This window comes from Panulirus ornatus, chromosome 35 (assembly GCF_036320965.1).
Source record: "Panulirus ornatus isolate Po-2019 chromosome 35, ASM3632096v1, whole genome shotgun sequence".
NCBI classification, from domain to species: Eukaryota; Metazoa; Arthropoda; class Malacostraca; order Decapoda; family Palinuridae; genus Panulirus; species Panulirus ornatus.
The window spans coordinates 7,537,501-7,657,500 of record NC_092258.1 but is presented as its reverse complement, the minus strand read 5'-3'; the positions used below and the strand labels follow the sequence as shown (position 1 = coordinate 7,657,500).

General features: G+C 44.9%; 1 protein-coding gene across 3 annotated transcripts; it reads right to left on the bottom strand.

Annotated features, from left to right (window-relative positions):
* Positions 1-24,750: 24,750 nt before the first annotated feature.
* On the bottom strand, positions 24,751-103,633 carry LOC139760120 (zwei Ig domain protein zig-8-like). Of its 3 annotated transcripts, none has more exons than XM_071682986.1 (5): positions 101,309-103,633; positions 32,261-32,430; positions 31,178-31,388; positions 27,176-27,466; positions 24,751-25,277 (listed from the first exon to the last, which is right to left on the bottom strand). In XM_071682986.1, exons 1-5 carry the CDS (start codon positions 101,406-101,408, stop codon positions 25,156-25,158), a joined length of 894 nt encoding a protein of 297 aa, XP_071539087.1. In that variant the 5' UTR covers positions 101,409-103,633; the 3' UTR covers positions 24,751-25,155. The 3 variants fall into 3 exon arrangements, with proteins under 3 accessions (XP_071539087.1, XP_071539089.1, XP_071539088.1); XM_071682988.1 differs by having other exon boundaries at positions 32,261-32,427; positions 101,309-103,632; XM_071682987.1 differs by having other exon boundaries at positions 24,751-25,274; positions 101,309-103,631.
* Positions 103,634-120,000: the final 16,367 nt, after the last annotated feature.

Below are 120,000 nucleotides of genomic sequence, written 5' to 3'. Positions count from 1 at the left end.
GCCATTATTTTTCCTTTATGATCTCGTTTCATTATGCTTTATACCTGAGAGCCCCTTTTGTTACAGGGGAGGTGAGATGGAAAACCTATTTTATTTTTTGGGGGGGCGATAATTCTCGTGGGTATGTCTAGAGTCGTACTGACTTCTCATGAAGGAACAGATATTGAGCGTAGGAAAAGGAGATCACCAACGCTTGATGAACCCAGGTGTAAGTAATTATATATGTGTGTGTATATATATATATATATATATATATATATATATATATATATATATATATATATACATTAGTGTGTATACACATAAGACCAAAGACATGCCACGTGTAAACAAGGTTAAGAGACGAGGGCAACATGAGTGTAGCGCTCTCTCTCTCTCTCTCTCTCTCTCTCTCTCTCTCTCTCTCTCTCTCTCTCTCTCTCTCTCTCTCTCTCTCTCTCTGGCACGCCTAGTGATACCTCGACGGGCGAGGAGGAGACATCAGAGGATTTCTAGAATCCTAAAGTTCCCATCTGGCAAATAAGAAACAGATGGGAATCTTGAAGCTAATGATGGAGGGATTACGACCTAATCCTTGCCACGCTGTCTGGAATTCCCTCTGGTAATGATTTCTTCTTTGTGATCATTATTTTTGTTTTTTGTTTTGTTGTTTCGTTATCACTGTATCTGCATTACTGTTTCGGTCTAGTCGTCTTTGATGAAGTATTAGTGCTTCAGTCTAGTGCCTCTTTGATGAAGCATTACTGCTTCAATGTGTGGTGCCTCTGACGAAGCATTACTGCTTCAGCGTGAGTGCCTCTGACGAGGCATTACTGCTTCAGTGTGTGGTGCCTCTGACGAAGCATTACTGCTAACTAACCTCACGTTAGAGAAGGTTGTCCTTATTTGTCTTTGAATGACTTATGTGATCTCATGATTATTTCCTTTTATTCATATTTTCCTTCGTTATTTTCCTCTTTCGATTATTTTTCTCTGTCATCCTTTTTTATGATTTTTATATGAATTTTTTTACTCTATCTTCTTTTTTCTGATTTTGTTTTTACTCTCTTTATCTTCCTTTTTACGACTTTATTATGATTCTTTTTTTACTCCTTTTATAAAAGTTGGTAATGCCTATCTAAGCCGGTCTCTGCATTCGTGGTCATTTAGATTTATTTTACGGGGCAGACTGAATGGTTAGTGACGACTACATTTACATTTAAAACCTACTTAACATGGACGGACAGTTGGCTGACTGGCTGTCTGGCTGGCTGGCTGTCTGGCTGTCTGACTGGCTGGCTGGCTGTCTGTCTGTCTGTCTGGCTGGCTGTCTGGCTGTCTGGCTGTCTGACTGGCTGTCTGGCTGGCTGTCTGTCACCAAGGCAAAGACGTGAGCACCTACCTACACCTCATCAAATATAAGGCAGCCCACTTCTGCAGACGGGCAGCCGACATGGCATTGCCTGAGCAGGCAGATGGCAAGGCTTTTCTGGAAGGGAAAGAACAGCTCTGAATAGACGATGCCCGGTAGCTGCCTTCGTTGGCGTGTTGACGCTCGAGGGAGCTCACGGGCGTACGAGATACACACACACACACACACACACACACACACACACACACACACACACACACGCTCCTGGACAGAGTTAGAGAAAGAGGAGGAGAAGGCGTAGAGAGTCGAAGGCGGAGAAATCAAATACAATAGGGAAGAAAATGTCTTTTAAGAGTCACTGAGTGAATGGGGTCCCAACAGCTGAGAATATATACACACATGTGTGTATCCCCAGTGGTGAACGGACGTGCCTTCCAAATTTGCAGGCGATAGCAAGGCAGCGACGACTTAAACGCAAGATTAAACATCTTTGTTGTTTCTCTCCTAAACATCCCTGAGGCTAATGTTGATCATCCAGTCTTCCGCGACAGTCAGATGTGACAGACAATCGTCCCACCACTGCCATCTTTCCACACATTGTGTAAATCATGTGGCAGAAATTTTCTCCTGTTCCCTCATGTCTCTACGTGCGAATATAGAAGCCAGGTGGTCGAGCTGAACCCTGGTATTTCATCAAGTGGCTGCTATAACCACTGTTCCAAACCAGGCGTTGAAATGTCTCGCCGGCGTTCAATATGAATTCGCTTGAACGTGTACTTCCGAGCTGAGAGAAGTGAGCAACAGGCGGAAGGATTAGGGATACACTGCTGGCCGCCATTGAGGAGAGAGAGAGAGAGAGAGAGAGAGAGAGAGAGAGAGAGAGAGAGAGAGAGAGAGAGACGAAGGGGGACCTGAAAGCAGCACCTCTGCTCGGATGATGTGGTCGAGCACCGAGACCAAACCCAAAGGTTACACAATGAAGGCGCCGGCCAAGGAGACAGGTTGGGTTAGCCAGAAAGTAAGATTGGTTATTGGTTAGTGTGAGGACGGTGGATGGTTAGGGAGGAAGGTGGGTGGTAGACAGACTGGGCTAGGTAAGATAGATAGATGGTTAGTGTGAGGACGATAGATGTCAGGGTGGGCTAGGAAACTGTGCTATCTGACGGTATATAATGATTCGATGTCCAACGCACCAAGACAGGTTTAACTCACTGGCATGATGGCTGACTCACCAGCTCCTCAACTCATGAATCTGACTCACCAGCTCCTCAACACATAAGTCTGACTCACCTGCACCTCAGCTCATGAATCTGACTCACCAGCTCCTCAACACATAAGTCTGACTCACCTGCACCTCAGCTCATGAATCTGACTCACCAGAGCATCAACACATGAGTCTTGACTCACCAGGGCATCAGCATCTCTCTCCCGTTAATGAGGGAGTCATCATTTCCGTGACCTCCGCTGACGTCATATCTCATTTCCTGACGCCGGGTCAGAGGTCTCATAAGAAGCGAACATCTGGATCCACGCACGACCCAGGTCGTCGGCGAGGGGCAGACGCCGACGGCGACGTGTCGCTTGCTGACGCGACGGGCGTCTTTGTGTGTGTGCGTGTGTGCATGTGGTGTGTGCGGTGGCTGGGCGGCGTTTCCAGCCGCCCAGCCGGCGCTCAGGGCTTCCGACAGGCGAGAGAGAGAGAGAGAGAGAGAGAGAGAGAGAGAGAGAGAGTCCTGTGTAGGTGTTACCACCGCGGGGTCAGTGCTGGGTCGGGTGGGGAGGAGGAGAGGAGATTCTATACATGTGGTGGTGGAGTCGGGCAGTGTGTGGGAAGAGGAGGTGTGTGTGTGTGTGTGTGTGGGTGTGTGTGTGTTACACGCAGGTGGTGGCGTTGAACTCAATTCTCGGCAGGAATGGGTTACAATACTGGAGGAGACGATACATTGTAGCAGTTTAACTGGCGGGTTACATGAGTGGAGAACAAGATACATTGTAACGGTACAAACTGTTAATATAATAATGCGCTTGGTAATTTCACAGGGGGTAGTTTGGTGATGTTGAGAGGGGGGGGGGGACATTACACTATCGATTTAAATGCCAAGTGTTCTGGGACGATAGGCGATCGGCACACACCTCACCAGTACCCCTAAATCGACGAGTGGCGAGGCCAAGGAAAAAAAACGATATGAGAAGTCGTAAACTCATCGCCTGCACGATCATTAAGGTCGGACTTGACAATGGATTTCATATCATTCACGAATAGCAACTGTTGGTGTGGAGGTGTTGGGGGGGGAGGGTGTAAGTTATTGTTGGGGAGGAGAGAGAGAGAGAGAGAGAGAGAGAGAGAGAGAGAGAGAGAGAGAGAGAGAGAGAGAGAGAACTGCATGTAGAAGGTACAGGTTTGAATGTAGTCATGATGGCTACAAGACCTTGCCTAGCTACGTTCATGGGGTGGCATGACTTTCTCATATGCTTGGGGTGGGTGGGGGTTGGGTTTTCGTCGCTGGACGAGGAAGGTTCGTTCGTTATAAAGAACTGTCATTGACACAAGGCCATTACAGACGCGAGCGTTCCAGCCTAGGGATACGCTGCCATGATTTCTGTTTTCATGACGTGCTGGTGTCAGATTTACCAAGAAGTCAACTCCACCCACGGATCCCGAGTTCTTGTGATAAACTTGTCGTAGTAAATAAAATTCTCGAAAATATCGTTGAGACAAAGACGTAAAGCATTTCAATCATTATAATAGACTTCAAGGAACTATTATATTTTTTTTTTTTTTGGCTTTGATAGATCTTTCTTAGATGCCGTAAAGAAAACATTGAGCTCTAAGTACTCAGTTCCCTTACGCTTTGTACATACAGACGCACACATGTCACAACACATTATAACTTGTTGTCCCAACTGGTGGACGTGGCAAGCTTCCTGAGCGCTTCAGGAACGTCACAAGGATAGAAGGGACTCTCTAGGGCAGGGAGTAAGTAGTAAGTATATATATATATATATATATATATATATATATATATATATATATATATATATATATATATATATATATGTTGCAAACCTCATTTCAATAATCCCTTCTTTACTGGGTCTTATGACACGCCCTGCTCCAGTTTCTGAGAAAAGTCTTGCCTCGATTCACGAGCACAAAGAGGATCAGTAGAAACAACTGTGAATGTGAGGAAGAGAGTGGAAAAAAAAAAATAGCATACTTTGATGCGTTATTCCCTGAACGCAGTTGAAGCGCTCGTCCAAATGCCTCTTACAGTCCAGGTGTGAAAGGGGACGAAAAGATGTTCGGCATTTCCCGGGATATGATGGCAACGTTGTTGCCTTGAGGAGCGAGTATGAATGCTCGCACTTTTAGAACCCTAGACCCACTTAATGCTACCCTGAAAAAGGGGGGTTTTCATCCTCAATACATTTCTACTCTTTATCCTCAAAGAAGGAGAGGGATCCGTATGAAGGAGAGGGATCCGTAAGAAGGAGAGGGATCCGTAAGAAGGAGAGGGATTCGTATGAAGGAGAGGGATCCGTATGAAGGAGAGGGATCCGTATGAAGGAGAGGGATCCGTAAGAAGGAGAGGGATCCGTATGAAGGAGAGGGATCCGTATGAAGGAGAGGGATCCGTATGGAGTGTTGGCTAATGCTGTGAAGTAGAGACACCATCAACCTAAAGGGCTTTACCCACCGATGGCTAGGAAGTCCTCTCGCCTCCCCATAGCGTCACCATTCACAGCGCACATTCGCTGGCAAATTTCCACACCTGGGCTGTTTGTTCTCTGGTGTCAGAAACTCGGTCGCTGAACGCTGGGATGTATTTTTTATTAGCGCTGACGTCGTGCTGTCAGCGTCCGCCGTGTTGATTTGACGTAGCTCTTGAGACCTCTGGTGGCAGAGGTGAGAAACTACATGGTAATGGTGTGGTGAGAATTGATGTGTTGACTGCGCTAGAGATCGCCTCGTTATGTGAATTGATTTTAGAGAGAGAGAGAGAGAGAGAGAGAGAGAGAGAGAGAGAGAGAGAGAGAGAGAGAGAGAAAGAGAGAGAGAGAGAGAGAGAGAGAAAGAGAGAGAGAGAGAGAGAGAGAGAGAGAGAGAGAGAGAGAGAGAGAGAGAGAGAGAGAGATTGGGAGGGATTGCTTTTAAGCGCGCCCTCTTGTGTGTGTGTGTGTGTGTGTGTGTGTATGTGTGTGTGTGTGTGTGTGTGTGTGTATACTCATTTCTTACCCATTTGTCTGAACAGGGCAAATGCTTATAAAGCAAATATATGTACCATGAACGTTCTATAAGATTTTTGAAGGAAAATCGGTACCAAAATGTTTGTGGCCACCCAAATCTGATTTAAATCGACCTGTTGCCTTTGACTCGCGGGGATACTTTTAAAAGTTGAAAGTATGCAGCGTTAAACTAAGCATTGGAAGAAAATGAAAGATGTCTTTGCATTGCTTCTGTTACATCCATCAAGCAGCAAGAAGTTAACTCTTAATATATGGGTCCTCTTGACCCTGGTACACCCCTATATGTACAATCAGACATAAGGAAGCACATGCAAGCATATCTGTCCATGCTCTTTCCTCTCCTCTTGAAGACAGACACACACACACAGACTCAAACACACATGTTAGCATATACAATACCTCCTCCCTCTCTTCCTCACTCCTCCCTTCTTGCTGGCAACAAGGAATTATTGCCTCCTCACACAAACTGCCGCTAACGAGGCAACACATTCCCATATTGGAGTGAGTGCTTGGATCGTCCGCTCTCATTCACAGCGCCAGTGTTGGGTGTTCTACCTTTATGAAGCATTCCTCCGCCCAGTGTCTCGCATGGCTTGTCCTAAAGACGACGCAAGGACCGCGTCGAGGAAATCATATACCACAGAAATGACATCTATGATATTGCGTAGCTCTGTCTAAAAGTGAATATTCTAACGTACTCCCTTAGCAATCAAATTCAGTGATTGGCATATACATTTTCTATTCACCTGAAGCTTATGACCTATTCCTCGCCAGAATTGATCATTCAAACGGAAGAGGAAATGATTGAAAGATATCACGACACAAACCAGTCGCAGGAAGGAGAGGCTGAATTGATGCCAGATGTAACAGTGTCGTCCCGTTTAAGATCGCCAACATGTGTCGTTATTTGATTACTTTCCCTCTTGCGGTTTTAATTAAAGACATAGATTGCACTGTAGTCAGCGGGGGCGCGATGGTCCCCTACTGCTGTTGTTCGCTTTGTTGTGGTTCGTGTTGTGATGAGACTCCAGGATAGAAGTGATGGCCATGATAAGGAGAGACAGAGAGAGTACCAGCCTATACCACCAGACTCGTACGACCAGAGTTTACCAAGGTGGTAGGGTTAGCGCTTAGTGCTGCCCACATGTCTTTGCTCGCTCCTCTTACCTCCGCCACTCGTCTTACGAGTTTACATGAGACAGATAGACACAAGGAGGCCTGACTGGCCCACGAATTGGTTAGCTGAAAGTAAAAGGAGTTTAGACACCAGTAGGCCAGACTGGGCCACGAATTGGTTAGCTGAAAGTAAAAGGAGTTTAGACACCAGGAGGCCAGACTGGGCCACGAATTGGTTAGCTGAAAGTAAAAGGAGTTTAGACACCAGGAGGCCTGACTGGCCCACGAATTGGTTAGCTGAAAGTAAAAGGAGTTTAATTTGACAAGAAAATGTAATTCCGCTCAGCAGTTTTTTTTTTTAAGCCATCACCGACTTCCCGTTGTTGCACATTAGCATTCTATTGTCCCCGTAACCGCTGTCGTTTAACCAGTTTATTTCTGGCGATTTCCTCCGAGGTTCATCGGGAATTGATTTTAACCAGAAGTAGTTTTCATCTAAATGCACCTATTGTTAGTCCATATATATATATATATATATATATATATATATATATTTCTCCTAGCAGTTTACTGAATATTCCTAAGAGCTTTTTTCAAAGCGGTTTTATATTTCCATTTGATATGATTCAATACGTTCCCAGCAATTATTCCGGATTTGATCATTCTTCGTCTTTCTTCCTAGGGTACTTTTTCAAAAAAGAACTTTACATGCTTTTTTTATTCCCTGTTTTGCATATGATACCACGTATCTCTCTCTCTCTCTCTCTCTCTCTCTCTCTCTCTCTCTCTCTCTCTCTCTCTCTCTCTCTCTCTCTCCTCTTCTTTCTAGACTGGAGACCTCACGTTCTGCCAACATGTCGTGGTAGGTCGTACGTTCCAGACAATCAGGTTTGCTCGTGAATTATCCTTTGTATTCTTTCCTGCTTGTTTACCTGTACAACAGGCCAGCGTTTCATTTCGCTTCGTTTGTATATGCTGAATTTTTCTGTCCCTTGTCTCGAAAGTTCTCATGATCATACCACCCATTATTTGACTTGCATGTACTGTCTAATCGATGGGGTCCTTGAGCTGCAGGTTTTACAGTGATAGTTTTTGCTAAGAATTTGACGTGTTTCTCTCTCTCTCTCTCTCTCTCTCTCTCTCTCTCTCTCTCTCTCTCTCTCTCTCTCTCTCTCTCTCTCTCTCTCTCTCAATGAGACCCCTTTCAACATTTCGGATATATTCTTTCTTTCTTTTTTTTTTTTTTTAATGCTCACTGACATTGGAGATTCTTCCCAGATGCGTTTATCAATAGCGAGAAGGCTGAGCAGGAAAATGCTAATTAATTGATACAGTGCAGGTGAGTGATTCAAGGGGGGTGAGGTGGAAGAGTAGATGATGCATTGTTCTGCCGGGGGTTCGAATCCAAAAGAAAAAGGTGTATTAATGAGATTGAAGTGTCCTTAAAGGGCTTCGCACGTGTTTATGGACCTGGTTTTGGGAGGTACAGAGAAGAGAAAGACGAGAAGAATGAAAGACATCTATGGCTTAGTTATAAGACGAGAGGAGGGAAAGACATCTATGGCTTAGTCATTATAACGTTCAATGCTCGAGTGGCTATTCTCTACACATAAACTGTGGGAAGCAGCTGCTGCCAGTCGACTCTGAATTTGAAGTTGGGGAAAACTCCTCCTACTGGATGGATGGCTATATGCACTTGTGACACCCACCTGCTGCAGGACTGAGCGCCAGAATGAGCGGCTAAGTATGCTTGTACCTGGCTGTAATGACGTAGTAAGAGCTAAATGGTCGTTAAGCCAAAATCCGTATCATACTCGTCCAATACAGATTGCTGACGTCATTAATGTGCAATGGTGTTATGACTCTTCAGTTGTTAAGAGTGTTAGGATGATGATCAAGGGGGCCGTCTTGAGAAGGATGTGTTAACTACCGTAGGCGCAATTTCTATGACAGAGTCCTGGTGTTACCCAGGACTTGTCTAAAAGGCTCCTGCAGCCCGATTTTGCGCTGCCTCCACTTGCAGGGAAAGGGAGACTCCTCTCGAGTTGGAAGAAGAACTCTTTGACGAGGACATTGTGGGATATTCCAGCCTCGCTCCGTAGCTTTTATTTCCCGGGGAGAAATTATACCCACGTGAAATTCAAATGAAATACATTGTTTTCTTCGTAATTATAACACAATCCAGGAGAGCGAGCCAGAGACGGATGAGGGCACGTATGCTTCCGGACGTGAAGAGAGCACTGGAGTTCCATGCTACTGGAAGACTCGGGTATTTCTCTTACTTTCCAGCAGGAATAATGACGTAGAGGTAGAGGGAATTAGAATGATCACAGATGGTGTGAACATAGCTTCGTCTCAATGACGTTTGGTCAGACGTACTTAGATTTATCTAAGTTTCAGTTACGTTTGGTCAGACTTACTTTAGATTTATTTAAGTAAGTTTCGATGCAGTTTCGGTTCGCTTTTCTGGAAGGAAATTAGGTTAGATAAGAGTATGTATGTTGGTGAAGTCAAATCTCAGTGTACAGAATAAGTGTTCAATGACGTCAGCTTTGGTCTAAGAGTACGAAAAATAGGAAACAAAAAAGATCTTTTAGGAAACATGACGAAGAATTCATGTAAGAGAGGGTGTTAGTATATGGCAAATATACGGTGAATTTAAGGTTCAAAGGAAGTGCACTGTATTCATGTGGTGTCACTGCATCCGTGTGGTGCCACGCACTGCCCCCGTGTGGTGGCACTGCTTCGTTTGGTGGCACTGCCCCCCTGTGGTGGCACTGCTTCGTTTGGAGGCACTGCCTCCGTGTGGTGCCATTGATCCTGTGTGGTGGCACTGGTAGAGGAGAACCATTGGCTTACCGGAAGAAAATTAAGGTTAACAGAGCAGCCCAACTCACACTGCTAAGCTGTATTATAATCCGTCGTTTTATATCCACCTTTAGATAGGGTAATCGAGTCGTCCTTTTTACTTATAGTTGACGCACGATTCTAATGGTACTTATTCTGAATTCACCTCAGAGGGTTGATCCTACCTTGATTCCTTATTGTTTCTTATTTCTTCAGATTCGCATTAAGTCATCAGAAACGGTTCGTTTTCCAGATTCAAAATCCGTTCTTAGTCATCTGAGTTCGTATGCTCCAGCTGTGGTGAGATTAGGACACACGTCAGTCATGTCTTTGCCCCACAAGGCCACACTGTTCAGTAAAGTCGAGAGAAATATCAAAATTTAAACCCATATCACATTTATTAAATATTCATTTGTCTCAAAATGATATATCAGAAGTGGAGGTCAGTCTAAGATACTCGATTTATCTTATATCTGTTTTGTTTAAAATGAGTTATTTTCAGCATATCCTGAAGTCAATTACTCTACCAGTTAATGAATCCCATACCAATTAATGTACCAATTACTGAACCAAGATCCTCATTTGGATTACCCCTTTAGACTTACTATATGGACGAGGGTTCTTCTAGAAGCAAGATGATAATATGACTTCGCTCACGATGGAACATTCTTGTTTTTCTCGCCTGCGGATTAAAGAAAATACATTTCTATCTGCGTAACAATGGGATATATATATTTTTTTTTTCCTTTTTTTCACCTCGTTGCTCTCCTGGGTGATGCATGGCGGTGTGTGATCAAGGTCCCAAATGAGCCAGGTTGCCAGGACCTGGTATGTGTATTTTGACACGTACGTATAACCTTTTGGCTGCACCGATCCCACCTCAACTGTGCTTCTATGGTGGACTGGTGAGGATTAAATGCTTTAAGGCTCATTTGCATGCTAATGTTGGGTGTTCTGCTCTCTAGTGTTATGCCTTTTTGGCTTCCTAATGAAGTGCGATCCTTTGTGGCCATTGTTTACCCTGAAGCCGAGTATAGCCACATTTTTGTTGGGAGGTTATGTATTTCTCTCTCTCTCTCTCTCTCTCTCTCTCTCTCTCTCTCTCTCTCTCTCTCTCTCTCTCTCTCTCTCTCTCTCTCTCTCTCTCTCTCGTATACAGGGGAAATCCTGTAGGTGTTATATCTGAAAAGGTTTTGCATATTCTAGAATAACCAAGAAATATATATATATATATATATATATATATATATATATATATATATATATATATATATATATATATATATATTTGGTGGGGATATGGGACACTAAAGATTACTCTCTCTCTCTCTCTCTCTCTCTCTCTCTCTCTCTCTCTCTCTCTCTCTCTCTCTCTCTCTCTCTCTCTCTCTCTCTCGTCAAATTTTCAGGCCCTTTGCCTCTCGTTCCCACAGATACAAGAAACCAGTGTTGCGATCACACGGAGCGACTGTGTCTGTATGCCTCAAACATGGCACAGTATCCCTTACGACTGGTCCCAGCGATTGAATTTTTTTTTTTTTTCATCGGCAGTCGCTGATTGCTGAGGACATTTTCAAAGTCCTCCGTCTTTTGTTTTTTTTCATAATTCAACTCTGATTATGGAGCTATGGGGATCTTGGTTGCACAAGTGCACTGCGTTTTGCTATGGTAATGTAATCTATTCCCAAATGGGTTTAGGCGGATCGGCTATTCCAGTGAGAGTATGATATGTTGGCGAGTAATTGATTATATCATCGAGGGATTGGATTTTAAGCCAGTCTCTCAGTGGGGGAAGGTAATGTATTGATCCGATATCTGACAGAGGCTGGGTTACTGTGTCGAGGGAATGTTGATCATGGCTTATGTCTACGCCACAACACTGTTGACCGAACCATGGTTGGTAGTAGAAGTCATACTTTCAGATTTCAAGAAATATATATTACCTCATGGAAAGAAAGTAATGTGAGAATTTGAAATACTTTATCATCTAATGCTATTGTTCGCAATGTGAATGTTGGTTTGGCCGATTAACATACGCAATTAGAATCCTGGACGCCACAGTTGGGCCACACCTAACCTAGGTGTTCGTCCTTGGTGCCTGGCTTATGCTTGGATGTGTGTTATGTATACATACGCGAGAGTAAAGGCATGGTATATATATACAAAGATAAGAGACGAGGCAACACAGGTGTATAACTCTCTTCTCGTAACCCATGGTAATCACACACACACACACACACACACACACACACACACACACACACATATGGATATACACATGCACAATTTCACATAAGCATTTCTCTCTCCTACGTCCTTTCGTTATTGTCAATCCTCTATTCCTCCCCACACACACACGTCAGACACATTTTTCTTTTTCTATTTTTTCGTCAAAGAATAAAAACTTTTCCCCTCACACTTCATACTGAAGGCCATTTAGCTTGCCAATGTGGCCTCACAGTTTCGGGGACTGGCGCTAGCAAGCGTGCAAAAAAAACTGCCTGCGCTCCGAGATCATCGCCAAACACGTCTGACATTACGGTATGAAAAAAAAGACCTGAGGATCAAGAGGAATAACGGCTCGTTCTCAGTGGGGTGAGTAGGTCGACCTTCTCTCTCTCTCGCTTAATCCGAAAAGCATCATTACTGGTGCTAAGCGTGAAGAGAGTGCTATGCCTGACCTCACACTTGCGGTGATGATTCTGCCAAAGTTTTATCTGCGCCGCGTTTTCTTTCCGTCACTTGCGAACGACAGGACTGTGAAAAGAGGAGGAGTAGGAGGAGGAGACGAGAGCAGACGATGCCATAGACGAGAGAACACAGGTGTAGGATTATGATGCTGTGTTCTTTTATACATTTACATCTCAGGCGGGAGGACGGTGCGAGATTATGAGGTCGTGTTCTTAAAGAGCGCAGGTAGGAGTGGGGTTGAGACGAAGAAAAGAGATGTCACCGCCTAAAGAATGGATAAGAATTGTAAGCTCCGTGACAGTTCGAGAGAGAGAGAGAGAGAGAGAGAGAGAGAGAGAGAGAGAGAGAGAGAGAGAGAGGGGGGGGGAATTTGGATTCGCAACTTCCTCAAACAATTTTATCTGCGCAGTAGATGATGTTTTATCAGTCGCACGAAACAAATTTGGATTCACAGCTTCCTCGAACAATTTTGTGTATGCAGTTGGTAATATTTAGGAGGTCTAATCATTTCGTATTTCAGAGACGCTTATTTTCCTAGGTCTGATGTCGGAATATTTTATGAAGAGTTACGTGTTGGATCACCGGTTGTCTTAATGTATGGTCTGCCTCAAGTCATCTTTTAAAGTCCATCTCCACGCCACAACCGTATCATTCACATGGTTCCATCGAGCAGGCGAGACGAACGAGACCTTGGAGACTTGGGGGGGATGATCTGAGAGATCTCGAGACGTGTAAGAAAACGTACCGATGAGAGCGAGACCTGCGAGACGTCGTGGAGGCAGTAAGAGATCTAGGAGACGTGAAGGAGGATGGAAAGAGATTCAGGAGACGGGGAGAGGGTGTAAGAAATCTATGAGACTTGGAGAGAGTGTAAGAGATCGAGGAGACTTGGAGGAGGATGTGGAGAGATTTAGGAGACGTGAATCAGAAGATCTGATGTACCTAGCACCTGGAGGAGACCCATCACAGTCACTTGGGAAGAACCCTTAACTAATGCCACGAATATAGAGAGAGAGAGGGGGAGAGAGGGAAGTGCCCTCCTGCGACAGAATTTTGCCCGACGGGGAAAGGCTTATCGCGTAGCGCTCTCCGCATGTCTCGCTTGATGAGTTGTACTGTTCCTCTCCGTCGTTACGCCTCTTGGATGACTTGTGTTATTTGAGGTTCACCAGAGACTTGACTTTGGCCATTAGCCTTTGAGATTCCAGTGTAATCACGCCACTCGTTTTCTTACCTCTCCTGGTATTGCAGGGAATGATAATCGGCTGTATGGCTTACAGAAGAAGTTCCTTTGACATGGTCTGGTATTACTCAGAACGAGAGATATAGTTGGCCTTAAGATAAGTTGGTAAAGCTCTGTGATCTACATCTGTGTCTTTCACGTCCACGGGTATCCCCCTATCAACGCGAGTGCCTGTGTCCCATGCAGGGATACCTTCCCTGTTGTGTGTGTGTGACCATCCACCCTCTTACACATATCCAGTCTTGCAACTCGTCATATGATGGAGAATACGACACTTCTCCTCACATGATGTGGCTCATTTACAATCCTTGTATCCGTGTTCTTATGTAAGGACCTATATGGCTGGTTCTTGGATCGTTGAGGACAATATTGAACGTCTTAGGGTCCAGGGGAATGGTAGGAATTAACTGGAGGGAAGGAGAGAGGAATTAGATTTGGCGGGGTACTCGTGTAGAGCACACAAGGTGACTTGAGTGTGTGGGTCAAGCAAGGAGGAGGACATCCTAACGCGGACGTGGTGGTGAGGTGTGGCCCGACGGCAGTAAGAATGCTCCCTGAGGTGGGTCCCCGTTGGATATAGTCAGAGGTCTGCTACGTAAGGCTGGTCTCACTCCCGTACAGTTACCTTGAATGATGAATGACGTCTTATTAGTACATCTCGGGAGATGAGGTTTGAGGTTGTCTTTGGATGGTATGTGGGAGGCGCTGAGCCTGTGTTGGAATATGGAATGTAGAAGTAGTGTGACAGAGAGCCATTGATAATGATAGTAATAATGATAATAGTAATAATAATAATGATGATAATGATAATGATAATGTTTAGAATAATGATGATAATAATGATGATGATTATAGTATTATGATAATGATAATAATAATTATAATAATAATAAGAGTAAAAATGATAATAAAGATTATGGTATGCAAGGGATCCATTGCAGACACAGGTAGCGATAACAGAGTCTTGATGTACTTGTGTCTGGGTCTTAATGTAACATGAAGCCCATCATCCCCAGGAAATGCCTCAAACGAGCTGGAAATCCTGCCACAATGAGCCACTGGAAGGAGGGCTGGAAAGCGTCTGTAACAGCTGTAGCCTCCCGTTCTTTGCCTCATAACAAAGCAGCCAAGTGCAGACGCTGCGACAATAGAGCATCACACTGGCGCAGAGAAACGAGGAGGTATGTAGCATTTAGTGTGTTTATTATGGGCGTTAGAGCAAGAGGATCCGAATGTTTATTTCCCAGATTTAAGTGACGTCTTTGGATTGATCGTTGTCTCATTTTTTTTTTCTTGTTTATGTTCCAGTTCACTTGTTCATTTCTGTCGTGTATTCTATTGATGTTTGTGTTTATCTTATGTTATCTTCTCATAAAGGCAGTGATGAGCGGATATTCAAATGATACAGAAGATCCTTGGGGTATATATATATATATATATATATATATATATATATATATATATATATATATATATATATATATATATATATTATCCCTGGGGATAGGGGACAAAGAATACTGCCCAAGTATTCCCTGCGTGTCGTAGAAGGCGACTAAAATGGGTGGGATCGTGGGGACTGGAAACCCTCCCCTCCTGTTTTCCTTTTCCAAATGAAGGAACAGAAAAGAGGGCCAAGTGAGGATTTTCTTCCTCTTAGGCTCGGCCATTAGTGGATCGCGTGTTGCGTCATATTAACCCAATCCCACCTGGGCGAGTGCTTATCTCTCTCATCCACACAGTCTACCCTCTAGTCGGCAATAGAGTTGAATCGCCTTCATAAAGACTTGGCCCGAGAACATAGGAGGGTCGTGAAACACATGCTCAGATAACCTTGAACTCGAAAGTACTAACTTGAGCCTTAGGGTTACTGCGCCCTAGTCTTTGTTCTCAAGGCCGAGAGGGTATATAAAGGATGGCAGACCATAAGATAAGATGAGATAAGGTAAGATGAGATAAGATGATACAAAATGATATTCTTTATGGCTAGAAGCTCAGTTCAGAGGGCATAAAGTAAGCAGGTAAGAACGTGGAATGGTGGCGATTAAGCCCCCCCCTCCCCCTTCTCTCCCTCTCTCTCTCTCTCTCTCTCTCTCTCTCTCTCTCTCTCTCTCTCTCTCTCTCTCTCTCTCTCTCCACCACCTACACCTAGAATAGAAAAAAAAGTCTATAATCCCAAGGTGTTTCTACCCGGAAGTAATGGCACGTTCCATGAGACGTAGAATTAGCCATTTAGCTCAGGGTAGTGGCGGCAGAGGAGGAGGAGGGAAGGGAGGAGTGGCAGATTTTAAGCCCCCAGAGAGCGGGAGCGCCCTCACTCCTTTTTTTTTTCTGCTTCTTCTTTAGCTGCGCTGCTCCCCTGTTAACGTGGGAGGTGGGAGTAAGTGGGGCGATAAGCCTGTTGGGGGAACTACGGAAGACGAGAGAGAGAGAGAGAGAGAGAGAGAGAGAGAGAGAGAGAGAGAGAGAGAGAGAGAGAGAGAGGAGCAACGCATTCACGCGGGGTCGTCGCCCCAGTCTTGCTGAGCGGGTGTAAGTTACACCCAGTAGATGTAAAAGGGAGATTGTCAGTAGTATAATAAAGTACGAAGAGATAAGTGTTTGTGAAACTAGAAGTGTGCTCTCTCTCTCTCTCTCTCTCATCTAGGTAATCTCTCCTCATTTACGCAAACTTATGCCTCATGTTTTGTAAACTCTCCTCATCTCGGTAAACTCATGCCTCCTCTCGGTGTACTTCGGTATGTTCTCCTCATCTTGCAAGACTCTCCTCCTTTCGGTTAACCAGATACTCTCGTCTCAGAAAACTCCTCATTCTGGTAAGCACATACCTGATATCAGTACACTCCCCCCCTCTCATCTCTGCAACTCATCCTCACCCAGCTTACCTCATGCCTCGTCTCGACAAACTCTCCTCTCATTTGGGTCACCTCACAATCTCACAACTCCGTTCTGGAGAGCCGATCATTGAGTTATCTCGGAGGTTTTGTGAGTGCTCAGCATCCATGAGGTTGCTGCGCGGTTGTCAGGTGGCTATACCACCTGCATGGCAGAAGCCCCGAACTGGTAGCGTGAAGACTGCCCTCACCCCAGACATCACACCACCAACTCCCTCAGTTTTCTGCCACCTTCAGGACCACCGACTCACCCTGGTCTTCTGAACCTTCAGGAGAGAGGCTGAAGAATCCAAAGCTTTCCAGCCATACTGGAAAGGTGACTTATGAACCTGGGGGCAACGCCTCCTCCCAACGAAGGTGGTTTTTGGTCGTCCCTCGAACTGTACAGTACCATCTGTCCTCCAACAGCAGTTCCAGTTATCATCAGGCATGCATCGATGACACGAGGGGATTTGGAGGAGCCAAGAAAACACACGAGGGGATTTGGAGGAGCCAAGAAAACACACGAGGGGATTTGGAGGGACCAAGAAAACACACTCGCCCTCTCAGACAGCTTGAAGCTTCTCATACACGTAGCCCAAACGGTTTATCTGTAATCACAGGCATGTGGGGTATACAATGCAGGCAGCACAGGTAAACTCAGAGGGGGATTTCTTCGTCTGTGACTTGATAATCCTCTGTCTCAAAGAGATCCTCATTGATTGACTCAACTGCTGCCTTAGGCATGGTTTGTGGCCATCTATCTGTCTGTCTGTCTTTCTGTCTGTGAATGTCGTGCCCAACTGCACTTGCTGTTATTTCACGGAAGCGCATTTAACGGTGTGTGAAAATTGTCCACGGGCTCGGAGCCGTGGAACCGCCCTAGTCATGGTGTATGTTGAAACGTCCTGGCGCAGTCTTGCCCTCACTTGAGTGACCGTTTATTATTTCAGCAACGTGTTGGCTTTTGGAAACCTCCCGAGTGGTCCTGAAGCAAGCCTCACAGCGGGGGCACGCTGAGCCAACGCTGAGGGCAAGGGCTGGGCTGGCAGCGAGGGGTGGAGTGTACCTGGCTCGCGAAGTCATGGGAGCCGCCTGTCAGTGACCGCCCGTCTCTCTCTCTCTCTCTCTCTCTCTCTCTCTCTCTCTCTCTCTCTCTCTCTCTCTCTCTCTCTCTCTCGGCTCGAACACTCGCGCGACGACGATGAAGACCTCGTTACGGTGCGTTCGCCGGCGGCCACCAAGAGCTCCTCCGCCCACATAATGCCCTCGGAATGTCCTCAGGTTATGCGAATGCTCGGTGGACGCAGACGAGTCTCGGTGAGGATGAGCCGGGAAATCTAAGGGGTCTTGAGATTCACAGACATATGGAGATTCATCCTCCTGTCCTCGGGTGTATCCTGCGAGAATATCTATTGATGATTCCCTTCTTTTTCTTTCATACTATTCGCCACTTCCCGCGCTAGCAAGGTAGCGCCAAGAACAGAGGACTGGACCTTTGAGGGAATATCCTCACCTGGCCCCCCTCTCTGTTCCTTCTTTTGGAAAATTAAAAAAAAAAACTGAGGGGAGGATTTCCAGCCCCCCGCTCCCTTCCCTTTTAGTCGCCTTCTACGACACGCAGGGAATACGTGGGAAGTATTCTTTCTCCCCCATTCCCTATGACTTAATATATACAGTAATTGTTGCCCATTGGTGTAATTCTTATCAGCTTATAATTCATTCCTATCATGGTCTTCGTCGCTCGACGTGGCTCAGAGAATGGATGATCGTATTCTAGAGACGGCGGAATATCTCCACATTTTAGTTCCCTAGACACGAATGGAAAATGACTCACGTGAGTTCGTAGCTAGACTTTAAGAATGTCTTCGAACGACTTCTTGTTTACGTCTGCTCCGCTTTCCAGTCTTGTGGGTGTATGAGTGGAGCTGATGACAGTGAATCGACTTGGTAGATTATTCAAGATCATAAGATCTTGTGTCCAATATAACACACGGGTGATAGTTCAAGCAACCTCTTGATAGAATGCAGTATAGATTGTATCTGTATCTAGGACGCTATCTTCTCTTCCGTACTCATTCAACCGAATTTACATCCAGTACACCAACTATACACCCAGTGTACCCATCTCCCCATACACAGTACACTATAGTCTTACGACCTGTATGTCAGTACACCGCTTGTCCCTAACATGGCAGCTCCATCTACCTATAATATGGCTTCAAGTTCGGTTACCCTCTCTCTAGATTCCATCCATAGAAACGCTAAACAGTCACAGTGACGCAGCACTCCCCTGCCTCAACATCCTCCGTAAACCATTTACTTATTTCTCTCCTTGTCTTCACTGAGGCTGTGAACCACTTTCGTAAACAGAATATCACGAATCGTACAGCTTCCATTAGTGATCCTTCTTAAGCTTAAACAGCCTTTCTTTCAAATCCCACACCTCCGTCATAGTGTTCAACACGATGTTGCAACCTTCCTCTTTTTTTTTCACCTACGGTGCTAGGACATTCCTTTTCCTCTATACCGCTTTCTCCTGTCGTCTATCGTTGATCAACACGACAGCGTTCTTCCTCCTCACCTTGGCATCGCCACCTCCTCCTTGAGTCGGACGAAGAGCATCCAAATTGGTCATATCCAGCATTTACGAAATGTGCCGCAGGCTGCCACACGCCCCTGTCACCCTCACCATCTACACACACACACACACCACACACACACACACACACACGGTACAATAGCTCTTTGTTTGTGTATGTCCAGCTGATGAATATATATACAGCGCACATAAAGCCGGGCAGTGTCAGCAACGGTCTGTGTGTCGACGAGCTGAATACAGAATTTGGTCCGGGCCATTTAGCGTAGTAGATGACATCACTCCGCCAATAGCGTATAGTAGGAAATAACATTTTTGTCACGCCTTCGCGGTACGAGAGCCGACTTTACATTCCTTTGTGATAATACGAGCGTGTCGTTTGTCATGAATGTATTTGTATGTATTTTGTGTACATATGTAGATATGCAGAATGTATACAAATACGTGGCGATTGATGCTCACGCACTGATACATCCATACATATTCCTGTGGTTGGAGGCGACCTAAGAGGGGCGGGAGCTGGGGGGTCTGGAAATGCTTGGGTTTGAATTTGCTTTCCTGAAGAAGGAACAGAGGAACCCCATCTCTAAAGAAGGCTTGATGTCCTCTTGGAACTCTTTCCAGCAGGTCTTTCAGTTCTGCGGCTGCGATGCAGCCAGTAGCAGGGAAATGATGGACTCCTTTGTGGTGAAAAGCTCTTTGTGATACAGTGATACAATTTTGCCAAAGATAGCTTTCACTCGCGGTGTAACGTTATGCTAGCAAAGTCTGGTAACACCCATATGTATAAGTACGTATACACAGTATATACATATATAAACATTCATTTATCATGTATATGTATGTATATATGTGTGGGTAAGTGTGATTAACAAGTGTATGTTACGGGGATAGAGTTTTAGACCTGTGTTGCCTCGTCTCTTAACCTTGTATATGTGTTCTATGACCTTATTCCTGTGTGTGTGTGTGTGTGTGTGTGTGTGTGTGTGTGTGTGTGTGTGTGCTACGCTAAAGCAAGCACTAACGTACCGACAAAACACCACGGAACATTACTTCACATTTGCTGCCAGGGAATCAGTGTCTATCACTTATCAAGGCAATTGGAAAAAAAAAAAGAAAAAGAAGAGGCAAATGAAAACGAAAATCAGAAAATATTCATTGCAGGTATTTGGTCAGCACCAAGATATTCTGGGCTTCCCAACCACTTTATCTACACCCATTTTCCCCGAGCCATTCGCAGTGGGGTGTTTGTTCGGTGGGGCTGCGTGATATACCCCGGACATGGTGGAAATGGGAAAAGTGAAGTTTGCGTTGCGATAGGAAACCCCGTGGACTCCTTCATAATATCCTGGCCAGAGTGGACTCCAATGAAAAAAGAAAAAAAGAGAGAAAGAGGGACAGAAAAAGAAAACATTTTTTTTTTTTACATTTTCCTTGGACAAGGCAAATGTATAATAGACTACATCGCATGAATGAAGACCTGTGGGAGATGGTGACTACATTGTAATGATATATGGTAGATATATAACGTTATTCGGACTTGTCAAGCCCAGTATGCATATAGAGGTATTCATATATGTGTTCTGGTGTAGTCTAGAGCTATGAGAATATCGTCCGTGTGGTGGTTGGTGGTTAGAGGACGTAAAGTGTGAACTACAGGGAGTCCACATAGCCACTGTGATCAGCTATAAGGTATGACCATCATCGGGTCACATGTTGAATGATGCTGACCTGAACTGAGACCAGATGCAGCAACGTCCTGCTCCACAGAAGATGTCGATCCTCCTCAGTCCCTTCCCCTGGGTAGGAAAGAACGATTGGATCACACATGCCAGGGTGTACCAGGACAGCTGTTATTCATAATGTACCAGGGGCGGCATTTGATCCCGTCAGTCAGTGTACCTGGCTAAGAGGAACTCCCACTTCCTTCCAATGTGCACCAGAAGAACGTGTTGTATCTTTATCTCCCGCTGAACCAGTTTAACTTTTTATCTAAGGTAATGTGAACCAGCTGTTTTCTTCAATATCTCAAGCATGATATCGTAATGGGATAAAGGGGGGTTTCTTCTTCTTCTTCTTCTTCTTCTTCTCCTTCTTCTTCTTCTTCTTCTTCTTCTTCTTCTTCTTCTTCCCCCTACTTCACTATACTTTCGTCCCATGGAAGTCCTCACGGGGAATCATGGTTTTGAGATAGTGTTATGGTAATGCACTGTAATGTCGTGCATCATGATATAGTGTGATGTGAAGCGAGTGTATCATGGTAGTCGACTATGGTGCAGTGCATCACCATGTACCACAGCGAATGGGTACAGGTGGGTGTATATCGAGGGCGTAGTATACATTGAAGTGTACGAATGTGTCGTAAGCAGTATCGGGAACGAGACAGTTTCTCTCTCTCTCTCTCTCTCTCTCTCTCTCTCTCTCTCTCTCTCTCTCTCTCTCTCTCTCTCTCTCTCTCTCTCTCATGACAGTTCTCGTGTTGCTCTTTCCGTTGTCTGTTCATCTGATCCATTCTGATGATTTCATGTCCTTCAAAGTTCCACATCTTGTTCACCTCCGTCAACTCCCAGTTTCTTCTCCCAATTCGACAACTTGGCTTCAGTAGTTCAAAATGCCTTTTGGTTACCTTCCCTTCTCCCAAGCCCCCAAGATTTGAGTTCAGTGTAATTATGTTATTTCCTTTCTTTTGTTTTCTAACTTTTGAACACTCTCTTGTGGACAAGAGGGAGAATAAATCTAAGTATTCATATCAAAACTTCCTGTTAAGACCGAGAACACTCTCATTTCTCCCTTGTCTTTTCAACCCTTCCATTTCAGCAAGCCAATTGCTCCACCACACTGAGACTGGAAGCGCAAATCAAAACCACACATGTTAGTACAGACATTTTATTATGAACACACAAGTATCACCTTTATTACCTCTGCTTGGAAATCAATAATGTGAGTGAGTGGGGGGGGGTCAGGTCCGAGAGGCATGAAATCAAATGAAAATCATGGTGGTCAGGTCCTGGTAACTTCCAAAATCAATGAGCTCGAAACGTAATGCCCAACAGATACCCCAAAACACCTACACAGAAGAACCCTGTATATCTCGCCGACAAGAAGGTGTAGCCAGTATGTACACAGTTTGGTTAATCAACCCTACAGTACAAATAGTTTTGGGTTTACAGACCTACGTAGTGTAAATTGTATCCTCTCTCTCTCTCTCTCTCTCTCTCTCTCCCTCCCTCTCCCTCTCTTTCTCTCTTTAATACAGGAACATTAGGAATTGGGTTCGTTAATCATGGATGAATGGAGTGGTTTATTTCTGGGTTTAAGAGGTATATATATATATATATATATATATATATATATATATATATATATATATATATATATATATATATATATATATATTGATGCTTTCAAGTTGATTATAAAGAGATTTGGTGTATGTTAGCTTCACTTCATTCCCAGGGTGTTACTGATGATCCCCAAACATCTAAATAATCAGAGCACAGTATATATACAGTGACAATCAAAAGGAAAAGTTATACATACTTGGAGGATATAGTGAGCGTATTATTAAAGAAATATTCAACTTTGAGGCGAGTGTCCTTTATAAGGTATACTCTTTTATCACTAATTTGATAAAGAAATTAATTTATGCAACTTTATTGTGCTTATATTTATTTTTTTTTAGTATTACACACAACAGTTTCTTCGTTGGAAATTTATCCTAAAGGAACGAACCTTCATGTAGGGAAGGAGCATCGTGACATACAATCTGTATATAAAAAAATGTTCCCCTAAAGTTCCGTCCATAATATTCTGGATCCTATAAAAGACGATTAGATGAAGCTTGAAGACGCTATCCACATGCCATGATCATAAAAAAATATATTTCCTCGTCACCCTGTTATAAAAACCAAAAGAACGTCGGAGCGCAAACGCACCCAAGGAAAGCAATAGCGAGAACCCAGAGTGGTCTCATGCCCTCACCTCACAGTCAACCTCCAACCCTGAGCAATCCAGGTTACAGACATCAATTCCTATTTTTTTTTTGTTTTCCAGTCTGATCAAAATCATTGTATCCTCTTCCTTGACATTTATAGACTCGTATGACCCCAAATACAGACGGTGACTTTGTCTGTACGAGAAAACAATAAATATATATCATTTGCACAACTTAGATTTACGAATGTTAAAAACACATGGAGTTCGCATTCATTGGTTTGTGATGGCTCATTATGATACCAATTTATATTCACCTTTAGTGTTAATAATGCAACTATTACATTAATGATTAGAGGCTTCGAATTACAGAGAATTACGTTAACCAAAGTACGATTGGTGAAAGTGGTTACTTTACTGATTTTGTGAAAGTAATTCATACCTTTCATTAGAAGGGTTATGATGGCTGATAATCCCATTAACGAAGATGAGGCGTTTTGAGATAAAGAAACATCAAATACATTAACTGAAATACGAGTGATGAATGGTGGGAACTGTGTCTTATATTTTAATAATTTTGGTGTTTTATACAAAACGCCAACGACCCGCTTTCTGTAATTAGTCATAGTCGTTATGTTGAGGAACTGTGAAACTGATATTAAAAGTATAGCTGAGCTTTGTTGTCAACACGATCTGACAATGTTCGAGGCTTCGAATACTGTGAAGCAAATACGAACGAGTCGAAGTTCAAAAGGTATTGCCACATTTGAAGACCCGACTCTTTATCATGGTTACGAGACATCTTGGCTGGATGGCATGTATAGTTGTTGTTCTTCATGTCCAAGTTCCATAATGCTGTTAGGTGAGTGATCGAATGACTACAAAAAGACAAACCAGTCTCCAACGACCCCATTGTCTGACAGATGCACTTTACTCTTCCGTTTTCTCCTCACATCAAATAGAAAATGGAAGAAAAAGACAATCCCGGCATATTTACTGCCTCGTACTGCCTTCATTACGACTTGTTCTAGTTCCTTTTTACTCTGTCGGGGATGGCGCAGCGTAGGGAAAACAAGAATGGAGGGAAAAGAATAAGAAAGGCACCGTTATGAAATCAGGGTAACGAAAGGTGACACATAGAGCAGTGCCCTTGAAGAACTCCTAAAGCAGTCCCCTTGAAGAACTCCTTCCAGTTTTGCCCTTAAAGGCTCGGTATGTGATTTGGGGATCCTTCGTATAGATCCTCAAGGCAGATTAGGTTCACCAACACACGCGTACCCCGAGTCGTTCTCGTACTTATCAGCAAATGTTGTCCACAACACCTCATTCATATTTCAGCTTTAACACTCTGGCTTCAGTCTGGATAAAATATTCACAAAACTCATCGAATATTTAATCATTTAGGGACCGTAAGAACAGAGTAAACATTTGTGTTCATGTAAATGGATGAAAAAATGAGAAGAAAGATATTGGGACTAAGCCATTTTGGTTTGAAATAGATCACTATTTTTATTCCCAATTCCTCCGTGGTTACTGTAGATCCGTGTTCGTCAAGAACAGTTGTCTGACGAGGGATGAAATAACGTCATTAACATTTTGCGATGTTCGGTGCTTTCGAAATGAACCTTGAAGACGTAAGCAGTTTAATCTAACGTCGACCGCAACACCTTGGTGATCAACGAATGAGTCTCGTTTAACCTTAATAATACTTATATAACAAAGTGCCATCCTTGTCTAAATCACGAACCGATCTTTTACGTTACATAGATACCATAATGTAGCCAAATGGGTAACCGGACCTTACTGTCTTAAGCAGCAACTCGAACCCTTTCTTTTTTTTCTCTCTCTCTCTCTGTCTCTCCTCACCTTTGGTCAAATTTGGTCAAATCGTACGTACCAAAGGGAGTGTGTTCGTTGCCCTCAAAGAGGAGACTGGTAGTGGTTAGTAATCGATATAAAAAAAAAAGAAAAGGACACATCACATGAGTCCAGTCCAGCATGTCTTGCTCCCGTATTCATAATCGGCGTCTGCACGGTAGATAGATATTCATACAAAAGTAATCCTATTGATGCCCTCAGAAAAGCGTACATACAGCTCTGGCGTCAAACCGTAAACAGTTTGTGAGGTTAAATGTTTCGTGTCAACAGCATATATATATATATATATATATATATATATATATATATATATATATATATATATGTATATGTATATGTGTGTGTGTATATAGACATGTACAGGTGAGGAGAATGACTATCTCGTGGTCAGGTCGTGGAACTTTGCGACAGCTGAGCCTATGAGGAGTAGGGCGAGCAAGGACTGGCAGTGGACGCTGGTGCTCTCGCCTCCCTGCATTGCTGCCGGATGCTCTCCTGCTGGGGTGAAGAAAAGGATTATTAGTCCGGCAGAGCCTGTTGTCCTTGCTGTCCGGGTGTGAAAGGGAAGATAGAGTAATGCATTCACGTCCTCTATCCAAGATGTACTCTACACCCCTACTTGTTGTAAGGGTGTGTGTGTGTGTGGGGGGGGGGGGGGATAAGTTCCTGTTCATAAACAATAGGGATGAATGGAGGTATTAGACATTTACTCAAGACATTGTTACTCCCCTCACTGTTACCTGTGTGTGTGTGTGTCTGTGTGTGTGTGTGTGTGTGTATGCAGGTGAACCCATAAGGAAACGGAAAATGCGAAAAGGTCAAACGCTTTCGTGTATTACATTGTCAAGACTGTCTTTTGGCAATGGAATACACGAAAGCGCTTGACGCGTCATATTTCCCCTTCCTTCCTGATTTCATCTGCTTCTCATGTACACTCGCTACTAGTAAACTTGATGAAGTTCTCGAATTGGGTGTATCTTTAAGAATATTTCTAGTCTCCTAATTCCTGTTTTCGTCTTTCTTTTTTTTTTTTTCGTCTATACTCGCCTAAATCGATTCGTAAAACAATTTCCTTGATTTGTGTATCTTATCCTACCTAGTAAAGCGTCGGATGGATTCTGCAAAACCGAGAGCACACAGTTTACCAATCTCCCTATTTTTTTTTAATGCTTCCCTTAACTCAAAGGGTTCTGTGAGATTTGTTACCCATGGTCTTATCTACACTGTCTTTGAAACTATACTCGTCTTGGACTGATCTGTAGTTGAGTGCAGCATCCCTATCACCTTTCTTGAAATTGAATACGACATTTGTTCTCTTCCCTTGGCACTAAACACAGGAAAATTAGGGGTTTGGAAGATAGTCATGTTGTCGGGCGTCATGTACAAAGTGGAGGCAGCGTGTGTTTTTATGAACCGAATGCTAGAAAGCCAAGTGTGTAATTACCTAACTGTAATTACCTCTTCATGCTGTGAAGGGGGAGAGAGTGTTACACTCGTAGGCGTCGGTTGAGCGTCCTCTGCCATCCAACAGTTTTGTTTTATTCATGTTTGTATTCACCCTGTCTTCATTCACTTTATTCTATTCATCCACCACTCTTATACCATAAAAGCACTGGCGTCACATCTTTTCTAACACGTTTCCTGATTGATTTCGTGTTCTGTCCCCTGGTTGTTCTGTCACTGCATCTCTCGAAGAACTGTTCACAGTCTGTGTCAGGTTGTGCTCAGGTGTGTGTGTGTGTGGGTGTGTGTCTATCAAACATATGAAAGAGGAAAAACAGAAAACGGAGACCAGTGCAGGCAGGGTCTGTTCTCCAACCTTTTATTCATCCTTCCATTGTGACCTTTGGCCTCACTAGCCAGACACTGACCCGTCCCTTTACCCCTTCTCCTGCCGTCCACCTCTTTGTGTTCCACCCACCTGCTGCTCCATCTTCCATTCCCTTTCTCCCCTTTATCCTCCCTTGCCAAAAAAAGAAAGACTATTCCTAACACCTCCCGTGATACTGTCTCTTGCCCTTCTCCCCTGGTTCTTGCCTGGTATCCTATGGTTCTCTCTCTCTCTCTCTCTCTCTCTCTCTCTCTCTCTCTCTCTCTCTCTCTCTCTCTCTCTCTCTCTCTCTCTCTCTCTCTTTTCCCTTAGTCTTTGCCCTTCATGCCCTCTCCAAATGCCTTATTTCCTTCCCCCTGACTCCTTTCCCTCTCCTCCCTCTTGCCACCTTCCCCCTCCTATCCTTCCCTCTTTTCTCGCACTTACCTGACCTCTTGTCTTGTACCTCTTGCCCTCCTTCCCTGGTTCTTCCCCTGTTCCCTAACCCTTGCCCTCTCCTCGCTGCTCTTTCCCACCTCTGACATCCTGCCCTTGCCTGATGAGCCTAAGCCCTTGGGGGCCGTACCGTTTAGGATGTAGACGCTGACGGAGGCGGGCTCGGCGTTGGCCGGGGCGCAGGTGTAGTTTCCCGAATCCTCCGTGGTAGCCCGGGTGACGACCAGCCTGGAGGTGCGGGAGTGCTTGTCTGTGACCACGCTGATGCCGCCCCTGGAGCTGTAGTTGATGAGGGTCGTGCCTCTGTACCAGTAGATGTACTGCGGGGGCTCCGGGCTCCCGGTCACCGAGCACGTCAGGTTAATGTTGCTGCCGCTCATCATGTGGATCTCCCGAGGCCCAGCCACATGCGCCTCCGCTTCTGTCAAGACCAGATTCGTTAGTACCTAGGGCCGCCCTGCGGGTGTGGGGTGATCTGGGGCCGCCCTGCAGGTGTGGAGGTGACCTGGGGCCGCCCTGCAGGTGTGGGGTGACCTGGGGCCGCCCTAGAGGTGTGGGGTGATCTGGGGCCGCCCTGCAGGTGTGGGGTGATCTGGGGCCGCCCTGCATGTGGGGTGATCTGGGGCCGCCCTACAGGTGTGGAGGTGACCTGGGGCCGCCCTGCAGGTGTGGGGTGACCTGGGGCCGCCCTGCGGGTGTGGAGGTGGCTTAGGGCCGCCCTGCAGGTGTGTGGATGACTTGGGGTCACCATGCATGTGTGGGTTGACCTAGGGCCGCCCTGCAGGTTTTAGGTGACCTAGGGCCGCCCTGCAGGTTTTAGGTGACCTAGGGCCGCCCTGCAGGTTTTAGGTGACCTAGGGCCGCCCTGCAGGTGTGGGGTGACCTGTCGCCGCCCAACAAGTGTAGGGTGACCTAGAGCCGCCCTACAGGTGTGGGGTGACCTAGAGCCGCCCTACAGGTGTGGGGTGACCTGGGGCCGTCCTGGGATGACTTGGATGGCTGAGATGGGGGAGGGGTGTACTGTCTGGGCGAGTTCCAGGTGAAGAAACATTTTAGTAAGGAGTACAAGTCAGGAAATATCTGGTAAGAGGTGATGGTGTGATAATACCTGGCAACGGGCATAACTGTAGGAGTGTCTGGTAAGGAGTACTAGTGAGGGAGTACCAGGTAAGGGGTACCGACTCTTGGTACTGGTAAGGAAATACCTGGAAAGGTTTTACTGATGACGCGGTACCTGGAAAGGTGTTACTGGTAACACGCCACCTGGTAAAGTGTTACTGATGACGAGGTACGTGGGTAAGGGGTAATGGTGAAGTAATACCATGTAAGGGGGTTACTGGTTAGGAAGAACACCTGGTTTAAAATAATGGTATCGAACTCCATGGTAAAGATGTACCGTCAAGGGAATACCTCGCGAATGAATGCTGGTTCTGTGGGATACATGACGCGTTCAGCTGGGAGGGTAACGAACCGAGGGGATGAGAGACCAATGTAATAATCCATGCGAGGGAGGAATGCAACAGCGAGACAACATAGTGGTACGCCGTGCGACTGCTGTTATCGGTGACCCGGGTTCGACCCTCGGTCCTCACAATGGTAAAACAGCTTAGGTAGCAATTGATATTTGGCATGATGCTTATGAAGAGGAAAAAAAAAGAAAAAAGATGTTTACAGAAGTATTTACAGGAACATTCCATTTCTACTGCCTCATATACACGAAAGGATGAAAAATTATTTCTCTCTCTCTCTCTCTCTCTCTCTTCTCTCTCTCTCTAAGTTTCCTTATCTCTAGCATTGTTTTGCTGAAAATATCAACATATCTGAATGAAATAAAAGATCTCTTCATCTCTCTGTTTCTGTCTTTATTTCTCTATTTCTCTCGTTTTTCCTCTGTCCCTCTTTGTCTGTTCGTCTTTCCTTCTTCTTCCACTCTCCAGATATTTCACCATTTTGTAGATTTAAAGATCTTCACAAACACAGCGACGCGTCCACTACGTTGTGCGCTAAGCGTCAGACCAGGAGCTGGTGGTCATCGAAAGTTGGTAAAGGGAAAAGGCCAAGTGTCCAGTGAGAGTTTCCCATCATCAGCTCCCTGATGGGAGACGTGTCTCACTTTGCATACCTGCCACACCATCATACAAACACACTCAGCATCTGCTTCCCCCACTGATGCCCCCCCAGTCTGCTGCCTTGCCTTGTCCTCATCACACAGTTTACCTCTTTTCAGAACACGTTCTCATCCTCCGTGAAATCTGCCTTATGCTCTCTCACCCCAAAGTCTCATTTGCTCTCCTTTTCAGAACATGTTCTCATCCTCCGTGAAATCTGCCTTATGCTCTCTCACCCCAAAGTCTCATTTGCTCTCCTTTTTCAACCCCAGCGCCTTCCTCTCGACAACCCTGCCGCTGTCTCTGGTACATCACTGCATCACTCTCATTCCTTCCCTGTCGGTAATGAACTCACACACACAAGACTCTCTGTCTTCTCTCTCACCAGCACTGTACTTCCCTATATATATATATATATATATATATATATATATATATATATATATATATATATATATATATATAGAGAGAGAGAGAGAGAGAGAGAGAGAGAGAGAGAGAGAGAGAGAGAAGAGAGAGAGAACGTATTGACTTACAGTGATACTTAGTCGTAGTGGCGTGTCCTCGCATTATTAAGATAAGGTCATAAAAATTCCCCGCCAGTGTGTGTGTGTGTGTGTGTGTGTGGTAGTCACGCATCAGTTGGGTCCTCGCTAATGTTAAGAACCACTCCGGGTGATAAACACAGCAGGTGTGGCCGAGGTCAGGTGTCTCGCGGTGGCATTACCGCCTTGCTCATGCTTGCGCTCCTTAATCAAACGCGTCCTGGGTGAAATTACTGACCGTGTCGGGACAATGTGTTGTGTTGGCTGAAGTGCAGCAGGTGTTAATACGTGGGAGTGTACGAGAGTGAGTGTGTTACCTCTGAGGCGCACTAGTATGTGTAGGAGTTAGTATTGTGAGCCATGGAATCTCGAAAATGGGTAAGACTAGATTTTGATATGAGATGAAACGCCTCGTTTTTCCATTACTTGTTTCACGTTTCAGTGAAAGTATCATGGCTGTTTCCCTTCAGTGAAGATTTCAGAAGATGAAAAGCTTCTCGATGATGATTAACTGGCCTTCGTTGAGTAATCAGTTACCGTCACATTTAGATAATCTTTTAGATAATCTTCATTTAGACAATCTTCATTGAAATATTCCAAGTCAGTTTTTGTCCTACTGGTAATTTGTGGTTATCCTGTAATAACTTGAGTGATCGAGGTAGACATGATAATCCCTCATAATAGTCGTTCTTGGTCTTAATGGACTAAATGACGACCCATTATTAATCATCATTAATCACCAACCTGTTGATGACTACAAACGATCCAGTAATGAACCATACGTAACGCGACAAAAAGGACTATTGAAGATTAGAATACTACGTTATCCATTTATCTCTTCAACTTTGAGTTTTTATGAGTAACACATCGAAAGAACGGGTTAACCACACATCTCTTATCACTCCTGATACCACATTGCTCCCTCCACTGTGATGGTGTGTGCATGCCACCACCCTCTCAATCATTAGTCTCCCACACAACATAACCAGGGACGTTCAACATACGTACGTGTACACCTTTGCAATTCGAACGCTCACCTTTGTCCCTTTTGCTTTTATACATTGGCACCATACAGGCATCCCACCACTGCATTGCGCATGAGTATGAGGTTATTGTGATAACAGACAAGTGACAAGCGAAAGCAGAAGTCAACGATTCATATCACGCTCGGGAAATACAGATATAGTGAGGAAAATATTGCGTAGGCATGGCGAGCTGAAGGCCTCATAGTCGAGTGTATGTTTACCCGTGTCATGTCGCTCATTATAAAATGATTAATTATCTCAGGCATAGAGATTAATATAAACATTTTAGAGTATAGTGAAGGATAGAATAATGATAACCAAGAATTAAATCGTTATCTAACTAAGCTCGCGATTAAGAATGGTTATAGTGTACTACAGACACGAGCCTTATAGCATAGATTACACGTCGAGACTTATCATAAGCCTGCAGGACGATGAGTATAATAAGCCTTACCAACAACCTGAAGCTTGAAGGCCCTAGACATCTTGGGCTCGGTGGAGACCTGACACTCGTAGGTGCCGGAGTCGGAGACCTGCGCGGAGGCGATGCGCAGCGTCCAGTCGTCGGAGCTCTCGGAGTGGAGGGCGGTGAACCTATCGTCGGTGGTGTAGGTGAAGAGCCCCACCGTCAGTACATGCACGTCCTGCTTCCGGATCCACGTCACCTGCAGAGGAGATGAGAGCGCAACCATCAGGCAAAGACCTTGAGGCGTAGCGAGTACGTACGTACTTACGGCAACTGACTACGAGAGTTTGCGAAAGAAAAAGAGGCAGAGGTGACATCCAGATGCGTACCGCTGGCTAATCAAAGTTTACGAAGAGCGAGACTTGAGGGTTACGCGGAGTGTCGTGGGTGAGACGATGGGAGATCATGTTCGTGGCTTTGAATGCCAGCAACCCAGCATGTGACTGAGCCTGAGAGTAAAGCCAGCTAAGAAGGAGGGACAATGAGGGCCACTTGAAACCCCTTTTATGCTGGCGATTCAAATCTGCTCTTTCTCACCCGATCGCGTCTCCCGTCTCGTTACAACTGCCTCTTTAGTCTTAGGCTTGAACAGGGTTTTGACCAAGGGGCATTGATGACACGTTTACGTTTACCGCTTATAAAACCCACTTTCTTCCCTATCTCTCAGCATTCCTTACTCCTGTAGATATTTTTGATGGCTTTGGAGTTCCACAAGTCACACCAACAAACATATTTTTACGTTACTGCGAAAACTCAGCTGTCTTAGCCATTAGCTAAGATACATGAACATCGACAAGCCACTGTGTCACATCATCATTGTGTGGCCGGCGATGACGCGTGAGCGACGTCTGTTTCTTTCCTCACACCGCCCAACTTTGGAACTCTTTACCTTCGAATGTCTTCCCTAGCAGCAGGTCCGAGCTGACTCTTATACGAATACAGATTCACCTCTTCCTCCAAACCCCTTTAAGGCCTGGTCTCCCAGAGGTCTTTTTTATGTGTGATTAGAACCGAAGACATTACGGAAAAAGTTGAGACTACGACCAAAGCGCCGTCAGTATAGTCACTCACCGCTCGATCTCCCAGGTGCTTGACGCGACAGTGGAGGTAGGCGGTCCTGCCGACGGCGCTGATGACGCGGCTGCTGGTGGAGTTGTCGAAGTAAGGCTTGAGGAGCGGCTGGTCCCACATGGGCGCCGGTCGGGAGGGCGGCACGCGCTCCAGGATGCCTTCCACTCCTGCTGGAGGGAAGAGATGTTCTTTAGTACAGCTGATGCAGTGAGAAAATGAATTAGGAAGAACCTGCTCTTCCCTCTCTCCTTCTCTCTCTCTCTCTCTCTCTCTCTCTCTCTCTCTCTCTCTCTCTCTCTCTCTCTCTCTCTCTCTCTCCCATCTATCCTAATGAGGCTTCTGCAGCTCTCAGGAAGCTGGCCACGTCCACCGGTTGGGACCACAGGGCATAAGGTGATGTTATGTGTGTATGCGTCTATGGACAGAGAGTTCATAGCAACTGGGCAATGATGAAAGATGTTTACAATACGAAAATGTTAGAATATGTTCGCAACTGACTTTGAAATCTTTATGACGAATGTGTACATGGATGACGAGGGGTGGATGACCACACATTTCCACCTAAGTAGGTCCAGTCTCATCACCACTGAATTCATCACCCACCAGTACACACAGTAAGCCAGCACCTGGATAGGGGCAAGCCTGCCCTTACCCCACAACCAGCCCACCGATACACACAGGAAAAACCCACCATCAGGAGGGAGAGAGTGGACATAACCCCCCCCCCCCCATAACGATCGAGGCTCCGGGATACCTAACAATAGAACCTGGCTTTTGTTTACGGTGCCGGATATATCCGTGTCTGGAAAAGAAAAGAAAAAAAGGGTAAAAGAAAAACTTGTTTTGCGTCCCGTTGTTGTTTTGCTTGCACTCTTTTGCTTGCCCATTGCGTCACGAGAACGTCTCACGGTCATCCCGAAAAGCAAATCGTTAAGGTAACATATGGATTAGACTTTCCGTGGCAACGTAATCGTGAAAGTATTGTTGGTAATTCGTGTTCCATGTTTCTTTTTTTTTCTTTTCTAGATTTTCCACGTGTGTCGTTAGTGAGAGAAGAGAGAGAGAGAGAGAGAGAGAGAGAGAGAGAGAGAGAGAGAGAGAGAGAGAGAGAGAGAGATGGGCTGGGAGAGATTATTCATCGCCTCTAAACTGCCTGGTTGAAACACGTGTGGCCTTTTAAACTGTCCTGAGCTTCAACAGGAGGAAGTACTTCGTCAGAAAAGTTGGGAATATAATGCTTATTATTTCACCCGGAGACGGAGCTGCCACCATTATCATAACCTACTGAGCAGGATTTATCCTTGAACTTGTGGCATTCTCAACACCCCGCAATTACCAGTGGCTCGGCCCGTTTATGGGGGCCAGTTACAGTCTCGTCCCAGATGATTTGTTTATCCTGACTATTTCTACCTTCAGGTGAATTCAGGATTAACATGCAGCATTATCGTTCCTAACTAGATGCAACAAGTTCGAAAAGTCGACTCATGAAACTCTTACGAGACTTCGAAATGGAGATTGAACCATCAACCTTAGACCTGATGAAGACTGGAGATTGAGCCATCAACCATAGATTTGATGAAGACTGGAGATTGAACCATTGTTTATCCTGACTATTTCTACCTTCAGGTGAATTCAGGATTAACATGCAGCATTATCGTTCCTAACTAGATGCAACAAGTTCGAAAAGTCGACTCATGAAACTCTTACGAGACTTCGAAATGGAGATTGAACCATCAACCTTAGACCTGATGAAGACTGGAGATTGAGCCATCAACCATAGATTTGATGAAGACTGGAGATTGAACCATCAAACGTGGATTTGATGAAGACTGGAGATTGAACCATCAACCATAGATATGATGAAGACTGGAGATTGAACCATCAAACGTGGATTTGATGAAGACTGGAGATTGAACCATCAACCATAGATTTGATCGAGTCCCCTTTTGCTACTCGATCTGTAAACACATCCCGCGGTGGTCAGATCGAACAGGAGATAAGAAAAGCCACCGCGCGCTGAACGCTGGTGTATTTTTGCATGAACGGGTACTTCTGCAGTCGAGTGTGACTGCTTTGAGGTCGAGTTGCGTTCCTCCTTCCTGCATCGTGGTCGTCAGGATGATCCAGCTGGAACTCCCTTACTGGAGCGCTTCAACGAAATGGTAGACTAAGGGGAAAATGAGTGTCGAAATACCATATGATTTCGGTGCGTTCGAGAGCCACCGTAGGGTGGAAACTGAACGGGTTATTTGCCCTAAAGTTAAGCTTTTGTGACCGAACTCTAGGAGAGGTACTGGTTCTCCAGGGACTCGCCCTCATACGCTCTCGGTTGTACCTTGCTTAACTACATGTTTATTGATACGATTCGCCACTCTCGTGGCTAGACTACCGTCAGTTAGGGAGGGAAACACCTGCCTAGATCCCCAGCAGATGTTTTGCTGCTTTCCCTCAGGTGTAAGATGATGTCTCCCGGGCGATCACTGGATCCGACACATCAAAGGCGTTGCGGTTCTATTTCTGCCGCGTCTTAATGCCTTGGCGATCCTATCCTTGAGGCCACAAACCTTGCCCAGTATAGAGGTTCTACAGAGCTCATAGAATACGTGCAGCAGGGCACACACACACACACACACACCTATTCTGAGTGGTTGAAGTGACAAAGGGAAGCGATATCCCACGACACGACTGGCTGTGAAATGAGGATGACACCATGACAGATACGTAAGGATTGGGCCTCTCCCCCCTCAGTAGGAGCTGCGCACCGTGTGTTTGAACACATGGAAATCACTTCAGGGGTGAACAGCTTGTCCAGCTTCATCTAGTCTCATTATCATTAGCCTATTTCTTTTTTTTTTTTATTATCACTTAACTACTTTTCATGGTTTAGTTGTTAACATTTCCTTCCTATGCATCTGCTGTATTTATCTAAGATGTATCTATCCCTGGGGATAGGGGATTAAGAGTACTTCCCACGTATTCCCTGCCTGTCGTAGAAGGCGACTAAAAGGGGAGGGAGCGGGGGGCTGGAAATCCTCCCCTCTCGTTTTTTTTTAATTTTCCAAAAGAAGGAACGGAGAATTGGGCCAGGTGAGGGTATTCCCTCAAGGGCCCAGTCCTCTGTTCTTAACGCTACCTCGCTAATGCGGGAAATGGCGAATAGTTTGAAAGAAAAGAAAGTATCTTCTTCCCTCTGTGAAGAAGTCTTCGCTGTATGTTGTCCTTTCTCTTCGTCGAATACTTCCTCTGACGTGTTCGTCTAAATCCTGATGATGTACCACACCTACTCCTCGTTTATGGTCACTTCCTCAGCGTACATCCTCACTGCGTCTTCGTCACAGGGATCCTCTTGTCGTCTGTCCACACCCACCAGATCTGTAGTGTCTCTCACCCACCACCACACACACACTCAGGTCTATACACTTGACCACTAGTCTGTCACCTGTTATCACACGTCCATCTCCAGACCGTTCCAAGGATGGTAATGACCCAGTGCTATGCCATAATGGTAGTGGTTCTGGCGCCCCTGATAGCGGCAGTGAGTGCGTCGCATATCAGCCACGATGAGAGTGAATCACGCATTATCCAGCAGTGACACGCTGTGTGCCCTATCGCCAACCCTATGGCGGGTGGCTTAAGGTCGAATGTATTTCATGATATGCTCGACAGGTCATCGGAAATATTAATCGTGCATTAGTCACTCAGGAACACCCTGAGCGTTACACTGTCTGCTGTTGCTCTGTTCGTCCCTCTTGTTGATAGATAAATCGACATAGACTCCAGCTTGGGACGCTGATGGCTGGCACCAGCAGAGAGAAATCATGAAGCAGTTGATGTGTCAAGAGTCGCAATTGCGTTCATTGTGTTGTCGGTTTGCAGTTGAAGGGAGCCTTCTGAGTGGCCTCGTCAACTGCCTACTTGAAGCTTAAATCGAAGCTTGTTTATTTTTTTTTTATGCTCCCTCTCTCTCTCTTGGAGAGTTTGAATGGCTGAAGTATTCCACCATTGAGTTAATGACATCCATTTATAACTACGTATCTCATTAATTAAACAATGAAGCGATAGCCTAATGAGACTCGCTTCGAGAGCTAATTAAACACCGATACTTCGATAATATTCATCAAGTGTATGATGTTCAATTTTACAGTAATTGCTCTCATGGCAAATGTGATATGATGGTGACTTGGTGTGTAGAATGGAGGTGTTGTGTGTATCCTCGGGTGTGTCTCTGGTCTTGGTGATAGTCCAGGTAAAGCGTGGGTAGCCTGAAGCTACAGGACTTGCATCATCTTAGCTTTTCTCTCTACGTTTCAAAGACTGGGATAGACCGCCTCATTTTTTTTTTTTTTGATGTTAGAAACCGCGCACAGGAACTGAATGCCCTGATCAAGACCATCTCATCAACGCTATATATATATATATATATATATATATATATATATATATATATATATATATATATATATATATATATATATATATGTGTGTGTGTGTATGTATGCACCCTGGCCTAAGTCAGGTACCCAATTCACCGACCAGTCTCTTAAGGAAGGCTGAACAGCTAGGTTAACTGCTGACCAGGTGCCGTGACTGGGATCCGTTGATGTTAACGGACGCCGTGATCTCCCCTCCTCTCCTCTGTCCGTCACCGTTAACGGACTTCGTGCCCACCTCCCGTCTTCTGTCCCTCACCGTTAACGGACGCTGTGCCCTCCCCTCCCGTCCTCTGTTCCTCACCGTTAACGGAAGCCGTGCCCTTCCCTCCCGTCTTCTGTCCGTCACTGTTAACGCACGCCAAGCCCTCCCCTCCCGTCTTCTGTCCGTCACCGTTAACGGACGCTGTGCCCTCCCGTCCCGTCCTCTGTCCGTCACTTTCACGGACGCCGCCGCGCCACTCCCTGCTGCCATATGTCTATATATCCGCTCCTTAATGAGGTCTGGTCGGCTACTGGATATTTGACACCCCATTAGCGGACGACATGTGTACGTTACCCTCCCTATCTGTGACCATTGTTGGTGGAGGGGTGATGTCAGGGTCGTGTTTGGTGATGTCTAGGTTGTGTTGGTGTGTTGGCGATGTCTGGGTTGTGTTAGTGATGTCTGGGCTGTGTTGGTGATGTCTGGATTGTGTTGGGGATGTCTGGGTTGTGTTGGTGATGTCTGGGCTGTGTTGGGGTTGTCTGGGCTGTGTTCGGGATGTCTAAGTTGTGTTGGTGATGTCTGGGTTGTGTTGGGGATGTCTGGGTTGTGTTAGTGATGTCTAGGCTGTGTTGGGGATGTCTGGGCTGTGTTGGTGTGGTGGTGATGCGTGAGTGATGTTGGTGACGTCTCTCCCATAATCCGATCACATCGTCACCATCGACATCAGCATATCTAAGATTTCCAGTTTGTGTTCCAGTGTCAGCCTGACTTATCGTAACCCTAGTGGGGCCTGTTAGAGGTCTCTTCCATCGCCTGGATGACCCCCCCAGGCTGTGTCCTCAGCACTCTTTACAGCCACTTACATAAGGACCAAGACGTGGCCTGTGCCACAAATCCTGTGCGCTCAGGGTGATCCCCCGCCCAAAACACCTAGTTATATAGATGACACAAGTTCGATTCGACTCATGGTGTGAGGAAGAGAAGAAGCATTGTTACATGAGCGGTATGAGGAAATAAGTGACCTGTCGATTTGATTTTAGTGCAATCACGTCAAATATGAGGGAGGCCTGTTTGAGATGAGTTTATCATTGACCTTACGCCTGGGAACCAATTGGGCTTAATTTTCTCCATTTCTTTTATGGCCTTAGGGCATTGGAGGCCTCTGGTATCAGATGAGGGCTAAAGGCTTAGAATGTTTCCAGAGAAATATTCGATTATTCTTTCCCATACGTAGTAAGCATACGATGTCCTCACTTTCGTGTGTATTTCTGAAAGGTGTAACATTTCTTGGATACATTTACGTGTTATACCAACCAAACACTCTGGTGGTATATGAAATGATGGTATACGAAATAAGTTCAAGCGTTCAGTGTAAACAATATCCTCCCTACACATTTTGCTGTCCAATCTTCCTCAGCCTGAACGTTGGTGCAAAAGGTGTAATGTATCTCGATTTGTTCAAGATATTTTACCCATGACGCTGTGTCTGACAGATACAGTTGGAATACAAGCTCGGCACAAAGAAAGAAATGTCGCATCCGCTTCTTTCTCTCTCTCTTCTCGAGCGCTATCAACCGTGTCATTCACAGCCCCTTCAGGCCAACACAAAGACAGAAATATTACTTTGTGTGTATTTTTATTGGGGGAGAGGTTGGGTGGAAAGATGGGTCGACGGGAATGAACACTAGGGTGGAATACCGTGGTTTTAGAGCTATTGGTGCTGAAGATATCTGGGTCGTGTTGGTGATGTCTCAATTGTGCTTGTGTCTCGGTGATTTCCCGGTTGTGTTGGTGTTGTGTGTGGGTTGTGTTGGTGTACCGCTGATGTCTTGGTTGTACTGGTGCGTTGGTGATGTCTGGGGTCATGTTGGCATACTGGTGACTGTGACTTGCGTTTACGTACTGGTGCATCTCGACTGTGCTCCAATTTAGATTCATGTGCAGTGTATTTTCACCGAAAATATTGAGCCTCCGGGGCGGGGAAATGATCCGACCATCAGTTTGTAGGTCATGCCAGGAGAGAAGTACCCTGAAAGTACTTTAACGGGAAGAGTAGACACTCTGGCTACGTAGCGCCGCGAGTGGTGAAACACCTCAAACTCATCTCTCTTCTTTGGCTTTAAGTAGACGCGCCTTTTGAAATAGTGCAAAGAGGTGCAGAGGCCCTAGCACGCGATGCTTTGCTGCCAGTAACGACAGAGAATCGATTCCGGGCTCTGGGGTGATATAGACGACGAGGAACACAGAGAGGTAAGGCATGTTGGAAGCTCCATCATCCAAAGCCAGTTTGGGAACAATCTGCCCCACGAACCCTGCCGGCCGTGGCATTGCTCTCCAGTTACATGACACAGCTGAAGCGGTGAAGGATGCGCGTGACGGTGGCTACAAGAATGCTATTTTACCATCCCCATTTATCTTGTGGGGTCCCAGCAGTATATGCAAGGGGAGGTGGGAGGAGCATCTGCAGATATATCACCAGTTCGTTCGTTTGATTGAAGAGCGAGACCAGCGCCAACACGTCAGTTAATAAAGCCTGAACATCGAAGCCTTTCACTTTGAACCAGCGAAGAGGAGAAGGTTTGATTTTCAATAACACGGTCATCATTTTCCAGGGATATATATATATATATATATATATATATATATATATATATATATATATATATATATATATATATATATATACTCGTGTGTTTGTTTGGTGAGGAATCTGTCGAAAGCCTGCTTAAGATCCGCGTTGGAATGCGCTTGAAGAGTGTGTGGTGCGTCATTTGTTTCTGGACAGACTCGCGAAAGTGCAGAGTATTTTCAGCAGGAGACATTTCAACGAGTGTATATCTTGCGTTCAAAATCAGATCTTCCATCGGTTTTTCTCATCCAAATAAAGAAGGATTTGCCACAGTCGGTGACAGTTCCATCCACGAACATTTTATGTATCCTCATAAGCTTATTTATGTGAGTTGTTCTTGATCTTATCGTAAAAGAGAAAGGGACTTTCTACCTCCCCCCGAAGTGTTCGTCGTGTCCTGCGAAAATGGCAGTCATTTTGTCCCGTGATACACGAGGCGAATAACAGAGTGTCTGGCACATTATGGCCAGACATTCCTCACCCCGTGCATAGCATTTACCATGTTTATCAAGTAATCTTTTGGCCTCGAAGAAGCGAGCGTCAATTAGCATAAATCCAAGGCGTTCGCCTGTAAATTCCAGGAACTACGCTATGCTTTACTCCTCCATGCTCTCATTTCGCTGGGGGTATTTTGAGAATCACTTGCATATTCACAGGCTCTTGTCTCCGTGTTGATGTAGTTGCTCAGTTTGTTGTCGAGACAGCAGTACAAGAGTGAGGTGTCTGTGTTTGGGTGCCTGAGTTCCTGTGAGAGTAAGGCAATGGGATCCAGTCTCGACCTGTATTTTTTTTTATGGTTTACTTAATGATATGTCCGTTCCAAAATATGGGTCTGGTCACATCCTCCCGCCTTGTCCTCCAGGTGCAACCCAGCACAGCCTCTAAGATCATCCTACCCATACCTCCAGGATCACTCTACCCTAACCTCCAGGTTCACCCTACCTTAGCCTCCAGATTCACTTTACCCTAATCTCCAACTTCACCCTACCCTAACCTCCAGGCTCACCCGACCCTTACCTCCAGGTTCAGCCTACCTTAACCTCCAGGCTCACCGTACCCTAGCCTCCAGGTTCAGCCTATCCTAGCCTCCAGGCTCACCGTACCCTAGCCTCAAGGTTCAGCCTACCTTAACCTCCAGGCTCACCGTACCCTAGCCTCCAGGTTCAGCCTATCCTAGCCTCCAGGCTCACCGTATCCTAGCCTCCAGGTTCAGCCTATCCTAGCCTCCAGGCTCACCGTACCCTAGCCTCCAGGTTCAGCCTATCCTAGCCTCCAGGCTCACCGTACCCTAGCCTCCAGGTTCAGCCTACCTTAACCTCCAGGCTCACCGTACCCGAGCCTCCAGGTTCAGCCTATCCTAGCCTCCAGGCTCACCGTACCCGAGCCTCAAGGTTCAGCCTATCCTAGCCTCCAGGGTCACCCTACCCTAGCCTCCAGGTTCAGCGTACCCTAGCCTCCAGGGTCACCCTACCACAACCAGCCTATGACCTTCCCGTTATCTTCACTGGGCAGCCGACACTCCCTAACAACACAAGCCTCCTCTCAACCCACACACTATCTCCTTCCCTGACTCCATCATCCTCAGTTTTCTCCTAATCCTCCACAGGAAACCTTGACTGACCCTCACTTCGTATTCTCTTTTGTCCTTCTTCTTCACTGCCTCTCTCTCTCAACGATTTCCTTTCCCTTAACGCTCTACTGCTTTTCCAGATCGTTTAACCTGGAGGGTGATTCCCACAACACGTCATCTTTCATCTCCCTATCTTATCATGTATTTGTCTCACTTACTCTTCCTTTCCTGTACTCTTCATTCATTTTACACACCTTACTTCATTCTCTGACCTCACCCAGCCTATATCTTTCTCCCCTTATTCTTCTGTCACTTTCCACACCAACTATTCTTTCCACCACTCTCCTTCCTTCTATTTTTCTAACCTCTCTTCCTTCACTCTCCCCATTGTTTTCCCTCACGCTTCATTCTTTTCCCCACCCTTCCTTTCCCGCTGTCCAATACATTTTGACTTCTCAAACTTTCTGCCATTCTTTTTTTCTACCAAGATGTGGAAAAAGTTTATAATTCCTTCTATTATAACTAGATAATAGGATCATGTATCAAAGGTGAGTTATCAATCAAACATTTATCAGGGTGTTTCTATATACCTTAAACGTCCCAAAGACTTGATTCACTGCTCAAGATCGAGACATCAGCACACCAGAATACTTCAACTTCTCTCGCTAATAAGACTCTTGCAAGATTGGAACGAACTCAGGGATCTGCTGTAGGGGAAAATTTCCTATCGGAACGTATCACCTTCAAACTTTGCTTTCCCTGTGATAGGAGAGTCTGTCCCTCTACCCGATTTCATCCGCCAGCACGCTCGCCTATGTAAGTCCTCTGACGTTTGAGATAAATGATAATTTAAGCCTGTGTACACAACATCATTAGACTTCCAGTAAATGAAGACTTGGGGTCTGGGTCCGAAAAGCCTAATCCATTTACGCTACATTACGTAATCCCTTAACCCATACACTACTACACCAAACGGATGCCCTCCCTGCCAGGCATTACTGGGGTGGAAAATCGCGTCTCACTGAAGACGCCAAAAATCCGTCGACTCGCAAATTCCATTAAGCAAATGGGTGGCTGTGTGGAAGCGACAAAGAGGAGAGAGGAGGGGGGAAATGTGAGATGGGGAGTGCCAGGCGTTAGTGACACAGCAAGGTCCCCTTACGTCCTCGAAATATAGTTTGTGTTAGATGTTTAGTCAGCACGATTGATTCTTTCCTGTCTGCCTTCATGGTTTTCCTCCGTCACCCTCTACTCCTCCTCCTCTCCAACACCCCCTTTCCATCGGCCTCCCTTTCAATACATCACCGCTACACCAACCCCTCCTCCTCCTCCTCCTCCAACTCTCTCGCTGTGTGGCAGCCATGATTTAAAGGACAAACCTCAAGTCTCTGAAAGGTTTTATAGAGACAGGGAGGAAGGGGAAAGGAGGAGTGTCATTATAGTGTCGTTCCCAGTGTTTTAAAGGAGAGAGATTAGACGTGAGTGATGGTGGGAAATGGTTAAGATGACGCTGGAGGGCACGAGGACCGCGCCCGAGGTCGGATGTGAAGCGTCACGGGCAATATTTCCAAGGATTAGACGCGGGGTGATCTTGAGGATTAGACGCGTCGGGTGATCCAAACGAGGGAGAGGTGTAGTTCCTCTCAGTACTAACAGCTGTGGTTTTGTGATCGTGTTCCCCTCGGGTCTCGGACGCCCTTCTCGTCCAGCCTTTGTGACATGATGTCTTCGGTGATCTCAGTATCCATACGAGGACCGTAGATATTTCCTTTTAGTGATTCAGTGGATGATTAGTTCCAGAGACGATCTCTCTCTCTCTCTCTCTCTCTCTCTCTCTCTCTCTCTCTCTCTCTCTCTCTCTCTCTCTCTCTCTCTCTCTCTCTCTCACACACACACCGATCTAAAATAGGAGTTTTCTTCGCCCGAATATGGAGCGCAGCTCGCATATCTCGGGTCTTTTTTTTTCTTTCCTCTCTCTCTCTCTCTCTCTCTCTCTCTCTCTCTCTCTCTCTCTCTCTCTCTCTCTCCCCACACCTCTTCATTAACGAGGATGGAATCAAAAGCCTTCCATCTCATTAACCCAGCTTGACATCACCGCGTCTTCAAACCATCCTTCTCCACATGACGCTATTTTTCTCCTCTTATCTGATAAGGTGATAAATGCCGACTGTCTTCTTCGTGATAACCCCGTCGTGGTCTAATGGCACATGCCGAAAACATGTTCGCGTGCTGGTGTTATTTGCTGAATGGTTTCCCCTGCTGAAAAGTTCGTCGTGTTTTACACTTTAGATGCTCAAGGATGTACAAATGAATCATGGTCATATAACGCCCTTCACTAAGACTGATATCTCAAAGACTTGCCAAGGCAAGACCTTCGCCTATCCCATTTCAGTCATGTATTTTCAGGTCTCTTCAACAACCACACACACACACATAAAAAAAAGAAGGGGTCAACAGCCATCTTCAATACAGGCATTAAGTTCATTCCTTTCAAGGCAGACGCGAGGTGTAAATAACCACTGAAAATATAGCTAACCTCCCCTCCCCGCTCCCCAATACCAACTGAGTCCTCATCCGGCACCGAGTGAATTACCTTTTCATATTTTTGCAACTAGGTGGACGACGCATGTGTTCACATCACTCGCGGGTTCTTTTACGAGGAAGGTATCTTGAAGTCTGGGGTCATGTGCCAGGCCAGGCCGGGACGGGCATGAAGTGCGTGAGGCGGAGGAGGGAGGACCTTCCGGTATGGCTGAGGGCAGCGTGAGGTCGGTGCTCTTTAAGTCCTCCGGGTGCTGAGATTTGAGACCCCATGTGACGCTGAGTCTGAGGTTTGGGATGGGAGGGGATAAAGGTCTCCTCCTGGGTTGGATGAGGACCATCAAATCGCGACGGCTGCTTAGACCTGCGTGCTCACAGAGGATGGATTATGCTAATTGCCCGATTGGTTGTTTGGGCTTTAGGTCTCTCAAACTACCAGAGGGTCGTTTAAGGTCGTCAGCGCCAACACATGCAATCACCAAAGAGATCTTTTCCCTAAACACCTTCTTCATTCACGTTTTCCGTATGAACTTTACAGTCTACGTACATTCCAGCTATGAGTGTGGTTCCATGGTCTGAAAGTCCCCACCTTCCAGGTTTAGTAAGCTGGCCAGCGTCCAGCTGTCAGGATAATTACGGGGACATTCCAAGTCCAGCGCGGGTACTGTCAGGTCAATTATCTCTTTCTCTCTCTCTCTCTCACACGAGTAGTACGCTGGAGCCAGAGGAGGAGGTGGAGGGGGTCGGGTTCAGTGTGTTGTTGTTATTAAATCAAGCTAATGAAACCTTGACTGTCTACCCAAGTTAACTCAGTGGCTGAAACCAGATTAGGGTACGTTTTCTTTTTTTTTTTAGTGTTGGTCCATTTTTTTTTTTTTCATTGTTGCCTGCGCGCTTATTTACACTCATAAGACGTGGTGTTGAATGTACATTGAGTTATTCGCTCATGTAACGTCTCTACAGACACGCGTTCATGCGTGAATGTGAGCCATATGTACGCACACACACACACACACATACACACACACACACACACACACACACACACACACACACACACATCCGTAGCCAGCATAGCCAAGCAACATACACTCGTGCTAATCTTTCCTCATACAAGCCACATGTACGACATGTAGACCAAGTAACACAACTGTAATGTACACACGACTTGGTAACGCCTCCTCTGTAACACACTGGAGTCACAGGAACAAATAACACTGGCCTCAATTTAGCTCCTGAAGACATACCACCTCCACTGGAAACAGACAAAATGTGTTTAATGTTTTAAATCAAGTATTTTATCCCGTCTACACTAACCAGTGTGTGTGTGTGTATGTGTGTGTGTGTGTGTGTGTGTGTGTGTGTGTGTGTCTTCTGGCCGTATACCTAACAAAAACACGGAGCAAGACAGAGAAGGATATTGAATACCTCATGAACAACGCAAGAGGCGAGAAGTGGGTTGGACTTTTGACCTTGCATGACGGTGAGGGTCGAACCCACCACCTCCCTTCCCCCAGTGTGTGTATATCTACTACGATACCAGTACACCAAGCGGGGTTTGTGTGTATATCTACCACGCTACCGGTACACCAAGCGGTGTATGTGTGTATATCTACCACGCTACCGGTACACCAAGCGATGTATGTGTGTATATCTACCACGCTACCGGTACACCAAGCGGTGTTTGTGTGTATATCTACCACGCTACCGGTACACCAAGCGGGGTTTGTGTGTATATCTACCACGCTACCGGTACACCAAGCGGTGTATGTGTGTATATCTGCCACGCTACCGGTACACCAAGCGGGGTATGTGTGTATATCTACCACGCTACCGGTACGCCAAGCGGGGTATGTGTGTGTATCTACCACGCTACCGGTACACCAAGCGGGGTATGTGTGTGTGTCGAACCCCGCCCACCTTCCTGACACACCAGGCGCGATAGAATGACTCATTGTGTGTGTGTGTGTGTGTGTGTGTACCTCCCATTCCATTAGTACACCGGGCGTGGGTATAGCATTATTATGTATTCATGCGAACAGCTGTTGGTGGTAAACAACTTTGACAACAAAATCCGGCATATACATACTAATAAACATGATCACTCGACCGTGAAATGTGAATTAACATGGCTGTTCGTACTTAGCGATAAATGATGTATTTCAGCAAAACTAAAGCTTGCCCCAACCATATCAATGATGTAATTGATCATTCGCTCTCCATGATTTGTTTTATGCCAAACGAAAGATATATATATATATATATATATATATATATATATATATATATATATATATATATATATATATATATATATATACAGTGGTGCACGTGATCTAGAATATTCAAAAACCCAAAGGAAAATAAAACGCGAGAAGTTCCCAAGTGCACTTTCGTGTCATGATCATATCGTCAGGGGAGAAGATACGTCGTCTCTCTCATTCTCGTATCTCCCCTGACGATGTGAATTAGTCTGTGAGACTTCGCTGTGGTTAGGGGTACTCTGGCAGATAGTGAATGATTGCAAACGAAGCCGCTCTCCTTCCTGGCTCTACCCCGCTCCTCGGGAAACGGCGAGTGTGTGTGTGTGTGTGTGTATGTGTGTGTGTGTGTGTGTGTGAGTGTGTTTTACCGGATCCCGCCCGCTTGATTTTAAACCTTTGGCGAAGCTGTATCACAGTCAGTTGATGAGTCACTTCTGTTCCTGCTACTGAGCGTAGCGCAGCCTTGAGTAGTACCCCAGGGGCTCCCCCCCCCCCCTTGGCAAAGGTAAGGATTGGGGGGGGGGGGAGCGGGGGGGAGGTGGTAAGTAACGCTGGTAGTAACGCTGGTAACAAACAAACCCCCCCCCCCCCGATGTATTTACATCGTGTGTCGATCGGCTGATAGAATCGGCCGACGCACTCAAAAGCCCACGGGCCACGCACCCTTTACGTCACGTAGCCATGCACAGACCCATTGTACTCTGCGAGTGGTTTTTTCTCTTGGGAGTTACAGCCCCGTGCACCCTGCGTGTTTACAGTGTAATATCCATTTAAGTTCCTGACTGGTCCACACACACACACACACCCACACACACACACACACACACACACACACCCCAGGTCCAACCCCCGAGCAATGGCATCTCCCCCAGTGGTGGCTCCATGGCCTGGAATTCCCCTCCTCCGCAGTTGCATATTGACCAGTGTTAAGTGCTGGACGAGAACGAGTAAATAAAACTGTTTGGTCGTAATTCCAGTGTTCTCTCCTCCATCTGGCTGTAGTACCCTTGGCTGGAATGTGCATTTGTCGTACATCTTGAGTAAGAAATGTATATAAAAGATTGGTGTATAGATATGTATTTTTAATCGCTTTTTTTTTTTTATTTATAATGATTGGAGAAATTTTGCAAGAGCAGTGGTACCAGTGGCAGAAGTATTTGTGACCACAATTCCAGTGGTAACACCGGGAGCAGCAGCGTCTCTATTTGCAATACCATTGTTAACCCTGGAGGCAGGAGTGTCTGTAGCTACAAGTGGTGACACTGGATACAGGCGTATCTGTAGCTGTAGCACAAGCAGTAACAGAGGCAGGAGTAGATATGTACCTGTGGCATCAACACCAATGGGAACAGTAACGAGGCCAAATGGATCAGAATGAAGGCTGTTTTACAACTGCTTCCAGCCTTTTCAAGGACTGAAAGGAGACGACCCATAAGACTAATTTGGATTTTCACTTAGATTTTTTTTTTTTAACCTTTTATAGAAAAGTGCCCAGAGCTCAACTTGGCTCGTAACTTGGTGAAAAGTGGACCTATGGCGATGAAAATCATCACAGATATCACTGGGCTATTTCCGAACACATTATCACCACCCAATCGTATTCCATTCCAAGGAGCTGTATGACTGCATTGCAGGCGACATAAGGCTCTCAGTGAACGCTCTTTTTCTAATTTACGAAAGGGGGGGGGGGGGGAAACAGAAGACATGAAGAAATGTGTGATCGATTCGCTGCAGTGGAAGTATTTCGTGTCGCAGGCTCGTGCGTCAGGTGCACCGGTGAATTATACGTTGTGGAAGCCACTTCTTCAGCGAGACGTAAATATTTCAGAATTATGAGGGAGGCCAGCTTGTATCAGGATCGTATAAACCATCCCTTATAGATTTTCGAATCGTATGAATAGAAAGCGCGTTCTCTCTCTCTCTCTCTCTCTCTCTCTCTCTCTCTCTCTCTCTCTCTCTCTCTCTCTCTCTCTCTTTAAATATATATATATATATATATATATATATATATATATATATATATATATATATATATATATATATATATATATATATAGATATATATAGATATATATATATATATATATATATATATATATATATATATATATATATATAGATATAGATATATATATATATATATATATATATATATATATATATATATATATATATATGTGTGTGTGTGTGTATGTGTGTCTGTGTGTGTAGAGATGTTACCGGACTCCGCCTGCTGGGGATTATACCACCCATGGAACGTCACCATTAGCGTCACTTTATCAAACAGGAGTACATTCTGATGAGGACCTTCCCTCTGCAAAGGAGTCCATCGCTTGGCTGCTCCCTGACTGTAGCTCAGCCTTGAACTTACGGCGGCAATGTAAACCCGGCGACAGTGGGTCTAATTGGAAAAGTGATACTCATTCCTCCTTGACTCGCCCTTGAACAATTCTCTCGCGTCCTTTAGGAGCACACTCGGCATCTGTCCTCATGATTCACTCCAGTATCTTGTCCTCAGACGCCACTCCACTTGGTCAAGTTGGTAATCCCTCTCTCTGTGCATTTTGTTGTGTTAGCTGTGCTTAAGTTATGCACAGGGAGAGGGTCGAGTGTGTGGTGAGGAATACAGGTGGGGGTAGGGAAGGTCGATTGCGGTAAAGACTGCAGACGAAGGATAGGTCGAGTGTAGTGAAGCGTATAGAAGGAGAGGTCGAATGTATTGGTATGCAGAGACGGAGGTAGACTGGTCGACTGGGGTTGAATACACGGGTGAGCGAGAAGCCCGAGCGTGTCGGAGCGGACGCGATGCGAAGACCGACAACATACTTCACCTTACTCCACCAAAGGCTTCCAACTTCCCGCTGCCATCATCACCCCCACCGCCACGGCCCATCACATGAGTTACGTGCCTTGGTAAGTCTTCTTCCTTCACCACCAGAGGCGCTGCTGCTGCTGCTGCTTCTGCTTCTGTTGTGGCTTTCAGAGTGTAAACGCTGACTAACAGGAGGACATCACTACGTAGATCCATCTCATTTAACGAATGTTCAGTCGCCATACAGCTCGACGACTCCCTCACCTTATGAAAGGATCTGCTGCAGGAATTCCTCCTTCCCTCCCTCACTCACTCCCTCACACTTCTCTGCTGCTGCCTCATCACAGCTCAAGTGTGAAAGACGAAGATCACGTTTATATTTTACAGTCTATATTCCATGTGGCGGTGGTTATTCTTCCTCCCAAATGTGGATCATTTCCACAATCTTTGGCCGGTGGATACCACTGGTGGACACTGGGTGGAGAGAAAGGCCCACATGTTCTCGTACCTCCATCATGGTGGACGCTGGTGGAGAGGAAGAAGACCCACGTCAGGTCTCCTTCAGGCACCTCGCACCAATATCCTTGGCGTATTGGGTTCCTCTCCCAGAGGTGTTTACTCCACGGTCGCCTCCAACGCCGCCTTACGGGCATATAAGAAAACATTTTTCCTATATTTTGGTGAAATCACGAATGACTTTTTAGTCTGCATTCCCATTTTCTAACAAAGTGATTTTTTTGTCGTCTTTTTCTCTCTGTTGTGTGTGTGTGTGATGAACGATAATCAAATGCAGTACTAAGTTAATTATCTGATGAATATCTGGTTGCTGTGATAATGAACTGTTTTTTCATTTACTTTCATCAAATTTTTCTCAGTGTTCTATTAGTTTCGTCTTTTTTCCATACACATCAGTAGGAGAGCCGGAGTTAATTCCTTTTTCTAAAGATTTCTTTCATCTGGAGCACTTTTATTTCATGTGATTTCATCTTATTTCTTATAGCAGAGGACACTTAAGGACCAAACGACTTGAATGGCACGTATTTAGTGCTAGTCTGTCTCATCTGGTGAGACCTAACTAGAACGTTGGCCAGAACAAATGAGCTCTAGATAGATTGAACTCCCGGCACGAGGAATGAAGTTCCAGTGTGGCTCACAGTGGACAGACGAAGAATAATGTCAACAACACTTCACAGTTTTACTATTCAGTTCGAAGCGTTTCTCCGTCAAGTCGAACTCGACCCTCCCTTACGTTGGGTGTGCAACGATTAGTTTAATGAAAGACCTGGCACTAAACTGTTCCATGAAAGACCTTTGAGGTGAAATTTACAATCCCCCTCTTTTTTCCTCCAGGGCGTTCGAGGAACCTGTTTATCCTTATGTTCACGATGGATTAATGAATCCCCGCGTGTTCTGTGAATGCGATTCGCGTGAAACGAAGTTCCTCTGGGGGTTCAAGTCTGATGAAAGAGCTCGGCGCCAGTTAATGGGAGCTCACCAGCGATATCAGCGAGACAAAAGTGAGGTTAACACGTGAGACCAAAAAAGCCCCCATAGTGCCCGTGGAAGGGGGCGACGCCTGCCTGCCTACCCGACCCACAGGACATGATCATCACAAACTGGTGTTGTAGACGATGGGAAGTGGGAACCCCTTCCTCACAGACACCGTCGGGGGGAGGTCGTGTGTGACACACACCGCTGGACCACGGTCATGACCCTGTCTCTCTAGACTGTTTGGGGGCTCATGAGACCCGCTATTGGATCTGGGTCATGACCCTGTCAGTCGAGGGTTCTTGCCAGGCCTTCGGGAAGAGAGTACTGCAACCCTTACCAGGCTGGTGGTGTGTGTGGGGAGAGGGGCATTTGTTTGTTTGTTTGTTTGTGTGTATGTGTATACCACCACTGGATGACCTCAAGCCACACACCACTATCGATCTTTTTTTTTTTTCCTTTTTTTTTTTTCTTTTGACCGCCTCGATACGATGGCCCCGGCGGAGGAAGAGCTTTGGAGAAAACCCAACACCTCACTCATGACAGCTGCAGGATTGTCTGAAAGGGGTTGGGGGGAAAGGGAAGGGGGGGCAATGTATTCGTAAAGGAAATCCATAATGGCTGGAGAGTGTTCGTCTCTCTCTCTCTCTCTCTCTCTCTCTCTCTCTCTCTCTCTCTCTCTCTCTCTCTCTCTCCCTTTCCTGCTAAAGGGTGGGGGAATGTGTGGAGAGAGAGAGAGAGAGAGAGGGTGAGTGGAGGGAGTGAGTAACCGTGGGAAGAGTCGGGCTCCCTTAGAAGATTTTCTGCCACTTGAGCACGAATGGCGTCGGCTGTAATGGAGCTGGATATTTTCAAGACGTGAAGTAGAGACGCCCCGCTCCTCCACCCCCCTTTTGTTTCTTGCCTGGGAGGGACCCGTTAATGTCTGCAACAATGCGCGAAGAATGCTGGTGACCGACTGGTAGTGGTGGCAGCTGCTAGTCACACACACAACACACACACACACAACACACACACACACACACACACACACACACACACACACACACACACACACACACACACACACACACACACATGCACTCTCTCTCTCTCTCTCTCTCTCTCTCTCTCTCTCTCTCTCTCTCTCTCTCTCTCTCTCTCTCTGCGCGGGTGATGAGCGATCACCTGGATTAACGGGGAGGGGGTCTATTAGATTTGATTGGTTTGAGACACTGACGGTCTTCCTAGAGTGGAGTATAAGGGCCAGGTCGATAGATGCGTGGAGTATAAGGGCAAGTAGATTGAAATGTATTCGGGATTAGTTTAAGAGAGGAGGGAGGGACTTTAGAATATTGCCAGAACCTTTGCTATAGAGTTAATCTTCATTTTCGACAGCTAGACAATTAACTTGTCTTTTTTTTTTTTTCTTTTTGTACCAATTACAAGTTTTGCAATTTTCCTATTTTCATTTTTTTTTTTTCACAGTTCCTTGTCGATATATCGATTCTCAATTGTTTCATCTCATTCCCAGGTTATGGCTGGTGATGGGCGTGAGAATGAGATGATGTTGTCGGGAATTATTCTTCAGTCTTCGTACATTTAGCTCCCCTAGTCTTTCTACCCAGTAGATGAGATACGCTCGAGTCGAAGGCAATTACTAGAGTGTCTTCCTAGCCTTATAGACGAGTCAGTGTGGCCACCACACATGCATTTTATGGTGGTAAGGCTTGGCAGCAGCGGGTCGGACGCGAGAGTAGCGCGGGTCGGACGCGAGAGTAGCGGGTCGGGTGTTAACAAATGATGAAAAGAATTAAGAACGGTTTATTGAGTTCAGGCAGCTGTTCGGCTGAAAAATAGACGGTTGTGATATTACAGATAATACAGGTTCCGGGAGGTCATTAATAGTAAATGGACATGTGCGTGGGCGTGACAGGGTAGACGTGGGCGTGACAGGGTAGGCGTGGGCGTGGTGCAGGGTTGCTCTCTGGCGGGGCAGGGTGGGGAACGAGTCATGATCTCATCTTGACGTGCTTGAAAAGTCGTACAGAATTTCTTGAATCGTTAACATGGTGCTTGGCAATCTCTCATCACGATTGTGTCGACTGGGGTCGTCAGTCTGTCAAAACCCTCATAAACGAGCGAGTCTTCAGTGGGTACTGCAGCAGCACCGCTAAAAATGATACGAGACACCCTTACACGAAGCGGTTCATAGATACGAGTTCGACGCCATAGTTCGAGCTGCTTCGAGTTGGGACAGTGATGGCAGGTGGCGAGACACGAAGCCGGAGGGAACGGAACACCTCGATGAGTCGATGTGTTGCCCCACAGCCCAAAAGATCCTCCACCATATCAATCGACAAACGCCTCCACTTCGTCCTTCTTACAACGGAAGGGAAGACTGTGGCGCTTGAGGCATGATGTTCCCAGGAGAGGCATTAGGAGGTGCATGAGGGGAAATGACGTGAGGCACTGACACAGTCTCGGGCTCCCTGTCGATGGCCAGGAGGAGGAGGGAGGAGGTTGGGTGGATAAATAGTTCCTGGACGGAATTCACAACACCGGCGGCGTCTCCTGTGACGCTGGGTTTCTCTTTGGCTGGAACTCTCGTATCATTAACGTTTGAACGGTGAAGGCCATTTTTTTCTTCAAAGGTCAGACACGTCATTATATATATATATATATATATATATATATATATATATATATATATATATATATATATATATACATATATTTTTTTTTTTCTTTCTTTCAAACTATTCGCCATTTCCCGCATTAGCGAGGTAGCGTTAAGAACAGAGGACTGGGCCTTTGAGGGAATACCCTCACCTGGCCCAATTCTCTGTTCCTTCTTTTGAAAAAAAAAAAAAAAAAAAAAAAAAAAAAAAAAACGAGAGGGGAGGATTTCCAGCCCCCCGCTCCCTCCCCTTTTAGTCGCCTTCTACGACACGCAGGGAATACGTGGGAAGTATTCTTAATCCCCTATCCCCAGGGATATAATATATATATTATACTGATTTGCTGCAATAGATTTGATGATATAGGTGATTGTAGTAGCACTGTAGGATCGAACTATTCCATCGAGCTGTGATCAACGCAGTTTGCAAGACGACAGTTTAATTTTCGTCCGCCCAGATAAAACACATCATGAGATTCCACTCCATCTAACAATGTGGGGGGGGGCGGGGCTGAAACTGAACGGAACTCGGACAATATATCTTTCGTCTCTGGAGACACATTGTTTTTCTTAGGTCCGGGGGAACATTGCAGAGGTGTTCCGGGCGGCAGGAGGCAATATTGGCATTTCAAAACGGGAGACAACAACAACCGATATTGCGAAATGCAGATGGTATTGTGTGTATTCCAAGGGATAGACGCAGAGTTATCGGAATTCGTGGACAGTAAATGATAACATTGCTATTCCCAATAGCTGCTGGTGCCATCGGCATTACAAACGTAGGTTGTCTTCCATTGGCAGAGAAAAGTTGCATTTTTGAATTGGGAGTTCATGTTGGTATATCATCCATATGGGGCTATCTACGTATGGCGTTATAGACATCAGTAGGTGCATGGGAGATATTGTGAGGCAATGACAGTCTCGGGAAGTAGTGTTCGAACCTGTTTAACCTGTTCCGAACTCTCTAATGGGTAGTCCTCACCATATACGACTGGATGTATAGACGATATCACTTCTGGTCTCGTGACGATGGTGAGATCGGTCAGCTGCAGAGGGGCTAACCATGCCAGCAGTATTCACAACCTCTGGAAGTGAACCTTTGCGTTCCGAAACCAAAGTCTCAGTGAGGCCTCAGGTGGTTCGTTTGCTGAATTCAAGAAAAATCTCTGCATACTGTTAACTTCATAATGTATTTATTTTGTATCCAGTGAATAAAACAGTTCCTACTTCACGATATTATACAATTTATTCATGTTTAGCACTGGAGGGAGGTGTTGTGCATCTACTTATCATTTACTACTGTCTGTAAAGTAATACTTATTTGCTTCATTTTGATCTGGCTTTCACAGATGTGTGGCCAAGGAGTAGTTTCAACCGACTTGGTCGGTAGTGCATCCGAAGCAGATGCCCTTAAAGTTAACTTACCAATGGAGTTACCGAGTTGCTCCTCTGTATCACTGAACACTGACCCTTACCCGGGTTGTGAAGGGCGAACTTTGTGTTTCTTGGCGTTCACCTCACTGGCGGAGGTGCTGGTGTGAGGACTGGGTGGGTAGATGGCCGAAGACAGCCAAACTTTGTCGACCATGTGTGGTGAACATTCTCCTTCGGTGGCTGTCTATGACCCATCCAATAGCATAGACGTATACCCACTCGCCAATGTCAGATGAGGCCTTCAGTCGGACGGACGGACGGACTGACTCCTAAATGCGCTACTTCTAGCAGCAGGGAATTGTGAACTCCTTTAGATTGAGAGATTCTTTGACGAAGTTGTACCCTCAGTGATACAACCTCACCAAAGCTGACTCCTCACGCTGTCTAACCTCAGTCAAGCGTAGTACGGTAACACCTATGTATATATATATATATATAAACACCTAACTCTGGTCTTGGTCCTCATCTCGTAAGAGAAAAGTTGTTGAGGTGGAAACAAATGGTGCAGGTGCGGGGCGACGCCTCCATAACTCCGCCAGGAACACGTTGACCAAGTCCCGGTGATGGTGAGAGTCAAGCCTAGAGTCTCTAGGCATTGTTACTCCTGCTATACAGCCGTGAGTGAGGAGAGGGTGGGTCTCTGGATCGTCCCCTGGAAGTCGGGTTTGGGGTAATTTCGTATTCTGGACTAGGAAAGCCGGTGGGGGGAGAGTCCATTTCAGCCGGAGGGGTTGTAGGGTGCTGTTGCCAATGTCTGGACAACGCTACGCGGTAGTGATGTTGACCATTTCCTCTCCAACGGTCGCTAAGGATTTCGCCAGACTTTTCTCTGTGTTAGCTGAGACGGCATGAGTAGCTGAGGCCCTCATCAAGGCCATCCCATTAACGATATCTATCTATCATCTATCTATCTATCTATCTATATATATATATATATATATATATATATATATATATATATATATATATATATATATATATATATACCCTAGTCTGAGCCAGGTACCCATTTTATTGACCAAACCTTAGGGGTAGATGAACAGCTGTGTTTACTGTGGACCTACTTTCGTAACTAGGATTCGAACCTATGCACTCGACTCTGGGCGGCCCGTGAATGCGTCACGGTCAGGAACCATAACACCACGAGAACGTGGCTGCCATCTTTCACTCTACAGGCGCCAAAATTCAGAAATGTACAAACGCTCTTCTTCGTCCTTTCCCTTCGCAGAAAATGGAAAAAATATGAAATGGGAAACGACCTTGCCGAACTTAGATTCCATGTTCTGTGTCATTGCAGTCCAGTCAGTTTGTCGATGGTTTCTAGGCTTAGGTGGGTGGGTCAGGTGAGTTATCCGAGTTGGTTTGTGGTCAAAGGAGAGATTGTGTTTCAGTTTATCCTCATGTGAAGTGCTGGCATGAAACGACTAATTTCTGGTGAGTTTGACTGCTGGAAGTAGTAAGTTGGTAGCCTGGTAGACTTGCTACGTACGTTGAGGATATTGAAAGGAAGCAGTTAGTTTATGAATAATTCACCCAAGGGATCTTGAGTGTAGGTTTCGAGCCATGCAGAATGGGAGGCACTGAATTATCCACATAGAGGAGTGTTGGGCATGTTGGCCAAATTCTGCTGTTGGGGAGAGTGTCTGGAAGGGCAGGTGATAGGGAGAGGGAGGCGTATAGATGTCGAAATGTGTTGTAGGAAGACCGATATAGTTTCCCTTTGTAGGATTGTATTTTAGAGAGTGTTGTTGGGGGCAGGAAGGTCGGCTGATGAAGGGTGGGGACTGTGTGTTTTGTGTTGTTGCTCATGGGGAGCGGGGGGTTTTGTTGATGCTTGGAGAATCGTTGGTTTGGGAAGGTGTTTGAGTAGTCGTTTCATATCCGTTTTGGGAAGGGGTGTGTGTGTGTGTGTGTGTGTGAGTTGTCGTTTCATGTCCATTCTCCTCCATGTATGGCTGATGTACAGTGACTTCATATCAGCAAGGAGACGGCTGCTTCTTGAAGGGGTAGGTAGACCTCCTGTCCCAGAGAATATAAGGTAAACCTGATGGTTATTGGTGGAATATATTTTCACTGGGGGGTGTAAAGGGGATAACTGAAGACTATTGGAAGGGGCATTTTTCATCTGGGTAGTACAGGGGGATTACTAGAGGCTAAGGGGGATATATATGTTTTTGTTTCAGGGGAGTAAGGGGTATTACTGAAGGTTATGGGGGAAATGTATTTTTCTTCCGGGAAGTAACGGGGGAGAAGTGAAGTATTTGGGGGAAAGATATTTTTGTTCAGCAGAGAGAGGGGAAGGGTTGAATATATTGGGGTACAGATATATTCCTTCTGGAGGAGCAGAGAGAGAATTAATTGTTCTAGAGGATATATATATATATATATATATATATATATATATATATATATATATATATATATATATATATATATATATATATTGGGAGGATGCATAGCGTTGCCTTGGGAAAAAGCAGCAATCTTTTCTGGCCCGAAAAAGGCCTCCAAGTCCAACGTGCGTAGATGAAACCTCTTAGTGCTACGGGTTTGCTCTTGAGAGAGTAACGAACCAATACACATACAGGTCTTTAAGATTTCCACGGGTCCTCCTCGGGTCTTCCCCAAGTCTTTTCCAGGTCCTCCGCAAGTCTTCTCTTAGTTACTCAGTAGGTCTTCTTCAGGTCTTCTCAAGGTTCTCCTCAAGTCTCCTTATTGTCCTCTTCAGGGTCTTCTCTATCTACATTTTCTCCTTAGGTTTCCCCAGGTCTCTTCCAGGTCCTACATAGGTCCTCTTGAGGCAAGTGGTTTGTTGAAAAGAGAGGAAGTGGCGAACACCTTGTGTAAGATTAAATGTGGTAAGGTGGATGGAATAGATTGGATTGCAGTAGAATTTCTTTAAGAAAGGGCGACTGTGTTGTTATTTGGATAGTTAAGATTTTCACAGTGGTAGCACACACATACACAGTATATAGATTTTGGCTTTACGCGCTTGAATATATAATCTAAAGTTGCTTAAATGCAGAATCATGTGAAGGCTGTAAATAGAAGGTGTGATAATCTCTCAAATTCATCATGCATTCTGAGTAATACACCCGGCGAATTCGTTCCCACTTTCTAATCCTAAAAAAGGACAGACATATCACCAGCCATGCTGGTGCTGGGCAGGGGTAGGCGTCGCATAAGCTGGCAAGCAGTTTACTGTTATGCCTCGCGTATGTTACAGTCTGTTTCCGTGCAAGGAGGTAATGTGATAGGAGGATACTGTTGAGTATTACTCCCTCACCTCACCCTCAGCTCATCATTACCCACTGGGCAGTGTATGATGCCTCCTGGCTGCAGTGACTTTATGGGCATATATATACATAAAGGACGCCCACCTAGCATTTCTCTGGAAGTAATTAACCGGGAGCTTAATTATCATTAAGTTTCCCCGCCTTCCTTGTTTATTTTACGGGAATTGAAATTCAATTTAGCCCACCGGGTGTATGAAAGACCCATGTTTATGCCAGCAGGCCCAGGCTTAGTATGAAGTGTTCCTCTAGACCTTAGATTGACCCAGTTTGTGGCAGCAAAAGCAAGACCAACTGGCTCCAAGATAATTAGAATACACCAGTTTATGCCACTCGATCTATGGAGACCCTCAGTTGGTTCTATAAAGGAATACTAAAGGAAATCAAACACCAAACAGACCACTGGGTCCTTTCGAGGCTGTTTGTACTAGTGGAATGTAACAGAAACTCACAGATTAGTGTGGTAGAATTTTTTTTAAGGAATACAGACGATTGAGAGAGAATTGCCTACAAATTGTGAACGTGATTAAGGAAGTGCATGTGATATAAGTCGTAGACTTTATGGAGACACTCCGTGCTGGAGGAGAAAAACATAACTTGTAGCAAAAGGTATTCGAGATCCTAAAGTAAGATAATACTATGAGGTTCTGTCGTGTGTATGATAATTATGATACCAATAATACATGTAATGCACGTGACAAGTGGTATAATTTGTCCCTGTGCTCAACATATTGCTTCTAGCTCTTCCCTCACTCGAGTTTTATGGGGATATTACAATACGTTTCGAAGTGCACAGATGCTGAAGAACATGTAAACGCTCCGGGTCGTGTTGAGCTGTACTGATATGTCCCTCGCTCCTTTCAGATGACTGTGTTCTGTGGTGGTCCAGCAACGCCATGAAGACGAAAACAAAAAAAGGTAATTCTTCCCCCCTAATTTTCATGAGTCTCAAAGACATTATCGACAAGGGAATAATAGGAATTCTGTTCTTGCGCTTATGTTTCTCTCTCTCTCTCTCTCTCTCTCTCTCTCTCTCTCTCTCTCTCTCTCTCTCTCTCTCTCTCTCTCTCCTTCCAGGATCATTTTCCCCAATGTTCTCTTCTTCCGTAGCCTTCTCCCAGACGACCCGCCGCCACACAGGAGCTCTATCCGCATCCTCTATGATAATACTCAACCATATGTGTTCCTCCCACGCAACCCTCGCCTCCCGTGTTTTCCCCCCGAAGCCGTCAGCTCTTTCCGTCATTACAAAAACAGGTCTACTCGGTCATTATCGAAACTCCAGCGAAAATGACGTAATCTAATGAAATTCACGACAAACATGATAATCGACATGTAATTACAACCGAGCTCTGGACAGGATGAAGAAATAATTGCATCATTTAAGGACTCTCTCTCTCTCTCTCTCTCTCTCTCTCTCTCTCTCTCTCTCTCTCTCTCTCTCTCTCTTATCCCCCTCCCCCTGGGACTCTTTACGATCGCGAAGGAGGAGGTTCAGCCATTCTCGACTAACGCAATCACCTCGTAAGGTGATTAGGTAATGCCCGACCGGGGGCGTTGCGCTAGACAGGCTGGTCTAAAACGTGCTGGCGCAGGCTACATTCGTGTGTGGTGTGCGCGGGCGTTGGCGGAAGGGCTTCGTGTGTTGGCGTGAGACACACCTGAGGAAGGGGGTCGGGGTTGATGGGGGGGAGGGCGTATGGCTGGTTCCTGCCGCTGGGGAGCGCCAGGAATGGCCAGGATGAAGACAGATTGTTGGGAAGGCTGGACATGGGTGCGTGCGTGAGAGAGAGAGAGAGAGAGAGAGAGAGAGAGAGAGAGAGAGAGAGAGAGAGAGAGAGAGAGAGAGAGAGAGAGAGAGAGCGGGAGGTGAGTTAGCGTGCTTGGGAAAGACGCTGGATTTATGAGGATCGGGATGTGTGAACAGAATGAGAGAGAGAGAGAGAGAGAGAGAGAGAGAGAGAGAGAGAGAGAGAGAGAGAGAGAGAGAGAGAGAGAGAGGTTTCCTTTGAACATGGCAGATGACTGACTCTACAGAGAAAATTGTTTTAAGTATGTCTACGAGGTTATTCCATAAGGTGAATCTTCAATATTTCACTGACTTCACTGTAAATAATCAGGTACGTCCGTGTAGACATGAACTAGATTACATTTCGTTAGTTATTAAAAGCAGTCTTTATTCCCCTTGATATCGAGTTTCGATATTAATTAACCCCTAAAGAAAACAGAAGATCTCTTACCAATATACCTGAGATTTCGTTCATGGCTTAACGTATGGGACAAAGAGCATCTACAGGGTTCTTTAGATTCGTGGAACTTGCCTACTATGCAAGACCTCCCTTACAACACCATAACGATAGCAGTGGTGATGAACTGACTCAGTGTTGTTGAAGGACTTAAGACTCATGAGTGTAGGTGAAGTACCGCTGGTTGGTTAATGGAGACATGCAGGACTGAGGGAGTTCTTGACGTCGAAGGAGGAACTGCCTGAAGAAGAGGAGGTGGGTGGAGATGGTCGAGAGATGATCTCGAGTTAGTGAGGTTCAGTCTCTCGGAAGAACTCGACGAGAAATTATCTAAGCCAATTTTTTTTTTGGGGGGGAGGAATGTTTTGTTTGGCGGAATTGTGAAGAGGTAAAGCTTCTGTAACTTTTGAAATAATGGGGCAGCCAAATGCGTAAGTGAACATGACCCGAAAATCTAGAAAGTCTTAGAGAAGTAGTATCTATTTATTCTGAAGATGGGAAGAGAGGAAATTCATACACGAAATGTGAACAGCGATGAGATGATGACAAGAGACGAATCTGCCTCGACACGTAGCGAATCTCATCCTAACACCGTGTTGAAGAAGCACCACAGTTGGTGTGGGGGGGCGAAGGCAGAAGACCTCTGGTCAAGGACAACATTCCAAACACCGAGACCCTTTCTATTTTCCTTAGTAAAGATATTTTTTTCCCACTACTGTTATCTGAGGCCTTCTGTTCATGTAGATAGTCTTGTTCTCACTAGCTTTCTTTTCTTCTTTTGTAACTATCTTGGTACAACTGTAACTGTTCTAGCGGTCGATAACGAACTGGTACTTTGTTGGATCACAGTCAGTCTCTCTCTCTCTTTCTCATAGAGAGCTCAATGTGATAACCCGTACCTCACGTTGGGTTAAACTACACCACTGGCTTCGCTTGGGTCCTCGACATACACCCACCACCTCCACACACCTCACCTCCTACAATGAGGAACTGCTGACGAAACGTTACGTAACTTTCTCCCATCGGATTGCGGCCCAGCAACACGATCCCCCTTAACTTATCTAAGACTCCCTGATGATGAGGACGGGGGGAAAAAAGAAAAAAAAAGTGTTTGAGGGAACTCCCCCATCAACTGTATTCAGCCGATTCCATCGAACAACAACAAGGCGTTATGCAAGGGGAGGAGGACGACCCGTAACGAAATCAGGGACTGGAGGAAGAATTAGGGAAACTTCCAAACTTCCGTGATATGTGATCGGAAAAAACATGATCGAAGCAAAGGATGGCGTCAGTCAGGGTCGAGCTCAGCAGACAGTCTACATCAGCTATATATGTATATATATATATATATATATATATATATATATATATATATATATATATATATATATATATATTCAGACGCGACAGTCAACCACATATATAACTCCTGGGCTACGGAACATCCAGCAGCCTTAGCATTACCGCAGCCATGAACGGTAAAACAAGCCATATTAGTCAGTATTGAAGGTTCAGCAACGCCTCCTAAGGGTTCGAAAGGATTCGCTTCATGCTTCACGGGATCCGACGTAACTCCCACTTACAATGGCCGTACGACGACGACCCTGTCAATCAATCTCGAGAGGTGACCATCATCATCTTCTTCTTTAAGATCTGACAACTAGCGTGGACCCCGCCGCCTTAAGTTCGCTCATCGCAACAATGGACAGTGACGGAGTGAAAAAGTTCTCAGAGGGAGCAAAGTTACGGGGGGAACCCACCACCGCCAACTCAACACCCTCCCACACATATTTTGCTCTTTCCACTGAGCTACTGCTCGGGGTGGTATTGTGGAGCGGTGGACGAAGGCAAGAGTTATTAGCCTCAGAGGAGTTCAGAGCGGTGGAGTATCCGACATGTAATACGGAACGGCCACTAGATCAGTGAAGCGAAATATTTTTTGTAGAGATTCTGTACAACGTAAAGATTCGTGACATTTTTTTCTTCGTAGATGAATTTGTCTTCCTGACGATATCCTATTGGGTTTGCATGATGTGTCATCTACCAATGAGAGTCATATCTGACTGTAATTGCCTGAGATGTATTTGTTCTCGTAAACTTGTTTGTATTGTCGTTGCCCGATGTGTGTTTTTGTCCTTGTAAAAAAAATTTTCTCGTCAGAATTCTAATTTTCGTTATTTGGTCATCTTGTTTGTGTGTGTCTATGCTTGTCGCTGTAATTGCCTTCACCGCCACTTGAAGATCGCACTGGGGTGTATGGTAGTCACCATAGTCAATATGACAAAGGATGGGCCGTGCACTTAAGTTACCGCTTTTCATTGGGTGATGTTTTAATTCTTGTTAGATACTTGTCACTGCATAGAATTAAGCTATAGATGTTCCCTGTAGATAGTTTTCGTTGTGTCTATATTTTGCATAATTTTTTTTTTTTCCTTTTCTTTTTGTGACTATATTGTGTGACCGAAGGTACGACCAGTTTTTCGCCCCTGTGAAAAGTCCTGTTTTCATTAATGAATCTCTATTAATTTGTTCCTGTAAAGTCCTCGTTTGGATGGTAATTGTATGAAATGTTATCATTAATTAATTGCAGCGCTGTTTCAAGCACAGGCTCTGAATCGCATTTCATCGGGAAATCTATGTAAAGCAAAGGTATACTGAACCTTACTAGCGAACGCACGGGCCTCGGTATTGACAAAGGAAGCCTCCAGCTTTGCTCACTAGATGGCATTTGAGGTCGATGTCCTAAGGCGCCAAGAAGCGCAGAACTTTTATTGTTCTTCGGGGTTATACAGCATGTTATAAAAGTTATGATTGTCTGAATCTGTGTTGCATATCTACGATACTTTGGTTCCTCTCGTGTGCTCGTCATAATAGAGGATTGACTGAAGTAATGAGTGAATCAGTGGATGTAATTATTTTGTCGGGGCGTGTCTTCAAAACAACTCAGGTGGTGGGCGTGGACGAGCCATACTTCCACAACTATCGCTATCGCGGGGAGCAGGTGATGAACAGCCTCACTCGTTCACATACGCTAACTAGCTGACTTATATCATGCACCGAAACCGCAGACAACCCCCTTAACCACAACCAGGTCCCAATTTGTTGAGGCTTGCTCACTCGAACTCTCATCCGTCGTCTGTATCAGCATGAGCAACTTCCTCCTAACCTCCTATCGCCTTCCCATATACATCTCCCAGTTCCTCGTACTCCCCTGAAAGTAGCAACCATAGACCTCTTTTCTCTTTCGCCAACAACTGAATTTCTTCATTCCACCATCCACTACCCTTTTTCACGTGCCGGTCTCCCATCTTCCGCATACCACACACTTTTCCATCGCATGTAAGCACCGCTTCCTTAAATACCTCCAATTCCTCGCACTGCTCCCCTAACTTGATATACTTTCCCTTTTTGCCTTATCGCACTCAGTATCTCCTTATATCCCTTCACACGAGCCACCTTCCCTAGCTCACTCAATTTTACCATCCTCGTCCCACCCATTGCATTTCCTCTTTTCCTACAGCATTTACAAACCCTCACCCTTGCCTACAACAATTTTTTGGTCAGAAGTCCCACCAGCTACCTCTCTCAGCGTATTCACATCCAAGGGGTCTCTTCTTTAACGCGCCCTGTCAATTAGCACATAATCCAGTAATGCCTGCCCGCCATCTGTTTCACTCACCCAAGTATACTTATGCATGTCCCTCTTTATGAACCAGGCGTTTCCAGTCACCGGTCCATTTTCAGCGCACAACTCCACAAGTTGTTTAAATTTTAGGTTTACATTACCAGGTGCACTATGCGCTCCAGTTGCCCCTTTACAGCTATACGGTCAGCACAGCTGGAGGCATCCACGAAAGTCGGCCAAAAAAGAAAAACTGCCGTAATGACGAGTGAGTTCTTCCAAAGTGACACAGAGATGGTGTGTAGGGATGGAGATAAGAGGTTTAGTTGTGAGTAATTAGAAATAAAGGTAGATAAGTTTGTAGTCGGGGTAACTGAAGGGAGCAGAAATAACTTAGTAATAGCAGCAGGATTCAGTGATAAAAAGAGAAGAGGTCAGGTTTCATAGACAGTGATATAGCGATGGTCAGGAACTCACGTGGAGTGTTTGGTTATTTGTTCCAGCTCGTTAAGGAGAGGGTGGGGGGAACAGCTCCGGCTCCACCATGATCATTCAGGTTCAATGGAATTCCTTTATGTAGAGGATTTCAGTGGCAGAAGATTAGACAGTCATGAAGTTGTATATAGATAAAGGGTTAAAACCTATAAACAAGATTAATGAGGGTAGAAGAGCTTTGATCCGTTTGGCTTCAAATGTAGAGAGACTCGTGTTTCACCAATTTGTGCTACAGCGGACGCAGACTTTATCCCTAGAGCGGAAATGATAATAAAGAGAATATAGTTGGTGATCTGACCGTGTGGAAGGGCAGCAGTTGGGTTTCAGAGAGAGGATAAGGGGAAGAGGCAGAGCGATGGTTCTCTACAGAGTGAAGGTTAGGCTATTGGGGGACTGAGTGTAAGGAAGTGGGATGAAACCCAATCATTTGATGACTGCCAAGTGGGTTCTCTGAACCGTCCCAGCCCTTCTCGAATGGGAATGCCAAGCCAGGATATGTGTGGGTCATGTGTTGTCCAGTGTTATACGGTGTGAGGTAGAGACAGTGATGCACTACGGGGGTCTGATCCGGCAACCCACAGTTAGGTGAGGAAAAACTAGAGAATAATGCAGCCATCTGGGGTTTGGAAGGGGAGTACGTAACAAACGTCGCAGTGCTAGCTCGCCGCTCTGCCACCACTATGCTTTGGGAAACCAAGGCGATAATACCTCCATGGTCGGTGAATGCCAACCACCTACTACTGCTACTACTACTACTACTACTACTACTACTACTATTACTACTACTACTACTACTACTACTACTGCTACTACTACTACTACTACTACTACTCCCTAAGCAGTAGCAGTAGTTGCCACGTACTAGTCTGGTAGTTTGGTGTCTAATCCTTAAGGTAGTGTTGGCTGTAAGAGATAATTATGAAGGAAGAAGTATTTTCTGCAAGACCAAAAGTCTCCCTTTCTATTTCCATGTACTTCCGTGTCGAGATTAACGTGCGCTAATTGTGATCGCGTGCGTGTATGCCACTCCAGGATCTGGAAGAGGAATCTACGCTCAATGAAGACTTGATTTTGTTGTTTTCATTTCTTTTATAGAATACGACCCAACCGACAGACGGTGGTCAGCGTTTCCTGGCGATGGTGGTGTCTTATTTCTCTATGGCGTTCAGCCAAGACTGGCGATAGTCCGGGGGTGGGGAATTGGACTACGGAGGGAGAGAAAATGCGATGATACGCCAGAACTTTAAAGAGAAAATATAGCTTTTTTTTTTTCGTTCACTGAAACGCTGCTTTTCCCTAGGTAAAGAACCATGTTCCTTCTGTTTTCGGACAAAGTGATCATTTATGTAACAAACACACACACACACACACACAAAAAGGAAAATATGGCACAACATTAAACAAAGTATTTGCTCAAGTGTCGCCGATGTAACTGTGTCAGATAAATATCTTTTATAGTTATCTTTGCTAGCTGTGTCTACTCTTATGCTGCTTGTTAACGCACTAAATTGGTCTTAATGTGATGACGGCGCCAGCAGATAAAGTCCAATTACCTGGTTTGACCTCGGTACGGCACGCGGAACAGACCAAGGCATACGAAGAGGTTTTGTTAATAAAAGAAAAATAATAGGAAGAAAACTTGGAAACACAGATATGAATATTGAGTCGTTTGGATCAGATAAGACCTCGTTTTGGTCACTACACACACACACACACACACACACACACACACACACACACACACACACACACACACACACCACTGTGAATACAGCAATCACCCTCACCCATTTTCAGCGTCATTATTATTCCTGCCTCAAGAAAACCCTCCCCTCTTATTCCTCAGTTAACATGACGAGTGGCATTACTAATACAACACCAGTTGACAACCGTAACCCATATATATATATATATATTGCTACGTCTATTAGAGCAGAATGGATGGCTACAAACGTTATTAGTGTTGATGCCATAGACGCGTCTTCCAACCAACCAGTACCTGTACTGTTACTGGATATATTGCCAATACTACTACTACTACTACTACTACTACTACTACTGCTGCTGCTGCTGCTGCTGCTGCTACTACTACTACTACTACTGCTACTACTACTACTACTACCACTACTACTACTACTGCTGCTTTTGGTATTACTACCTGCTACTACTTTTACCCACTACTTCTAGCATGGTGGCGAATTCCAGTGACTCATATATGAACCATAATTTACCTTCTTGCTTGTGGGGAGTCTCTTTTTGTCCTTATGAGGCTCCTGCAGCACTCGGGAAGCCAGCCACGTCCACCAGGTCGAGGTAACAACGTCACACAGTGTGATGTACGGACAGTATGCACATATCCTGGTATACCCACCAAGGTATGTCGTTCCCTTACAATCTACTGTAGTATAGCTTTAAGGAAGACAGTTAGGGGCTGGCCGTTCTCCTTTAAATTTCCACTTTGCTATTGGACATGTAAATGATGGTTAATAGACCCTTGCGATATTCACTTTGAAATATAATTTGCCCAAATGAGATGCAGATTTCTTTCAGGACAGCAAATGGTATTCGATAACACGATTACATCGATACTATGATGTTATTTTTTTTTTTTTTTAGAAGTTTACTTTTCTCTCTCTCTCTCTCTCTCTCTCTCTCTCTCTCTCTCTCTATATATATATATATATATATATATATATATATATATATATATATATATATATATTTCTTTCTTTCAAACTATTCGCCATTTCCCGCATTAGCAAGGTAGCGTTAAGAACAGAGGACTGGGCCTCTGAGGGAATATCCTCACCTGGCACCCTTGTCTGTTCCTTCTTTTGAAAAAAAAAGCACAATATATATATATATATATATATATATATATATATATATATATATATATATATATATATATACACACACAGGGAGGGCATAATTGCATCATTTAGATGCTTTCTGAATTCTCCAGCGGTGCTTAGGGCCATAAACCTAAAGGTTCCAACATTGGCCTACTTAACTGATGTAATCACCACGGCAGGTCATTAGCCAAGAATGCCCTACGAAGCGGGCTGGGTCTGACCGCTGGAAGGAAGGCTTTAACTGTCTGGTAGTGTGTGTGTGTGTGTGTGTGTGTGTGTTTGGGGGAGGGGGGAGGGCGAGCACGGCACAATGTCTTCGTACAAATGGTGCCAGACACTTTTAAGTACGTGTGGATGATGCGTATGTGGGGTACGTCATTTCTGTACAAAGTTGTTTTTGTGCGTAAATACCCCGTGGTCATTGGCTCAGCAAGAAAGAAGGAAGGCATATTCGTTTATTCTTTTTCGCACAGAGAACTGATGAAAAACGGCCTCATTTTGTTCACTTTCATTCTCGATTTGTTTTGTGTGATACGCCGAAACTAGCACACCTATTTCGAGCCAAGGCTCACAGACCTCTACATGGTTTCCCCTGATCGCTTCATATGCTCTGGTTCAGTCCGCTGGAAGAACGTCGCTCCCTGTATACCACATTGTTCCAATTTGATCTTTCGCATGCTGGCCTCGCACGCTACTGTATGTTCAGACCCCAGACACTCAGATGCCCGTAACAAATGATGACTTTTCTGTCAGAGAGTGCTTTCTCAATTGTGGTTCATCCATGTAGTCACCTTATGCAAAACACATCCTCAAAGTTCAGACATGTACGTTACAAATGCTGCAAGGATTTAGTGAGGATATAAGTATACAAATTCCTTCACTTATGATCTTCTGATATAAGGTGAGGTTTCAGGCTTATTGGCCTAATACCCATAGCTAGCCACGGAATGCGACTTGCGTAAATGCAAAGTTGAACACATCCTTTCAAACGTATATGAATATGGTGGATGTTACAGGGCTCCGCCTGCTGGAGGTTACATGCTAGGCTTTGGCAAGGCCTTATTCATTGTCAGCTGACGAAACAGAGTACAGTCTCGTCAAAGACCCTTTCACGTAAAGGAGTCAGTCCTGTCCCAGCTCCTGAGCGTAGTGCACCCTTGGGCTGCAGCGACCCCTGGAAGAAGGGAACAGGTATAAACACCGGGACCCATTCTGAGAGGAGGTCCTGGGGCGATTATAGATAAAACAGATGAATATTATGCATACAGGACAGAAATGCAAGCCCCAGAGAGACTGGAATGATCCTTCCCTCCGCTTCCTCGAGCTGCAGCGATGAGGTGGAAGTCTGGCGTGTGCACATCCATCGAGGTTGTCTCGAATCTCGTAACGATCTCTTAAATCGACAAGAGGACGAATGCATTCCCTGCCCTCACATACCGTCTGACGTCACTCATTACCACCGGTCGACCCACTAATTTGGCATGGAGATCAGCAGAACTAAAATACTGTACGTGTAACAACTCACGTGCCGAGATAATTGTAAGTCATTACACGGGGCGCAAATTGGCCGGCGCCTCACGACACTGACTACTAATGCCATCTGTTGAGCGAAGCTGGAGTCTCTCTTTGTTTATGCTGAGGCGCGCGAGAGTTCCTAGTTAGTGGAAGGGCTATGATATGCATTGAGAGGTTGTATGTTCTTGGGATCCTCTTGAACTAGCAGATCCTGACCCTCCGGACCCCTTTGTCTGTTACCTCGTGCGGATGAGTAGGGAGGGGTTTTGGGCCCCTTTTTTAAGGGCTTTCTGCTCCACTTCCGTCACCAAAATCTGCCACCTTTTGCTTTGATATTGACCTGCCTGTTGTAAGGAAATAAACAACGCCATACCATTTACTAAATAGCTCTTAACTGAAACGTTTAAAACTTTTGTGTATCCCATGTTAGAAAATTTCTCTATATAAAGTACGTTTAAACGCAGTGAGGAGACTACAGTACTCCATGTCAATACAGATTCTTTTTTCCGGTCGTGAGTTTCACTGCCTTGCAAGAGACGACGCGTCCAGTGCTTTCTCTCTCTCTAGCAGCCAGGAACTCCTGAGCATCCAGCATACAGCTGTCCGGTGGAATACAAAGATCTTTGTATTCCTGAAGATGTGAATCATACACGAGAGCGCTCGAATCTTCGTGTTTCATATTCCTTGTGCTTACGAGTTTATTCGTGAATCACATGTTCTTTTTTTTTTTTATCCTAAAGAAGGAATTGCAATTTACTTATATATATATATATATATATATATATATATATATATATATATATATATATATATATATATATATATATATATATATATATATACACGTATGTGTGTGTATGTGTGTGTATGTGTGTGTATGTGTGTGTGTGTGTGTGTGTGTGTGTGTGTGAATCATTAAACTCTATTTGAGGAATGCCCATTGTGTAGCGTCAGATGCGACCCTGACCCAATACACGCTAAGCTTATACAACCATGAATCTTTTTCTAAGCTTGAACATATAATTGGTGATCTTTATGTTTCTGTGTTTAAGCCGGAGCGTATCACTGTCACAAAGGAAATACCGTAATAAACATAGTTTTCATGCTGGATTACAGTTTTTGCCTCGTGCACTTTCAAATACAGATACGTGTATATATGTATATTTATGATTTCTTCACGTCTCTCTCTCTCTCTCTCTCTCTCTCTCTCTCTCTCTCTCTCTCTCTCTCTCTCTCTCTCTCTCTCTCTCTTTGGAGGCTGGGCAGGAACGATGGGCAAGTCATCTCCTACCGACTACTAATGCAGACTAGTGACATTAGCGTGAGTGAGGCCCTTGGGCAACCAGGGTACAACCGTCACATGATACCACACACACACACACACACACACACACACATCACCAGGAAGGCAGTACGCCATCTGTACATGCCATTTTTTTGAGGGAAAAAAACCTTCAGATTTACGTTCATACCACAGGAGGTCTTCTGGTGGTTCTCGAAGGTTCTGCGGATGCTCTAGAAGCAAAAAAAGGAGATAATAGACCGGGTCGTCTATTACGAGGCATGAGGCACGAAAAGCAAAGACAAGTAGATGAATGCTGTTAAGGTCCTGGTGGGGAGAGAGAGAGAGAGAGAGAGAGAGAGAGAGAGAGAGAGAGAGAGAGAGAGAGAGAGAGAGAGAGAGAGATAATTGCGCCATTTAAGATACTTTTCTAAGTCTTACGTTAAGACCAAGGCGCCGAGGTCGCAACCGCATCTCGACTAATGTAATCACCAGTTAAGGTCATTAGACAACAATTCCCCCCAGGGATGCGCTACACAAGCTGGTCTCGAAGAGAAAAAAAAAACAGACCCCCGCTGAGATAAAAGAGTATCATGTGTGTGTGTGTGTGTGTGTGTGTTTGTGTGTGTGTGTGTGTGTGTGTGAGCGAGTATTGGGTACAAGGTCTTTCGTGCAAGTGGCGTGAGACGCATTTGGGTACGTATGGCTGGCTGGTGGCTGCAGCAGAGCGCCAGGGGTCAGAATAAAGATAGATACATAGGAAGGCAAGGCAGGTCGTGTGTGTGTGCGTGCGTGTGTGTGTGTGTGTGTGTGAGATAGACACAGAGAGAGAGAGAGAGTAGGTAGGTCGTGTGTGCGTGGGTGTGTGTGTGTGTGTGTGTTTGTGTGTGTGTGTGTGTGTATGAGAGAGAGAGAGTTAAAGAGACAGGAGTGTGTGTGTGTGTGTGTGTGTGTCCCCCCTACATGTATCCACGACTTGATCTCGTCATGGTGGTAGAGCGAGCGCGTAGCGCTCACTGCACGTCTCCCTTGTAGTACAATACCCTTCTCTCTCTGCTGCTGCTGTCACTTGCATTGCTTAAGTTTACTCTGGGTTCATCTGCGAACTGATTTGAACCACATATCCCAGTTTTCTTTTAAATGAACTTGACGTTTTTTTTTTATGAAGGATTCGTATTTCTTCTGGTTGTATACAGAATTGCCTTTCCAACATTTTTTTTTTTTTGCAAGGCTCTCATTTATTTTTGCCCGATATATATATATATATATATATATATATATATATATATATATATATATATATATATATATATATATATATAATTTTGGGTCTCTTCCATGATATTCTTACAGATATGGGAACTCTGTATCCATCTTGTTGATAGGCTCTTAAGCTCAGTACATCCTGTTTTCTACCTTATTATTCTCTTTTTTCTATGCATACATTATCATAAATCTTTCTCCTCTTCTTTCTAGGCTGATGAGTTCCAGTTCTTTCAGCTTCCCTGGGGTAGTTGATACAGTCATGTGTGTTCAATGTAATTTCCGTGAAGTGCTTCCGAATTCTCTTTGATTCATTTGATTCAACTTGTTTGGTTGGTGACCATACGGTACTGAAGTATTCAATTACGCTTCTTATGTATAGATTAAAGATTCTAATCCTTTGGTGTTTTTTCTTTCTCTCTCTCTCTCTCTCTCTCTCTCGTCGTCAAAGTTCTGATAATCATACCACTCATCAGTGGGCGCCATAGGGCCATCTTGAGATGTTCTTTGAATTCTAGTTTCTCCTTATACAGTGAAACCCGAATATGTGATATTTGCTTCACATCCAGTCGCTCATCTTTGCTGGCCTGTGGTATACGAAGACTTCGGTGTGTATTCTTACATGTTCGTTATAACTTCCCAGTTGAAAATTCACTTTCGTTAAGGTTTCAACAGCTCCACTTCTACCCTTTTTTGTCTCTCGTGTTTAAGTCTTTTTGTCAGCTTCATTTGATCGGTTTACGAAGCAATCATTGTATTTCCTCTGTTGCCATCAGCAAAGCTCCTTACAATATATATATGTGTGTGTGTGTGTGTGTGTGTGTGTGTGTGTGTGTATAATGATAAACGTTGCTATATCATTGAAAACCCTTCACTGTTCTAAATGTAAATCTCATTTGGTTAAATCATATCTCAAATTGGACGTGGCGTTATCCTGTATGTAATCATTACGTGTCCAGTGGCAAAGTGGAAAGTTAAAGTAGAGCAGCCGGCCCCCCCACTTTGTTTCCTAAAGTTGTGCCACAGTGGGGGAGATAGCATACGCTAGTGGATAGACTGTGACATATGTATTGTCAGTATATTGCATTGTGTGACAGAGGTACCTCTAGAGGATGTATATATATATATATATATATATATATATATATATATATATATATATATATATATATATATATATATATATATATATTAGACTACACTGCTCGAAGGCACTCAGTACACTGCCTGGCAGCCTCTATCGTGCGATACAGATGACCTCCTTTTAACTATATAATGTTTATACCACTGTTTGTATGTCTGTTTTCTGAGGCACTAGGCTAGTCTCGATGACCTACTTTCCTCTTCCTGTGTATAACTCTGAGAATAAATTCAGACTTAGGATACTATGTCTTCAGATAGCGTCGTCCTTTAGGACCAGTTAAGGGTGTTCACATGCATACGAGTGAACCAATCCAGATAATTTATTATTCAGTAAAAGACTTTTAATCAGACGACAATTCTAATTGGGTTCATTCAACTATTACTTCCCTGTGCCTTCGGCTTTTGAGATAAGTCTTCCTCTTCTTTGCATAGACGACGGTGATCCCAAGGGTGGGATAATTTTCATTCTTCATTTGGGTCTCAAGAGGAAATAAGGTAGTATCCATTTGAGTTCCTCCGTAACTCTCTGTCTGTGTTTCCCCTCCGTACGAGAAATAGGTCAGTTTCCCCCCATCAGTTGCCAGCCCTGGCTGAACGACCTACGGAAATAAGGCAATATCATTTCCACGGGAACGCTGGCTCTCCCCGCCCGTTCCATTGTTTGATGTAATGTTCCATAGAAACCAAGATTACGCTGTATGTATATTCCTCTTTGAGCCTTGGTGCAACACACGAGAACTCGAGTTTAATTAGTCTACCTTCAGTGGTCTGTACCCGTTCTCTTTTACAAAGTTACTAATTTACCCACGAGATGACGCTAGTGGCAGATTTTTGACGACTCTTTAATGATATGGGTTAATCCGGGGTAGTTGGACTTCCTAATTACATTCTCTCGCTGCTCCAGCTTTGTTGTCAGTCAACCCAGAACGCTGAAGGTGTTAGGATACACCTGGAGTGAACGTGTTTGTAAAATGGGCTTTTCAGTCCATTTTCGGTAGTGTTTTTTTTTCTGAGTATGACCTTGTGTGAAGTGTTTACAAATCAATGAATATATAGGATAATGGCCACCTAAGCCTAAGGCATCTTTGTCGAGTGCGAAAGACGTGTAAACAAAGAGTGTAAACATTCGGTTGTTGAGGCCGTGAAGGTCACCAGAGGGAGCTAAATGATGGAGGGTCAAGACTCGCAGGCGATCCATCTGGATAAAGAAGTTCAGAATGTGGATATTGAATGACCTTGACGAGGTACGTGGTTTTTCGATGAAGTTATAGGTCCCCCTTTTTTTTTAAACGCGTGTGTGTGTGTGTGTGTGTGTGTGTGTGTGTGTGTGACTGGTCCGACCCACGGCCTCGAGTTGATCTGGTGTGTGCTCGACTCGTAATATCAGTAGATATTACTGGAACTACACTAGAGTTCTTGTTGTCATCTATCCTTCCTCCTCCTCCTCACAGCCGACCCTTATATTAAAAGAAATTGAAACTTGGAAGAAAGTATGGACTCCCGCCTCATGTAGGTTCGAACTCTTCCCTTGTCGTGTTTATGAGGAACAGATGAATTGAATCTATAGGTCGAAAGACTGAGCTATACCGAGAGACTAGATTTCAGTTTAGGTAAATGATGAGTAGCGGTCGCTCTTCACGTGTTATTGCTAATATTAGCAAACAGGGCTATAAGTCTTGTCAATTATTGAAGAAACTTTAGATCTATTATAGAAAATGAGCAATGGATGCACTGCTATCGGAAGCCTTCGATAGAAATTTGAGGAAGGCTGCCTAGATAAAGAAACTGAAGAGGTAAATTTCTGTAAAATTGTTGAATTAATTAAGGCATTTACTTGATATTTGGATACTGGTATACTTATGAAGGTTTAATCATATGACATGGGATAGCATAGATAGCTTATGTAAAGCTTAATAGAATTTTTCAAAGTGTATTATGAATACACAATGGTGCCACATACCTTGTGATTTGATAGCAGTGGTAGAGGAGGGTTAATCTGTGTTATTCTTATAAAATTACTAAATGAATGAAACTTCTTATTATCGGATTAGCAGTGCTAGATAAGGTTATAAAGTAAGCTGATTGCCTGGTTTTGCAAAATCGTCCTTTAATTCTATATTTATTCAATTTTATGATCTAAGAGTGTAGTCTTCTCGGTTATTTCTACTATATAATGAACAGCATTTATCTATATAGCCATAAATTCTATACCTCCTTTTATTCCATAGTCACATCTCTTGTTTCTAAGAGGCTATAGTATACCACCTCAACTATAGCTGTTAGTATAGCAACGGAAAGGAACTCCAGCTGGAGGAAGTTATGATGAAAGAAAACGGTGCCAAAAAAAAGGGTAATGCAATACACTTTGGCTTAAATGCGTTCCAGTGAGTGTCGGACGTTCGCCGAAGGTGTGGCTGAACAGCATTGAATTGCTCGTTCACTTCAGTCTATGCTTACTGCTCGCGGGAATGCTTGCAGGAGCATAATGCTTGTACTGAATATCAGCATCATACTCAGAGATAAGACTGATGACTATGCTATTTCTGTAGCCCTGTCATCACTGCGTTAGGTTGCCGCGTTGTTTTGTAGCTGACTAGGTCGTTAATCCACTCGTATTGCTTGTGGGGTTGTCCGTATGTCAGCTGAGCCTCGCCCATCACCCGCCACAGTCGTTTAAAAAAGAACAATGGCCTGTCTGGTCTACCGCAAACAAGTGATGTGGTGGGTTGGGCTGTAACGACAATTGAAGTTTGATTAAACGGGTCATAGACGTGTTTTGCGATAGAGGTGAATCGCCGTACGAGGTGCGAAGAATTGCTTCCATATAATCTGTGCCTGTATGTTCGTCTGTGCTTTAAATGCGGTGAGATTTATAGACAACATAAAGTTCTCTATAGATTCTATTTCAGCTGTACATTTTTACGTACGAATGTTACACAAACGCTTTAATCTCGTCATTATTCTATTTAGAAACATCATTTTTTGTTTTCCTAAACGTTTAATAAGGGGATGGCATGAATTAGCTTTTCAGAATCATTTTAGTGAAAATAAAGGGAGAGACTATATCTGTCTGAGAACGTATTGCATCAAAGAACTTGTCGACTTTGTGTTTTGGTGTTCGCGTGATGCGCACGGGGGCCGTCAGCATCCATGAGCCGCCACGCCCGAGAGACCTGATTGTTAAATGCTGTTCTAATATTTGCCAGCAGAAAGTTTGTCTACAATTATCTTAAAGTGGGAGTCAGACGACAGCCTACGGAAGGATGTCGGTGCCCAAATGCTTCTCATGCAGTTGTTCCTGAAGCTTATATCCCCTGCTTGATGATAGCCATAGCGAGGTCTTCTCTCACTGTAGTTCGATCCTTGAACTCAGGTTTGATGAATCCCATCGACCGAGTACCAGCCTAACTCTGGTACTTGTTTTGGTCTCCTCGTAAGTTAGTTAGTGTACTCCTTCTCGCTCAAGTACTTTCCTCCGTACCTTTCCATCATCCTCATCTTAAGATTTCAATCCTTCCCTTCAGTCATCCACATAGGCCAAGAAGAGCAGTGGTCCTAGGACCGTATCCTGCGGCACGCCATTGGTGACCTCATTTGTACCAGTCCTTTAAGATCATCTTCGGTCCATCGAGGACGCTTGGACTTTCAATCTTGCCTGGAAATCCAACTTCTTTTGCCAGCCTCTCTTGTGGCACGGTATCAGATACATTCTGGCAGTTGAGGTACAGACAATTATCCACTCTGCCTTCTCTCTTGTCTTAAACAGATCTTACACTATCGTTACTCTTACGACTTCCTTTCCCTGAAACAGTGTTCTGTCTCGCTCAATATGCTGTTTACCACTGCAGGGAACCTTCCATTTGCTTTCTGATTATCTTTTCCAGCTCCTCACGGACCACTCTTGTCGTGGAGACCAGTCTGTAGTTCAGCGCCTCCTCCCGGTCACCTTTCCCATACATAAGTATAGCACTTGCCAGCTAATATTCCTTTTAAACTTAGCCTTTCTCCATTTACGTTTTTTTTTTCACTCGGTTCGTGATGTTCATCTACCCACATCTTAAGCACATATGGAGAAGCTTCGCCAAGACCGTGAGTTTTGTACGGGCGAAGACTCATTACCAAATTCTTTACGGTTTTTTTTTTTCAATGTGATTCAAAAATTTTTCCAAAACCTCTTCTCTATTCCATTAGTCTGGTTTGGGAGGCTATAAAGCATCTACTGTGAAGACACGTAAGTGGGTGGGTGGGTAGGTGTGTTACGAGGAGAGTGTTACACAAGTATTGCTCTTATCTCTTAACCTTGTGAATGTGTGTGAATGTGTGTGTGTGTGTGTGTGTGTCTGTGTGTGTGTGTGTGTGTGTGTTTGTGTCTCCTATTTCTGTCGTGCCTCAGAATTCTAGTGAAGGAGAATCTAATCCCATTTAACGGCCGCTGGCGTGAGGAAGTCCGTCCAGGTAGATGCGACGCAACAGGTGACTGATAGATGTACCAACATGAGCAGGGGAGGAGGGAAGGGAAGACGTGGTGTGAGGAGGAAGGTTTTTCAACATGGCCAGTGTTGGATACGCATCTTTTTTCGTGTGTTTCCAGCCTGTCATCAGCTTTGGTAATTACGATGCAAATCTTTGTTCTACCGGTAGTTATGATGGGCAATTAGGATACAAAGGCAATTAGGTTCCTCTGGTAATTAGGGGAATTCTGAAGGATGACACATTCATATTTACATACTGATGTTACACAGAAACGTTTAGAAAGTGTTTTTATCATCATCATTATTGCTATTATTGTAATTATTATTATTATTATTATTAGTAGTAGTAGTAGTAGTAGTAGTAGTATTAGTAGTAGTAGTAGTAGTACAGTTATTACCAATATTTTCTTATTAACAGTAGTAATAGTAGAAGCACTTTGATCTTTATTATCATTATTATCATCATTATTTTTACTATATTAGCATTGTTATCGATGATAGCAGTAATTGTCCTTCTTCTTCTTCTTCTTCTTCTTCTTCTTCTTCTTCTTCTTCTTCTTCTCCTCCTCCTCGTAAAATTACTGGCAGTGTTAGCTGCAGAAGTTGCAGCATTAGTATAGCATGCAGTAGTAGAGATAGTGGTCGGTTAGAAGTGTCTTAGATGATAACACCCAGCTGCCCCCCTCAGCACATTTACATCCCAAAGTCTCTCTTTTATTCTAAATCCAATAAGGCTCGCTAACTCTCTGCCAAACAAACCCACGCGTAGTTATCAGTGTCCATCTTATTAAACCAGGTATTCCACACGCCGTTTTCACTGACAGTGGGTGGTAACCAGTGCCATCTAATTACATATGTGCTCATGTAATTAGCCCAATGAGCTTTTTGTTTAAGCTGAATTACATAATGTTTATACTGGTGTTGATGTCTTTGTTTGTGGAAGTTATTATACCAGTCTTACAGGTCTGTGTTATGACCGTAGATTGTGTTCAAGTCGAATCTCTTTAATTGGACTTTAATTTCAGACTTTGACGTCAGCGTTAAGGCCAATTACGACGAATGCGAACATGTGATTAGAGAAATATGGAGAACTTAGTTAAAAAGTAAAGAAATGGTTATCAGATATTGTTGCAGCGAGGTCACATCTAACTGTCTTTCTTTTTTGGGGGGAAAAAACTGTTTTTGTTTCAATTTTTTTTTTTAGTATTTATTCTCCTTATGAGGAATAGCTTAATTTCCCCCTACTGTCGACAGCTGGGGTTAAATGATCATCATTGGTTACACTTAATTGCAGTACCATGGCCATTGGCCACCGCTACGTTGCTCAAGCCATTGTATAAGTCAGATCCAGATTTTATTTTTTTTTCGTGCATACATACGACACCCCCACACACCCCACCCTTCTTCCAGACCCTGGACCTTAGGGCAACGCCACAGACACGCGACCGCAGGTAGTAAACGGCTTTTTCCTTTCTCCTCGGCAACACGGACGTTCACGCAAGCACAAATGTAGACGCTTCACTCCCTCGCGAACTTCCCTCCGTCATTCGTCTGTTAGTGTCAGCGCGGGACCAAGGCCTTCCCTCCTCCGCCCCGCCCGCCTTAGCGTTCAGGCATTTTGCAACGCCACTAGAGCTACGTGCGTCTCTCTCTCTCTCTCTCTCTCTCTCTCTCTCTCTCTCTCTCTCTCTCTCTCTCTCTCTCTCTCTCTAGGAGAGAAAAAAAAGCGATACACGACAGTGATGAATGGTATCGTATTACCGAAAAAAAAATATCATTTAGTGTTCCTGAATAAATCTGAATCCCATTTGCGTAAATCTATCTCAAAATCGGATGTTGCATTGTTCTATATGTAATCGTTTCCCCACGTCCAGTGGCGGAGTGGGAGAACTTAAAGGAGAGGAGCCAGCCCCCTCAGTGTGGGTATAAAGGTGAACACAAGACAGACACCCGGGGGTGAGTGACGCGCCAGACAGTCCGGGGCGTCTGTCATGTTTAGTGTATCACATTCGACGATGGAGTTGTCTTAATCATTTGTGTGTGTGTATATATATATATATATATATATATATATATATATATATATATATATATATATATATATATATATATATATCCCTGGGGATAGGGGAGAAAGAATACTTCCCACGTATTCCCTGCGTGTTGTAGAAGGCGACTAAAAGGGAAGGGAGCGGGGGGCTGGAAATCCTCCCCTCTCGGTTTTTTTTTTTTTGTTTTTTGGTTGTTTTTTTTTAATTTTCCAAAAGAAGGAAGAGAGAAGGGGGCCAGGTGAGGGTATTCCCTCAAAGGCCCAGTCCTCTGTTCTTAACGCTACCTCGCTATCGCTGGAAATGGCGAATAGTATGAAAAAAAAAAAAAAAAATATATATATATATCATGTATGTAAGTCTGTATATGATTAAGAGGAAGCATAGAAATCCACCGTTTACATAGACTTATAAACGCAAGCTTTAGCTAATGTGCCGACCAAGTGCTCTTTGCCGCCCTCATCCGTAGACAACAGAAATTGATAAAGTTCCCCCTTTGATTAATTTCAGCGTCAAGATTCACTTACAGGGTGTTCTACATCAGAAAAAGGAGCTTGACAACAGACTTGGTGTTATCTGCGTATTCTAGATAGATTCATAGTCTACATAAGTTTTCTGACAAGTCGCTATTACATTTAACTCCAGTATGATAGAGGATAGCATTTGCCTGTGTGTGTTTGTGTGACCGCGTATGTGTCTATGTCCTCTACCCAGAGAATTCCTCTTATAACGAAACGACGTGATATTTAAGCCAGTTTTAATACCTCTCTTTTTTTTTCTTTACATTACTTGACCCGCTAAGTCCACCGCTTCATCCAGCCTGAATTCCGTGTGCCATTTTGTGGGTAGACTAAGCAAGCGCACTTTATCAGCCAACAGTGTCATCCCATTAGGACCAATTACGTGCGCTAACAAGCACAAGATTAGCCAGATGTAGAGAAATTAATTACAAAAATAGATACTCATCCGCCACAGCTGTTCTACCTAGGCCACATCAACCACTTTACATTTTCTGTTTCCTTTCATCCCGATTGGCTTGGTCGCCCCACAGACGATGATCCGGAAAAAGGAACTAGTTTCCCGAATTGGAAACTGTGTTTCAGTTTTACGAGGAAGTGCTTCACTCTATAAGGCCTGGCTGGCGTATCTCCGGTGTGTCCCCCTCCGGCCGAGAAATAGTTCAATTTCCCTCCCCCACGCAAACACCCCCGGCTATCGCCAGCCTAGCCCGAACGACCTACGGAAATAAAAGGAAATACCATCGCCCAGGGAACATTGCCAGCCATCCAGCTAGCCCGCCCGCCCGGCCCAGCCAGCCCCAGCCCCACACGTTTCTTGCTTGGGTCGTGTCGTACATAAACCAATACTTCGCTGGGTGTTGATATATATATACACCTCCCTCCCTTCTCTTGTAGCCCCGCCGCAACACACAGGCACGCGAACACAATTAGCGCACGTTTTCCTCAACGCGGAAGTTATACACGAGAATGTAGACCACTTTCCATTCAGAGGCCACCATCACCTCCTCCTCCTCCTCCGCCCGTCGTGATCTGTCCATGTCGACGTAAAGAACTACATCAGGAACTATACTACGCCCATTGCTACTTGGGTCTCGTTAGGGTGGTAGTCTGTTAAAAATGTTAGGGGGATAAAGCTCCAACGTATATAGATATACACACACAGTTACACATACGGCGATACATATGTGCACACAGAGGAGGACAGAGTGGTCGACCGCCACTCGTTCGAGGTGCTGTGGGGGGTTATGGGAGCGTGGCGTGTCTCCGACCAGCGCCCTTTCTACTACGAGGCGCTTTGGTCTGCCGCCTCGACTTGTTTGATGTTGTTTGTTGGATTTTACGGCCATCGACCTATGAGGAAGGTCACTAGGCCTGGTTCGACTGCAGGGCAGCTACCATCCAATGACTGTACATTACTACGGTGAAGTACAGTAATAAGACGTGAAAAGTGGGGTTAGATTACCGTATGTATTCATAACGTCATACACAAGACACGCATCTTGTTATAAAAGCGCTGGTGCTCTGAGACACACACACACACACACACACACACACATGCGCTGGTACTAACATTCGAGGGAACGGATGGTCGCTGACAGAAGCCCCCGTGCCAACTCTGCCCACACTGTACACAAATGCCACACCCACGTTGATAATGATGACCATTTTGATGCGTGGCACAACCCCAGTGCAAGCTCCCTGCTTGCTGGAGCCTTAAGACGCCCACACACACACACACACACACACACACCACCAACGCCATCTATCGAGCAGAGCTAAAGCTTCTTGCCTTGTCAATACGGAAGCCCTCGGGTCGCTACCCAAATAACGTTATACAGGAGTACATTATTTTCATTTTTCCTTTCTCGGGTTCGTTACGGAGACTTGACACCATCATGTGTATACGTAGGAATGTTGGCTGATGATGACTGAAATAGCGAGGAGTTCTTCATGCATATATACACGGAGATGTGATCATACGTGTCCAGGTAAAGTTAAAACCATCCCGTATGTGATTCACATTGCGCCCCCCTAAAAAAAAATATCCTTAAAACCTCGTCTCTCTTAAGTTTCCTCACCTCCCGAGTTTAAAGAATCATACCACACACCCTAAACTTACGGTAGAGCCATCCCTCGGCGTCCTGTGTACAGTAATCTCTCCTCTTTCTCTAATTTTGTCGATATTCTTTTTTTTTTTACCTCAGTCCACGCTAATAATTCCCCTTCCCCACAGCAACTGCACGATTCCACTCCCCGTTTTCTCCCCACAGCCACCCACATTCCCCTCCCCGTTTTCTCCCCACAGCCACCCACAATTCCCCTCCCGTTTTTTTTTCAAGAGACATCACCCACTTCCTCTCTCTCTCCACACACACACACACACACACACACCTTTCCACTGATCCTCTCCCTCCGCTGCGTCATGTCCAGGGGCTTCAAAGAATCCTTAGGACATGACCTTACCCTAAGACTTGAAGGAGTTCAGGGACTTGGAAGTAGATTGACTTAATCAGGTCTGACATCATCACAGAAGAATATTTCTCCTTTTTTTTTATTTTATCGTATTTTGCCCACACGATTACTTTTAGGCTTCCCTGCGGAGCATGTCTCTCTCTCTCTCTCTCTCTGATTTCTCTCTTTTCTCCTTTGGAGGGGAATTACTCCCAGCCGTCGAGTTCAGACAACACGTGCAAATGCAGTGTCGTCTATAAATCCCGGCACGGCAATTACACTTAAGGTCAGACGGTATAAGGCAGACATGGGCGGGCGCCGACGTTCTTGTGGGGTCTCTCTCTCTCTCTCTCTCTCTCTCTCTCTCTCTCTCTCTCTCTCTCTCACACACACACACACACACATACACGCGAGAGAGAGAGAGAGAGAGAGAGAGAGAGAGAGAGAGAGAGAGAGAGAGAGAGATGCATTTCTCCTCGCATTTTCTTCACGAAAATTCATGCTCGCTCGCTCATAACCCTCCCGGAGCTCCTTAACATTTTCTCTTCTTCATTTTTGTAATACACGATGATAAATCTCTTCTTTTGCTTACAGCGCTGGCAGCTTCATTTTTCATCGTAGGATTTTCACCGTGCGCGCCTTCGCAAAATGTGCTATCTTGAAGCCCCTATCCCATTTCGGTTGCAAGAGCGAGCCATTGGCAGGAGCATTGAATGAACCAAGATTCTTCTTTCATCTTCCTTTCGCACACACACACACACACACACACACACACACACACACACACACCTCACCCCCCAAGGCTGTCAGATCACACCATATGTGTTTGGGAATGTATGCTCCTTCCCTTTGTTCGGGCATTGCTCCTCTACATGTGTACTTTGAGTCAGGCTTGGAGGGGGAAATGGTTTGGAGTCGTTTCCCACGTGTGATAAACATTCTCTGGTGTAAACTGTAGATGTGGCATTTCTACTGTTATGTTTTGCTGAAACGAATGAACTGCTATTGTAATAATAATTAGTAGTAGTAGTAATTGGAGTAGTAGTATGATTATTATCATTTTTAGCATATTATCATTATTATTATTATTATTATTATTATTATTATTATTATTATTATAATTATGATTATTATCGTCATCATTATTATTTCGATTATTACCATTATTATTAGCCTTGGGCTACAGGAGTCCCTGGAGAGGAGGTCCTGGGTAACACCAGGACTCTCTCTCTTGGAGAAGAGTCCTTTGCCAGTTATACAGGGGATGACGGACGTACTGTCAGCGGGGGCTGGAACTAGGGCATATGGAGCGGTCTGGTCAAACCTCGCAAAGGCTCCGATTTCCGCGCATTATACTTGAGGGTTAGAGGGCGAACGTGTGAGCGAATGAGGATGCAATATGTTTCGCTCCGTGTTCAAGTGCAAGACCTTGAAGTCCGCTGTTCATGATAAGCGGGACATATGACATCAAAATGGATTAAGGTCATTGATGAATTCCGTTCTCATGTGGCATAAGACGTACTCCTCAATATAATATTGGAATGGCAAGGTATATATAATCCATTGTCGTAAATCATGTATATACAGTGTGGGCTTTCGGCATTGGCCTAAACCACTAATGTATTTATAGACTAACCAGTGTATATATTTATGTTTCAGTGCAATAAACGCTCAGCTTTATATTCATACTTTAAAGGGAACAGAGGCAAACTATAGACAAAAGTATATATATATATATATATATATATATATATATATATATATATATATATATATATATATATATATATTTATCACTAGCAGCATTTTCACCCCTCCAGGCTTGCATTAGCTTTGTATCCCTTCGTGGTTGACGGCGCAGCTTGCCAGACAACGTCAGTCAGCTTGAAAAACAGATTAGCTGCTGGAACAAGCAGCTTTTCATGCCTCAGTGGCGTGGCTCTCAAGCGTCTCTGAGCAATGATCCAACGCTGTCGGCAACAGTAATTAAAACTCACTGAGCTGGATGTGTCCTTTGCCTCCCTCGCCTGTATTATGGTTTCAGCCTCTCGGCTCAAGGTACGGAGGAGTACGTGTGTTCTTATGTTCTATAGCCCCCATGCGCACCGCGGTACGTACCCTGAGCACGACGGTACGATCCGTGAGCACGACGGTACGATCCTTGAGCACGACGGTACGATCCTTGAGCACGACGGTACGACCCAAGAGCACGACGGTACGAGCCTTGAGCACGACGGTACGATCCTTGAGCACGACGGTACGACCCTTGAGCACGACGGTACGAACCTTGAGCGCTAGGTCTATAACCTCTAAGCACGACGTATACGGATGTCAAACACGACGGTACGACCATTGAAGACGACGTATAGGTCCCTTGGACATTACGGTATCATCCTTGAGTATGATGGTATGATCCTTGAGTATGATGGTATGATCCTTGAGTATGATGTTATGATCCTTGAGTATGATGGTATGATCCATGAGTACGATGGCGTCAACTGTGATCTAAACATAAGGGGTCACTCCCTAGCTCCTTTTAAAGTTCAGATATCAGAAGTCAATTACGACTTAATTAGCGTCAATGAATGGTGGCTCAGGACGAACTAGTTTAATTCATTTCATCCCCTGGATGTTTTTTTAAAAGATTCATTCTCAGGTGTAACTCATCATGATGAACCCCTTGGAGGCCATTAAGCCCGAGGTGTCGTAAGCAGTGTTGATCATATTCATCACTCGTGCCGGAAAACTATGGTAATGTGTGTGTGTGTGTGTGTGGGGAGGGAGGGGGAATGATTAATCACAATGATGTACGTGGGTATGAGAAGCTACGGAAGCGATTTCGGTGAGGTTGAAGAACTGCGATGGAGGTGAACATGGCGAAAGGGAGGAAGGAAAAGTGTGTACTGTTCCGTATGAGGACCGCTTTCCAACAAAGGTACACTGAAGGAAGTGATTATCTATCGATGGTTCACATTAGCACCAGCCGGGCTATTGTAGAAGTAAACAATAAGAGCAACTGTGATGGAAAATACCAAGTACTTGACGAGTGAGAATCACTGGAAGCAATGAAGTCCAAAGATGTGTGACTGCGTACAGCTGAAACTCCAGATGGTTTCACATTAGGATACCTGTAATGGTTGTGGTTAGATATGGTTAGATGTCCTTTTTTTCTTCGATTTTCACAGATTTAAGACCATTACTAGCCTGAAATAATCACTCGACTAAAATAGGGCAACCTGAACCCGACCGCTTATTTTAGCTTAGAATTTGAAGGGGGTTAGACTTAGTAGGTATTTTTTGAAGCTAGACTACTTCAACACCCGCGAGTGTCTCAGTATCATTCATCGGTTAAGCTCGCGATCGCTTCCACTACTAGTCTTTGTTATTGTGTGAAGACCCGAAGCAACTACGGGTGTTGGCGTGCCACTACCACCTCCTCCTCCACCACCACCACCACCACCGCCGCCGCTGGTGGTGGTGGTGTCCGTCAGAGCAGAAGGAAGGATGTGGCATTCAGGGGAACGGGAGGGTCAAGTTGACGAAAAATTTAAGGAGAATATTTGAGCAATGGGAGGAAAGCCAGTGGAATGACGAATGACCTCTGGGAGTTGGCTGGCTTCTGCTTGGCGTCCCTCTCGAGCTCAAAATTTATTGCTCTGCGCCCCAGTTAGCCAAGGGGATACGAATGACCCCGCTGTTTACGCAAACATGAATAAGAGTATCAAAGTCGCGGGGCTCTGTATTGTGTATGTTCCCGTCCCAGGTTTGATATGCGCATATTGACTCCGCCATTTGCTGGGATTGCCGAGCTGGCACAACAGTGATCCTTCAGGCAAAAAGAGGAGGTTGTAGAGGCCCAGCCGCCCTTGGAATGATTTTCCTGCAAGACGGATGACCTCCTCTTCCCCACTGGGCCATTTTCCAGTAGCGCAAGAGATTAACGAGGCTAAGCTGAGACACACCCCACACAGACACACACACACACCCACTCCCTCCACCCCATAACGAATAACATGAGACCCCCGAAGGTGAGAGGTGAGTCTACGTAAGTGTATGATGTGATAAATGATAAATGTTTACTACAGTGCTGGTTGAAGTGGGTTTATGTCGCCTCACTGGTACAGGTTGTCATCATTGAAGTTAGGGTGATGGTTGGTTGGTTGGTTGGTTAGTTGGTTGAATGGTTGGTTAGTTAGTTGGTTGGTTGGTTAGTTAATTGATTGGTTGGTTGGTTAGTTGGTTGGTTGGTCTTTAGGATCGTCAACTGCCAGGGTCTTTAGAACCGTTAACGCTAAGGTACTACATCCGCCAACCGAAGGTGTCTGAAACACGTTCTTCAGGTGTTCGAGGTAAATCTTAAGACCATACTCGATCCTCCATCACATGGATCCATGTTACTCAAAGATAAGTGCTCGAGGCTGGACACTCCATGAAGGGACCTGGATGAGGTGTGTCATCATCGACTGCTCTCTCTCTCTCTCTCTCTCTCTCTCTCTCTCTCTCTCTCTCTCTCTCTCTCTCTCTCTCGTGCCAGTTTTCGTATTTTTTACGTGAAAATTGTGAGGGAGGGAAAAAAGAAAAACGAATATGAAAAGAAAAAGTCGCCATAAAAATGTACAGTACCACCGACCGTATTGAGATTTGAAAGTTAGAAAGAGTGGCATAGTTAAAGCCTTCGATCCCTTGTTCACATGGGACACCCAACGCCATCTGTTGATGGAGGTTGGTACCTCCCTCTTGACCTGACTGCAACGGCCGGGAACGCCTACGACACTGGTTTGTCGTCAGCCCTACGTTGGTGCGAGACGTATGGGTCATCCATACCTGTAGTAACTGGTGCCAGGGACTTGAAACTGGAAGCCTGTATTATTAGCACAATCACCAAAACTAGAATTACTAGAATTTCTTTCCTCTTGTTATCGTCTTTTCTATCCGTCATGCACACACACACACACACACACACACACACACACACACACAAAATCTTCTCACAGGCAAAGTCATGAGCTGAGAAAATGATGCGTTCAAGCCTGATGGGTTTTCTAACTGACATCTCCACATTTGCTGACGGGGGTTATATGGAGAAAGTTCAGGCTGTATTGTGTGGAAAGAACGCAGTGGGATACTCCCGCAAGAATTTATGACCGTATATTTGGCCCTGAGGACGAGGCGATCGATTGAAGATCTAATTCTCATATTGAGGTCGACAGGTCGGAGGTTAGGTCCCTACATGAGGTCCAAGAAGATGCGACATGGTATTTCTTCTTTTTTTTTTTTTTTAAGTCGTTTGACGTTCTATGATCTGTAAGGTCTAGTCAGAGCTGCTTTGCTTCGTGCATTTCAGTCCTCAAGCCTCGTGTTGGTTGACGTTTTATGAATCTTTATTTAGAATGATGATAAAGGCTAGTCATGCGATGCTTTACCTCATGCAAGTTTGCTAATATGTTCTGTCATCAGACCTCATAGTCATAGTGTTATAACCCATACAAGTACCTGGCTCATAAGATGGTTATCCTCTGTGGCTATGTCGCTGAGCTATATTCCCCGTAGCGCCATCATTGTGAGGTTTATCAATTGGTTGTTGTTATCATTTTCTCCCCATCTTTTCTTGAAGTCTTTGAGTCTGGATGCCTCTGACTGAAAGAGGTGGGCGTGTTTGGGGAACGTGTCCATACAGACTATGGATTAAGTGCCTTTCGTCTGCGTCAAACACCTTTACGCTTGTGTTCCCTTCTGGAGGGGAACGTCTGCTGTATAGGATATGAACGGCATTGACGAAGAGCATGTTCGTCTGGATGAAACCATTAAGTAAAGGAAGTTCCGTTGACGATCCAGGGTTGACGGATGGAGCGGTTTACAGTCCCTTGGTAATTTCAAGCATAACTGACTGTAATACTCTTGTAAATTACTCGTCCATAGGCTTTGCTAATGTTCTTTTATTTATTCCAGAACCTCGTGGTATATTTTTTTTCTAAATTTTTCTTCGGCGATCGTGATTGCAAAGGTGGCTCTTGGACCCACCCAGAAACCATGGTTATTGTGGCTTTCAAGGATGTTATTTTGTACGTACACCACCCTGATCTAAGGTTAGTTGTTCTCTCACAGATATTTTCCTGGGTGATTCAGGATGGGGAATGAATGGGTCGGTGTCTAGCAGCCCAGGTTTGAGATATCATTGTTTACCCGGCTTTCGTAATCTCATGGGATTTTACCCTGTGTTTTTTAGCTTTGTACATCTTCAGAAGGTAAGGAAGTCCTGATTTTTAAGGGTTGTTCTACTTTATGTTCGTATCTGTTCGGCTCATTCCTGGAGCAGCCTCCGTGGATTTTAGAATTGCTGGTCGTAGCTCAGGCATGTCTGTTTTCCCTAAAGGGCAACTGTCAGGGAAGAACCGAGTTAATACCCTGGTCTGGCATGGTTCCCTCAACGTTTTCAAGTCAACAAGCCAAGAGTTTCCATTCTCTTGGACTTGCTTTCGAGTCGTATTGTCTTCAGGAGTAATTATGAAGAGTGCAGCGCATGTCCATGCGTTCGTGAATTCACACTCCATATCTTGATCCTTCATAGCTGTCTTATTGTTCACTGTCAAGGAGTTTTGATGCTATGTTGTTAGTTTCCTTAAACAACTCGAACTCCTTACCAGAATGCTTTGGATCCTTTATATTTCTTTTTTTGCCAAAGCATTGACGTATATTTTCCTCTTCTATTACTTATTGTTTTCTCCCCTCGTCCTCTTCGTTAATGTCTGCTGGAGAGTCTTGTCGTTGTTGTTAACGGGCTTATGTCTATACCTGGACGTGTGTTTAGGTTGACATGTTGGTCGAGCGGTGTTTAATTCCTCCTGATTTCCCAGGCGGGTGGTAGGTATATGTCGTGTGCCAGAGAGCGCTTTTAACTGCGCTTATTTCTTCATTATTCTCTCCCCTTATGGTCTGAATTGGGGAAGATGGGTGGCTGTTATCTCTCTGTATTGGATCCAGTTTGTTGTGTGAGTCGTCAACCTCCGTACTCCAGGGGTGAGGGTTGGGGGACGTTTGATTTGGTAAACACAGTGAGGATGTGATTACGACAGGTCTGGTCACACTGTTTGATGTGGATGATATGATGTGTTCATTTTTTCTTTCCTTCCTGGAATGATATCGAGAGTAGAGAGTGGGCTGGATAGCTCGTCTCTGGGTGTTGTATACCATACTTTTTTCATCACAGTATACTTCTGCTGTGACGTTCGTTGAAGATTTTTTTTCGAAGCTTGCATGTCTAGCAGCGAAGGCTTCGATAATACAGGCATGTACAGATGTCCTTAAGATCCTTTGGTGATCTAGTAACACGAGTCTGCCTTGGGGCGGTGGTATGTATGTTGTGGCTAGGTCGAGAGGCTCCACTGGGGTCATTAGTTTTACTGAAGGCATGTCTGGGAACGCGAAGTTCTCGAATATTTCTTAGGAGAGTTTGCCACTACGATTGCTATGGTAGGATATATATATATATAAAGCCGTTCAGGATTTTTAGGACTTGATGGTGAGGAATACGATAGCTGTTTGTCAGTATTGCATTTTGCTGGTCATTCGTGCACGTATGTGCTTACGATCTCGAAGCGCATGTTTGTCCAGTGCTTCGTTTTGTGTTGTATACGTTTGATAACTGAGGTATAGGGAGTGAGCATTATCTGTATCCCCCGCTTCCTTCAGTTTTCTCATTTTGATGTTGGTTTTTGGTGCGGGAATGCTGGAAGGGGTCTGGATTGAAGTATCACAGTCCTTCGTTGTCTGATTATGTGTCCTGTCTCTCTTCAGCGAGACTCACGCGCGTTCGTAATCATCACAGATTCCCTTATCTCAGAGTGGGTGACTGGTTTCCCAAGTATGAGAGGCTTATTTGCCTCGAGATTGAGGGGAGAGAGAGAGAGAGAGAGAGAGAGAGAGAGAGAGAGAGAGAGGAAGGGGCAGCTGTCGTTAGCGTCCCTGGGGTCAGCAGTGTGGAGCCTCGCGGGTGAGGTGTCCTCTGAGAGGTTCTGGGTCAAGCGTCAGGTGTCCACCCACCCTCGCCTGATGGACTGGATTGGACGCTCCGCTGCCACGCCTGGTGAGTCGCTTGGATAGAAGCCAGGGGGGGCGGGGTGGTTGGGGGGGGGAGAATGTAATTCTCTCCTCTTTCACGGTGTATACCATCATGGCGGCTATTTTGATTTGCAATTTTTTGGGTATTCTTTAAGCGACTTCCATCGGTGGGCTTTCTTTTACCACCTGAGCGGAAGGTTTGGCTCAGGGTGGGCTTCGTAAGCATCATGTGGGTCCAGGTTGGTCCAGTGACGCTCCACTGATCATGCGCGTCGTAGTAGGAGCTGGATGTTCCTCTCTGTAGCTTTGTGTAGCAGTGGCTGACAGTTTTGACCATCTTCCCGCGTAGGGTCAAGTTCAGCGCTCAGTGAGCAGAAGTCGTAAGTCTCGAGCTCTGAAGGCAGCCTTTTTTGCGTAGCTCTTGTGGGGCGTCGCCAGGGGAGTGAATTGCTCAGTTATATATATATGATGGTTGACAGTGTGTAGATAAGCGTACTCACCACCACCTGTTGGCAGGATTCTGCCACTGTATCCGTGAAGTCAAACTGGATTTTGTAATCTCTCGGGAATGTGAATTGCAGACTCAGTCTCGAACTCCCGCTGTAACACTGTTGGTGCGTTGCTGACCATAGCCTGTTGGTGGTTTTTGCAGTTCCTGTATGATGTCGTGACTGAACAGGGCGGGGCGAGTGACAGGTTTTAAACCTCCAAAGCTTAAGCTGGTATTTATGACGAGAATACATCTACCCAGCGAAGAATTCTTGCAGTCTGGGTTTTCGGGAGCCCGAAAGCATTTGTCTTTTTTTTTTTCTCTATAATGTGGTCCTCATACCACTTGTGCTTCACGCTTACCATAATGGCTTTCGTCATGGATGTACTCGTGGTGACACAAGGCCCATAGAAAGACTTACGCAGGCGTAAAAGCTTTCATCATGGGAGGTGGAGTGTACTCGTGGTGACACAAGGCCCATAGAATGACCTACGCAGGCGTAAAACCTTGCCTGACATAGAGCGGCTTTCTCCATCGTGGGTGCAGAGTCAGAGAAACACAATGACTCTACATCTCACGATGGAAGGCCAATGGTGATAAAAGGATGATAATAGGGAGAGAAAGTTAACCTAAGGCCACAGGGCAGAGCATTTACTCAGAGGGGGTGTTGGAGAAACCTATGACTGGTTCTGCTCCTCTGAGGAAGGGACGTTGGGTAAGGAGAGGCAGCAGCTGGGTCAGGCCCTGTGGCACGTCCATTCCCCACCGTGACTCGAGAGTCACTCCCTTTCAAACGGAACCTCAACGCCATCTATTGATCGAGGTTTGGTACCTCCCTCTGACGCTGCCGCTGCCTACCCGGGGAAAGGCTGCCAAAGATTAATACTATACAGGATTACACTCTACAGTGGCACTGGTACAGGAAATATGGCTACTTTATACCTACAGTAACTCCAATACACGGGTCGAGAAGCAGATGTTACTGGCACGTAACCAAGAGCCGAATCTCATAGATTATCGGATTTCATTTCTCGTCACGTGTGTCACGTACGAACAAATTGTTTCCCCAAGAAAGTTAATGAATCTGATAAAGAGAATATTACGTTATCCACGATCATTTCTCCTTGGATACTCCAGGAGTAGGGTTGGAGCTGCTGCCTGTGTGGCCAATGTGAGGGGAAATTCATATGTTCTTTTTAATATATATATATATATATATATATATATATATATATATATATATATATATATATATATATATATATATATATATATATATAAACGATTACACATACGAATACATGTACCTGATAATAGAGATTAATGTGTTACATAGTGACAGTTTTTACAATTACATTAGGAAGTTTACGTACGTAAGGGAATTATTATAATCCAAGCAGGAATTTTACAAGGACAGTAATAAATCGTGCAATACATTCAAAAGCAAGAAATTTACAGGAAAGAGTCTGCTGAGGCTCATGCATTTAGATTTGTCATCTCGAATGTGTTCGCTCAGTCTCCGTTCGTCATTGTTGCTGCGAGTTCCTGGGAGTGCTGTGTTTTAGGATCGTGCAGCTCTGTCACTCTGTCGTCGAACCCGTTCACTCCACACCACGATCTTTTAAGAGTGACGTGACACCCCCTCCCCCCTCCCCCAGGTCATAATTGTGACCCTCTGACGCCTGTGGATTCATTCATCTCCCTTGTCCTCCATCATTAACCGTGGTAAATGCCTTTGAAACCCCCGTGATGCCCGTTTCGAATCGGTTCGAACCTGGAGTGGAATTCGCTGATTTGTCTGTACAGGTTGACTTGTTGTTTTCACTGTTCGCTATCTGTAGCCTCCTGCTTTGTCTGTGACCTAGCACAATGGTCGCTTGGACGGTGTGTGTGTATGTGTGTGTGTGCGCCAGGAGTTTGCGTCTCCAGTTAGGGGACATTTCCGCGCGCTACGGTCAACCCTTACAGGTAATGGATTGCCGAAGTCAAGAGGTGGGGAGCAAACGTGAACCCGATCTAAAATTTGTGAGACGGGTCAGGAGAGGAGAGACCTTCCTATAGTCATTCGCCGCCCACGCGAGAGCTGAACGGGAGCTGTTGTGGGACGAAGCCTCGACCCGTTGGCAGCCCATGTCTCCTCACTGCCTGACAGGCGGCTGCATGTGGTCGTCAACCCAGACCGTGGGTGGACGAGGGACAACATCAAGAGAGAGAGAGAGAGAGAGAGAGAGAGAGAGAGAGAGAGAGAGAGAGAGAGAGAGAGAGAGATAACGATGTAAATAGGAATGTGTTGTGCGAGATAAACTACTTCCCACTGGCATTATCTCATGAATATATCAATTACCAGCACTGGGTTCCAGTCAAGAAGAGAAATCACCAAATATCGGCGTAGTGCGTATCACAGGGCATGATGCTCAGCGGGGAAATATTTCAGAGGTGTTTAATCATGCCTCTCACGCAATACAGTCAGTATGCACTGAACTCTGAATGTTTCTAATTGGACCTTTATGCAGACGTCAGATGTTCGACACTGTACGTTCATGCGAGACCATTAATCCACAAGGCTGTGTTGTGGAGGTGGGTACTAGGTAGGTATTGTCAAGGGGTGACTAGGGTGTGTGTGTGTGTGTGTGTGTGTGTGTGGTGAGGAGGGTTATCTATGGGTGGAGGCAAGGAGGATCCAGGAAGGGCAGGGTGACGTCTGGCTGGTGTCGAAGTCATTTTATTATAGAGACTTAGAATAATGACGCTAATGTCATAGGTTTAATGCAAGTGCTAATCCATATTCCCTGGATTATAATCACCCTCCCCCCATCCATCCATCACCATTCCATGCCTAATTTGCTTAATGAAGCAGTGCATGACAACTGCAGCACACAAATTACTGCCTCCCGCACCTCCTCCTCCTCCTCCTCCTCCTCCTAACCTTCCCCTCCCCACCAAATAAACCCTTACCCTCAGGTCCCCAATACCACTCCCTCCCCTACCCCCATCTCCGCCTCCTGAACTGGATTCAGTTGTTCGGATTCACACTTCACCGAGCGAGAGGAGCTGGTGGTGACTGTAGCGCGCGGTAACGTACCCAGCTGCTCCTGAGTATAGTTTTTGTGGTCTGTGAGGCGTTGATGACTGGGCTAACGCCGTCTGCGGCACTGCGAACGCTGTTCATGGCCAATTTCGGGACGCATGTTCAAGTGGTTCTTTCGGGAGTCGTTTTCTGGCTTCCTATTCTGAATCTTGTCGATGAAAACGGGAGTTCTTTTTTTCTCTCTCTTAGAATATTTGCCTGTTGTTCCTATGTGTTCCACTGTGTATAGAAACTGTAAGTCTTTCCTGTTGTTCTAAGGAATTCGGAACGGTTTCGTTTTATCTCAAAAGGTGGTTTTCGTAAGCGTATTGATTCTGTGTGTTCCCCGTTGAGCCAGGAGGGGGTTCGAAGCAGTTTCGCTTTCATCTGGGAAGGTGGTCTGTTACAGTATTGATTGTGGTGGTGTATCCCTGCACTGTTTGCCAGTCTCTCAGCTGAGTGTGGTTGATGAAGTTGTTTCATCAAGGTCTGTTTGTTTTCTCAGCGCATATCACTCTGAGGTTCACCGTATATTTTCACCAGACGTTGCTCCGTCGGGTTCTGAAGCCTCGTTCCTTTGAATCTCTTTTTTTTTTTCCTAGAACCTTTCATCCATTTCTCCTTCATTGGATGAGGTGGGAAGTCTCGTGAACTGCGTGAGTTCATATGAGGGTGTTTGGACCATCCCCAGTGTCCGGCCCCATCACTCAACGTTCTTGAGGCAACACAGCGAATAAGTCGCCTTTGACGAGGCTGTATAAGCGGAAGTCCAGTCTCGTCGGACAGCTTCTCAATCCAAAAGGAGTCTACATTTCCCTGCTGTTGGAAATAGCTTAGTTTTAGGTTGCACGAGTCTTTAGAAAAGATTTGATTAATTCTAGGACTCATTCACTGAAGGTATACCTGAGTTAATTATGAATATATATATATAAGGTTAACAAAGTGGAAATAGATGTCAGAAGGGGAGGGTACATAGAGAACTGAGAGACCAAGTTGGAGATGGAAGGATGGAGTGATAAACATTTTTTTTGAGTGATCGGGGCCTGAACGTGCAGGAGGGTGAAAGGCGTGCACGGGATAGAGTGATTTGGAACGATGAAGTATACCGGGGTCGACATGTTGTCATTGGACTAAAATAGGGCTCGTGGAGCTTCCAGGGTAAACCATAGCAAGTTCTGTGGGCCCTGGATGTGGATAGTGAGCTGTGGTTTCGGTGCATTACACATGGCAACAGAGAGAGAGAGAGAGAGAGAGAGAGAGAGAGAGAGAGAGAGAGAGAGAGAGAGAGAGAATATATATATATATATATATATATATATATATATACATACTCTTGGTAGGCTATCGTCTGTCATTGATTGCACGCCACTCATCTCTCGTCTCGCTTGACGTGCGCTACGCTCAGTTCCACCTCCGAGTGTCAGTCCCCAGTACCGCCCCAGGGTAACGACATCACTGGACTGGGACAGACCCTGCGAGGCGGGAGCTGGAAATAACTGCTCGTGAAACTCATATTGACCCTGATATATATATATATATATATATATATATATATATATATATATATATATATATATATATATATATATATATATATATATATCCTTACCTCCTTCCCCAGGAGTCCCTTCTGTCCTTCAGCACTCAGGAGGCTGCCCACGTCCGCCTGTTGGCACCACAAGTCATAGTGTTGCGATATGTCTGTGTGTAGAGGGCGCAGGGCGAGTGTGTAGTCAGTGCCCGACCTGTCCTTTACGGTCGTTGCCGTGTAGGCATGAAGGGCTAAGTTGAAACGGCATGTGTAGTGTTGTAGGGATGGGTGGTTTCAATTTAGTGGCAGGGTGTGACTCGTGTTTATCTAGGGAGTGTGGATTCTGACGGGTGTATGTCTGGTAGATTGGAGTTGAAGACTGAGGCGGGAAATTGCGGTGTGGGGATGTAATTTGCCGCGGTTGTATTTATTGTAGGTGGAGGGATCTGTGAAATAGAGGCTACTGAAATACGAGGCAGGGTCAAGCTTTTTTTATTTCTCCTTGGGGTTTGGTGGTTATTTTTAGAGTGGTTTGGTTAGGAGGGGGTCTAAGGCTGGTGCACAGAACTGTTCACTCAGCATGTTGAGGAGGGACTGTATTGGATCTGTGTTTCATTGTGAAGGTGACGAGAATATATATATATATATATATATATATATATATATATATATATATATATATATATATATATATATATATATATATTCTGGCCATGACTGTCATGGCGTCTAGGATCCAAATCTTTGGCTCATACATCAATATCAGGACCAGGACGTCCATGAATACTAAATATTCTAACTCTGTTTATACACATTTGTCCTTAAGTGCGGATATTGTTAGGATTTATACATTTCTTCATACACATTCGCCACTTCCCGTGAATATGTATGTCTATATCAATTTTCTCTTCTTTCCTCACTGGTTTTATTCTCTTCGTATCCCATATTTAGCCTTTTATGTCTCCTTTTTTTTTTCATTTCTTCGTCAAACCTGCTCACTAGCACGGCATTGATTTTTCTCTCTTTATTCACCGTAGTTTTTGTATAATTTTTCCTTTTTTTTTAATTCGTTTGGTAGTAGTTTTTGCCTTATTTTTTTTCTTTTTTTCAATCGTTTTGTTTAAGCCTCGGCATGATGCAGATTTGATGCATGAAAACAGTGTGGGGCTTGTGTTGTCTGACCAGACCAGGATTTACATGCGTGAGTATTGATTCAGCATGTGTATTAAACCAACTTTGGTGTGTGTGTGTGTGTGTGTGTGTGTGTGTGTGCGTGTGTGTGTGGGTGTTTGTGTGTGTTTGTGTGTGTGTGTGTGTGTGTGTGTGTGTGTGTGTGTGTGTTTCAATGGACTGTTCCTGCATGGGGTTTACATTACGAGTGGACGGAAAGGAGTACAAACCTCGTCGAGGATATACGTAACCCAGACGAGTCCATTGTATGGGAAAGCAAAGACTGCACAGCTAACCGGAGACCTGATGGTCCATATCGAGGTTATCCGTTAAAAGATAAGTTGAACAGGATGAATATGTAGAAGCTGCCTCCCTACCTACTTCTCCCACCGAATCAACTGTCTGCAGGAAAGGAAAAGATCTAAGAATATAATACCATCCGTTGTAGTGGTAAGATACTGCCATGGAAATTTTATAGGAAAGTGTGGATTGGAAAAGGTTCTCTCTCAGTTTGATGCCACCTGCATTTTTTTTTTTTTTTTTGCAGCTGTAGCCTAAAAAAGAACACGAAAAGAGAAGGATTATGATAATGCTTGTCAAGCCACCTCAGTCTATGTTTTTTTCTTAGAGAGAATAATTCTAAGTCATTAAGTCTTTTTGAGTGAAGGGATTAGTGTGGTTGCTCTTCTTTACATTCGTTCAAGCGTCTCGTTATCTTTGATCAGGTTTGGTGACCAGGACGGAGTGATGCACACCAGACGAGGTCAGACCAGGATCATTACGTAGAGGGTGAGTACTGTATCCTTTGTCTCGTTGTTTACATTGGTAGCTGTAGAACCTAACATGATATTTGCTTTATTGTTGTGGCGAGGCATTGTTTGTCTGATCAAAGTTCATTACTGATAACCATTCGAAGTTCTTCTTCTTCTTTATCTTCATGTTGAGGTTTTACCAAAGCCTTTTGTACTCATGATTTACATTTTCACCCGAGTGCGTGACTTTGCATTTGCGTACGTCGAAATCCATCTGCCATGTCTCTGTTCCGTCTTCCAGTGTATCTTAACCCCCCTGAGTTAGCTATTTCCCAATATCGTGTCGTCGGCAAATTTTAAAGATTCTCCTGGCGAATCCCGTCTCTCTCAAGTCACTGATGTATATGATGAAAAATATGGGCCCCAAGACTGAACCTTGTGGAACGCCACTAGACGCTTGAGGCCAGTTATGTGCTTCCCCATTTAATACCATCGTTTGCCACCGCTGAGAAGGGCAGTCGACTATATACATTTGCGGATGTCTTCTCCTTCCCCGTGAGGTTTGATTTCATTTAGCAACCGGTTATGTGGTCTTTTAGCAAAGGCATTACGAGTATATAACATCAAAGGGTATGTTGGAGTCTCAGTTGTCGTATAATTGAAAAAAGAATCAATCTAATTCACTCAATATGATCTTTTATTCTAGAAGCCATGTTGTTGGTCGGTTATCAGTCCATCATCTTCAAGGAATTTAACGATTATATCTGTAATCGACGTCTCGAACGCTTTACGTAGCAGCCGGAGCGTGGCTGATGGGACGAAAGTTCAAGGCACATTTCCTCTCACCGTTTTTGAGAATTGGCGTTGCGTCATCTGACTTTCTAGTCGCCGGGAGCTTCCCCATCCAACGCCGATTCGTTAAATATTTAGGTGAGGGGGAAAAGCTAATTGCCAATAAGCTTCTTTTAGTATTATTGGGGAGATTTCGTCCAGACCAATTGATCTGCTCGGATTTGGTTTGTCCAAATATTTAAGTATTTGGTGGTATTCATTTTAATGGCGAATTCAGTCACTTTCGGCGGCCATGTATATGTTTTGGCCTTGTGGTACAATAGGCAAATTTTCGATGGAAAACACCGAGACGATATATGTATATATACCTGTTAAAGATAGGAAGCCATGTGATTACATGTTTACCAAATGGCGTCCTAGCTTCGTCTCTTCGATGTATATCAACTGACTGTTATATTTCTCTCTTGTGTCTCCCCTGATGATGTTATTATTACACGAAAGTGCACTTGGGAACTTTTCGTGTTTCATTTTCCCCGTGGACTCATAGGAATATCTTGATCACGCGCAAAATTGTGATCCTTTCCAACATATATATGTGAGTGTGTGTGTGTGTACACGTGTGTGTGTGTGTGTGTGTGTGTGTGTGTGTGTGTGTGTGTGTGTGTGTGTGTGTGTGTGTGTGTGTAGAATGGCCTGTAACTCCATTTCCCTATGCAGAGAGGGGTTATAAATAATTCTAACCCCCTGTGTTCGAGTCCACATACACCTTTCAAAAGAAAATTAATATTGTAAAAGCTTTCTGAGCGTCGCCAGTGGGGTGGGCAGCCTCGCCCACATTTCTGTGGTGAGCTTAAAATCCTTTTTCGTCTTTTGTATCTTCACCTCGAGATATAAATTTCTCCCTCTTATCTTGGTGTGCCGTTGTTGCTACCTTTTCTGAAAAACAGTTTTGATAACGATGATAGAAAGTTGAATGATTCGGTATACAGTGGCGAACTGTATCAGTGGTTATACAGTGGCGAACTGTATCAGTGGTTATACAGTGGCGAACTGTATCAGTGGTTATACAGTGGCGAACTGTATCAGTGGTTATACAGTGGCGAACTGTATCAGTGGTTATACAGTGGCGAGCTGTATCAATGGTTATACGGTGGCGAACTGTATCAGTGGTTATACAGTGGCGAACTGTATCAGTGGTTATACAGTGGCGAACTGTATCAGTGGTTATACAGTGGCGAACTGTATCAGTGGTTATACAGTGGCGAACTGTATCAGTGGTTATACAGTGGCGAACTGTATCAGTGGTTATACAGTGGCGAACTGTATCATTGGGTATACAGTGGCGAACTGTATCAGTGGGTATAGAGCCCAGATGGTGTAGTTCGTGTGCAGGTTAGGACAGTGATGTGGTGCTGAGCTTAAAGGCATATGATTGACCCGGTGCTGAACTTAAGCTCATACATGCCATGTTGCTAAGCTTGAAGAGAATCGTGTTTTCCTTGGTGCTGAATGTGAGAATGCTCGTGGTCTTCTCTGATGCTGAGCTTAAAGAGTTCAGGCTTTCCTTAATGCTGAGCTTAAAGAGTCATGTTCTTTGTGTGTGTGTGTGTGTGTGTGTGTGTGTGTGTGTGTGTGTGTGTGTGTGTGTGTTTTGTTTTTCCTCTGGAGCTGAGCTTGAAGACTCGTATTTTTCGTGGGGCTGAACTTAAAGACTCATATTTTCTGTGGGGCTGAGGTTGAAGACTCACATTTTCCAAAGGCCTTTATCTCTTTTGAGATTGGTCGTAATTTCTTGGATACGAAGTTATTTAGATTTTGTCTATACGAGGGAGAACTGACGGTCTTAGATGATTCACAGAATAAAGGGGGTATTTTATTTTTGTTATCCAAAGAATATAAATTAATTATAAACTTTGAATGATTCGTCACTCATTAGATTATGTATAGAATTGACTATGTTTTTGCCCACAATATATATATATATATATATATATATATATATATATATATATATATATATATATATATATATATATATATGTATATGTGTGTGTGTGTGTGTCTCTGTGTGTGTGTGTGTGTGTGTGTGTGTGTGTGTGTGTGTCTGTGTGTGTGAGTCTGTGTCTGTGTGTGTGTGTGAAATCTCCTGTATTGTAAAATGATATCAGTTTTGTAACATAATAACTATGAGACGCTTCGTAGTTACCTGCCTTCAAATGTTTTGATAATTTGGAAAGCAATTCCACGAAAGGACATCGAAAAATAAAAAGATATATGAAGTATCATTCGTAGCGATGAGAAGAATAAACACAGTTGGAATGTACGTAAATTGTCATCCTGGAGAATTCGTAAATGATTTCGCCCTGAAATATTACGTCTTCAACGTAAACCGATCGTGGGAAACACACACACACACACACAGAGAAGGACCCACTTCTCGGTATTAGAGATGTTCGAACAATTTGCATATCGCTCGTCACGCTCAAACTTAGCGTGTGTCAACCTCGCTTACTCTTTTGTTTTCCTTGAAAGACGATGATCATTTCATGCTTATTTTCATAGTATTACAATATATATATATATATATATATATATATATATATATATATATATATATATATATATATATATATATATATATAATCACAGTCAAGTGTATCGCTTCTTGTGAGTTTTCCAATAGCCACAGACAGCTATAAAACCTCCTCTCTGTACTGTGAGTCTTATCTGTGTCCGCACGGGAGCCCAGCTTTACAAGAACCCAAAGCTGAACCCAAGTAAACGATATTAAATCTTAAAGAAAAAAGAAAGTAAATAAAAGACTAATCCCTTCAAGTCTAGTGTGAACGGGTGATATTTGCGACCCTTGATCGATATCTCGGAAGGCGATGTGTGTGTGTGTGTGTGTGTGACCTTCGTCAGGGCCTCGTCATTGCTATGACATTCCTTCTGTAAGAAACGCCAGGCAGAGGTTGTGTGGTTCCATGGCTCTCCCGTCCGTACCTCACCCCAAGCCTGCTGCTGTTCTCTCCTCGCCCGGTTCTCACACCCGAATTTTAAAGCCAGGGGGAGCAACTGAGATCTCATCACAATGCTTGTGTTACATATTTCTTGGAGGAGGAACTACGTGAACTTATGTTCCTGGAATAAAAAAGATGTATCACTGTCCATGGAGTTGTCACTGATGCTTTGTGTGTGTGTGAAAATGGCACATCTCGTAGTAGTTCAAATTCCCTGTCAGTGTCGGGTGTCATACACGCGTTCGAGTGACATTTTGAGTGTGTTGAAAGGGAAGAATGTTACCTGAGATGGCATGAATGGGTATGTTTTGAGGGAATAGTAGTCCCAACAATATGATATGAATGCGAGGGTTGGGTTGTAGATAAGACTGTGCGGAGGAGGGTGGATGTGTTGGAAATGAAATGTTTGAGGACAGAATGTGGTGAGGTGCTTTGATCAAGTAATGAAAGGATAAGATAGATGTGTGGCAATAAAAGGAGTGTGGTTGTGAGAGCAGAAAAGGGTGTGTTGAAATGGTTTAGACATACGGAGAGAATAAGTGAGGAAAGGTTGACAAAGAGGATACATTTGTCAGAAGTGAAGGGAACAAAGATAACGGAAAGATTGAATTGGAGGGGAAGGATGGAGTGAAAAAGATTTTCAGGGATCGGTGCCTGAATATGCAGGAGGGTGACAGGCGTGCACGGGATAGAATGAATTGGAACATTGTAGTATCCTGAGGTCGACATGCTGTCAGTAGACTAAAACAGGGCATGTGAAGCGTCCAGGGTCTGTAGGGCCTGGTTGTGGATAGGGAGCTATGGTTTATATACATTACACATAACAGCTGGAGAATTGTTGTGAGCGGATGTGTCCCATCCTTCGTCCTTCCCGAAACCTACTTCGCAAATATCCAACATTAGCGGAAATCTTTCAGTCGTACTCACCTCTGGGTGGAGCAGCGTAGGCCTCGCCACAGCTGACTGGAAGAAGGGCCAAGATGATTGAAACTCCCAGCACAGCCACGATCAGCATCGCGCGACACATTGCCCCCAGTCACCAAGTGACTCTCGTCCCTCCTCGATGAGTGTGTGTGTGTGTGTGTGTCTATGTCAACTTGTCCCGTTAGTCTTTCACTCACCGTCACTCGCGGAGGTCCTCAGTACGCGTTGGGTGCGAGGGGGGGGGAAAAAATGGAGGTTATCCTTTTAATTTCTGAACTTAATGGCTACTGTACACCCTGTAGTCCGGAATTATATGTATATTTTTTCTTCTACTTTATATTCTTAGTTGTTGTTATTGTTATCTATATATGTACATAATTTTCTTTTGCAAGGCACCCACTATCGAGCTGGCTCTCCGTTCCTTATCGTTGTGTCCTCTGTTATCTTAATCCTCGCCTTTCCTCACGCATCTCACGAAAGCTACGCTAGTCTCTCGCCGGGGGGGGAAAATCTCTCTCCTTCTCTTTCTTTCCTATTTTCACGGAGGGAAACGTTCATCCCTTAATCCCACGGCTTATCTTCTGGTAGCTTTCTAGTCTAAGGCTCACCTGTCGACTTTTCTTTCTCTGTCTCTTTCTCTGTCCATGACGGGTTCTCTGTCTCCCCCGCTCGGTTTTTTTTTTCTTTTTTGCCTTTAATTTTCACTTGGTCCTCAAGCTGCCCTTACCGTCTCTAATCCCTGGGTACGGCGAGACTTGATCTTCTTTTCATGAGAGACATTACGCGCCCGTCTTGTCTCCTCTCCTCCTCCTCCTCCTCTTTCAACCATTTGGTCTCTCTCTGTCTCTCTCTCTTTTTTCGTCTCTCGATTTACCCTTGCCAGTCAACTGTCTCAGGTCGTCATCTCTAATTTTCTTCCTGTGGTAAAGGCCATCAAGGGATGATTACAGTAGTTGCTCAAATCACTCGCTGTGTCTTTCCAGGGAGTCTAGTTATATATATATATATATATCCCTTGGCGTCATCACCCTAGGGTGGTAATTAGCCGTTCAATAAAGTCCTGAATTTCTGTCGTGCAATGAGTTTGACACTCATATAAAATGAAATACCAGAATTCCTCGCCAGAAAGCGAATTGCGTTCACCGCTCAGACATTTTAATCTCCTTAACATAAGAGTAAGCGATTGAATCAGATCCTACTGTTGAGGGTTTTATGACAATGTATCCTCTCGTGTAATTGCATTCGTCCTGTTTGGCATTGTTTCTTCCCCCCCAGTCGTGAGGAAATGGTCACAAACTGTTTTGGATTCATGTCAGTAGCACACGCGATAAGTACGTCACGTTCTTCAGTAGGAGGAAGAACAGATCACTCACCACACCAGCACTTTCCATTTCTTAACCACACATTACCAAGTCGAATTTCAGGAATGATAAAGTCATCAACGAACGTGTTATTTTTTTTTTTCAGTTTCCCTTCAGCATATTCACATTTTCATTATGAGATAAATATTACGTTTTTTTGTTTAGAGACGAGAATCGTAGACATGGTAGACAGTCCCGTCAATATTCTGTCCAGTGGTTATAAAAAAAAAATGCACATCCGAAATACGTAACCTCAAGTCCAAGCGTGAGTGTATGTGCGCCTTCCTAGGTATAAAGAATTGCCAGGTATTTCTTCGCCTCTGGACTCTGAGTTCTTCTGTCACAAACAGCCTCGAAAGGACCCACCCATTAGCAGTCAGTTGGTGTCATCAATCCACTTCTCTGAGTCTCGTGCTTCCGTCTTGAGGAGGGAAGAAGTGTTTGCCTTAGGAAACTCCAGCCACGAAGGAGAAAGAAGTTACGTTCTCCTCACACACAGTCTCCCACCTCACCCTCACTGGTCCGTATGTCTCTGTGTATGTATTGTGACTGAGTTCCTTCGCTGTCGCACCTGCCATTACCGTAGGCCTCCCACACCTCCACGAAGTATGTGGTCGCGAAGCAAAACTGTCACATTTTAAGCTCTAGACGTTCACAGCATTACGAGTGACGCGCGACAATGTTGGTAGTTTTATTATTTGTTTAGATAGATATAAAAAGCTTTCACTGTTCTTCCAGCGTTTGGTACACAGGTAGGAACTACTGGCGTATGTGTATGTGTATGTGTGTGTGTGTGTGGACCAGATCACATAGGGTGGGTTGCCATGGCAGAGCGGCTTACACCAACAGCGTCGAGGTGCGTTGTGGAGCGGAGCCTGAGAGAGAGAGAGAGTAAGCGGCTCCCGAGCCAGCCAGCGAGCGAGGGTAGGTGCCGCCTCTGCAACGGGCAGCACTACACTAGCTGGCTCTCCCGTCGGCTCTTCTTCCCTTGCCTCCACCACCACCACCACCACCACCACCACCACCACCACCACCACAGCTCAGCCCGTACCGTCACCACAGCGAGCAGGCGCCGTAAAACGTGAAGCTGTACGGTATGCTGTGGTAACGCGAATGACACTCTGGGTGCCATCAGGGGTAGAAGATTTGTACCATTACCGTCACGCCTGTGTGTGTGTGTGTGTGTGTGTGTGTGTGTGCGTGTGCATGTGTGTGTGTGTGTGTGTGTCATCAGTGTCACACTATTGACTCAATTATTTTCATGCTTCATGAGAGGGAAGACACACTTATTTACGTCGTACTACACTGGTATGACTTCGTGCACCGTGATGTGGTCGCTTGGGACCACTTGGGTACCACAAAGAAACAGGGTGTGGTCGTCTGGTACTGACTGGGCACCACAAACAAACATGGTGCGGTTGTCGGGTACCACCACCTAGATACCACAAACATAGTTAGGTTGGCCCGGGCCCGCTGCAAACAAACATGATGCGGTCGTGAGGCATCACCTGGGCGCCACAGACAAACGTGGTGTAAATGGTTTCGTATCGCCTCCTCCTCAGGAGTTCTAAGGTCGGGTTTTACGCCACTAACTCAACACTATCTGCATGGCGCGGTCTTTTGCCACCACAAACATTGCGATAAGGACTTCATATCTCGTTGTCTAGCACCGGTGACAACATTCTGGGGGGCTGTCTCCACTGCATAGTGTGTTGTTGTCAGACGTTCCTTCCAGCATGGCAATGGTTGTCAAACACATCTGGTTGTCGGAAATGGCTGCCAGCCATACGTTCCTGGAGGCATGGGTGTGGTTTTAAATGACGATGCTTACAGCATGGTATGATTGTCAGACGTTCATGGTACCATGGTGTTGACAGCGCTGGACACATGGTCTATGGTCGACGGGCAGAAGTTGTCTCATATCATACTGCATACGTTTCTGTAGGACCGCTGGCCGGGGTGTGGTGAGCTGGTGATGCTGAACAGCATGGTGTGGGCTTCTGGGGTTTTACGAATCGCATGGCTACCGAGTGATAAGCTCAGCATAGACGCCTGTCTAGTAGCAGCATAGGTGGTTGTCTGACCACAGAGGAACACAAACAGCATAGCATAGTTGTCTGGCAACGAAAGAAGTATATCTAGGTAAGAGGTTTTTTTCCTAATACCCCAAGCCAGCAAGCCCCATTATGGTACAAATGCTGTCATTACATTTATGTACTTTAATTACGCTCTTATTTGTATTGTCTCCCAGCAGCTTACCTAAATACGACAAATTAATTTTCGATTCATGGTTTCAACAAAGCTTTTATGTACTCAGTGAAACCATCAGTAAAATTAATCTGTCACGTGGATTTACACGACAATTAAACTTAATATCCTCGACCAACTTTGTTATGTAAGTTTATGACGCGTCTATGAATATATGTTGTCAAGTTAGACCCATGAGAGGTTCTCCTCTTGGTTACTGGTCGCTGGTCTTGTCACTGTTACCAGTGCAATCTTGAGTGTGGAGTAGTTTAAGTTAAGTCGTATTCAAAGTCTCCACTAGCTCTCGCCAGTCTGACTGTCTGCATCATCAAAGTGATCTTCGCCTTAATGTATTCAAAGTAGAACCAAGAACTGTGTATTTTGTAGCCATCAGGAGGTCTTAAGGTTGACCCGCCATAGAATCCTGTGACGGAAGCATTGAGCAAGGTCCCTACCTCAATGTTTTAACACTGCATAGCTGGGGAAAAAAAAAAGAATACTTCAGATGCTAAGTCTTTCTCTATTTTTTTTAGCATTTATTACCATCATTACCACAAGTGTCTGTACTGTCGTACTGTCACTTTCATAAGCAATCGCCTTTTCCACTTTTACCTCAGGGATTGGATGGAAAGAAACCTTAGTGGGACTGGTTGATTGGCTTCTGCCATTTCTTGTGATGGATGAATCCTCCCCGTGCCTCTACCCCGTTGAGGACTTGGCCCAAACTTAGTCCTCCTAACTCTGATGCGAGCCGTAACTTATGCCGAACTTAATCAGTACTAATTAGTTCTTCGTTAGAGCAGCAGTAATTATACTAAGGGCTTTTTGTTATCTTTTGATGAAAGTATATATATATATATATATATATATATATATATATATATATATATATATATATATATATATATATATATATATATATAGAGAGAGAGAGAGAGAGAGAGAGAGAGAGAGAGAGAAGGCCCTTGACCATTTCCAGGTCCTCGAGTTTGTAGGGGGTAACAGTGAGAGAGATCTTTGGTTCCCTTAACTTCCGTCCCTCACTGTACAAGACGGAGACAACGTAGCCACTACATATGTACCTCGACCTTTATATATATATTTTGTACCGTTTGTATCCGCTGGCATTACACATTCCTCATCCACAAGCTGCGTACCAAGATTTCGAGCCATCCTCATAGCCCTGTCCATTGTATCATCACTCATGATTTTTTTTCGTTCTGTGGGCCAGTCGTCTCCTGCGTGTGTCTTCTGGGTTGCGTTCCTCGTCTCCAACTCGACTCGTAACAGACAGTTGATGCTTCCCCTGTGGGTCCTAGTTAACGTGCGTGAGGAAAGGAATCTTTAAGAACGTTTAAATGAAAACGTTAAGGGAAAAATAAAGGTATCTGGGTTTTTTTGTGATTTGTCTCTCGTCTTTTGTCAGTAGACAGTCATAGTACATGTAATTCACCACAAACGGAACGACGTAATGCATTGAAGTAGAGTTGGCAAGGATGGTCTCTTGCTACACTCACAGCTGCCAAAGGGTGGCCTTTCGCTACACGACAGAGCCACCAAAGATGGCCTGTCGCTACACGACAGAGCTACCAAAAGGTGGCCTTTCGCTACACGACAGAGCTACCAAATGGTGGCCTATCGCTACACGACAGAGTTACCAAAGGGTGGCCCCTCGCTACACGACAGAGTTACCAAAAGGTGGCCTATCGCTACACGACAGAGCTACCAAAAGGTGGCCTATCGCTACACGGCAGAGTTACCAAAGGGTAGCCTCTCGCTGCACGACAGAGCTACTAAATGGTGGCCTCTCGCTACCACGACAGAGTTACCAAAAGGTGGCCTCTCGCTACACGACAGAGCTACCAAAAGGTGACCTTTCGCTACACGACATCTCCCAAAGGGAGGCCCCTCGCTACACCACAGAGTTACGACAGGAGACCTTCCTCCCAACAGTGGCAACGCTGATCCACAATACAGGCTTCTATTAGCCCAATAACACCACTTCACCTCCCACTCGTACGGCTCATCCCAGGCGACTTGACCCGGTGCCCGCCTACTGCCGACGACTGCTTAATTAAATCCGCACCTGGAGGAAAAATCACTGGCGTCCTCTCCATCTGGAACGAGGTAATGCGGAATACCAAACACAGAGGAAAAAGGAAAAAAAAAAAAACAAAAAAATGATGACAACTGCGGTCCAGCTCCTGACTAAATTGAACAGGCAGGAGCCATTGACCCGTGCTCATAACTGGATTCGAACCCTGCGAACGTCAATTCCTGCAATCCCACCGTCGTTCGACCCCCCTCCCCCCCACAGAGGAAGCGGGCAAGCGGTGAGCAAGCGGCCCCCCCCCTCTCTCTCTCTCTCTCTCTCTCTCTCTCTCTCTCTCTCTCTCTCTCTCTCTCTCTCTCTACCACACACACAAAAAAAAAATACAAGGCGGACGGGATCCCGTAAGGACGAGAGGTTTTAATTCCGGCTCAGGTTTCGTCATATGTCATCGAGAGACGTTGGCTGGACGCTCACTTGCCCCGGCCGCGAATCACTGTGGCAGTTAAAGGAGACCCTTCAAGTGAACGCTTTCATGCCGCACATATTGCCTGTTAATTCCGCCCTGGGAGTATCAACCCCGGGGGGGCGTGCCCCACAACCGACCCCCCCACCACCTTGCCAAAGCAGACCCTCTCACGACTGGCGCTCTGCCAGTGGGTCACCGTGACCCATTATGCGCCACGCCATTCTCTTTCTCTTCAGAAAGCATCCGCGCACCTTACGTGGATATCCAGACAACACGCGCTATACCCCTACCTTTCCTCCTCCTCCTCCTCCTCCTCCTCACGTCCCTCTCAGCCTCTGACGGGAGCAGCGTTCCCCTACGCCTCTGACGGGAGCAGCGTTCCCCCTACGCCTCTGACGGAATCACCCACGAGTATCTATTATGGTATCGGCAGATAACACCTGGCAGTGCCTATAACAAGAGGGACGTGTTAAGGGGACGTGTGATATCTCAGGCCCGTCTATCTGATCTGAGAGGAGGACTACTGGTCAAGGTGGTTTGACCACGCAGCCACAAGCATGATTCACTCATCATGCAAACCCCGTTATGACTTCCATTGTTAAGAGAATGAAGCGATCATCCGTCTAATTAAGCAGTTAATTGGTTGGCCAAATCTCTTTTGTCATTTTCACTGACCTACCTAATTTCAGCACCATGTGAATTTAGCGTCTACTAATTACACAGGGAACAGATCCCGAGTTAATGGAACTACAAACCAAAAGATGAAGTAATTAGCATCACTTTAGCTATCTTACCGGACAGTGACAATACAAGGGGAATTGAAATATAACGTCATTGATGATTCCATTAACTGGGTTGGCCTCTACTGAGCCATACGTCTTACCAGTCAGTAACTCAGGAAAGATAACATTCTCGTTAAACGATCAAATAACTAAGCAGTTAGCCAGTCATAGCCAAGCATTTGATAACTGGTCATTTATTATTATGAACTGTTTAACAAACACATGGTCAAATCAAATCCAGTATAGCTAAACACAGGTAATTAACTAGCCAACCAGCCATCCGGCTGACCGCATGTTTCAATATTCAGCCTCGTAACAAATGCATGAACTAACCAGACACCCAAAGACAGCCAATACAGTGACCAGCTAACAGTTCAGCTGACCAGGTACTTGAATAAGTCACCAGCAAAACAAGTGTATAGATGAACCAAATATCCAGCATAGATAAAGGCAGCCAATTGGCTAAACCCAATAAGCCACCTAACTACCCAAATGCTTCAGATAATCCACTATACATGAAATATATGAACTAAACCAACAGCCAAGTAAAGATAGTTAAGTCACCCATTTATCCACCTAATCAAATAAGCATCCGGGGCCCGAACTTGAATTATATACACCTAAGACAACATTAAGGAGCCACGAAGAGAGACACTGTGTCTCCACAAGTAAAGGCTTTGTGACGCCGTGACACACACACCTCCCCCTCTTGCTTCACTATCCCATGGCTCGTAAAGGATGATGGAAGACCCACACCGGCAACACAGTGTTAGTAGTTAGTAGTTAGTAGTTAGTTAGTCTCTTGACCAGCGTAGAGGCAAGGAATTCATCCCCCTACACACACACACACCCAAAATAGTCCTAAGGGTATAATGGTCACTCAGTATTGTATGGTAATCTAAGGATTTGAAGTTTGCGTATCCACTGATATGCGATTTTTTCCCCTCGCTCTTTAAAGATTAAAAGAAAAAGTTCTTTTCATAGTTTCTTCCTAAGGTGTGTGTGTGTGTGTGTGTGTGTGTGTGTGTGTGTGTGTGTGTGTGTGTTTTTCATTTAATCTGTTTTCGTAAATCCTTTCGTTTAGATTTGTGGTCTCTTGTGTATCTGAAGATGTTTTCCTTGTTCACTGCATTCATCTCTCCTGCTTTCTGCCCATCTCTCTCTCTCTCTCTCTCTCTCTCTCTCTCTCTCTCTCTCTCTCTCTCTCTCTCTCTCTCTCTCTCTCTCTCTCTCTCTCTCTCACACACACACACTTTCAGTCAGTCAGCTTCCAGACCGCCCAGCAGGAAGCCTTGAAACATCATCAAAATTCCTACTTCCTCCTTTTTCAAGGCAGATTTCACATACGTTACCTCTGAGGACGCACTTCGCGCCGTTCCTTTGACCGCCCGCCGCAGTAACTTGAGCGAGATCGATGCGCATTTACATGGAACACCGCAGCCTGAGGTAGTGGACTGCAATCGTGGCCTCTTTACCCCCCCTCCCTCCCCATTCTTCCATGACCAGCTCCCATGCGAGGTGCGCCTCTCCCACACCCCCACTGACACAAGAGGTACCAACATTAGATTCTCCCACGGATGGCTTCCTCCTGTCTTTCCTGAGTACCCGTTCAAGACATCCTTTCGTAATATCCCTCCTCCCCATCCCCGTGTCATACATCCAGCCACCTTCTCTCGTGTGTGGTTCCCGTGTGATGTCCTCCATACGAGGCATTCACAAGAGCAAGCTGACACATAAGGGCTTTCCCCATGTTTCAACCCTTGTTCGGCAACGCGACGAACTTCAAACACACCCCAGACACCCGTACGAGGCACCTCTCAGACGAAGTTCCCCTGTGAAGCACCAATGTAAGAAGACACCACCAGCTCGAGGCACTGTGGTGTGGACCATACCCCTACACGGCCAGCCATACGTCGCGGCACCAGTATGCTTGACTCGTTCACCGGGCGCCTGTTATAGACGCTCCTATGAGATGCGCACACACCTGAGGCATCCACTCCAGGATCTATAGTGTGACGAGCCCTATTTAAGGTGGGGCATTCCGTCAAGAGCTTGTGTGGAAGGCGGGACTAAGGAGAGGCACACGTATATGACATACCCCTACAAAACACCCTTGTGTGGGTGTGTGTGTGTGTGTGTGTGTGTGTGTGTGTGTGTTTTGTGCCCATACCTGGCATTGGAGATAAGTACTCCTCTGTTGGTTTAAGGGAGGGCCATTGGCACCAACCGCTCCCAGTCAGTGGACCCTTATGATGATACATGATAAGACTTAATATCTCCCAGAGGGACCATGTTCTCGCCAAGCTCAAGGCAAAACCTGGGTTGTTTCCATAGCATAAAGTGATGTAATGTGTATAAAAGGCCGTTGCCCGGGCTAAAGTGTAAACACGGTTGATATGAATGTGTGATATTAGTTTTATTCCGGGGCTGTAAAAGGGGGTAAACCTGCGAGGGCGTTACGCAAAATTGTACCTTACTGCAGAAATTTACTTGGCAGAAGGGGTAATGCGTATGGTCGGTGGGGTGTCCATGTGGAGACTACGGCCTACGTGAATGAATAATAGAAGCTCTCCGAAGCTAAGTTAAGCCTTGCCAGACCCTAGGGAAGTACGAGAGTTTCGGCCAGACGACTGGCAACAGGAGCGCGCCGCTAGGCCAAACACTTCTCTGACGGCTGTAGGAAGAGAGACACATCTGTGGCTTTGCCCTGTACTGCCCTCGTGAATAAGGAAGCACATCCTAAAGCCTCTTTAGTCCCAAGTTAACGATTATAATCACCCTTCTGCCCTCCCTTACGAGTCGTACAATACAGGAAAAGAAAATGACAGAAAGAGAGAGAGAAGATAGAAATGTATAGTACCAGTTTCCCCCTCCGTAAGAGTTGAGAACATATTCATAGGAAACGTGATTTTTTTTTCCCAGTGATATCGCTGGGCCAGAGCGAACATGATTTATAACTTTCATGTTTGTTATGACATTTCCCGAACCGATCAAAACTCTATATTCAGTATCTTTAGAATACCTGGGGATATTCAGTATTACATGGTATTCTCGAAAAACTAAATATCAGATTCAGTTTACAAAAAGGTGAATATCAGATTCACATGCAAGTGTAACATGATTATGTGGAGGATATATATATATATATATATATATATATATATATATATATATATATATATATATATATATATATATATATATATATATATATATATATATATCAACTGACTTATATTTCTCTCTTGTGTCTCCCCTGATGATGTGATTATTACACGAAAGTGCACTTGGGAACTTATCGTGTTTCATTTTCCCCGTGGACTCATAGGAATATATATATATATATATATATATATATATATATATATATGAATGGAGAAAAACTGGAGGAAGTGAAGTGTTTTAGATATCTGGGAGTGGATCTGTCAGCGGATGGAACCATGGAAGCGGAAGTGGATCATAGGGTGGGGGAGGGGGCGAAAATTTTGGGAGCCTTGAAAAATGTGTGGAAGTCGAGAACATTATCTCGGAAAGCAAAAATGGGTATGTTTGAAGGAATAGTGGTTCCAACAATGTTGTATGGTTGCGAGGCGTGGGCTATGGATAGAGTTGTGCGCAGGAGGATGGATGTGCTGGAAATGAGATGTTTGAGGACAATGTGTGGTGTGAGGTGGTTTGATCGAGTAAGTAACGTAAGGGTAAGAGAGATGTGTGGAAATAAAAAGAGCGTGGTTGAGAGAGCAGAAGAGGGTGTTTTGAAATGGTTTGGGCACATGGAGAGAATGAGTGAGGAAAGATTGACCAAGAGGATATATGTGTCGGAGGTGGAGGGAACGAGGAGAAGAGGGAGACCAAATTGGAGGTGGAAAGATGGAGTGAAAAGGATTTTGTGTGATCGGGGCCTGAACATGCAGGAGGGTGAAAGGAGGGCAAGGAATAGAGTGAATTGGAGCGATGTGGTATACAGGGGTTGACGTGCTGTCAGTGGATTGAATCAAGGCATGTGAAGCGTCTGGGGTAAACCATGGAAAGCTGTGTAGGTATGTATATTTGCGTGTGTGGACGTATGTATATACATGTGTATGGGGGGGGGGGGGGGGGGTTGGGCCATTTCTTTCGTCTGTTTCCTTGCGCTACCTCGCAAACGCGGGAGACAGCGACAAAGTATAATAAATAAAATATAAATATATATATATATATATATTCCCTCTTGTATTTTCTTTCGTGCGTGTTCGTCATTTCCCGCATGAACAAGGTAGCTTCAGGAACAGATGAATGGGCTTACCTCCATCCTATGTTCCTTCTTTTGGAGAATAATTCAGGAGGGGAGGATCGCCAGCCCTCACGACCCCGCCCCTTATAATCGCCTGCTACGACACGTAGGAGACACATGGCCAGTATTTCTCTCCCTCCACAGCTCCCCACAAACAGTCCATATAATATGTATGTATATAGGCGATTCAGTGTGGCTTTGTGGTTGCCGTTAAGACTTACTAATCTACTGTCCCGGGTTCGATCCCTGGCACGGACGGACGGCGGATAACACGCGCAGCGGCTCGTCCTCCCATCGCTTGTGTCGTGATCGGGGTACCGAAGCCTCGGATTTTCGAAGCACCGAGGCTGTGACGGGGTTAGTCAGTCGACATCTTGTATTAAATCCAGGTTTTACTCCGGCACTCTTTCCAGAGTCTCTTGTGGAGCGAGGCAGCGCTATCCCCTTTCCAGTACTCTCTTTTTCGGGAAGTTCACAAATTTGTCCAGTTTTCCAGCTGGATTAATAGAATTCCATTTTTACGTCCCATCTGTGGTTGTATCAAAACGTTTCCCAGAGCTTTCACCAGTATAAGGAACCTAACAGCTGTTACATGTACTTTTCGACCCCACGGATGAAAGGAAAGGTATGGGAATCTCTTCTTTTTCTTTGGATCCTAATGATCCTCCTTTGATACTATAAAGAGATAAGACACTTTACCACCTCAGGTCAATAGTGGAACAGGTAGCTATGATGAGAATGAAAGCTTTCTTTGAAGAGCTTGGCTTACAGGCCCTGAATATGGTAATCTGTACCAAGATATGACGGTTCCGTCTCTCTCTCTCTCTCTCTCTCTCTCTCTCTCTCTCTCTCTCTCTCTCTCTCTCTCTCTCTCTCTCTCTCTTCTTGTCGAGGAAGTTGACAGGCACATGACGACTCAACCTTCCGCGTTCACCGAGTTGCCAATAGTTCGTCCATTTTCTTCTGTCTATAGACGCGGTGGCGAAGTTGCCAGACGGACAAATGGCAATCGTTTCGTATATACGGGTGCCAATTCCCGTTGCCTTGTCAGGATAGAAATACGTGGCTGCTGTGATGGTTATATTTTCAGGAGAATATGTCATCATTCAGCCGGTAGTTTGTGCTGGCGATATGGGAGGCATGAAGAGGAAACTAGCGGTGACGATTGATTGTACCACTGAGCAGTGCTGTTCCGCCGTTCTCCGAGTGAACGCGACACGGAGTTTAATGTCAGAGCGTCGGCTCGTTGTACGTCCGAGGCCAAAAGTCAGTGAACAGTTGGTTAATGGCTCCCTAACCTTCCGCAAACGCGAGCAGACATGATTCCGCAGACGTGATGCAGTAAAGTGACAAGTTATTTCTCTTGATGCAACTATTTGTACTTAATGAAAGATTCTTTAGATTGCATCCGATTCGATACATAGAAAATTCACAGTCCCCAAGCATATGTCAGGATATATATAAACATACCACAAAGGGAAATGAAGAATAAAGTTCTTTGCGGTGACTATTGCAAACGTTGGTCTTCTCCCAACCCTCTTGTTTTCCTCAATAAAATTCTTCCCTTCTTGTCATTCTTCTCTGCAGTAGTGTAAAGAATCGGTCGCAGAGAAACCCACCACAGCGCACCACCAGTTGCTATCAGAACGCCAGATAATAGGACGCCCTTGGATTATCATACACATGACAGGATCTCGGATACAGAGATTCCTTGATGTCACCGAAGTAGTCTAGTATTAAAAAGGTCTTCACCGTCAACGAGTCGTTGAGACGTCACGTCCTGTTTTGTACCCGATACACCGGATCACGTCTCTCGAGGCTTCGGCTTCGCCCTGAGTGAAACGTACCGTAAGCTCTCTTAATAAGCGGGATGAAACGGTAATTTGATTACGGTTATCCTACGAAAGCTTCGTTCAGGCAAGAACTTGTGCCCCTCTGGTGCTACGCCAAACAAAACTTTGCACATTCATTTCACAAATGGCCTCAATGTATTCTTTGGGCATTTGATTGCCCGTCGTGTCAGGCAATTTTCGGCTAATTTGTCCGCCAAGAGTGAGGAGTGTAGTCATCCTGGGTGGAGTGTGTGTCGGCTGTAGGATGCCTACGTAGCCACGGGACTGATGCCACCACTTTGGCGAGCCACTGTGTAGCCGACCATGAAGCCGGTCAAAACCTCCTCCCACGATGCCAAGACAGTCTCGTGGAGCGGCGGTGTATCGGTAACATGGCTTAGGAGGTGTTTCCGAAGTGGATGTTTTCTACGTTTGCCTCTGGATTGGACCTTTTTTTCTCGATGGGGATCACACGGGAAAGACTCGAGTAACTCAGCAGCTCTTTGGTCTTAAGAGGTACGATCATCACTCATGATCCTGAAGATGATGTTCCTTAAGGAGGAGTGTGTTTGCTCGGGTCGTAGGGACCCGAGGGGTCTGAAGCCAGAAAGTGCGTGGCGGTGCCTCACTATAGATAGGACATTGGACTTAAATTTTCTGGCGGAGGTGGTGATATTCCCTGAGCCCGTGTATACCATCATCAGGTCCTCAGGTATTCATGGAGAGAGGGGGAGCACCTGTCCAGCTCTTGTTCAACTGTGTAGACGATTATGTAATAAAAGATCGTGATCACATTTCGTCTTCAGTGAGGGCACATTCGGTGACACCGTCACAGAATATTGCCCAGAGTTTCCTCAGCATCTGTGGACCTGGTTGATGTGAATTGCTGTCATCATAGGTGTCCTACTGTCAGTGATGCATGTTAAGGCGTTGGTTACACCCAACTTCTTTTCGACTTGGAGAACTCGATGTAAAGAGATCATTGGTAAACTTGTGTCTAGCTGTATCACACACACATACATTTCCCCACGTCTATCATTAATCCTACCTCCAGTGTCGACGAGAGTTTAGCTTCCTACTGATTTTCCCAGAGGCATCGAGGATGCGACCCTGTTACTCGACGTTGTACATGCTCCGGGAATTATTTGTTATTGCTTAGATGATAAGGTTTAGAGCGACGGACGCACCTGCCGAGGAATAACCATGTTGTGATGCGAAAGCCTAATTGATCGTGAAAGTTTCGTGAGCGCTCGCCCGGACTGAACCTATGAAATTCCCTGATCATGTTGGATTTTCCAGTCTTAGAAATTTCCAGCCTCGAACGGTGTCGTGGAGGGCGATCTTCCGAGACTTTGTTCATGAAAGACCATCTTTACCAGACTTCACAACCGGGGTCCAAATGCTAAAATCAATGGCCGTGGTGGCTTGGCGCTGCATCGCTCTTTCTTGCAGCAAACCCGTTGACAGAATCCGCAATCCTGTCATCCTAAACTAATGAAAGACGAAAAACCCAGATGTATACTTATGAGTGAGTAGTTGTAGCCACCTCTCGCCTTCACCTAGCTAGGTTATAGACCTTAGGAGACCCTTCGTCATATAATTGCTTGGTTTGAGTTCGTCTTTAAACACAGTTATATCCTTGGCCGCGCCTTGGGTTGAGGGAGGACACTGTTCACAACAGTGGTGATCATCTGAACCTTCCGGCTGGAGGCGACGTCGCATTGGCCGCCAGTCTTGGGGTCCTGACGACGCCGTCTGTATAGGACAGATGGCGTCGCTGGGTCCACCCAGACATACAGGGGTCAATACACTTGTTGTTGAGGTTGTTGATCAGGGAGGGTGGAGAGGTGGCCCCGAGCTGCAAGGGTGTTAGGTTTTTTTTTTTTGGTTTTTTTTTTCCCTCTCAGTGTGGATGATGCCAACATTTCCAGCCTGCTTTCCAAAGGGGTTGGTCAGTATCGCCACTCAGTGTGTGTGTGTGTGTGTGTGTGTGTGTGTGTGTGTGAAAGTCAATGGAAATCCTATCGTCCATCAGTGAATTAGTAGGATTCTCTTTCATCCCTGATAAAACACATCGAATTTTTTCTTTTTCTTTTTTTTTTTTTCTTTTGTGGGAGGGGGGAAAAAGTAGTCAAGGATTTGCTTTCGTTATTTCTTTGTTGTTGTTGTCAGTCTCACACCTCGAGGACAAGCAGAGCGAAACGTGGCTGAAATACAAACGTGTCTCGCCTTTGTACTTTTCATGGATTAGAAACTTTCCGACTTGTCGTGGTAAGTAGCACACCAGATCCCTGTATCACACACACACACACACACACACACACTCACACACACACACACACACACACGGGCCTCTGTAGTGTAGAGGTTAGCATTGCTGCCTATGAATGAGCACGTGCCAGCCCGAGGTCGGACCAGCATGGGTTCGAATTGTTGGAATGGTGGTCTTGTTACACCTAACCCAGGTGTTCATCCTCACCTTGAGGCTAGTAGATGATTGGCTTTCTGTTCTAGGCTGCTGTGTGCGTGTGTGTGTGTGTGTGTGTATGTATGTATACACACATACATGGGAATAAAGAAGTGGTGCATATATACAAAGTTTAGAGTCGAGACAACACTAGTAAACACACACACACACACACACACACACACACACACACAAAAGCTCGCCTGCGGTATAGCGTGCGTGCGTGCCTGCACGTGCGTGTCACGCACCAGGTGTCGTGGTGTCGTGTGCCCACATGATCAGCGGGTCGCGCTTCATCTTTAATGAGCGACGCTGTACTTACTAGATATTAACTTTCCCATAAATCATCGTCCTGGCGAAACTATATTTTCCTGCATTTTACATCCAGTACTTCGACATCAATCGTAGTACATAATTATTTTTTCCATTATATTTCGTTTTGCTTCATAAACATTCGTGATATCCTGCCCGAGTCCCGTTTTCATCATAGGGAAAGAAATTAGTATGTAGTACTGCGTAATTAACCTGTATATGACACCGTAACCTAACCAATGCTGGCGGGTTGATTCCAATACAACATTCATGGTGCGGGTCCCCATCCTGTATTTCGCAAGGGGGGGTGTTTATGGACCCCCTGTCATTTGCCTCCTTTGTACGTGGTTGGGCCATAGACCCATCGACCACCAGGAGACCCTTAGAAGCCGTTCAGCCACCCGGCGAAGGAATCTTGGAAGACCTGCCTGCTGGTGTTGACGAAGAAGGGGTGACTATACACATTGTCGCTGCTACGTCGCCCTGCCTCACTCATGTCCACGTAGGGAGTGATGATGTTTGTACATGTATGTGTCACATGAGCCACATACAGAGTGAGGATGTATGCATGTGCCACATGGGCCACGTAGACAGTGAGTGTGTGGTTCTGGGGTTTCAGAAAGATCCTTGACACTTGACGAAGGTGTTAAATAGCTTCTATTTGTTGGACGCAGACGGCTTAACTTAAAAGACCCTGGCAGTTAGTTGATATAGACCCTGGCAGTTAGTTGATATAGACCCTGGCAGTTGATTAATATAGACGCTGGCAGTTAGTAAAGGTGAAATCGCACTTCAGTAGTTCATATGATTTTATTTTACATGTAATTCTCCTGTATGTATATATATATATATATATATATATATATATATATATATATATATATATATATATATATATATAAACCATGAGTGGCTTTGGTTTCACTTTACTTGCGTCTGTGGAGATAAGGCGACAAAACAAAGATTCCTACACATGGCAGACAATGTGTTGTATTTTTGCCTCTCCACAACCGTTGTGGTTCATGTACATATATATATTTCACAAGATCGATGCCTCCAGCAATGTGCTTAAGGCTACGCAACACTCCTGAGCGAGCCATAATCGTTTATCATAGCGGAATTTAACTCCCCTGAATAGCAGCAGAGCAATATGTCTCAGTGGCCATGATGATAAGGATGATGATAAGAAAGAAATGGGGATAATACAACACAGTGCACTTCATCACGCCGTTGATTGATGGTCCACAATACCGTTCTCGGTAAAGCCTGAACTGAAATTAGAATATGTATATATATATATATATATATATATATATATATATATATATATATATATATATATATATATATATATATATATATTCCTATGAGTCTACGGGGAAAATGAAACACGAAAAGTTCCCAAGTGCACTTTCGTGTAATGATCACATCATCAGGGGAGACACAAGAGAGAAATATTTCTCACCGCTTACTCTTCTGTTACACGAAGATAGGAGATGAGGAAACCCGTAGAACAGACGAAGACATAAGAAAATCAGGAGAGCAGGAGAAATACGAAGATACGCTTAACATCCAAGTAGATCGTCATCTACACTATTTATATACCCTTCTTATCGATATATATGTTAAGACAGATTGAGCTAGACCGTCTTAGGTCAATATGATATCTTCCTATCACTGTAGCTTCAGTCATCTATTCACATACTTCAAACTTTCCTTTTGCTCAATCCTTCCTCAATAGCCTCTCAGACAGACTGTCTCTATGCTTCGTAAGCCAGTGTGGAGTGCGACACTCCTTACCATAGACAAAACAATTACTCAAAAGATATACTGATTTTTTTTTTGTTCATATTAAAGTGTGAAGTAGTTTGTGATTGGTGTTTAAGCACAGCGTGTGTAATTACGAGGAGGTAGTTTTACTATTGTGGTGCTCCGTCTCTTGCACACACTTACATAGACACACTGAGAAACACACAACACACACATACACACACAGCAGCCTAAGGTTTATCTTTCACTCCACTCCAACAGGTGTATCTTTCACTCGACACCAGCAGGTGTATTGCTCTCTCTCTGTATATATAACCACTATCGCTATCAATGTCCACACTTAAAAAATGTGGCAAGATAATCTATCCTCGTCCCACCAATTACCTTCTTGATATATCGTCTGTAATTACACGCGTGTGGGAGAAAATTATGTACGTCTCGATCCAGAATGCCAAGAACTCAAGATATACTAGGAGAATAATTGGGTTATATTGGTTTATTCATGAGAAGCAGAGTATTGAATGTGGATAGATTGCATTTACGTAATCGTGAATGTGTAATACTCTTTGGGTTGTGCTTGAAGATAGGCGGAGATAAACACTGTGCCATTGGCAGGACAAGGCCTCAGATAAGAGCTATACACTCCAATATCTAAAGTGGATTTACTACCTTGTGGTGAGATGGTATCTATATGCTAACGCGTATATTTCCGTAGGGGAAGTGAATTAGCATCATGTCACGCTTGCGTAGTATATATACGCATTGGAACGTTGTGATGGACGGCATAGCCGCGGGCTATGGTCCGGAGATAGAATAGAAAATAAGGACTTATTATCTCTTAAGAAATACTGCGTTTCGTCACTGGGGTCTTTGGAGGACACAGAACATTATCTTCACGTGTGTGTGTGTGTGTGTGTGTGTGTGTGTGTGTGTGTGTTCTTCCGAAGAGAATAGACGGCAGTTAAGGTGAGTAATTAAATGAGTTTACGTTGATAATTAACGGTCGAATCCCCAAAGCACCAGACGTTGGTTCAGTGTCCTTCGAACTACTTCCGTGGTGGAAAAAAAAAAAAAAGGATTCGTTTGTCTCTGAAAGGGAGACTCATTATCTCCTGACGCAGTGGACAAAAGC

Bases quoted from the DNA above. Each gene is read 5' to 3' on its own strand.
- LOC139760120 (XM_071682986.1), bottom strand. From the start codon at position 101,408: ATGTGTCGCGCGATGCTGATCGTGGCTGTGCTGGGAGTTTCAATCATC. The intron at 32,431-101,308 runs GTGAGTACGACT...TCTTCCCTCCAG, and splicing joins CTACGCTGCTCCACCCAGAG to CAGGAGTGGAAGGCATCCTG. The intron at 31,389-32,260 runs GTGAGTGACTAT...TCTCCTCTGCAG, and splicing joins AGCACCTGGGAGATCGAGCG to GTGACGTGGATCCGGAAGCA.